We start from the raw sequence: 143054 nt of genomic DNA, 5'->3' as shown, positions 1-143054 counted from the left end.
AAACCCAGACCCGACAGGCGGCAGCCCAGCAGGGCCTGGGACTGTGCTTTTGCATAAAGTATCCAGTGAGGGGTCTGTGTGTGGGTGGGAGCTGTCCTTGTGTGCTTTTCAGAGAGTTGTTCCAACAGTGTGGGTAATGTTGTCATCTAATTTATTGTTACAGTTTTTCAGTGATCTCTTCTAAGGGGGAAACAAAAGCAGCATTGCCATTTCCAGTTCTGATAGCATCCCGGGTCTTAAATTGTCCATCATCTTCAACCTGGCCTTTTCCCCAGTTACATCTGAATTAGGATGCTGACATGTATTAAAATCATCTGATTTTAGCTTCAAAAGTCCAAAAAACTGCCCGCCAGTCTATCTGTTCATCCCTCAAATATGTACCTGAAATACATTTTAATGTACTTATGGCTGACTGGCTTTAAGAAGAAATGTACTTTCAATGTCACCCTTATTTTCTCTCTTATTTAATTGTATCTATTGCCCGTTTCATGTTATATCATAAACTGTGTGTTTGGCCAACAGAGAAATGCTGCTTCCCCTAGTTTCTAGATCAAGTGTGATATAAGTCCTGCATTTTAAGGCTGAAGGTAACTACTGAACAATTCTCCTAGTTTCGCTTGTCCCTGCAACACGTGATGCCCACGCGTGATTTTGTGTATAAACATAAAAAAAGGGTATCTTTCCTTCGTTTTGAAACCTTCATAGTGTTGGGGACAGTGAACATTATCTGCTTTCATAATAATTTCACATTACCCTGTCATATGATTGGATAATCATATGTGATTATCACTATTAATCACTAATAGGATGTGATGTCCTTTCCCGTTAATTTATCCAGATAACTATACAGGGAAGAAGGCCACAGCGTGGCCTCAAATGAAGTTGACAGTGTTTACTGCTGCCTGGTAGCAGTTTTAGCCACTTAAAGATAGTGCCTTTTAGTGTTAGTTGAAGTTAATTGACCCCTTGGGGGTTCCTGGGTGCTCTCCCCAGTTCCCCGTTGCCTCTTCATGCGGCCATGCTTAAGCCAGCCAGCATCTGCTCTTGAATTTATCCATTTGCACAGCGAAGCTTTTTATGATTATGGAACAGCAGAGATTGCGGACAAGAAGGTTAGAGAGAGAACCAAGAGTTTCTCCTGAGACCAGCTCCAGCTACGTGTAGCGGTGGACTCATTGCTTTTGGTTTATCCATAGAGAAAAACAGGCAAAGTGGCCATCTCCCCTGTCTACTTGTAGGGCACGATATATAATGATAAAGCTCTAAAGGTTTTAGATACTTGGAGCATATGAATTGAAAGCGATTGATTCCAGAGAGTACTGGAGAAACTTGGTTGTTGTTTATAGAGTAGAGGAAACCCTCCTCTTTCCCAATAAATCAATATGGACTGTGAAAGTAGAATCCTGATACCTGTTTTTCTCCCCTCTCCTTCTTTACCTGCAGTGTTAATGTACCGAGGTGAGGCTCTAGAAGATTTTATAGGCCCAGATTGTCGTTTCGTGAGTTTTAAAAAAGGTGATGCTGTGTATGTCTACTATAAACTGGCAGGGAGACTGCCTGAAGTTTGGGCCGGAAGTGTAAGTACAAATTTGACACGCTTTATCTTCTTATTTGTATTGGCTTGTTTAGCGCTGTAGGTGGAATGAACTGTTTTCCTGGGTTCTTTGATGGCGACATCTTCCTGTGTCCCCAGCAGGCATCAGGCCTGGCACCAGGTAGAGGCTCTGCTCGGTTCCTTAAACAAAACAGAATGGCTCGTGGTTGATTCTTCTCAGTATTAAGTTCAGGCCTTACCAGCCGCAGATGCCCCATACATAGGAAAGGTGGTAGTGGCAAAACCTAAAAATTCTGAACTTTGTTGCTTTACAACAGAAGGGCTGGTCAGCATTCGAGGTCCTCCTCTCAACTTTGTGCAGGACAACGTTTCAAGTGTTCACGTGTAAAGTTCGCTGTATATGTATTTTTTTCTAAACTATTAATATTTGTGAAAGGTTGGCAGCTCTGCAAACAGTTACCTAATCATGGGTACTGGTATTAGTCTGTTAAAATAGCAAAATGTCCTTTTCACTGTGTGTTTTTTTGTTTCCTTGTTTGGGTTGTAACTTCTGGGTCATCCTTTTCCTGCTCTCAGGCCCTTGCTCCTGGAGACTCCCCGAGCTGCTCTCTTTCAGTTTTGATTTTTTATTTTTTAAAGATTTTATTTATTTATTTGACAGAGAGAGAAAGAGAGAGCATAAGCAGGGGCAGCTGCAGACAGAGGGAGATGGAGAAGCAGACTCCCGGCTGAGCAAGGAGCCTCATGCGGGGCTTGATTCCAGGACCCTAGGATCATGACCTGAGCCAAAGGCAGACAGGTGCTCATCCCAACTGAGCTACCCAGCCCACCCCCCATGCTCTGATTTTTAAGATTTTTTTTTGTATAATTATGTAACTATAATTAACTTACGGTGTTATGTTAGTTTCAGGTGTACAATGTAGTAACTCCACAATCTATATGTTACTTTGTGCTCATCACCATAAGAGTACTCTTAATTCCCTTCACCTGTTTCACCCATTCTTCCACACACCTCTCCTGTGGCACCCACTAGTTTGCTCCCTGTATTTAAATGTCTAGTTTTTTTTGTCTTTCTTTTTGTTTTTCTTAAATTTCTCATTACTTGAGTGAAATCATATGGCATTTATCTTTCTCTGAGTGACTTATCTTTCTTAGCATTATACTCTCTAGGTCCATCCATGTTACAAATGGCAAGATTTCATTCATTTTTTTATGACCAAGTAATATCCAGTGTTTGTGTGTGTGTGTGTGTGTCTGTCAGTCAGTCTGTGTATGTGTACCATATCTTTATCCAGTCATCTATTGGTGGACACTTGGGTTGCTTCCAAGTCTTGGGTATTGTAAGGTTTTACTTTTTTTTTTAAACAAATATTGTTTATTTTTTTTTAAGATTTTATTTATTTATTCATGAGAAACAGAGAGATAGAGGGGTAGAAAAATAGGCAGATGGAGAAGCAGGCTCCATGCAGGGAGCCCGGCGTGGGACTCGATCCCCGGTCTCCAGAATCACGGGCTGAAGGAGGTGCTAAACTGCTGAGCCACCCAGGCTGCCCCAGGTTTTACTTCTTCATTCAGACCGATATTGAGAGAGAGAGAGAGTGAGTAAGCGAGAGCATGTGCACTTGCAGGCGGAGGGATAAGCAGACTATGGTGAGTGTGGAGCCCTCTCCGGGGATGGATCCCACTATCCTGAAATCATGACTTGAGTCAACATCAAAAGTTGGTTGCTCAACCATCTGAGCCAACCAACTGAGCTCCATTGGCTATTGTAAATAATGCTCATGCGTTTGATTTTTTAATGAGGAGATTCCCTAGGAGTGACCTGATGGAGAGAGGTTTATGAGTTCTTGTCCTTTATTTGCTAAAAAGTGTGATGTGCATACTGTTTATTTACTGAAAGTTGGAAGAGTTCTTGATGTCCTTAGGATTGTTCAAACTTTGAGAAATACCCAGTCTCCACTGTGAAAACTTTTACTTTCAATAGAATACCAAACAACAGAAAATAAGGCTCGAGAAACCTACTCAGGGAAAGATAAATCCATTTTGTTGGCGTTCCAGATTCTTAGGGAGGAAGCTTGAAAGACCAACTACCTAGTCAGGTTCACCCCTTATAATTTGGGCAGAATCCTGATTGAATCACTATATAAAAAGAAGGATCTGTTCTGTTTCCTTCAAATCGACCACATGAGGTTTCTTGATAAACTTTACTCTTGGGAAGTTTTTTCCACGTTCTTAGGCTGCATGGTTTATATACAGTGAGGTGGTTAAGTTGGAGCATTGGGGCAAGTGAGCTCAACTTGCATTTTCCTGTGGCCATAGTCACTTCTCATGCTCCCTTCTGAGGGAAGCACTGTTCTCAGCAACCCAGCAGAGGGATCTTGGCTGTTTGATGATTGTTCAGGTGGCGCTTTGTTTGCATTGCTCACGTGGCATCCCCTTGACTGCTTTGTATTGCAGTTGGTTTGTGTACCGACTTTGCTCCTATGAAGTCATGAGCCCTGTAACAGAAGAGCCCATGTCTTACCTATCTTCCTTTTGAATATTTCCTTTCAGGGCTGTGGCGCTTATTTACATTTGTCCCGATAGTAGCTTATACAGAAATCATTCTCTTGAACAGATATTCTTCTCTCCCCCCCGCCCCCTGCCCAATACAATCAGCAGTTCCTTGGCAGGGATGATATATGGAAGCAAAATTAGATAAAAAGCTTACTTCCGGTCCTGAGGGTCCATGATTCTGCAACCCCTTTTTGTCAGATCCAAAGACACAGAGTATCCCCCAGTGTAAAAATATGAAGGGTATTTTTTTTAAAAAAAGATTTTATTATTTTTAATAATCTCTACACCCAACATGGGGCTCAAACCCACAACCCTGAGATGAAGAGTCACACAGTCTACTGACTGAGCTAGTCAGGTGCCCCCCAAATAATGGAGTTTTTTTTTTTTTTTTTTTAGGATTGTTTTTTTTTTTTTAATTAATTTTTATTGGTGTTCAATTTACCAACATACAGAAAAACACCCAGTGCTCATCCCGTCAAGTGTCCACCTCAGTGCCCGTCACCCCTTCCCCTCCAACACCCGCCCTCCTCCCCTTCCACCACCCCTAGTTCGTTTCCCCGAGTTAGGAGTCTTTATGTTCTGTCTCCCTTCCTGATATTTCCCAACATTTCTTCTCCCTTCCTTTATATTCCCTTTCACCATTATTCATATTCCCCAAATGAATGAGAACATACACTGTTTGTCCCTCTCCGATTGACTTATTTCACTCAGCATAATACCCTCCAGTTCCATCCACGTTGAAGCAAATGGTGGGTATTTGTCGTTTCTAATTGCTGAGTAATATTCCATTGTATACATAAACCACATCTTCTTTATCCATTCATCTTTCGATGGACACCGAGGCTCCTTCCACAGTTTGGCTATTGTGGCCATTGCTGCTAGAAACATCGGGGTGCAGGTGTCCCGACGTTTCATTGCATCTGAATCTTTGGGGTAAATCCCCAACAGTGCAATTGCTGGGTCGTAGGGCAGGTCTATTTTTAACTCTTTGAGGAACCTCCACACAGTTTTCCAGAGTGGCTGCACCAGTTCACATTCCCACCAACAGTGTAAGAGGGTTCCCTTTTCTCCGCATCCTCTCCAACACCAAATAATGGAGTTTGTATGACCTATAGTCTTAGTGGATAGAGATTACACAAAGATAAATGTATTTCCTTTTACCGTGTATTTCTGATTTCTCTCCCTTTTCCAGATTTTGTCTTAATAAAATTTTCCGCAAAAGGAAAAAAAAGTATATTTTTCCCTCATTTTCTCTTCTTATTTAATGAAACTTATACTTTAGGAAATTAAAAACTCTCTTCCCTTAGCCTTCAAAATGATTCTTGTTTCTGGTTTTTAGTTTTTGTTATGCAATCCTTTTTGGTTTCTTAGAGTTGTAGATTTTAACTTCTGGCATAGCAGTTTTTAATTGCTCTGTCTTCTCTAATCTTCAGGACTGTATTCTAGCTCTAAGACAGGCTTTCACATATTTGCCAGATATAACAACAGTGCTCCTAATGAGGATATTTTAGTAGTTGATGATAAGATAGCCTTTTTCTCTTTCGGTACATTGGATCTGCCTAGAGAGATCTGCTTTCAGTTTCAGGCGTAGCCGAGAGAAGACAGTGTATGTGTCTCAAGAGGACACACTTTACATATTTTAGCTGTTAGTGCTGTTGGTAAATGGGCTTATTTTCTCTAGAGGTTTACTTTGTAGCAAACTAAAGCTTAATATATACATTAATATGAATTTTATTTTCTCCCTGAAATACTGGAAAATCTAGTTTTTGAAAAAGCTGCTACAGCCTAGTCTGTCAATAAATATTTGCTTTTTGTCATGGTGATCAAATATTTTAGGAATTTTGTATTCTTTTTCCTTAATTTTCATGGCTGTTTATTGGTTTAAGAAAGACTTCTAAGTTCCAGTTGATGAGCAAAGCTATGAAATGTGCAGGTAAAGTCTTGATGGAGGGTATTTGCAATTGTGTTTCTAATCAGCTTTGATTTGCATAGTTTTTTTTTCAAAGATTTTTATTTTTAAGTAATCTTTATACCCAGTGTGGGGCTTGAAATTATGACCCTGGGATCAAGAGTCGCATGTTCTTCTGACTGAACCAGCAGAGTACACCTGATTTTCATAGTTTTAACCACAAGATATATAATAACTCTCTCGTATGTAGGTCTTTTATCTACTTCAGAAATCTAATTTTATGTGCTCTGTGTTTAGAAATAAGTAGCATGTTGAAAGGAAACCTCAGTGGTTTTAGAAAAGTTGGCCTTAAAATATTCTGTACTTAATTTTTGTTGGAATAATTGTCTTTGTAATCACAATAGCAACTTTCTATCTCTCGTGTTTATAGCTACCTTACCTATTTGTGTATTTTCTCTCATTGCTAAGATGTCTGTTTGTATTTCTTATACAGAATTTTGATTGCTTATTTTTGCATATTCTTTCATATAGGTTGGGCGTATTTTTGGATATTTTCCTAAGGATTTAATACAAGTAGTCCATGAATATACTAAAGAGGAGCTACAGGTTCCAACAGATGTAAGTTATGGAATTTTTAAATTTATTTTTGGTTCTCAATTTTAAATTCTCTTTCAAATTCATCAGTTATAGTCAGTTAATGATTTTTGAAAGTGTGTTTTGGCCAGAAAAAAACCAAGTTCACATTTGTGTATCAAGTTTTAATTTAGAATCACATTACCTTTAAAAATAGAAACAAAAAGAAAGAAAAGTTTGAAAAGAATTTATAGGAGACTAAATCATTATTTGGTAGTTGTCTAATATGTATACTCTTATATAGGGTTTTTCTTTCGTGCTTTATATGAGAAAAAATTAAAGAATTCAATGTCTTATTCAGTTATTAAGTTTCAGAGGTAGATATCTCTTTTTATTAAGATTTTAAAAAATTCTTATTTATTTATTTTAGAGAGAGAGAGAGCACAAAAGAGAGAGAACGCACAAGTGCAAGCAGGGGGAGGGACAGAGGGAGAAGGAGAGAACTCAAGCAGACTCCGCACTGAGTGCGGAGCCCAAGACAGGGCTCTATTTCATGACCCTGAGATCATGACCGAAGCCGAAATCAGGAGCAGGAGGCTTAAGCGACTGAGCCACCCAGGCTCCCCAAGATATAAATCTTTTTAGAAGCAAAAGGAGAAGACAGTATCTCAATCAGAAAGCCACTCATTGAATAGCTCTTAGACATTTTAAGTGTAGAGAAATCAGGTGAAATTAAACACTAAATTATGTATTAGGCCACAAATGCCAATTTATAGTGGTTTTCTTACTACTGACTCCTTTGGTGATTTCAGGCATTGTGGTTAAGTTCTAGGTTTGGAATAGGAAATCTTAGAGGTTTGGAGGAAGGTCTGGTTTCAGATCTGCACATCCTGTAACGTATTCATCTGAGTACACTGACAGCTCTGTGATGACAAGGGTTTTGTGTTCTGGGACCCTTGGTCTTGCTGATTATTTTCTGGAGTTTTGAAATGTATAGTAATTGATGCACACTTTCATTCAGAAATCTTTGAGCAGTTCTTTGCGGTGCTGGAGAACATATGAACTGCTGGCCTAGAGCCATTCTTAGATGAGACTCACCGGACATATGGAGTCTTAGAGGCAGAACTGCTCTTTAACATTTCTTGATAATCTCAAGGGTCATAAAATCAGCCTCATCACTTGTCTGGCCTCATTCCTAATGAAGAGACTCCCCAGGATAGAGGTATGAGATGGCAGTTCATTGGTCACAGTGACCTCAGTAGTTTGGGAGTCGCCTTCCCACTGCACCTCCCATTGCAGGCTTCCCTTCAGTAATAAGAAATTGGCTTGGAAACACATGTGATGCAAAGAAGAAATCATCCATCCCTACTGCACTTGTCAGGGCTCCTCGGACTTTTTGTGAAAGTTGAGTTAGGAGAAGAGAATAATCTTTGTTGGCTTTCTAACTTCCTTTGTTTATGACCCCTTTTATGTCAATTTGCTTTTTATTGGAGGAAAGGAAAATACAGGCTTATGGATAGTCCTGAAAGCAGATCTTAATGACACCTAGAACCCTGATTTAGAGTAGAGCATATTTCTTACTGAATCTTGTTTTCTTTCTTTTTTTATAATGATTTTTATTTATTTATTCATAAGAGACAGAGAGAGAATGAGAGGCAGAGACACAGGCAGAGAGAGAAGCAGGCTCCATGCAGGGAGCCCAATGTGGGACTCGATCCCAGGTCTCCAGGATCATGCCCTGGGCTGAAGGCAGGCGCTAAACCACTGAGCCACCTGGGCTACCCCCTGAATCTTGTTTTCAAGTTGTACTTGAAATAATTAAGTGGGGTGGGGGTGTGGTTTCAAACTCTTCCTTGTGCCATTAATTTTTATTTCCCATGTACCTGTGTTTTATTTTTTTATTATTATTTTTAAAGATGCATTTATTTATTTATAAGAGACACAGAGATAGGCAGAGGAAGAAGCAGTCTCCTCAAAGGGAGCCCAATGTGGGACTCGATCCCAGATCCTGGGACACACCCTGAGCTGAAGGCAGATGCTCAACTGCTGAGCCACCCAGGCATCCCTATACCTGTGTTTTAATAGGATACTTCCTAAGCTGATGTATCTTTCCCAATCTAAAGAAAATATAAGCCAAAAGAAATCTGTATAGGCTTAGATCTTGACAGCAAAGTGATTCTGCATGTCTCCAGCTGGGTAAACAGAAGTGTAGCCTGGAGGTCACAGCGATAGGGAAGCTGGGTGGTCTTCCAGCTTCTCCAGCACATATTATTATGAGATGAATTCCCAGAACATCAGATATGGATATTGGGGAGTTGGGGTACCCAATAAATGATACGCTGTTTTCTTCCACTTGTGCTCAGAACAAATTTGAGAGATCCAGGAGTCAGGCACATGGAGACCAAACTGTCACTATTATTTATTGATAAAGCTTTTCAGTGAAAGTGGCTCAAGTTGTAGAAATACTAGGCTTTCTAACTTTGTAGTCTAGAATAAGATAGACTTGCCCAGCCATAGACAGAGCTAGCTAACGGGGCCACCCCAAGGGGATTGTCCCTGTAAAACTAGCAGTGCAGAGGGGAGTGGATATGTGTGCCCTCCAGCAGGTCCCAAACAGAAAACAGGGATGGTACAGAGCAAATTCACCAGCTGTGTGAATCCTGTTTCCCATGGGAAAGAGACAGCGAAGGGAAACTGGGAATAGTACTCAGGTAGGAGCCCTTATCCATGGACGCAGGCAACTAGGGAAAGTGGATTCTAGGTACTATATCCCTTCACCACCCAAGAAGAGTTGTCACTCAAGGGAGGCACAGAAGTCGCTCCAGAGCCAATCTGAGATTGTCTCTGTCACTAGCATGGGTAAGAGTTTGCTCTTATGATACTTAGTGACATGCTAACATTTTTCTTTCTCTTACAGGAGACAGATTTTGTTTGTTTTGATGGGGGAAGAGATGATTTTGATAATTATAATGTAGAAGAACTTTTAGGATTTTTGGAATTACACAATTCTGCAACTGAAGAATCTGAGAAAGCCATAGAAGAAACTCAGCATGAGGAGGACACCCCTCCTGAAGTATTGGAGGAAAGCGACCTCGAACTAGAACCAGTAGAAGTTAACTCAGAGGAGAGTGAAAGTGTAGCCTCAGAAAACACTAAGGAACTCAAGGAAAGAACTGGGACTCAGAAGAACCACCCGCATGTAAACAGTCCAGCAGATCATGCTCAGGGAGATCCATCTTCATTCGAACCTTTTGAGGAAATGCTACAAGATAAACTAAAAGTGCCAGAAAGTGAAAACAACAAAACCAGCAATGGTTCTCAGGTCTCGAATGAACAGCAGACGATTGATGCTTATAAACTTTTGAAAAAAGAAATGACCCTGGACTTAAAAACCAAATTTGGCTCCACTGCTGATGCACTTGTATCTGATGATGAGACAACCAGACTTGTTACTTCATTAGAAGATGATTTTGATGAGGAATTGGACGCCGAGTATCACATAGTTGGCAAGGACGAAGAGGAGAATGAAGACAACTTTGATGAGCTGCCGTTACTGACCTTCGCACATGGTGGAGAAGATGTGAAAACTCCAGTGAAGTCCGGAGTTGAGAAATACTCAGCAGAGAGAGAGCAGAGTTCAAATGAAGAGGATAAGGTTGAGGCACCTCAGCCCCCTGGCATCAAAAACTATGATAAAGATATATTAACAACCTGGGAGGATACTGTCTTCTTCACAGAAGATGACAGCGTAACAAGTATGGATTTGGGGAGTTCTGAATCAGAGGAAGGCAAGGAAGGTGATGATGCGTTCATTCCAGAGAGCAAATGGAGGAAACCACGGTCAGCAGCGGATTACATTGACCCTAAGAAGGCAGAAGATGGTCTTTTGCCTACAGCTAACGATGTAGGTACTAAAACAGATAACGACGAAGACCTGGAAATTCACATTGCAGGAAAAGGGAGGGGAGCCGAGGAACCCAAGCCAGGCCTGGCACAGGCCGAGATGGGGCCGGAGGAGGAGAGGCAGGAAGGCATGACCGTGCATGATTCTACTCATAGTGGTGACCCCGGCTCTTTGCCAGCTACTGGGAAGGGTAAAGAAATGTTGGAATCAGCCTTGGATAACAAAGAAGATGACCTAAAAGGAGCGGCTATTCATATTTCAAAAGGAATGCTCCATGAAGAAAAGCCCGGAGAGCAGATTTCAGAAGGGGGCTCGGAGCGTGAACCCCTCCCTCATGCCACAGGGGGTCAAGTGAACGAAGAAAAGCCTGACCAGGAGTCTGTGGGTATCGCAGCACCCTCCGGGGGTGGTCAGCATAATGCCTCCAGGGACCGTGTGGAAGACGTCCACGCTTTAGCAGGATCAAAACCACACACACCATCAGTGGAGCATCCAAAGTCGGAATTTAAAGAGGAACGGCTTCTTAAAACTCACAATCAACCTAGGCCCTCCCCTCTGGATGGAGTTGGTTTGCCAGGAGAACTGAAAGAAGAGGGTCCCATTTGGGGAAGAAATCTTTCCTGGCCGCAAGGAGGAGAAGTGGCTGCTGCACATAGTAAGCAGATGGACGAGAAGGGGAGGCTTGCCGAGGAGGAGGTCAGAAAGGACTCCTCAGCTGAAGAGTTAGCTCCTCAACAGCCCAAGGCGGGCTCCCAGGAAGTGGAGCCCACAGGCCGGCCAGGTAGCCCGGAAGTGCCAGGTGTCCATACTGAGAAACCAGAGGCAGAAGACGACCACAGCCCTGAAGAACTCCTGGAGGATGAAAATGCTCTCAGCGCAAAACAGGCTAAAGAAAAAAGCCCCGGGATTCAGGGCAGGTGGTTAGACGTTAACCTGCAGGCCCCTGCAAGAGCTCCTTTAGGTGCGGTTAATGCTGATGCAGAAATGGAAGGAAACAAAGAAGAAGCTAGTACTATTTTGGAAATAGAAAGAAAAGGTGAAACTTTTGGCAAAGAGATAGAGCCAGGGGGCAGGGGCAGGGAAGCAGGTAGTGGGGTGGTGGAAACAGAAAGCCCTCTTGCAGGTGCGAAAGCACAGACAGCATCTGGAGGAAGTGACTCTCCTGACAAGAAAAATCGGACTCCGGGGTTAGGTGAAATGTTTCTGAATCAAGACTCTGATTATTTTAAAGAAGACAGCTCTGAGAAATCTGCACAGAAGCCTGGGGTAGAAGAACTCTCTGAAGAGGACCAGGACTTTGAGAGACCCGCGGACACACAGAGCCAGGGGCCTGCCCCCGAGGAGCAGGAAGGTGGCCCGCCACGCGGGACGCCACCCATGGCGGTGAGGCCAGTGCGTAGCGACCACGTGAAGGACTTGCCCATAATTGGCAGCTTCTTTAAAGAACAACAGTCTCTGCAGAGGTTCCAGAAGTACTTTGATGTCCACGAGCTGGAAGCCATGTTCCACGAAATGTCATTAAAGCTGAAGTTGGCGCAGCAGGAGAGCCTGCCTTATAATGTGGAGAAAGTCCTAGATAAGGTCTTCCGTGCATCTGAGTCACAGATTCTGAGCACAGCAGAGAAAATGCTTGATACCCGTGTGGCTGAAAACAGAGATCTGGGAATGATGGAAAGTAACATATTTGAGGAGGCAGCCGTACTAGACGATATTCAAGACCTGATCTATTTTGTCAGGTACAGACACTCCACCACGGAGGAGACTGCCCCGCTGGCCACGGGACAGCCCCCCCAGGAAGGCTGGAGTGGCACAATGGAAGGTAAGGTGCCTGCCTGTGGCCTTGTGGGGGTGCGCTTGAGAAGCAGGTGGGGCGGTGGCTGCTGATGTGCCTCCTGCCTTATTTGTGAAGCTCTGTCCACAGTGGATGGGGTGCCCAAAGGTAAGGGACAATAGCACTGTGACATGCATGTGTCCCTTCCTGCCTTCTCTCAGGCTGGAATGTGGGTGAGAATTTCTCACCTCGTTTACCCCTTAGGACAGTTGAGGCTGGTAGTATTTTCAAAAGGAAACTTGACAAGCAGATAAAGAGAAGGCTGTAGACAAGAAAATCATGCTCCAAGTAAACCTGTCTTTGGGCTTTTGTTTTGTTTTTTAACACTTAAAATTTTTTTTCCCCCAAATGTAACAAAGTACAAGCTTCATGTAAAATTATGAAAGGGATTCTTTTTTTTTAATCTTAGTAGGTTTCCTTCTTTCCTTTTTTCCTTCCTTCCTTTCCTTCCCTCCTTCCAAGTAAGCTTTTTGCCCAGCTTGAAGCTTGAACTCATGACACTAAGGTCAGGAGCTGCATGTTCTACTATCTGAGCCAGGCAGGTACCCGGAGTAAATTTTTTTAATTGAAGTGTAGTTGAAACACAATGTTACATTAATTTCAGGTGTGCAACATAGTGATCGTGCAAGTCTGTACTGCCTGCTATGCTCTGGGCAAGTGTAGCTCCCACCTGTCACCATACAAGAACTGTGACACCACCACTGACTATATTCCCTGTGCTGTAGCATTCAGCCCTGTAACCTACTCCTTCCATAACCAGGAGCCTCTGAATGGGCTCTTTTGAACATAGTTTCTTAAGCACAAAGTCACTGCTCTTTGTATTAGTTGGTATAATGTTAATTTTTTTATTCATTCATTTTTTTTTTTTAAGGATTTTATTTATTCATGAGAGACACACACAGAGAGAGGTGGAGACACAGGCAGAGGGAGAAGCAAGCTCCATGCAGGGAGCCCGATGTGGGACTCAATCCTGGGACTCCAGGATCATGCCCTGGGCTGAAGGCGGCGCTAAACCACTGAGCCACCCAGGGATCCCCTATTTATTTATTTTCAAAAAAGCCAATTTTAGAGAAAGAGAGCAAGGGGTGGGGCAGAGGGAGAGACTGTCAAGGAGACTCTTTGCTGAGCATGGAGCCGGACTTTGGGCTTGATTCACGACCCTGAGATAGTGATGTGAGCTGAAACCAAGAGTCAGACGCTAAATCCGCTGAGCCACCCAGGCGTGCCTGTCATAACACCTTAGTCTGTGTCCCCATGCTTTTCAGACTGAGGTATTTGAATCGAGGCATATAGTAGAGTACCAGGGGGACATAAAGTCACAGAATAAATGCATCTTCACAGAGGGCTAATTTTTCCTGAGAATTTGGGGAGGGAAACATTTTTGCATGTAATCAGAGCAGATCTATTTTGCATTAGAATGCCAAACTCTAAATAATTTTCAGGGTAAAGTATGAAGCTTTAAAGAAATTTGTCTTTGGGCAGCCCGGTGGCTCAGCGGTTTAGCGCTGCCTTCAGCCCAGGGCGTGATCCTGGAGATCCGGTATCGAGTCCCACGTCGGGCTCTCTGCATGGAGCCTGCTTCTCCTTTTGCCTATGTTTCTGCGCCTCTCTCTCTCTCTCTCTGTCTCTAATGAATAAATAAATAAAATCTTAAAAAAAAATTCATCTTTGCTGTGGGTTGCATTGGGCTCCGCTCTGAGCCTGTTGGGGAGGGAAATGGGTTTGCTCTTTTTGATGATTAGACACACTCTTAAAATATTTGGAAGGTACTTCAGCAAACTGCTTTTGTACGTAATGCCCTTCTCTGTGCCAGCTCTGAAATAACTCATGCTTGCATAGGAAAGAGTTTGTGTTCTTTCTGTGTAGAGTAGGTGTTTCATGTTTCTGCACTTAATGGAGATTCTCTTCTGTACATTTATCTTTGTGAGCATGTATTGGTTGGTCAAGGAAAGTTGGGTTATTGAAGACCCTACTATAAATGTGTTTATAGAATACTTGGAATAAGGGTTTCTTTATAAATTTTGGCCATCTGTGGAGTGAGACAAAAGCAGCTGGAACCCGCATTTTCCTGCTCATTTGTGCTCCCTGGGAGACCAGCGTGTGGGAGGGCAGTAGTGAAGTGCCTGGTGGGGGCGGGTGATGGATGGTGAGGGAGAGCTGCCCAATGGGAAGGGCGGAGCGGGCAGTGTCCTCAGGCTTTGCCATCCAGTGCATTCTTCTTCCTTGTAGGGATGCAGCCACACCTTGAAGATAATTTCCCACAAGGTCACACCGAAGATAATTTCCCACAAGACCACATAGAAGACAGTTTCCCACAAGATCACACAGAAGACAGTTTCCCACAAGATCACACAGAAGACAATTTCCCACAAGATCACACAGAAGACTTTCAAATACAGATTCTCAAAGAGCCCAGCCAGTTGGATCAACCTGTGGTTGGTGACATGGGTGCCTCAGAAGTGTCACAGCAGCCAAATACTGAGAAAGACGGAGACCCAGGTAAAGCTTGCAGATTTTTCTCTACAGGGTAGAAATATGTCATAAAGAGGAGCTTCTAGGACATTTTTTTTTTTTTTTAGTTTAAGTAATCTTGGTACCCAGAGTGGGGCTCAAACTCATGACCCCAAGATCAAGAGTCATATTTTCTATGGACTGAGCTTGCCAGGTACCCCTGGACACTTGTTTTTAAAGGCAGGAAATCAGAAAGGAGAATAATATAGGCATGAGTGAGTTTAAAAAACAAGAAAGCCCAGAATGGAAAGAAAAGCAGGCATTAAGACGGATAGAGGACAGCAGTAGGAAAAAGGCCAGAGACTAACCAAAAACCAATGTCTGGCCATCAGTACTTATGTGAATAATTTTAATCTAAAATAATATTCTTAAAAAGCCTTATGTTCTGAAACAGTTTTCAACGAGACCAGAGGCATCAGAAACTCTGGGGGAGGAGACCAGCAGGCTGTGTTTAACAAGACCTCCAGGAAATTCTGATCCATTGAAAGTTTAAGAACCACAGTGTGAACACAAATTCTGGGTTTTCTCCCCACTCCTTAGTCCTCTCCACCCTAGCCTGCCCCCAGAATACAGGGTGGCTTAGCTCTTTTGTTGCTACCTAGGCTGGCAAAACCCTTTTTAAAAACAGTGAAGGGGAAAAAAAAAAAAACAAAAAACAGTGAAGGGGATATTTATGCCTCAGTGTCTTCATACCATTGGGAACAGTACAGAACTTTGCAGTGTGTGCTGGTCCTGTGTGGCCTGACATGGGTGAACAGAACTTCATCACAGAGCTAAGCAAACAGTCCATGGAGAGCAACTCCTTGCACCTGAATTGAGGAAAACGTTTAAAACAAAAATACAACCCCAATAATGGTAGCAACAGGTTTCTAAATTTATTTTCATTTATTCACGAGAGACACAGAGAGACAAAGGCAGAGGGAGAAGCAGGCTTTCTGCGGGAAGCCCAATGTGGGACTCGATCCTGGGACCCCTGGTTCACGCCCTGAGCCACCCAGGTGCCCCTCACCAGGTTTCTAATGAAGAAGAACTAATTGTGTTATTTCGCGTACCCATCGTGGTGGCATGATTTCATACCGTGCTTGGTTGTGGTCCTTAACCATGGGTATAGCGTTACCCTGTGGTACTCTAAGACCTGGTAGCATGGGTGGACCCTCTGTCTCTCTTCAGAGTGGGGGAGAAGCCACAGCATGGGGAGGAATACTGCAAATTTGAGAAGAAATGACATCAGAGGTCTCTCATAGTCCAGAGAATATTGCATTCATGTATAATTCCCTCTAGTTCTAAACTCCTTTAAGTCAAAAGGTTCTACTTGTTGAAAATGAGTCCTATACCATGAAGTCTTGTTATTCTCTTGCTCAGAAACTTTCAGGGCTAGGAAAAGTTCAGCTTGCAGAATTAAGGACAGATATTTTTTGCTCTGTCCTTTATGGTCTGTCACAAAATGACATCAACTACCTTTACAGGCTTATCTTCCCAAGTATCTCAGATACAGAGATGCTGACCTGACTGGGAATACTTCCCCAGAGGTCAGATTCATAGATCAATAGTGAATGGAATCTCCTGGTTGGAAGACACAAGAGGCCCCTACTCAACCCATCACTAATCATTTGTTGAACTCCTAGCGGTTTATCAGACATGCCCCAGACTCAGGTAATTCAAACTGAAATCCCTTCCTCATCACTTCCCCAGGTGAAATCCTTTAAGGCAGGATTCCAAGTTGGAATCCTCCCTTTTTTGCAGAGCTCCAGGCCAGGCACCCCCGCCCCCCAAGCCGTTCCTGTCAGTGTGTCCGGGCATTTACTGTATTCTCTTTGGTGTAGCTGTTTTCCCGTCGGTAAGCAATCTCTGAATGCCTGATATATGCCAGACACTATGCTAAACATTGGTGCATCCCACCTGCAGGTCTGCAAACTGACACTTTTCTGCTCGTTTGCCTGAAGATTCAAACATGATGCTTCACCAGCACTAAATGAACGTTAAGCGCAGTTGTGTTTATGTCGAAAAAACATAAAATTCTGCTTTTCTCAATTCCCATGACTAAATATTGTTTAGATAGCAGCTGCTGGGATGCCCGGGTGGCTCAGTGGTTGAGCATTTGCCTTCGGTTCAGGGTGTGGTCCCAGAGTCCCAGAATCTCAGGATGGAGTCCTGCATTGGGCTCCCAGTGGGGAACCTGCTTCTCCCTCTGCCTGTGTCTCTGCCTTTCTCTCGTGAGTAAAATAAATGAAAGAAAGAAGGAAGGAAGGAGATAAAGAAAAAGAAAGGAAAGAAAGAAAGAAAGAAGGAAAGAAAGAAAGAAAGAAAAGCTTTCAGTTGCATTGCCAGGGACATGATAGAGGAATTTAGTGAGGGTTAGATTGTGTTGGAGATATGTTCAATTCATAATGGAAGGCTATGATGGCTTTAATTGGCATTCTGACTTTTGTTCTATTTATAATTCTTTTTTTTTTTTTTTTAAGATTTTATTTATTTGAGAGAGTAGAGCCGGGGTCAGGGGAGGAGCAGAGGGAGAGGGAGAAACAAACTCCTCCCCGCTGAGCAGGGAGCCAGATGCAGGGCCCAATATCAGGACCCTGAGATCATGACCCAAGCCGAAGGCAGATTTTTTTTTTTTTTTTGAAGGCAGATTCTTAACTAAATGAGCCACCCAGGTGCCCCTTCTCTTTATAATTTTTTAAGAGAGAAACTATGTTATCTAACTCTTTAAGACTTCTAGAAACTATATGTCTTCTTACAAATTTCTAGTAAATATTTTTTAAGTAATCTCTACCCCCAGTGTGGGGCTTGAACTTATGGCCCCGAGATCAAGAGTTGCATGCTCTACCGACTGAGCCAGTGAGGTACCCCTAAACCATTTATAAGTCTTTAAGAGAAACCACTGACTAATACTCAGTGGGCACTCAAATATTTTAAATGAAGAGAAACAAGTTTCTCTCGTGAGAAAATTTCATTACATAAGATAAAGTATTTTCACCCTCAATTTTAGGGATAATTACAACAGAAAGCAGTCCTGTTGATGCTGATGATGCAAAAAAGCAACTAGAAACCAATGCTGAAGAGCCCGCAAGCGTCACACCTTTGGAAAATGCAATTATTTTAATATATTCATTCATATTTTATTTAACTAAGACGGTAAGTTCAACATAGTTTTATTAGATAGAATGCTGATTATGGTTTTTGAGTTGATCTTGAGCATGAGGTAAAGAACTTAAAATATCTTTATAAAAATTTCTGTTGATCCTTTGATGTTAGCATCTGAAACAAACCACAAGGGTATAATTTGATGGGTTCTTAGCACAGTGCAGCCCTTGGAGAGGATCTCCGGTGTGTCAGTGCTGGGTATATACACACGTGGCTCTTCCCGTTAGGGACCTTTCAGTCTAGCAGGTATATAAAGACTTTGACTGGAGTTGTGATATCGGCAGAAGTATGGTAGAATGATGTTTTGGGTAAATTGATTCATCATGGTGGGAGGATGATGTTTACCTAATGGTAGAATGATGTTTTGAATAAATTGATTCATCATGGTGGGAGGATGGGTAAAGAAGGTCAGAAGTTAGCTGAGACGTTTCGGCAGGAATTAAAGGACAAATGGGAGTTTGATGTGTAGGGTGTTGCTGAATAGAAGGGCTGGGGAGAGGGAGACAGAGGTGGCATGCAGTTAGACCAAAGAAATAACATGGTTAGAGAGTTGGAAGCTATTACAAAAAAAAAAAAAAAAAGGCCTTTTGGGGAAGCTTGAGGAAGCCGCGGTGTTGAGCAGTCAGAGGAGGTGGTCTTTGGAGGAAGACAGGCCAGCCATAAAGGAAGTTGTGTATCATGACAGGTAGTGTGGCACTGTTTTGGGTGGGGATCCTTGGAAGGTTTTAAGCAGGAAAAGGATGTGGTTAGATTTGTTTCTTAGAAAGAATCACTTAGGACAGAGTATCTATTCAGATTTATTTTTCTTAAGGGAGTTAGGATCCAAATGAGACATTAATCTGGAAGCTTTTTAGGACTTAGCTCCCCCTTGTGGTATTTGTTGAAATTGGACATTTTTCTTGGTAAATTGTGGGAATGAGCAAGCTTTCACAAATTGGGAGGCCAGGTTGTCCTTGGACCTGTAGAGGAAGTATCCTCCCCCACAAAAATATTTTTCCACTAGGTTCTGTGACTTCAAGACTTGTGTGGGAAAGAGGGGTTTTTGTTTGTTTGTTGTTTTTCTGTTCTGTAAAACTGCATGAATTTTGAGCCAGGATGATCTGGTTTCAAATCTTGGATTCATCATTTAGAAGCTTGGGCAAATTACTTAACTTTGTGTAGCTGTCATACATCTTCCAAATGCAGATAATACCTATCCAGTTGTTGCAAAAATTAAGTGAGTTGGTAATAAAGTGTCTAGTATAGGGCCTGACATTTTGTAGGATCCACCCTGTGAGTACTTCTCACTTGGATGGTCAGAGAGCAGTATAAAGACACTGAATACCTGGGGAATTCAGGAGAAAGGCTGCCAGGATGGAAAAGATTTTTCAGTTTTCCCCATGGTTGTGGTTTACAGCCACATAGGTAAAGGTATATATGACCTGTGCAGTTAGAATAATGACATCTTCAGTGATTAAGGTAGTCTCAGAATTCAGATTTGATCATCAGAATGAGTCCTTGCCACTTCAGAAATTTAACAGGCTCCAGATGTGGGAGGAATTCTTTATTCATTTTTTTTTTTTTTTTTTTTTGCGGATTTGTACAGAGCTCTGTTCTAGGCCTGGGTTGTGGGACACAGGTGTGGTAGAGGACAGGGTCTCTGCATGGGAGATGGTGGGAGAAGACACAGATGGGATGGGGAGGGAAAAGTGTTATAAAGCAACACTGACTTGAAAGGTGATGTTAAGAAAGCATTTTGATGGCCCAGTATGTACAGCGTATCGTGTTAGCAATAAAAGATTCTAAGAGGTACAAAGCATGGTTCTGATTTTGGAAAGGTTTAAGAAAAGGGCATATCAAATATATATGAAAATTAGGGAAAATGGGAAATATCTGAAATAGTTTTTGTGAAGTATTAAATAGTATAGATAATTATTTGGTAGGGCTGGGTAGGAATGGGGTGCTGACTTGTTTGGGAAAACTGAACCAGACATCAGTTTCATGAATCCACAGCTAATGGAATCGTAGAGCAAGAGGGGACCTTTGAGGGCAGCTTGTCCAGCTTCACAAATTGCAGTAATTTCCTCTCCTGCAACCTAGCAGGTAGTTATAGGATCTGGGTAGCAGCAGGTCCTAGCGTGAGCATCCTAACTTTACAAAGCCACATGATGCTTTCTTGGTGAGTTCATTCTCTTAATTGACTCCAGATTTTCCTCCACATGACTCCTTCTCCTAGAATTGAATTGTTTTTCTACATAGTAACCTTTTAAATATTTGAAGTTAATTTGAAGTTACTTTAATTTTTTAAGTGTTTTATCATGGAAAATTTCAAACATCCAAAAAGCAGAGATAATTGTAAAATGAACCCGTGGGTCTATTACTGGGTTTAACAGTGATTCTTTAATATCACCCGATATTGGGCACATTCGAAATCCCCTCCCCTGCTTTTTAAAAATTGTTCTTGTTCAAATCAGGATCTTGTTGAGGTCCAGATGTTGTAGTAGGTTGCTATGTCTTAAATCAACTTTATTTTTATTCTTTATTTTTATTTTTATTCTTTATTTTTTAATTAAAAAATATTTTATTTATTCATGAGAGAGACAGAGAGAGAGGCAGAGACACAGGCAGAGGGAGAAGCAGGCTCCCTGTGGGAAGCCGGATGTGGGACTCGATCCCGACCCTGGGATCAGGCCCTGAGCTGAAGGCAGATGCTCAACCACTGAGCCACCCAGGTGACCCTCTTAAATTAACTTTAATCAGATATAAATTATGTACAACAAAGGGTACCCATTTTAAGAGTACAGCTCAATGAGCTTTAACAAATGTATTCACTCATGTAAAAACAATCATAACCAAGATATGGCACATTTCCTTCATTCAAACAAGTTCCTCATGTACCTCTCCAGTGTATCTCCCTCACCACCTCCTCCTGGCAACACTTCTTTTCACTGTAGATTAGGTTTTCCTGTTGTAGAATTATAATTATAAAATGGACTCATACCTAGGAGTGAAACTGCCCAGCTGTGTATGGTCAGTTTATCTTAAAAGAAGCTACCAAACAGTTCTCAAAAGTGTCCCAGTTTATACTTCCACTAGCAATGAGACTTACAGTTGGTTGCATACTTGCTAACAGTTGGTATTATCAGTCATTAATTGAGGCCATTCTAGTAAGCACGTCTTTGTGGTTTTAATTGTATTTCTTATTGATTTATGATGAGCACCTTTTCGTGTGGCCATATGTTTTGTGTTTTATTTGTAAAATAGCTTTTGAAATCTTTTGCCCTTGTAAAATTTTTGTATTTATTTTCTTTTGTTCTTTTTAAAAAAGTTTAAGTAATCTCTACACCCAACGTGGGGCATGAACTCACAACTCCAAAATCAAGAGTTGTGTACTCTTCTGACTGAGGCAGCTGGGCACCCCTCTTTTGCTTCCCCCTTTTCAAGTTTTATTTATTTGTTTGAGAGAGGGAGCAAGCACAAGGTGGGGAGGTGCAGAGGCAGAAGGAAAAGCAGACTCGAGCCTGACAGAGGGCTCAGTCCCAGGACCCTGATATCACAACCTGAGTGAAAGGCAGATGCTTAACTGACTGAGCCACCCAGGTGCCCCTTGCCCTTTCTTCAGTTGGATTCTTTTCCTTCTAAATATTAAGGTCTAAGAGTTCCTCATATATTTTGGAGATGACTCCTTTGTCAGATATATATTATGCATAGCTTTTTCCAGTCTTGGGCTGGCCTTTCAATTTCTTAACATTGCTTTTGAAGAGCAAATTTTTAATTTTGATGAACATCATTTTATTTTTCTTTTATGGTTAGGGCTTTTTTTTTTTTTTTAAGATTTTATTTATTTATTCATAGAGACAGAGAGAGAGAGGCAGAGACACAGGCAGAGAGAGAAGCAGGCACCATACAGAGAGCCTGACGTGGGACTCGATCCAGGGTCTCCAGGATCACGCCCTGGGCTGCAGGCGGCGCTAAACCGCTGCGCCACCGGGGCTGCCCTGGTTAGGGCATTTTGTTTCCTCCTGCTTAAGGAATCAGGCCATTCCAACGATGCAAATATTTTCTTATGTTTTCTTCTAGAAGTTTTATATTTTGCTTAGGTCTCTGTTCCATGCTAAGTTAATTTTTGTGAATGGCATCATGTTTCATTTTTCTTCTTCTGGGATATCTAGTTGCTCCTGTAGCATTTCTTTTCCCTTGAGATTACCATAACACCTTGAGTTGAAATCAGCTGACCATATCGTGGGTCTCTCTGGACTCTCTTCTGTTCCCCTGACTTATATTTCTATTCTATGATAATAACACACTTTTCTGGTTAGTATAGCTTTATAGTAGGCATTGGAATCAGGTAGTTCTTTGGTAAAATTGTTTTGGCTATTTCAGTTTCTTTGCATTTCCATATAAATTTTAGAACCAATAGCAACTTCTATTAAAAACTCGCTGATGGGCAGCCTCGGTGGCACAGCGGTTTAGCGCCACCTGCAGCCAAAGGCGTGATCCTGGAGACCCGGGATCGAGTCCCACGTCAGGCCCTCTTTGTGGTGCCTGCTTTTCTCTCTGCCTCACTCTCTGTCTCTATGAATAAGTAAAATAAAATCTTTAAAAAAAAAAACTCGCTGATATTTTTACTATGTTGAATCTATAGATGAGTTTAGGAAGAATTGATATCAACAAATATTAAGGCTTCTAATCCAAGAACTAAGTTCATCTCCACATTTAGATCTAAAAAAGATCTGTAACTGATCTACAATATACACTGCTGAGAAACTTGCATAGTTTCATGCATATTGTTTATCTATACCTGTATATTTCATGCTTTTTGATGTTGTAAATGGTGTCTTACATCTCATTTACAGTTGTTTTGTGTTGATATATAGAAATACAGTTGGTTTTTGTATATTGACATTGTATCTTAATACCTTTTTAAATTTATTCTAGGATTTTTTTTTGTAGATTTCATAGGAGTCTCTGTAGATAGATGATCATGTCATCTGTGAATTAATACACCTTTTTAAAAAGTCAGGTTAATTAAAACATTACTTTTGTAATCTACGCATATGTTGAGACCCCTTTTTATAGCTCCACAGGTCACTGAGGCCCTGTTCTTTTAGTTGTTTTTTGGTCTCTCATGTCTTTGCTTCCATTTAGATATTCCCATTACGGTCTTCAGTGTCCTTTGGTCTTTAGTAGTATCTAATATGTGGTTAAGCCCATCAAGTGAATTTTTCATTTCTGATATTTTATTTTTCAGCTTTGAAAGTTATATTTGATTCTATTTTATATCTTCCACCTTCTGTCAGTATGGTCATAGTTTTGTTTTCTTAATTCTTAATATACTTGAAAATAATTCTTTAAAGTTCTTTTAAGCAAATTAATTCTGTCCTCTCTGTTGGAACTTCTTGGTCTATTTTTATAGATTGATGATTGCTCTCTTCCTCCTGAGACCTCTTTTCCTGCTTTTTTTTTTACATATCTGGTGATTTGTTGTTGTTCTGGATCCTAGGCACTGTGAATTTTACGTTGTTGAGTGCCTAATTTTTAGTGGCTTCCTTTAAAAAGTGTTGGGAGTTTGCTTGATACTTTCTAATCTTCTTTTTAAGATTTGTTAAGGATGTGTATATAGTAGTCTTTATTCTAGAGCTAGTATAGCTCTGCTCCTAAGGTGTGATTCTTCTGTACTCTACTGAATGCCTTGTGCCTTCAACAAGGTCAGGTCACTCTAACTGGCTGGAACACTATTTGCCTCCCAGGCCCATGTTAACTCTGAGAATCATTCAGCTTCCAACCTCCAGGCACTTGTTCTTTTCATCTATACTTTTTGCCATTCTCAAATCCTACCTAATTAATCTTACCCTATACAGATGCTGCTTCGGATTCATTAAAGATTGAAGGAAACCCCCTTGGAGATTTCTGAAACTCACTTTCTTTGTAGCTCCCATCTTTTAGATGTTTTTCCCTGTCTGTCTCAGGTACCTCTGCCTCCTCAGTGAGGTTAGTGGACTCCACATGGTTTCTCCCTCCTTGTACTGAGGCCTAGAAAGTGCCTCCCAGTAGAAAGCTGGTTGACCTCCAGGCCTACCTTGTTTGTTTCCCTTTTCTCAGGGGTCACAGTTGTGTGCTGCCTGTTGTTCTCTACCTGATTTTCTAGTTTTTTCAGTGAGAGGGCAAGTACATAATTTACTCTATAGGTTTATCCTTTTGTTTATTGTTGTTGGAATGTATTCATTGAAGAAACAGGTTTGTTTGGCTTCTAGGGATTATCATGGTGTGCATGTTGCTAACCACGTCCCCCACTATAACTGATCATGTTTCTCTGGCTCTTTATATTTACTGGGAATTAGTAGTCAGATTCAGGTTCAATATTGATTGGCAAGGATACCTAACAGGAGATGTGCACTTTCAGCAGGAGGCATCTAACATCAAGATGTCCCTCTATTTTTTTAATTAATTAATTTATTTATTAAAAGGGAGACAGTCCAGGCAAGCAGGAGGGGCAGTGAGAGGAGAGAATCTCAGGCAGACTCCACCACCCTGAGTTGCAGAAAACAGCAAAGGGCTCAATCTCACAACCCTGAGCTGAAATCAAGAGTCAGATGCTTAACTGACTGAGTCAATCCAGATGCCCTGTCCCTCTGGTTTTGATGTTACTAGTCATTGGTGACATTGACTAAATTTGTTAATGTACTTATAAGCTGCAAAATGCTGATATACTGACTATATTGTTCCTGCTTCATTTAAAGGCTGGGTTATTTCTACAAAAAGAAGCTTATAATCAAGAATTCTTTACACTGAGTTTTGGTATGCATAGTTCAGGCAATATAAATATTTGATTCTTTAAGTAGTTTCCAAAATAATGAGTTGTCTTCCCAGCTTTATCAAAAGATGCCAAAGGGATTTTTTTTATATGTTTCTTCTTTCTAACCATTATGACATCATTAATTTAAAAATATTTGGTGTGTTTTAATCAGCTATGTTTCTTATTTATATCAGTGCTCAATTTCTCCCCATTTTTGGCCAGGGAGCCACTTCAGCTTGGCTTCTGGGCCTTTGTGACACCACCCAGTGGTCATTGATACCTTCTTTGCTTTCTACTGTGGCAAACTGTTCTAAGCTCATCTTCTACATTTTTTGCCCAGATCATGAAAGAGTTATTTCCCTAGGGAGGCCCTAATGCCTTTTAATGGGAAATGGTATTTAGAGACTGTAATCTGGGTACTAAGATTGCTTATTGCTTTTGACTTGGCCATCATTTCTAGGCCTTTTCAGAGGAAAAAGCGAGGAAAATATTCAAACAATTTAAAAACCATCAATATCAAACTGCTCTCCACAATTCTTATTGAAATGTTTCCAGGATGCTTTGTAGTTATTTTTGTTTTTAAGTTATATCCCACTAGTACATGCTTAAAAGAGTTCCTTTCTGTTGTCCTGCCATCAATTTGATACGCAGGTTAACGGTTTCATTTTTGCTTTCACTTTTTAGGGATTAATTTTAAATATTTTTTTTGTTGTTTTATAAGTAGCTAACATATTTACAAGTTACAATGCCAATTTATAAAACAAGATCTTTTCAGAGATCTTGGTCTAGGTTTTGTCCCAGTTCCATCAAACCTGTTACCCTCTTCTATGGGTAATTTAAAAAATTCATTTCATTATCTAATTGAAAATAAGCAAATGATTTCTGCTTTCTGCCAAGATTCTGGCTTTATTTACCTTACTTATTGAAACAACTGAAAAGAAAGAAAAAAAAAAAGCAAACCCAGACAAAAGAAACAGTTTTCAAGACACTAGACATTAGGTAACAAAAGACAGTAATTCCTGAAAGATATGGAACAAGTGCTATGAGCCCTGCATTTATTCCTGCTTATTGCACTGAAAGACTTCCTTGGTTGTAGCATAGAAGTGAGGAACTGTGAATTGAGGAGATGGAGCTGAGAGTCCAGCAAGGCAGCTAGAGTTCCCGGACTAAGTACCAAGAGAAGAGCTCTACACAGAGAGTGAGCTTTGGAATCTGTGAACGGTCCCCTTTGAGAATTCATCAGCATATGTATTTGACAAAATTACTGAAAGTCAGAGAAACCATCCATCTGATTAGAGGGAGCAGTTCCTGACACAAGGTCAGGAACAGTACCTTATAATTCTAGGAGATTTGGATAAAGTACTCAGAAAGGTCTTGCCTAATAAGCCTTAAAAGCAAGATGCAAAAAGAATGAAAATATTTCCTAGTAATTTACCTGAACAAACAGAACAATGCCAAGGCATATATTAGTCAAGGTTCTCTAGAGAAACAAAACAAATACGGGACCCCCCCCGCCCCCCACACACAGATAGATAGCTAGAAGTAGTTTATTATAAGGAATTGACATATGCACAATTGGAGGCTGAGAAATTCCATAGTCTGCTGTCTGCAACCTGGAGACCCAGGAAAACCACTGGTGTAATTCAGGCTGAGACTAGAGGGGAGCTGATGGTCTGAAGGCCTGAGAACCAGAAATATCAAGTGTGGAAGAAGAATGAAGTCCCAGCTCAAAGAATCAGGCAGGAAGGGGTGAATTCCTTTTGCAGTTTGCTCTGTTCAGGCCCTCAATGGATTGGATGTTGCCTTCTCATATCCAAGAAGGGCAATCTACTTTATAGAGGCTATTGTTTGAAATGCTAATCTCACCTGGAAACACCCTCACAGACATACCCAAAGATAAGGTTTAATTTGGGTACTCCATTAACTAGTCAAGTTGACACATAAAATTAACCATCATATTTGTTCATAATGTATGACATGCAGTCAAAGGTTATCAGGCATGCAAAGAGGCACAAAAATATAAACATGAGAAAAATCAACCTATCAAAACCAGTCAAGAACTACCAGAGATGTTAGAATTAGGCAAAGGTATTAACATAGTTATATTACTGTATTTTGGATGTTAAAAAGTTAAGTGGAGACGTGAAAGATTTCCAAAAAAAGACCCAAATCAAACTTCTAGATATGAAAACTATAGGGCCAGAAATAATAAATATACTGAGTGGGAATAATGCTGGACTAGACATTGTAGATGAAAAGATTAGTGAACTTGAAGACATGGCAATAGAAGCTATCCAAAATAAAATACATAGGGAAAAAAAGACTCAAGAAAAATGATCACATCACCTGTGAGCTGTGGGATACTTTCAAGCAGCCTAATAAATATAACTGGAATCACTGGAAGACAGGACAGAAGAGGTGTTCAGACAAATATTTAAAGACATTATGGTTGAAAATTTCTAAAATTTATGAAAACTGTAGATCACATATTCAAGGTCAATGAAACCCAAACATATGAAGCATGAAGAAAACTACACCAAGGTATATCATAATCAAATTGCTCAAAATACATGTTAAAGAGCAATCTTGAAAGCAGAGAAAAAAAGACATTTTACTTAGGGGTTAAGATAAGGTTGATGGCAAGATTTCTTGTCAGAAGGCATGGGAAAATACAGTAGAATAATTTTTTTTTAAAGATTTTATTTATTTATTCATGGGAGACAAGAGAGGCAGAGATACAGTCAGAGGGTGAAGCAGGCTCCATGCAGGGAGCCCAATGTGGGACTTGATCCCGGGTCTCCAGGATCACACCCTGGGCTAAAGGCAGGTGCTAAACCGCTGAGCCACCCGGGCTGCCCAGAATAATATCTTTAAATGTACTTGAAGAACAATATTGTTGACCCACAATATCATGCCCAGCAAAATAATTTAATAAACGAAAGATTAAATGAAGATTTTTTTCCCCATTGTATAAGAGCTGGAATGAATTCATCAGCATACCTGTGCCATAAGAAATGTTAAAGGAAGCCTTTTAGGCATAAGAAAAGTGACAGATGGGAATAGTTGAGCTACAGAAAGTAGTGAAGGATGCCAGAAGTGATAACCATATAAGTAAATATATAAAACCATTATCTTACTTAAATATCTTTAAAATTTAACTTTCTGTAGCATGGGGTTTCAAAAATAGATAAAAGTAAAATATATGACAACAAAAATATGAAGATCAGGAGATGGAGAAATGGTAATAACTTTTTTTTTTTTAAGATTATATTTATTTATTCCTGAGAGAGAGAGAGAGAGGGAGAGAGAGGGGCAGAGACACAGGCAGAGGGAGAAGCAGATCCCATGTAGGGAGCCTGACGTGGGACTTGATCCCAGGACCCCAGGATCACACCCAGGCCGAAGGCAGGCACGAAACCACTGAGCCACCCAGGCATCCCGGTAATAACTCTTATAAACTTCTTATACACATGTACTACTTAAGGTAGACTGTGATAAGTTAAAAGATGTATACTATAAACCCTAAACCAACCACTAAAACAACAAAATAAAGAGCTAATAAGCCAACAGAGGAGATAAATCAGAATCATTAAGAAGACTCGATTGATCAAAACAAAGGGAGAATAAAAGTAAAAAGGGAACAGAGAACAGATGGGATAAATAGAAAAAAAGATTGCCTAGGCTTAAACTTAACCTTATTAGTAATCACATTAAATAGAACTTGTCTAAATACCCAACGAAAAAACAGATTGTTGGATTGGGTAAAGAAGAAGCAAGACCTAAATAGATGCCTTCAAGAACCACACTTTAAATAAAAAGACATAAAAAGGTTAAAACTAAAAAGATTGAAAAAGTATATTACCAGGGATACAGAAAGTTATTTTCTAGGATAAAGTAGTCAGTCAAGCAAACTTAACAATCCTAAATATTGGTGCTTCTAATAATAGGCTTTGGAGATACATGAAACAAAAACTGATACAACTAAATGGAAAAAACAGATATAAGTATATAATAATAATTGGAGATTTCAATATTCTTCACTCAATAATTGATAGAAGAGATGGAATGTGAATAAGGTTCTAAAAGATATGAGCAACATTGTCAACCATCTTGACCTGATTGACATTTATAGAATACCCTAGAAGAGCAGAATATATGCATTTGAGTGCACTTGGAGCTTCTACCAAGATAAGTCACATACTGTGCCATAGGGCAAATGTAAAAAGAAAAAAAAAAAAAAATCAAATAAAATCATAGAAAGTATGTTATCTGGCTGGTAAAATTAGCAATCAGTAACAGAAAGATCTCCTGAATATCCCCATGTATTTGGAAACCAGCTGACATACTTCTGAATAATTTATAGGTCAAAGACATAAAAAGGGGATCGATCCCTGGGTAGCTCAGCAATTTAGCGCCTGTCTTTGGCCCAGGGCGTGATCCTGGAGACCCGGGATCGAGCCCCACATCGGGCTCCCTGCATGGAGCCTGGTTCTCCCTCTGCCTGTGTCTCTGCCCCTCTCTCTCTGATGAATAAATAAAATCTTTAAAAAAAAAGACATAAAAAGGAAAATTGGTATTTTGAACTGAATGAAAATGAAAATAGCATGTCAAGTTTGTACAGTAGCAGTAAAGCACTACTTGGAAGTTTATAGCACTATCTATATTAGAAAAGAAGAAATGTCTCCAGTTAGTGACCTCAGTTTCTACAATGAGACACTAGAAAATAGACACTAGACACTAGATTAATTCCCAAGAAGCAGAAGAAAAATAAACAGCATGACTTACTGAAACAAAACAAAAAAGGAAATTCAATGAAAACGAAAGCTGGTTCTGTGAGATTAATAAAATTGACTAACCTCTAGCCAGAGTGATCAGGGAAATAAAAGAGAAGATACAAATTACCAATGTCTGATCAGACAGGGGCATCACTACAGATTCTACAGAAATGAAAGCAATAAACAGGATATTATGAATAATTGATGTCAATATTTTTAAAAGATTTTATTATTCATGAGAGAGAGAGAGAGAGAGAGAGAGGCAGAGACACAGAGGGAGAAGCAGGCCCCATGCAGGGAGCCCGACGCGGGACTTGATCCTGGGTCTCCAGGATCACGTCCTGGGCTGAAGGCAGTGCCAAACCGCTGAGCCACCTGGGCTGCCCGATGTCACGTAATTTGACAGTCTGGATGGGATGAATAAATTCCATCTGAGACACAAATTGCAAAAGCCTACTCAAGAGACAGATAACAGTCTTGTGATTATTAAAGAAATTGAATTTATTTTATTTAGTTATTTTAAAGATTTATTTATTTATGATAGACAGAGAGAGAGAGAGAGAGAGAGGCAGAGACACAGGCAGAGGGAGAAGCAGGCCCCATGCCGGGAGCCCGACATGGGGCTTGATCCCGGGACTCCAGGACCGCGCCCTGGGCCAAAGGCAGGTGCCAAACTGCTGAGCCACCCAGGGATCCCCAAGAAATTGAATTTATTGTTAAAAACCTTTCTACAAAGAAAACTCCAGGCCCAGATGATTTCATTGGTGAATTCAATTAAACTTGTTAGGAAGAATTAATAATTCTATACAAACTCTTCTAGAGAATTGAAGATAAGAAAATACTTCCCAGTTCAAAGATATAACAAGAAAAGAAAACCACGGACATTTTAGCAAATCAAGCCTAACAATATATAAAACGGGTAATAAATACATAATGACCAAGTATGGTTTATCCCAAGAATACAAGGTTCATTTAACATTAGAAAGTCAGTCAGTGTAAGTCCCATATTAACAAGTTTTAAAAATAAAATCCACATCTTCAGCTCAATAGAAGGAAAAATCATTTGGAAAAAATGCATTGTTGATTACCGATATTAAAAGAAGTGATAGCAAACTAGGAATAGAAGGGGCTTAAAGTAGCCTCTATGACAAACTTACTAACATTGTACTTAGTGGTGAATAATTGAATGTTTACCTCTTAATACCAGAAACAAAAACAGGGATGTCCTCTCTCATCCCATCTATAAACATTATAGTGGGGCACTGTAAAGTAAGTATAAGTAAGTATAAGTAAGAAATGGCCAGTGCACTGAGTCAAGAGAAAGAAAAAGCATACAGATTGGGAAGGAAGGAGTAAAACTGTCTTTATCTGCAGACACTCAATATCTCTGAATAAAATCAGGTGGAATCTACAATAAAGCTACAGTTTAGTACGGTTTCCAGATAAAGATTAACATCTAAAAGCGACTGTAGGGATGCCTGGGTGGCTTAGCGGTTGGGCATCTACCTTCGGCCCAGGGCGTGATCCCGTGGTCCCTGAATTGAGTCCCACACTGGGCTCCCTGCATGGAGCCTGCTTCTCCCTCTGCCTGTGTCCCTGCCTCTCTCTCTCTCTCTATCATGAATAAATAAATAAAACCTTTAAAAAAATTAAATTAAAATCTGTGCGATAGCATAAAAAAATATGAACTACTTAAGGATAAATCTGGCAAAACTGTGAGACTTATAATTGAAAACTATAAAATACTGCTGAAAGAAATCGAAGACCTAAATACATGGAGAGATGCCTTGTTCAAGAGGCAGAAGACTAGGGACGCCTAGGTGGCTCAGCGGTTGAGCCTCTGCCCTTGGCTCAGGGCATGATCCTGGGGTCTTAGGATCGAGTCCTGCATCAGGCTCTTTGCGTGGAGCCTGCTTCTCCCTCTGCCTATGTCTCTGCCTCATGCTCTCTCTGTGTCTCTCATGAATAAATAAATAAAATATTAAAAAAAAAATTTGTCACTATGACAAACAGTATTATTAAGCTCCCATTTTGCTCCCCAGAGTCAACATAATCCCAATCAAAATCTCAGCAGGATTTTTGGTAGAAAATGAGAAGCTGATTGTACAATTCATATAGAAAATTCCAGGGACCTTGAACACACAAACGTAACCTGATTTCAAGACTTAGGATAAAGCTATGGTAATTAGGAGGGCATGGTATCAGTGTAGGCAGTGGACAAAAAGATCACTGGAACAGAACAGACAATCCAGAAATAGATCCATCCATACCTGGAAGTGGACTTCTGACAAAGGTAGAAACACAAAGTGGAGAAAGAGAAGTGTGTTAAACCAACAGGACTGGAACTATTGGAAATACCCCTGTGCAAGAAATTGATCCATACCTTAATCGTACACATAAATTAACTCAAAATGCTTCACTGAACTGAATGTAAAGCCTAAAACTATAAGACTTACAGGAAAAAAAAGTTAAGCAAATATTTCTTAGATTTCACACCAAAAGCAGGATTCACTCAGGAAAATTGATAATTTGGATTTCATCAAAATAAAAACTTCAGCTTTTCAAAATACACTGTTAAAGTGAGTGAAAAGACAAGCCACAGATTAGAGAATCACTGGAAAGCATATATGTGAACAAAGACTTATATCCAGAATATATAAAGAACTCTCCAAGGTCACTAATAAGAAGTAACCCAGTAAGTAACACTTCACCAAATGAGATGTGTACATAGGAAATAAGCACATGAAAAAATGTTCAACATCATTACTTTTCTGGGAAAAGCATATTTAAACCATCACAAGTTATCATACATACTTCTTAGAATGACTAAAGCTAAAAGGAATGATTTAAATTAAAATACCAAATGTTAGAGATGTGGAGTAGCTGGAAATATATACTGTTGATGGGGCTGTAAAATGGTACACCACCTTGGAAAACCACTTGTCAGTTTCTTAAAAAGGTAATTGTCAAATGATCCAACCATCCCTCTGCTAAGCATGTACTCTTGAGAAAATAAATCCTGCATCTACATCCATCTACTTGCATATCAATATTCATAGCCTCTCTATTTATAAAAGCTAAAAACTGGGGAAAAAAAAAAAACCCCCAAACACCTCAAATGCCCAACAGCTGAATAAGCAAATTGTGCTAAATCCAAATACTGACAGGCTACTCAGCAACAAGAAGGAATAACCTGTTGATGTATGTAGCAACATGGGTAAATCTCAAGTTATGCTGAGTGAGATGAGCCAGAGAAGTAGAATATGTGGTGTATCACGTATTCCACATATAAAACTAGGAAATGCAAACTATTAGGATAGCAGTTCTCCTTGGGGTGGGGATGGGCCTGGTCAGCAAGTGGTGGGAGGTGGGATTCCCAAGGGATGAGGAGACTTGTGGAGGTGAAGGATAATGTTGTTTGAATGTGATGACATTCTCACAGGTGTATTCGTAGGTCAAAACTTAGACCAGATTGTGCACTTTGAATATGTGGTTTATTGCATGTGAATTTTATCCTAGAGCCGTAGAAAATATATTTGTCTCTCACTACTTTCTTTTGTAGAAGTAGTAGTCTACACTTTTCTCTCTCCTTTTTTTAAAAAAAAAATTCTGGAAGCCATACCCTAGCAGTATATATATATATATATATATATATATATATATATATATATATATATACACACACACACATATATATATATATATTTTTTTTTTCTTTTTCTGTTTTCACAATATACCTTAGTGTATTCAGCAGCTCTTCTTTTGATGGGCATTTGGGTGGTTTGCCATCTTTTGTGATTATAAATAATACTGGATAACAGTTTCGTTCATGTATCTTTTCAACATTTGTTGTGTCCACAGTATCTTTGAGATCTTTAGAAGTGGGATTGTTGCCTCAGAAGGTAAATACAGGAGTAATTTGGGGAGATGTTGCGAAGTTACCATTCATAGAGGTTTGTCATTTTGTATGAGATACATAATGATGAGCAGAGTATGAGAATACTTGTTTTCCCTACATCCTCTCACCAACAGAGTATGGTGTCAGACGTTTAGATCTTGCCAGTGTAAGTGAGAAATGGTATCTCAGCTTAGGTTTAGTTTGTATTCCTTTTATTATGAGTGAGGCAGAGCATGTTTCCATATGTTTGTGAGCTATTCCTATATCTTTTCCTGAGAGCTGTTGATTCTTTTATTTTTTTCAGCCCATTTTTCTATCGGTTTGCTGGCTGTTTTCTTCCCTGTTTACTTGCACAGTTCTTTATATTTTAGGGATATTTATATTTTTTTTTTTAATTTTTTTTTTGGGATATTTATATTTTTAAATATAACGTTTAAATAACGTTTTAAACATAACGTTTGTCTCTAACGTTACACATGTTTTTTTCTCTAGTTGTCACTGTCAAACTTTTTGACATTTTGCTTTTTTTTTTTTTTTTTTTCTGTGTGCAGGGGCTAGACATTTTTTAAGCAGTTCTTTGCAAATCTCTTCTCTTGGATTTTGAGACCTAGGAAGGTTTTGCTCACTCGTAATACATTGAGAAATTCACCCGTCTCTCTCCTAGTACTTGTGTTCCTTTTTTTTACGTTCAGGTTTCTGATTCATTTGCAATTTATCCTTATGAAAAAAAATGTTACCTAAAATGTTAGTAATAACTAACATTTAGTCAGTTGTGACTACTAACATGTAGTAACTAAATGTTTTTTTTGTAACTAAATGTTATAACTAACATTTAGTTACTAACATTTAGTTACTTATAACTACTAACATATGTTAGTTATAACTAACAGTAAATGTCAACTAACTAAAACGTTAATTGTTACTAACATCACTTAATGGAAAAGTGTCTTTTTCCCCAACTGACTTGTATTGTATCCCAAGTGCTCAATGCAGTTGGGTCTGTTTTTTGGATTTTCAGTTCTGTTCCATAATCTATATTCTTGGGCCAGCACACCCTAAGGTTTTCATTGCAGAGCCTCCTTGCCACACCTCCTCTCCCACCCCCTCCCATTGCTCTTTTTTTTTTTTTTTTTTTGAGAATTTTCCAGATCTTGTGTGTTCTTCTGAACTGACTTTAAATACCGGAACACATACCTTTTAAGGATTTGCAAACATCAAGTTTTCGTCCACGTTAAACGTCCCCCGTTTCTTCCACTTTTAGAACGTGTCTATGCACAGGCCCGGTCCTGGTTCCACAAGTCACGTGACTGTAAAATCCGGGGCCCTGGGGTTTGGTGTGGTGGGGACAAGGCTCCTTCCAAGAAGCCTTAATTTCTGGGGCTCCGGCCGGTGAGACAGCGTGAGCCAGTGGAGTGGACAGGGAAAATGATGGGGTGGGGGTGGGGGTGGGGGGGGGGGTGTGGTGGGGCAGAGGTCCCGGGGAAGGCCGGCCTCGCCCTGGGCACCGCGGCCAGCCCGGGGGACGGGGTGGGGTGGACCTTGTTAGGGCGGGCGAGGCTGCCCTCCGCGTGGGCTGCAGGACCGGCGGCTGGGGTCCCCGCTCGCAGGGACCCAGGGCCGGCCCGGCGGGGGGGGGCGGGGGGTCTCCCCAGCCCCAGCCCGTCTTCCCCTTCCTCGTCGCACCCCGGGGCCCTTTCCGTGGCGCGGCGTCCCCCAGCTCCCGCGGCAGGTAAGCCTCGGTCCGCGCGCCTCCCGGGGTTTCTCCCGCGCAGGTCTCCTAGCTCTTCCCCCCCTGGCTCGCCGCCGCCGTCCGCCGCCCTGGCCCCGCCCCCGGCCCCGCCCCCCGCGGCCCCGCCCCCGCACGCACGCGTACGTCCTCCGACGGGCGGTGTCTGATGACGTCTTTTGCAGGAGGCGTAGGGCGGAAAGGGCCAGCGGCGGGGGAAGGCGAAGTTCACTCCCAGCGTCCGCCTCCTCGGCCGGCTCTTTCCCGGAGGAGGAAACGGTGAAAAGAAGGGGGGGGGGGGGCGGAGGGCTCCGGTGCTGTTCCACCGGGGAGCGTCGCCTCCGCGCAGCGGCCCCCACCACAATGGACTCCGTTCCCGCCACTGTGCCTTCTGTCACCCCCTCCCCGGGGGACTCGGAGCTCCTGGGACCCCTGTCGGTGCTCTACGCGGCCCTCATAGCCAAGCTGCTGGAGGTGACGGCCCCCATTCCCGGGGAGGGGCCCCAGCCCTGGCGGGCGAGGGTGGGAGCGGTGGGCGCGCCGGCGGGGCGCGGGAGCCCGGGAGTCGGGCAGGCCCGGGGCGGCAGGACGTTGCGGTGCTGTCGAGGGAGGCGGGAGGGGGGAGGGGATTGTAGGAAGGCTTCGGCGCTGGTTCGTTCGCCATTGGTTTCTCAGAGTGTACCAGGCACTGTGTTATTTTCTGGTACGCAGTCAGGATCTCTTCGGGTCCCTTTCCACGGAGCCTCGGCGCTGGTGTGAGTGTCATTGTGTGTGTGTGTGTGTCGGGGGCGGGGCGGTATGATAGTCACTTGTGTGCTCGTGGAGGGCGGCGAAACTGTACAATCAGGCAGGTGTTCAGGGCGACCCCAGTCGAGGAAGCATTTAAAATAAAAGCCCTGTGTTAGGTGGAAGGCGGTCACATTCAGAGCAGTCTGGCCCAGTTCTCGGGAGCTGTGTCTGAGCTTATTATTCAGCGTTTGTTTTCATGTGACAGTCGAAAAGGACTAAGGAAAAGCACATTATTTGGGTTGTTCATTATCATCATTTTGGTTTGTTTTTTTTTTTAAGATTTTTATTTATTCATGAGAGAAAGAGAGAGAGAGAGGCAGAGACACAGGCAGAGGGAGAAGCAGGCTCCATGCAGGGAGCCCGATGTGGGACTCGATCCTGAGACTCCAGCATCACTCCCTGAGCCAGAGGCAGACGCTCAACCACTGAGCCACCCAGGGTCCCCTTATGTGGCTTTTAAGTCATAAACATCAACTAAGAGGAAAGTATGATCCAAAGAGATCTAGGCATGTCCTAGAGAGCGTGATGTGATAGGACCTGTTGGAAACTGGAAATATATGCATAAGTTGTTTGCATATATTTCAACTTAAAGACCTTTTTTTTCTTTTTTTCTTTTTTTTAAGATTTTATTTGTTTATTCATGAGAGACACAGAGGGAGAGAGGCAGAGACACAGGCAGAGGGAGAAGCAGGCTCCCTGCGCAGAGCCTGATGTGGGACTCAATCCCGGATCTCCAGGATCACGCCCTGGGCCAAAGGCAGGCGCCAAACTGCTGAGCCCCCCCCCGGGGATCCCGAACTTAAAGACCTTTAGACCCATAATATTTATAATGCACTTCAAGCCAAACAAGAAATATGAGGTTGCCAATATCCCATCTTTATTGAAGCAGTGGAAGCTCCTGAAGATTTTTGAGGGGGTAGTTACCTGGTGAAGCTTGATTTAAAATTTCTGTGGATGATTCTTTGTTCTCTTGTTAATTCCTTCATGGCTTCTTGTTATTTCTCCTATTTCTCTTTCAGTTAGTTGCTACGTTGCCTGATGACGTTCAGCCTGGGCCTGATTTTTATGGCTTGCCATGGAAGCCTGTACTTCTCACTGCCTTCTTGGGTATTGGTTCATTTGCGGTCTTCTTCTGGAAAACTGTCCTTGTTGTGAGTAAATTAAACTTAAACCTTCACTCATCAAGACAACAGATCTATTATAATCACTTTTGTTTCTTTTTCAGTTAGTAACATGAACACAAATGCTTATAATCTCTGCATTTCCCATAACCTTATGAAATAATTCAGTCTAATCTTTGTTGGTAAAAACTTATGCAAACAAGACAATGTACATAATCTTAAGTGGAAAACTTCAATTTATAAATCTTAAGTCAAAATTTTAAGATTAAGTTTATATATACCTTCTTGGGTACACATATATGTTCCTAGTAGAATTGGGAACTCCTACAATCATCTTGAAAAGCAATTAAGTAATATGTATCAGAAGCCTGAACATTATTATATCATTTTATTATAGTATAATATCATGTTTAGTTAATTGGTCTTGAAGAGATAACCAGTTGTGCACTAAAAATCTTATATAAAGGTGTTCAGTGGAACACTTTTAGAATGAAAACTTGGTACAAACTAAATGATCCATAGCAAGGGGATTGATAAATTATTGTACATCCATATAATGGGATACTAGATAACTATTTATGTATTTCAAAGATATTGGGGCCCAGAAAATGCTCACAATTTAATGTCAAATGGAAAAAGGCAGAAATGAAGACTGCTAAGTGTAGGTAAACTGTATATTATGTACATAAATATATAAAAATGTACAAATAGAAAAAATGCCACAAGACCAAGAATAGTAAAAAATAGTGGTATTTAGGACACTAGGTAATTTTGCAGTATTTTTTTATATGTAAAAAAATTTTTACACAGATTTTTAATTTGACCATGTGCAGTTTGGCACATAAAATATTTTTATTTGGAAATACAGATTACGTAGTTTGCAAAGACATACTATTAAAATTTTTATTCCTTGAGGGTCTGTGCAGAATTTGTCTTTTGTGCTTGTCTATATATGTACACCCATACATACTCATTCTTGTGAGTGTATTGTGTGTTGTATTGTAGATAGTTGTCTAACGTATTGTAGATAGTTGTCTAACACAACTGGAGAAAAAAGTCATTTTGTGTAAATGAGCTTTGCAGATGAAAAGCTTTCAGTTTCAGTTGTGGCTTAGCTGTAAAGTAGCGAGAGCATTGGATGCATGTCTTCCTAAGATTGATTATTTCTTTTTTCTGATGTCTTACTTTTATCAGACATATCATTGTTCATAAGCTTTCTCTCCTTGCACGAGTGATGGTAAAATCACTTAAAAAGGAGCATCATTTGCCTGGATTCCTGGGAAGGGTCCTCTAACCTCATCGGACTTTTCATGTGATAAAAGGAGAAAGGGAGCATAGAAAGGATGAATGAAAGGGGAAAGATGAAAACGTTTTTATTTCCCACTCTTGTTTCTCCCATCTTAAAAATCCTAAAACCTGCTTACATTTTCACAGAATGATGAGGGCTTTATGTCCTAAATCTCAGAATTTGGCTTTGGAACCTTGGTTCCTGCTATTCCTGCTCTCGTTTGCCTGCTCTTTGCTTCTTCCTACCTCCTCCTGCCTATTGATTTGGGTGAAAGGAGGGCAAAAGAAGCTTACTGTCTCATTAGCAAGGCTGTGACATTAGAGAAACAGTCATTTCTTTTTGTATTGGAACTCTGAGTGCATTTTCCTATAACATTATTAAAGGGGTGTTAGATACTGTAATAACGAGATACGTGGATGATTTATGGACTGATTTGAGTATCTCATTACCACTTACAACTTTTGAAAGTGGAAATAAATTCTGGGTTACAGAGACATTTAGTAACAATTTAAAAAAAATCGAATACCACTTAGATTTTGTGATCCTATAATTGAGTGCTATCTTTAGAGATGATTTGGTGGTTAGTTGTTGTTTCTCTTGTTGCTTGTGCATTTCTCTCTAGCAGTCTTCTTTCCCTTTCAGGTTTGTGATCACTGTGTTTAGGGGCTTGGGATAATCAGATGATTCAGTATAATTATTAGATCTCTAAGTTTAGCCAATTGGCAACTTTTAATAGGATTTCAAAGAAGTTTTCTGGTGAGAGAAAGAGACATACCTTGGGACAAAGATTATGCCTTTAATTTTGTTTCCTGAAAGTATCTTTGAATAGCCATGGTTTCCTGACCTCATTCTGGCTATTTGGGGGTTGTCCAGTGATCTGGTAAAAGAAACATTAGTATATTTAATATGAAAATAACCAATTCCATTATCAAAGTTAAATGCTTTAATAAAATTGGTACTCATTTAATGGATAAACATATCTTTAGTTAGAAAATGAGTTACTTTAGAGCTTTTATCTATCAGAAACTATAAGGTAATCCCTACCAGTTACATTTGAAATGCTTTTTAACCTTTTCTTTTTTTTTTTTAATCCTGTGGATTGTTATGATGAACCAAACTTATTAAATTTTCATTTGCTTACTTACAATTTAACTGTCATATATAATATTTCTATAATATAATGTAATATTTCTGTTAACAAAACGTTTTGACATCAAATTTATTTTTTTCTAGGTAAAGAGTAGAGTCTATCAAGGTAAATATTTAGGCTTATTTTGTTGTTTGTACTTTTTCCTCAGTTTTGGTGCTTGATACGAGTTTCATATAAGCTAGAAATAGATACAGTGACTTCTGATGTCTGCTTGAGTTATTCCCGAGTGGTTTTATTAACCTTCGGTTGCTAGCTTGGATGACAGAGTAGATGGTGATGCTACCAGTGAGCTAGGAGAGGAGACCGAACAAATTGTGGGAGTAGGAAGAAGATGACCAGTTTGATTTGGGGCAGATTAGCTTTGTTGATTTAGTGGACATTTATTACATGTGAACAGAGTTCCTGTGCTAGTGTTTTTTTTTTTTTTGTTGTTTTGTTTTGTTTATTTTTTCTGTGCTAGTGGTTTAATCAATATGGTATCTATTTATTTAAGTAGATAATTTGAGGAATAGAGATGTAAACCAATGTGCTTGTCTTTTTGTCTTTTTCTTTTTGCAATTGACATATTTTTGAAATGGTCACATTTTCTAAGAAGAAAGGTACTCCATGAAGGGAAGGATATCAAGCTAAAATATTTTATAACCTGTAGCCTATCTTTGAGATAAGTGTAAATTGGAATCTCATTGAAAGAAGGGTCTTTATATATTTTTCTTGAATTTTAGTAGTATTTTTACACCATTGTTGGTATTAACTACAGGTTGCTTTTTTAAAGGCGTAATGGTTACGATAAGTTCTTTTTTCCTCATAGTGCTAGGTAACGTACTGCTAATACATTGGGTAATTTAGTTTTATTTAGTCCTCATAATCTTATGGATTTCCCCTCCCTTTTAGTCACTGAACAGCAAATTTCTGAGAAGTTGAAGAATATCATGAAAGAAAATGCAGAACTTGTACAAAAATTGTCAAATTATGAACAGAAGGTATGTTATGTTCTTAATATATTATAGTTAACTCTAAGTAACTATTCTTATATTATTCTTTCAGTATTTTCCCCTCATGATTCTAGCTTGAATTATTTCCTCCTGTTCTATGGGTCTGTTGTTACGGTATTTTAAAATTTCATTATTTCCTACAAAGCATCCAAATCTGAAATAATCATCATATGCGTAAAGTACGGGTTTCTTCTCTAATGGGTTACCACTCAGAGATAAGTTCTGATAGCCCTGTGGTTTATATTTCTAAATTCTGTGTGTCTTATTTTATATAGATTAAGGAATCAAAAAAACATGTTCAAGAAACCAAGAAACAAAATATAATTCTGTCTGATGAAGCAATTAAATTTAAGGTAAAAATCCTCTCTTTTTAAAATTACTTTCTAAAAACAAAAGAAAAATATGAGTAATTATTATTGATCTTAATTTTTTTTTTAATAGGATAAAATCAAGAAACTTGAAGAAACAAATGAAATTCTGGACGATACAGCTAAAAATCTGCGTGTTATGTTAGAATCTGAGAGAGAACAGAATGCCAAGAATCAGGACTTGGTAAGAGTTTTGCTGCAAAGCATTAACTGTAACTTGGCTTTCAAACTGTTCTGTAGATGGGGTGGATTGAACTCTGCATTTTCCCGTGCCATAACCAACGGAAGATTGGGAGTGAGGGAAAATGAATCTACATCCATCCTTCTTTATGGAATCTTAAATGCTAGTACCACAAGCTGTTATTTTCATGATCCTAGGAAGTATTTTTGTCCTCAGGCTTGGATAATTTCCATACTGCTTGGCTCTGCCCCCTGAAACATGGAGAGCAACTAAGAAACTGTACTTCGTTTGGTTTTTCATGATTCCTTTTATTTAAAAAAAGTTTTTTTTAAGGCTTTATTTATTTATTCATGATAGACATGGGGGCGGGCAGAGACACAGACAGGGGGAGAAGCAGGCTCCATGCCGGGAGCCCTGGGGCGGGACTCGATCTGGGGACTCCAGGATCACACCCTGGGTCAAAGGCAGGTGCTGAATCGCTGAGCCACCCAGGAATTCCCCTCCTTTGATTTTTTAAAAAGATTTTATTTGCTTACATGACAGAGAACACAGAGGGAGAGGGAGAAGCAGACTGTCCCCTGAGCAGGAAGCCTGACTTTGGGCTCGATCCCAGGACTCTGAGATCACGACCCGAGCTGAGGGTGGATGCTTAACTGACTGAGCCACCCAGGCACCCCCTACATGGTTCCTTTTAAAAATAGTTTTAGGGATCCCTGGGTGGCGCAGCGGTTTGGCGCCTGCCTTTGGCCCAGGGCGCGATCCTGGAGACCCGGGATCGAATCCCACATCGGGCTCCCGGTGCATGGAGCCTGCTTCTCCCTCTGCCTATGTCTCTGCCTCTTTCTCTCTCTCTGTGACTATCATAAATAAATAAAGATTAAAAAAAATGTTTAAAAAAAAAATAGTTTTAGAACTGTAGGAAAGTGGCAGTGATATTAATGTTGGGTTTCCATATATCGCACACGCAGTTAAGCTTGTACTCTTGGCTGACCATGTACTTGCCAGGTTTCTCCACTCTGAATTTACCTGTTCCCACTCTTGGGTGTACTGTTCTCTTTGGAAGGAAGTAACTATGCCCAGCCCTCTCTTCTAAGAGTGAAGAGTATGCTCCGCCTCCTTGAGGAGGCAGTACCTTCACAGATTATTTGGAATTCTTCTGTAAGACAGATTTTTCTATTCTGCCTCAAGTCCCACCATTCTTAATTTCAGGCAAGAGAATTTTTAAAGTCACTTTGGGGATTTTTTTTCTATACCAATAGGAGAAAACATGATTTGAACTAGATTACTTAAAAGATTTTTCTTTTCTTCTTTCTTTTTTTTCTTTTTTTCTTTCACCTTTTTGTCTGGTCACCTACCTACCACATTATCTCATGGCCAGAAAGGCTGTGGATAGCATGTAACAGAGCTGCAATTATTTTCTTCTTTCCTTCTCTCTTTATATTCTTGACTTTTCTCCTCGGCTAAAACTGAATCATCTGCTTTTACCTGATATGTAGAGGATGGCTCTGGGATAATGTTTCGTCTTTTTAGCACAACATATCCCACTGTTTCTACTAAAATCCTCATACATTTTTTTGTGTTCTTCTTCCAAATGGCAGATACTGGAAAACAAGAAATCTATAGAGAAGCTGAAGGATGTTATTTCAGTGAATGCCTCAGAATTTTCAGAGGTAAAGCTGCCTGTAATTTCTGCAAGATGTTCATAGGTTTAATAGTTTTGTTGAAGAGCAAACATTTGATCTGTGCTAGAATATGCAATAAATGAAAACTGTATGTTTCTAGTTGGGAAGGTGTAATACCCTTCCTTTAGAATTTATTCACTAATAGGAGTGTTTTGCATTAGGTTCAAATTGCCCTTAATGAAGCTAAACTTAGTGAAGAGAAGGTGAAGTCTGAATGCCATCGCGTTCAAGAAGAAAATGCTAGGCTTAAGAAGAAGAAGGAGCAGGTAAAGAAAAGTTAACGTCCTAGATTGTGTGAATTAGGGGACCTGAGTATCATTACTTCTTGAGTATCTTTTCTCAGATCTGTTTTTAAGGAAATGAAATATGTATGCAGAATTCTATTCTTAGATGTGCAAAGTTTTAAACTCCCAAAATTGAGTGCATGTATATATTCTCCATCTGTTCTGAATTTTAAGTTCTTTTCTGTAATTTCTTATAACTATCAGAGTGTAATGTAGTCTTTGTCTTATCAAATACCAACCAATTATTCATTTGAATAGTTTCAGTAAGATGATTTGCTTTTGACCAAAGAATTTGGTATTTATAACCCTCCTTTGAGTAATTACTGCTTCACCAACCAAAGGAAGGTTACATGACCTGCAGTGTGGACATGGGAGATAGTGAGATGTGCTCCTTTGTCCCTATTGAAGTGAATTATTTGAATTGGCTGCAATTTTCTGAAGGATACAGTAAACTGGATGGACTTCCTTGAGAGTTGTTGTATTCTTAACTGCAGTTCTTAGGATTGGGGCCACTCTTCCCCTGTCCCTTCACCAAGGCTTCAGTCCATAATGACAGGTCAAAGTGTAGCATGACTCCCTGTTTCCCTGTCTTATTCACTTGGCCCTGATGTGTCCAGTGCAAAAGTCTTAGCCTTTGGAAATTCATGTGTTTTTTTAGTTGCAGCAAGAAATAAAAGATTGGAGCAAATCACATGCTGAGCTCAGTGAGCAAATCAAATCATATGAGACATCTCAGAAAAATTTGGAAGTAGCTCTTACTCACAAAGATGATAATATTAATGTAAGTTCATTCGCTTGAGTACATACTTAATTCTCCTGAAATCTGCTTGGGAAGCTCTTTCTAATACCCTTTTGCATCTTTTCTAGGCCTTGACTAATTGCATTACCCAGTTGAATCGGTTAGATTGTGAATCTGAATCTGAGGATCAGAGTAAAGGAGGAAGTGAGTTAGATGAGTTAGCAAATGGAGAAGTAGGAGGTAAGTTCAGTTTCAGGGAGGTTGGACCTCTTTTTGTGTTCCTGTCTTTAAGTACACTGATGCTCCTCTTTGGGCTAACTTCCCTTTTTTAAAAAAAAAAAAAATCTATTTATTTTAGAGAGAGAGAGAGAGAGAGAGAGAACGAGCAGGGGGAGGGGCAGACTCCCCATTGAGCAAGGAGCCCGAGGCAGGGCTTGATCTCAAGGCCCCGAGATTATGACCTGAACTGAAGTCAGGAGCTGGGCACTTAAAATGACTGAGCCACCCAGGTGCCCCTGACTAACTTCCTCTTAAGTGTTAGAGCTGTAGGTGTCTATCTGTATGCACTGGACAGAGGTGGGTTGCAGGGCTGTGACATAGCAGTGGGTGTGCAATGAATGTGGACTCTGCTTTTCCATCCCACTGAGGACTGCTTGTGTGTGTATGTACTGGAGCTGGGACCGGCATAGTTGTGACTTATACCTCTAAGTGTAAACACGGTTCAGTAGAAGAAATTTATTTCTCCCTCAGTGCTGTGGGGATGACAGTTGAATTTGGTTGTCATCATCTCTGTAGCTCTGCAGTTAGTTATAGAGCCTACAACCAATTTCAAGAGGACTGAAGTGCTGGGGGCCATACACTAGGGCCGTGAGAGTGGAGCTAAAGGGTAGCTAAAGGGTAGTAAATTTGATTTACTGATAAGGGACCTGTTTCTGGACACTGTTCCATATTAGACATTCCTTGCACAGTGGGCATTTTCAGCCATACCTGGTAGCAGATTTAAGGGATGAGCAGAAGATTAAGTCTTTCTATATGAGATACCTGACCAGGGGGATGTAGATCTGAGGGAGAAGAAAGAGCCTTAGTTCACACATCCTTTCTTGTTTGAGAATGGCACAGATGGCATTTTTCTTATATAAACTGGGAATTCACTTTTTGAATCTAAGTTTGCAATTCTCTGAAAAGTCACGGAGCCTAATTACTTTTCCTGGTTGATTTGTTTTTCCTTTGAATGTTTGAACATGGCAATTGTTTAGTTTGGAGGAAATCAAGAAAATAGAGTTAAAAAGCAAAGGAGGAAAATGCAATTAAAGTCTTCTATTTTAGGTGACCGGAGTGAGAAAATGAAAAATCAGATTAAGCAGATGATGGACATTTCTCGGGTATGATGTTTTTTGTGGAGTACCCTAAGTGCCTGTGAATGCTCATCGTGCCTCCTTTGTAAGGATAGTTCTCTCTTTCGGAATTTTTAGACACAAACTGCAATATCGGTAGTTGAAGAGGATCTAAAACTTCTGCAGATTAAGCTTAGAGCCTCAATGTCTACTAAATGCAACCTGGAAGGTAGGCTGCTTCCTGAAAAGAAAGTGCTGATTCTTACCCCTTGCAGACTAGCACACACTGCTCAACTGTTTTATCCTTTACAGACCAAATAAAGAAATTAGAAGATGACCGCGATTCACTGCAGTCTGCCAAAGCCGGCCTGGAGGACGAATGCAAAACCCTGAGGCAAAAAGTGGAGATTCTGAACGAACTCTATCAACAGAAGGAAATGGCTCTGCAAAAGTAAGATGTTCATGCTTCGTCATTAGCAGTCTTGCCGTGTAAGTGAATGTGTGAACTGTTGGACAGAATTTTGTCTTTTTAAAAGATTATTTGTAGGGTTTTTTCTGTCTGCAATTTGTAGAAGTTTGTCTTTCTTCCTTTCTTGTTTCCCATAATTTGCATTTTTCTTTCCATTGGAATCAGTTGTCAGAAATTGTTGCCTGTACTTTGTTTGGCAAGTAGTGGTTTACTGGTGTGAATGATTACCACTGCGGCGTGCTCCTTGAGGATCCACTTCGTTTCGTGGCTCCATGGCATACTTCACTTTCCTTCTTGATCCATCCTATGTGTTCTAATACTCCTTGATCCAGCTTTTCAGAATTGGAGTGATTTGTAGGACATGATGTTTAATAGAATAAATACTCCAAACGGAATATTCAGTAATTTGGAGATATCCTAAATTTTGGACTTTTAGTTAGATTCTCAGATTAAATGTTACATACTGTAATCGTGGTGAGGGTATTTGGAGTTTTAAATATAGACATGCCTGTTTAGTATATTTAGGTATTAATTTTATGAAATCTACATCTCAAATTTGAAGTTAGGTGTATGTTTTTAAAGATGCACTTTTATAGTTCTAAGTTTTTTTCCTCCACCAAAATATCTGAATTCTCTGCAAATAGGTTGGCAGTGGCAGTGGCTGTTCATGATTGGTCTTGTTCTTTACTCTGGCATATATCTACCTCAGCCTTTGAGGAGGCTTATCCTGCTGAGCAAAAGTTAATCTTTTTTAAGTGCTCAGGCTATTACGTGATGCCACGAAACATCGAAAGCATACCACTAATGTTTTCTCTGATCCTTTGCTCACCATGCAGTCAGTTTAGATTTTCCAGATTTCATTCAGGCCAGTTATAAATACTTGGCCTATTTCAGAGAAATATTTCTAATTTCATAACTTTATTAAAATTTTTTGAATTTTTTTATTCTTTAAAGATTTTATTTATTTGAGAGAGAGAAAGCACAAAGGGAGAGTGAGAGGGAGAAACAGACTCCTTTCTGAGCAGAGAGCCTGATATAGGGCTCAATCCCAGGACCCTGAGATCATGACCTGAGCCAAAGGCAAATACTTAACCAACTGAGCCACCCAGGCTCCCCGACCCCATTACTTTTTTCTTTTTTTTTTTTTAAAGAGCATTTCTTTGCCACCAGTAGTAATCTTCATTTCCTAAATGGTAATTCTTATGATAGTCATCATGGCACTGTTTCATTCAGTTCATCCAGCATGCGCTGAGTCCCCTTGTCTGGTTTGTACCCTGCTCTCCATCCCCAAAGCCTGTGTTAATTTGGACCCATATCCTCTTTCCTGCTAGTCCGTGACTGGTCACCTCTCTCCACTTTGCCTTTCTCATACCCCCTCTTCCAGGCTGTCATCAGTTCCCTCTCAGCCTAGAGTGAACTTATTTAAAATGCAAGTCTCTGCAATGGCCTCCTGGGCTTAAAATCTATCAAGAGTGCTCCGTTCTCTTCTGGATCAATTCCAGACTCTTGCACAGGCAGGTAGGACACTTCCCCTTAGTTGTTTGGAGATGCCTCTTCAGATGCATTTCCTGCAGGCAGCTTCCGATACCAGCTTTCTGACCTGCAGCCATACCAAACACAGTTCTTCATGCCACTCTGAGCCTTGTGTGCTGCTTTCTCTGCAGTAAAATGTCTTTTTACAGTTTTTCCACCTGGCAGTTTCTGCCTACTGAAAGGTTTATGTTCCTTAAAATCTTTTCTGGAATGCCTTGTACCATAAATAGGTAGGTAGCTATAGAGACTGGGTGAGTGCATTTTGCCTGTAGAGACTGGGTGAGTGTGCATTTTCTTCTATAATATGGCCTCTAAATCTGTATTTAGGTTTAATTCTACTTGTTACTGGGGTACCTGGCTGCCTCACTTGGTAAAGCATGTGACTCCTGATCTCAGGGCTGTGAGTTTGGGCCCCACGTTGGATGTACAGATAATTTAAAAATAAAAAAAAATTGTAAAAAGTAAAATAAATCTACCTGTTACTATTTGCTTTCTGATTGATGGCTTGTTCTGTGTTCTCTGTTCCTTCCTTCCCTCTGTCTTTGGATTGTTTGAGTATTTTTAATAATTCTGCTTTTCCTCTTTTTAAGCTTGATAGTTAAAGCTTGCTCTGTCTTCGTGTAGTTACCCTAAAGACCACAACATGTGTCCTGAACTAGTTGAAGTATGACATACATGAACAGATTTGCCTCTTTCAGGGCTTGAGCTCCTGAGTGGGGTGTAGATGCTGTCTGAATAACATACCTTAGTTCTCTGTACGCCTCCAGCACTTTCTGGCCAGTTCTGCTGACACACACGTGCATAGTTCCTGTAGCCCTTCATTCTCTCCCCCATCTGTAGTCTTTCCTTGGGGGTCCCTTTTATTCTCCAGAAGGACATCCTTTAGTTACAGATTTGATCAGTTTATCTTTGTATGAAGACATCTTTTTAAGGATTGTTACAGGATGGCTGTAAGATGGTTGCAGTTAGGGATCCCTGGGTGGCGCAGCGGTTTGGCGCCTGCCTTTGGCCCGGGGTGCGATCCTGGAGACCCGGGATCGAGTCCCACATCGGGCTCCCGGTGCATGGGGCCTGCTTCTCCCTCCACCTGTGTCTCTGCCTCTCTCTCTCTCTCTGTGACTATCATAAATAAATAAAAAATTAAAAAAAATTAAAAAAAAAAAAAAAAGATGGTTGCAGTTACTTAATATCATTACTTTGAAAATAACCAGTTATTTTCTGGTTTGATAGTTCCTTTGAGGAGTCCAGTGTCTGTCATCTCATCCTACTCAGTTTCTCATCACTGCCCTTGCAGCTTGCAGCCTTCCGTCATGCTTTCTGCTGCTGCAGCAGTGTTATGGGGAGGTGTGCAGGTGTGGAGTGGGAAGTTGGGGTTGCATTTTTTGCTTCTCTGCCCTCCCCTATCTCATTTGCATTTATGCTGCTTGAGGTCATTGACACTTCTTAATTTGGGGGACCTTTGTTTATTGATTCTGTTTCATTCTATCTTGTAAGATTCTATTTAAACTTTTTTTTTTTTCATCTGTGTTTCTTACATTTTTACTTGATTTGCTACATTCTGGATGGTGTTTTTTCTGACCTGTCTACCTTGTGTACTAAACTCTCTTCACTTCATTTTGTCAAATTGGCTGCTAAAACCATTCATTGGGTTTTTGGGTTTTTTTTGAAGATTTATTTGAGAGAGAGTGCACACTTGCGTACATGAACAGGGGCGAGGGATGCATGGGGGGTAGGGGGCTAGCAGGGAGGAGAAAATCCCCAGCAGACCCTCTGCTGAGCCAGGAGCCTGATGCAGGGCTCGATCCCGATCCCAGAACCCTGAGATCAGGACCTGAGCTGAAATCATAAGTCAGATGCTTAACTGAGCCACCCAGGTGCCTCTATTCACTGAGTTCTTAATTTCAATTACTATGTTTCAGTTTTATAGTTCTGCCAATATTTATAATTTTGACTTTCACTTCTTTGAATATAAAACCATAATTATTTTATTTGAATTATTTGAATATAATATTTGAATATTTGAATATGTTAAATATAAATTTGAATATTTGAATTATTTGAATATAAAACCATAATTATTATTTTTTAACTTTTTATTTTTTTATTTTTATTTTTTTAAATTTTTGTTTATTTATGATAGTCACACAGAGAGAGAGAGAGAGGCAGAGACATAGGCAGAGGGAGAAGCAGGCTCCATGCACTGGGAGCCCGATGAGGGATTCAATCCCGGGTCTCCAGGATCGCGCCCTGGGCCAAAGGCAGGCGCCAAACTGCTGCGCCACCCAGGGATCCCAAACCATAATTATTTTAAAGTCTGTGTAATGCAGTAATGTGTAAGAGGTCAGTCCCTCTTGTTTCTTAGCTTTTGATTACAAGTATGCCTGGTTAGTTCTCACTGAGTGGCCAAATTGTCTATAATAATTATAGAGGAAACTAAAGGTCCAGGATGCTGTTACTTGCCTACGGAAAAGATTTCCGTAAGTTTATTTGTAGCATGAGTTCCTTACTTTAATCCAATCAGTAATTCAGGTCATTTAAAAAATGGCCTTGTCCCTTCAAAGGACACCGTGTTGCCTCTTTGCACAACTCTTTTTAGTCCAAATCCACAGCCTCAGACTTTTAGTTGGGGGGGCGGGGGGTCCCCTCATTGGCAACCTTGAACTCCACTTCATTTTTCTTTAAACCCAGATCTGTTGAAAGACTGTTGCTCAGTCTCCTTATATCTTCATTGTCTTCTGTGCATGGAATGAACCTGGGGAAAAGGTGGCTTCCGATGCCAGGCTTTCTCGTAATTCTGAGATTGCTTTTTTTTTTTCTGGATCTTGGCCTCATATATTAAACTTGTTAGCTAGTATCTTAGCTTTCTGATGCCTTCAAGCACATTCTTTATATAGTTTTGTTCAGTGTACCAGTATATTATAGCCATTTTTAAAATACTTTGCTGAGTGTTGAATGGGCCATTATAAAAGAATACATAAACCTTTTTCTTGTTATAAAACCTTTTAACTATATAGCTCTTCTTATTTTGCTTCTCAGAAGTTTAAATTTCAAATGGCTTCTGAATTCGACTTCTAGCAAAGATGTACAAGGGTAATAATAAAATAACGTTTTTAAACTCTTAAATGCTGCTGTCATTGCAATCTATTTTATAGTACATGGACATCTTGAGCTTGAAGGTTAATTGGATTAAAACCAGTTTTCAGTAGGCAAGATTGATTATGGAACAGCTGAGATTCTTTTTCTGTTTCATTCACTAGATGTTGCTTTTTCTGATTTTTCTCTTTCTCAAATCACAATTCCATTGAAATGGGTAGTAGGCGTTCCATATCTGAAGTGCAGGAATGTTCTGTGATTAATTGCACAGGTTAGAAGCTAGAAGGCACATTTTAAAAGGCGCCGCCTTTGTTTGGCTCACTTTCTTATCTCGGTACCCATCTTGGGTTAAGAAGCTGTCCTTTCTTGGTAGAAATAATGGAAGTTATTATAGGTTTTTCTGTGGTGAGAAATAAGAGAAGTAATTATCCCTTGCTTTGAGAAGCTTAATTGTGTGAGGTTGATCGGCCATGGCCTTCCACAGTCAAGTTAAATGACCTTTCAGCGTATAAAGCACTAGGAACTTTCCCATACGTATAGAGTGTGTTTGACATTTGGTAAACTTTTTACTAGCAAGTAAACAATCATGAGAAGTTATAAAGTGCGGGTGATTCCCTGACAGCCCAGAGGTTGATTTTTATCCCAGAATGTCAAGTTTGGATTCTTTTCTGACTTTGTATGTCTGTGCGTTTTAGCGGGGAGGGGAGGCAATGTGTGACCAGAGGCATTCGGACAGACTGCTGGGAAGACAGAAACACGTCTGACTGACACCTGATTTTGTCTTAGGAAACTGAGTCAGGAAGAGTATGAGCGGCAGGAGAGAGAACAGCGGCTGTCAGCTGCAGACGAGAAGGCGCTTCTGGCTGCGGAGGAAGTAAAAACGTACAAGTGAGTTCAGCTTCGAGGGTGGTGTCTGGGACAGGGAACCTCTGTTGGTGTCTTTCAAAAGCAGGTTATGTTGTGTAGAACAGAACAACAGAACATAAGTAAATGGTCACAGGATGTGAATACAGTTTAATTCCTATGAGAAAAAATGAATTTTAAGTTAACAAAGGAAAAAACTTTAACAACCATTGCCTTCTCCCCAGTACTGGCAAGACTGTCAGGGAACTTGGTTTGTGCCAGCAATTCCACATGATTCTGCGTGTTGGAGGAATTCTTTCAGGAAGCCGCCTTGCTATAGTGATGTTTCTGAAATCATTACAGTGGTTGTGCCACTTGGTAGACACAGTAGTCACAGCTCTGGGAACTTTTCTGTGGCTGTAATTATAGGAAGAAAAAGCTTTGTGGAGGAAGATAGTCATAGCAGGATTGCTGGAGGACATTGAAAAGCAGTCAAGAAAATTACAGTGTGTCAGCTCAGACTCCAGGCATTAGATAATAAGGAAATTAGGCACAGTCTTAGTTTTGATCATGTTATACTGACTGTAACCTCGTAAGTATGTTTCTACGTGTGGATGGAGTCTGCGGGAATGCAGGTGTTACAGGGAGGGGGATATGGTGAGACATTCAGATTTTTCTTTAGTTGCACTTTAATTGATAAAAGCACGTGTGATTTTTAGGCGTAGAATCGAAGAGATGGAGGATGAGTTGCAGAAGACAGAGCGCTCGTTTAAAAACCAGGTAATTGCCTTGCCTCACCCTGCCCTGCCCTACAGCGGCAGGATTCTTCTTGTCTGATAGAGATGATTGTAGCGGCTGCCGTGAGGAGTCCCCACATGGTTTTCCATGTATTGTCTTTTTCAGATTGCGACTCATGAGAAGAAAGCTCATGATAACTGGGTAAGATTTTTTTTTTCCTTTCTTTCCTTGTGTGTGTAGTCCGCCACAACTGATTCAGATCTGTTTTTTCCCCAATAGCTCAAAGCTCGTGCTGCGGAAAGAGCTATAGCCGAGGAGAAGAGGGAAGCTGCCAACTTGAGACACAAGTATGAGATCTGGAATTCCACTTTCTCAGCGCCTTCTCAGGATTCCAAAGGCAGTGCTGCTGGGTATCTAATAAGGAACTGATGCTGTATTTCACATTTAAGTCCGTTCTTTTTCTGTATTCAGGTTACTGGAATTAACCCAGAAGATGGCAATGCTGCAAGAGGAGCCTGTGATTGTGAAGCCGAGGCCGGGCCGACCCAGCGCCCAGAACCCTCCGTGGAGAGGTGGGCCGCGCTCTCAGGGACAGCATCCGAGGCTGTGGTGCAAGTATATATGCACTACATTCTCGTCCTGATGCCCTAGAAGTCATCCCAGAATTTCCTAATGAAAAGTTGCCTCTAAGCAGTAACGTTTGCTATCATCTTCAGGTCCTCTGAGCCAGAACGGCTCTTTTGGTCCATCCCCTGTGAGTGGGGGGGAGTGCTCCCCGCCTCCCACGGCTGACCTGCCTGCAAGACCGCTCTCTGCTACGCTAAATCGAAGAGAGATGCCTAGAGGTGAATTTGGTGAGCATCCACATTTTACTTGGCAGCAAGTTGTTTCTAGAGGTTCCTCCACTTCAATTTGAGAATTCTAATGAAGTAGCATTTTAGAATTTGGGTCTGTCCCTTATAGAGAAAAAAGTGTTTTAATTTGTCGTGATGTATAGTCTGCTGTAAGATCTGCTTTAGAACAGAACGTGTTTATTGTTATTAACATTAAGTATTATAGATACATAAAAATATTTTTATAAGTAAGAATATATAATTATTGTTTCTTACTTTATTACTGTAAAGTATAAGTCTTTATCTTTGTATTTCTATAGAGTTCCTCTCTTGGATGTTGTAAAAGTAGCTTCAATCCTATATACTTAATACAGCATACATCCATTTCTTATTAATACACGGTGATGTCTGTTTCTAATCGTAACCACACGTGCAATACTTGGTAAGATACGGAAGTCCGATCACAGACTGAGCACATCAACCTGTACGACTGTTCCAAGCCTGTAACTTGAAGCGCCAGCTGCTGCTATTAACGTGCAGGTTTTATTGCTGTTCTTTCAATCCAACAGCTTTCAATTCTTTAAGTCTGTGCCTACGTCGGGATTTCCCATCATGTATGAGGAGACCTGTTTTTAATGTCGCTTTCTAGGTAGAGCTGAACCCTGACCTGTCCACAGTTGGTTGGTTTCTTCTGATAAATCCATACAAGGGCTCTGTTCTTTCTTTCTTTCTCAAGGGTCAGTGGACGGGCCTCTACCTCGTCCTCGTTGGTCATCTGAGGCATCTGGGAAACCCTCTGCCTCTGGTAAGTGATCCGAGTGTGTTAGAGTGTAAAGTCATGGAGGAAGTGGGCGGAAGAGCCCTTATTCTTCCTCAAAGGGAATATACATCAGGATTAAGTCTAAATCCGTTCTCTGGCCTTCAGCAGATCTGGGATCTGGTGCAGCTCCCACGATGAACAGCAGCTCAAGAAGCTCTTCCCCTACCAAGGTGACGGATGAAGGCAAGGTAAATCCTGCAGTCACTTTGAATTGGAATTAAGTATTTCAGGGAACCTTGAACTTTTGCTATAACCCCCTCTCTGCATCATCCTTTTGCTGTTTGTGTGTCTGTTATATCTATACTATCTCATTTATTTTTTTAAAAAGCAAACTGTTCCCCAAGACCCTGAAGGCCCTTCGGTTCCCAGCAGTTTACCTGTGGCTGAGCAGTCGGTAGTAGTAAGTACTTAGAGGTTGAGGACTGAGCTGAGCTGTTACTTGGGTGTATTTCTGGAAAGGATCTGAAGAGCATGACACTAACCCGCTTTGCTTTAAATTGCATGTTAATGCTGATCTTACTGTTGTCTTGGACTTGGAAGTGTTGCTGGGTTGCTGAAATCTGACTAGTTGGTTGGGTTTTTTTCCTCCTCCTTCCTGACTTGGTTAGGCTGTTAACCCGTTTGCAACATGTTTGTTACTAAAGGACGTGGAAAGTCATCACCCTAACTACATAGTGTGTGCTTCGGTGTTCCGGGTTCTGAGGCAACGTAAAACAGTCCTGAACAACTTAATTCACCACTTAGGTGTTTGCAAGTGCACCAGTTAAGAGTATCTCCAGTTGTATAGCAAGCAGCCTGTTTTGATAACCTGAGAGTACAGATGGGTAATGGAGGAAGGCAGGCTGGAAGTGAAGTGCTGAGCGCTGAACATCTCTCCTTACCTGTGGCCTCTTTTCCCAGCAGTGGCCTTTGGTGATCTCCACATAAATGTGTTCTCTACTAGAGCTGCGCCAGTCCTCATGGCTCCCAGGGCTTCTCTGGGCTGAAATCGCAGTGTGTGTTCTGATTATTTAGAATTTCTAACCCTGTTTCCCATGTGAAAGTCTCTTACTGTAAAGCATGGCATTACTGGTGCAGAAGGTAAATATTAGAGGTGTGCCTGCCTCTGCATATGTAACCTTGCTTCTTTTGGAAAATGCTTCCAAGTTTCACCACAGGACTCTAGGAACATGCATTTCTTGAGTTTTTATCCAAAGGCAGCGTGGATCCGGGACCCCTTTGGAGTGGACGTTAGGAAGAGGCAGGCGGGCAGGCTTAGAGGCAGACCTGATACAGAATTGCAGTGTGGCTTCTTACATGCTGTGACCTTCAGCAGATTATCTGATACTCTGTCTCTGTGCCCTCATTGAAAATAGGATGCTCCTGCTTAGAGATTGAGAGATCGGAGGATTAGAATTCATGAAAGGAAATTGAGTAGTGGGTACCATTACATGTGTAGAGAGTGGATTTTTCATTGTTGTGTCCTGTCCGTGCTCAGTGTGGCAGTAATGTACCGTGTGGCAGTGGGAAGGACGTGGGTGTCTGTGGTAGGGTTTATTAGTCATTTCTGTTAATGTCCTTCAACTATCCTCTTGCTTTCTCTTCCCCCTGCATATTCCAGCAGTAAGGGGATTCCGGTGAACCATTCACTTCCCTGCCATTCCTTTAAGCTGCCAGTGGGAACAGACGGGAGGGCTCAAGTTTTTTTGCACCGGTTCTGTTCTTTGGACAGGTGCCTGACATCTGCTTTGTTGTGTTTCAGCTTTTACTGGTGTTGGTGCTTGTGTGAGTCATACCAGTCTCTCAGAACTGTAACTGCTTCTGTTCTGCAGGTTCCTATGGCTGCAAAAGGGCCGCCTCCTTTCCCAGGGGTGCCCCTCATGGGCTCCCCCGTGGGTGGCCCTCTACCACCACCCATTCGCTACGGACCACCCCCTCAACTTTGCGGGCCTTTTGGGCCTCGGCCGCTTCCTCCACCATTTGGTATGATGATTGAATAGTAGTAATTGACTTGTAGAGTGCAATTCATCCACTGCAGTTCTCTGTTCCTTTTTGAAACTTTATAATAATGGCTTTTACAGGCCTAGGTAATGAAAGTGCAAAGCAAGTAGAGTACATTTTTAACTTGATTTCTCAAGTTTTTAGGACACATGGGGTGCTGCCTAATTCCCCCGTACTGAGATGGGCAGATCTCTCTTGTAGACGAGAGCTATTAATAGAAATATTCTGCAAATGGCTAGAACTAATTCTCCCAACTTGAGAGCTTACAGAGTCCTCTAGAACAGATGCACGTAGTAGGAAACATGAAGTGTGTAATCACCGTGACGGAAGTATAAGCAATGGGTCAGAGTAGAGAGGAGGGAACGGATTAAAGTTTCACTCCTTGCTTTGGGAACAAATAAGGAAGTGTTAGCTCTAGGGAAGGTCGAGTTTAATGCCAGATAAATGTCGCTGAGCTTGATTAGGGGGAGCTAGACGGTCTTTCCCCAATAGGGCAGGCACCTGGATTTGGATGGCATGTTAGGTCCATGGGGAGCTACTGCATGGATTGTTGCCACAGCAGTGGACACTGGAAGTTTCACCAGTGTGAAATCCATCATCTTGCTATAACCAGGGGTACTTTCAAGTACTAAACCAATCCCTTGTGAGAGAAAGATGGCAGACCTGTGTAACAGGAAACACAAGCTCGCTAGAGCTGTGTTTTAAGTCCTGCCTGTGTGGTTTCCTGGCCGGCTGGCCATCAGCACAAAATTTACCTCTTCTCTGACATCAGGAGAAATTTAAGACTAACCTACCTAGAGTCCTCTACATTTACCTGTGTTCATATGTATTTTTATTTTTCCAGGTCCTGCTTTACGTCCACCACTAGGCTTAAGAGAATACGCACCAGGCATTCCACCTGGAAAACGGGACCTGTCTCTTGATCCTCGAGAATTTTTACCGGGACACGCACCTTTTAGACCTTTAGGCTCTCTTGGCCCAAGAGAGTACTTTATACCCGGTACCCGACTACCACCCCCTGCCCATGGTCCCCAGGATTATCCACCTCCACCTGCTGCAAGAGACTTACTGCCTTCTGGCTCTAGAGACGAGCCTCCACCTGCCTCCCAGGGCAGTAGCCAGGACTGTTCACAGGCTTTAAAACAGAGCCCGTGACTCTGACCTCTAACATGTAGTCTGAGAAAGTGGACTGTGCACTATTCGTTACAGTAAAGGATTTCATTGGCTTCAAAATCCAAAAGTTTATTTTAAAAGGTTTGTTTTTAGAACTAAGCTGCCCTGGCAGTGTGCATTTTTGAGCCAAACAATTGAAAAATATCATTTCCCCCCTGAATAAAAACCACCTCATAAGCTAGAGCCTCCTTACAACTTTGAAATGTGCAATAAAGAATACCTGTGTTTTAATGTAGCGTATGTAACTGCTAAATGATTTAGAATGTCATGAAAAATATAAACATTTCCTGTGGAAATGCTAGAACATGTATTTCCATTTACTATCCTATTTTTAGTGTACACCAGTTGAACACAGAGCAATGGTGTTTATTAGCTTGGTTTTTTAAAATACTGGTCGCAAAGACTGTTACGCTAAAAATGTTTACTAAAAGATCACTAAATTTTCTCTCCCTTCTTGCTGAAGTTCTTTGTAGTAATAGTTCATAAAAATTTGGTTATTAGTATTTCCCGAGTGTCTGTTGCTTCATTGGACTGTTTTCTCATGAGACTGGTGCCCCTCCAAAACCACGTCAAGTCAGGCTCCCTGCTGCTCAACGCTTAGGAGGGTCAGCCTAAAGTCACCTGGAAACACCACAGCCATGTCCTTGTCCTGCCCAGGTGCGTTCCGGGGACTTCAGCTGCCCACTGAGAATGGTTTCCTGGCTATGAGCTTCTATTAGTAGCAGGAGCTGTTTGGGTTTTCTGTTGCTCTTACTGCTTTTACCATTCTTGAAGGAAGGGTGCATAACAGAAAACTAAGAATGTTATGTTGTGACCATAAGCAGGAAATTCCTTTTTCCAAAAGTCTATTATTTCTCCCATACCTTGCCTCTGTTTTTTTAAGGTAAAACCAGGCAAAAAAGATCAGAAGAGTGTAATACTGTAAGAAAGAACAATTTAGGATTCTCTAAGGCTCGTCTGTGCTACTCCAAAATTAGTATCTGAATGCTGGCATTTCTATTTAAAAATCAGTAAATCTGAGCCTGATATTACATATTTAAAGTATCCCTTATACCCATTATGACCTGTTTTTTTAAAACAATGTTTAAGATTTAATCAGATTTCTGAAAGGCTGGTAGTATTCACCACTTAGAGCATACTGTCCCCTTCTCCAAAGTTCTGTGTCATGATACTGCTGAAACCTAGACCATGACTTGTCACCGTTACAACATCTAATGTTCTAATACCCTAGAAAATAAAAAGCAAAAGCTTCACTGTGAAACAAAGGTCTTTTTTTACACTAAACTACTAAAAGATACCACTTTGGAAAGGAGCATTGAAAGAAGACAACTCTTCAAAACTCGTAAGAAAAACATAAATAGTTCTTCAGGAAGAGAATTCATAGGTCTTCCCATTTAATATCAAGAACAGAGGAAACTGAAGGGAACACTCCATAGTTAATAGAGGTTATTTTCAACCATGTAAAATAAGGTTAAATCCACAAATACAATTTTTCAGGAGGTAAGTCTCAGGACAAAATAATGATGAGGTTAGTATAATTGCTAATTTTATATAGTAATGAATAGATAGACCTGATAACAAAAATAACCAAGTAGGAAAGTTAAATTAGCTCTATTTTAAAACCAAAGCTAGTCTTCTGTGCCTCTGAATTTGTGTGTGTGTGTTTGTCATGTTTCTCCTTGTTCCTGAAAGTCTGTAAGCTGTAGAACAATTCCAGTGTTGCTCACCTGAGCGGGGTCACCTGAGGCCGCTTCTCCTGAGGCCGCTTCTCCGTGCCTCCTTTGGCCCCGGGGCGCCCTCCCGTCACAGCTCTTTCACAGGGCCTCCAGCTAATTGGGGGTCTGGGCTTGGTTGCTATAACCATCTTTTATGAAGCAGCAGTGTTTCAGCCTGAGAGCATTTCTACTACAGTTCTTGTCCAATAGCTGCTTTTTTTCCGTTGGAAAACAAATAATTTGTGGGGAGCACAGTATCCGGTATTGTGTCTACTGCTTCAAGATAACCACTTGTCATCCCATTCAGGGCTGAATTAAAGCTACGCTAATCCCATTCAAGCTTCACTACTGCTGAAAGGCACTGTAGTCCATACATGTCAATGACAGCAGATGCGGCTTCGTACAAATTATCACTGACATACATGTCTTACGGTCTATGAGAAGAGAAAGACCAACCACAGATCAGTTTTGCTACATTTTAATAGTAGGTACTTTAAGGGATTATTTTTTTAGGTCTCGTCAGCAACATCCGACAGAAGGTACTGAGTACTCCACAGGGTACAGAGCGCTGCCAAGCACCTTAGAACATGTACAGGACTTGAAGAAAATGTGGTTCTTGCCCCTTGAGAAGCTGACAGTCGGGGGCTGACAACTCAGTCTAAGGGTTGAGTGAACAAACAAGGTAATTTATTAAGGCAAATTCTTCATCCCCTTGAGCTATTGTGGACTGAATCATTTTTGGAATTAATCTAATTAAGACAGACAAGACTCAATTTGGTTGTGAATTCTTTCAGGCTCCAAGTTTTTAACATCCATCTCTAACAGAACAGACAGACAACCGGAAGTAAAGACCAGCTTTCTTGAAGTATAAGGACCAGAACACTTCACTGTGGCTACTTACTTTAAAAAGCACACATCCAGCAGTAGGACTTGGGTTATTACACTAATTTAGGAACAGGCCAAGTACTGACGCTGCATTGCCTTCCTACCAGCAGTGGTCGTTAACACGGGGAATGTTGAACGTGTGGGTCTGCATCAACCCCCCCCCCCCATCCTAATGTTCTGCGGATCACATATCCATCCACCTCATGTGTCCTCTGAAAGTTTTATTTATGCCCTATTAAGTCAAAAGTAATGTAAATAGTCAAATTATAATAAGCTAATGACCTGCATATTCCCATATGGATGAAAGTCAATATATCTACAGAGGAAATAAATGGCAATCCTATCTACCTATATAGAAACAACTAGAGGAGCTCCAGCTTTTGCATACTCACCACCTAAGAGGTATGCAGGCTTTAAGGTTTCACAATCAGTTGTCAGGAAAACAGCAGTTAACCCTGCACTATCTCATTAGCATCTGACTCAGCTTAGATGACGTGACTTAGAGGGCGTTACAAAGCCATCTAGAAATCTGTAATTACTCTGACATGTTCCATCGTTACCCCTAGAATCACTACCAGAACAAATAATGTGATGGGAAGAACAGCTAATCAACAGGACTACAAATGTGCTCTTTCAGAAAAACAATCTGGTCATCTGGAAAAATCACAGCTACGACCTGGGAACACTCCCATCTGGGATACTGATCTGGCCAAGGCACACGATTTCTAAACAGGAAAACCATGAGAGCAGGGTGAATTTAGGCCACCTCCGAGGAACCGCGTACGTCTCCGGGCTGACCTGCCCTGGGAGCCTACGCGATCTAATTCCTCCTCTCAACACAGTCTCATACAATCCTCCCCCCATCAGCTCAAAGTTTGGCATTCACTCAAAAAACCAAAAAAGCATACTGGAGCAGAAGTGAACGGACGTGTAAACTCTAGCACATTCTTATTGCTGTATTAATTTTGAAGACGAGCACGTCCTACCCACAGCAGTGTTGTTCCAGGAAGCAGGGCAGGAACAGTTGTAAGTTAGGAAAAGAGACTATGAATTGCACAAACACTATAAAAGTTAAAACACGTTTCAAAACTACAAGCCCGCATCCAAAGGAGTCGTCTGTGTCAGTGGTGTGCCGGGCTGTGAGCAGGGCGGGCTCGCTCCGGCCTGTTGGCGCCCATGCGGCCTGCCCCCCGCCTGCTGGAGGCGAGTGTGCTCCGCGGAGCTGGGATGGTCGCTACTGAGTGGGAGGATTCACAGACGTTCCAGGTGACTCATGTCGGGGTCATTCCTTGTGCAAAGTCTGATGTAGATGAAGATAAAGTGGTTTCTTGGTCAATAACTGCAATTTCTTTCTTTTAAAGTCAGTGGGTTTCTTGTATCTGTAACCACAGCAGAAAAGTCATGGTTTACCAGAGTAGACAAAGGACCTATTCTACAGTCACACGCTAAGAACGAGTCACCACTCAACTGGCACGAAGCCCGCGTGCGCGTCACTTACAGTTCTATTACAATCGGCCCGGCTTTAATTTCATCCATCTCCATGAAAGCAAAGCACTTGGTGCTGGTGAACCTTTTTTTAGGCTTGTAGTGTTTGAATTCAAAGAAGATAGCTGCACCTACGGAATTAAAACAAACCACATCAGCCACAGACGGTGTATTTTCAGCGTGCCCATCATTTTCTGCCATCACCAGAAGCATCCGAGTGAGTAGCATAATTTTACCAAGTAACCTCTGTCAGTCTCTCTGACCACACGACTGTGGTTTCACCTAAAACTCCTCAACTGAACGCAGTGACATTTCTCCACAGCCTCCAATCCTACAAAGCACAGCAATGCGTCCTGAAGCTGGGTGGGCTCAAGAACGCATATAAGTTCACGCACAGGTGGGACCCCTTCAACACCACACGAGGAATACAGAGGGTGCTTGTGAAGCACGAACGCTGCCCTGCAGACGCTCAGTAAGTAGCAGAGGTATAAGAGTTCGTCAAAATATCCAAGCTTAAGGCACTCTTCTTCCCTCTGAAACAAAAGCTCCAAAGTTCAATGTTTGTGGGTGTTTTGGAGTTCAAAGAACATACATCATGTGCTGGTTTGGTTTTTTTAAACTGTTACCTGTTTCCTAAAGCCTTTTATAGTGATCAGAGCACTGTTTTGGTTTTCTTGGAATTACGCGTTTGTGTGCAGACAGCATTCTGGAAGACAAAGGCCTAAAGAGCAAGCCTACTCCTATCCCACTCCTCCCTCAATGAGCAAGCTGCAATGAAAAATTCAGATGTTTTTATCTCCCCAAAGCCCAACAGATAAGCTCTCCCAACAGAAAGAAGCTTAAAACAGAGTAAGTTGCCTCATCAATGTAGCCAAGAACAATTTCTTTTTTAAAAGATTTTATTTGGGACGCCTGGGTGGCTCAGCGGTTGAGCGTCTGACTTCCCGGGATTGAGTCCCGCATCGGGCTGCCTGCAGGGGGCCTGCTTCTCTCTCTGCCTATGTTGCCTGCTGTTGCTCACACTTGCAGCCACTGTGCCAAGAGAAGCCCCGAGAGACAAGTCTTTCAGTGGCAGGGCCCCGGCGCCAGATCTGAGAACTAAAATGTCGAATATTTTAGAGAATGTGGCAACTGTTCAAAAGGCACTTCTGCGTCCCGTGCAGGCTTCTTGCAAAAGCATGACAAGTCAACAACTGCACCTGAATCCCAGGTGATGGAGGGATTCTGCAGTCCTGTCCTAGAATGCCGGCACTGCCCGGGCACACGGCAGGGAGAAGCGTTAGTCCCAGGAACCGGCTAACCTGGAAACATAACTTCACCTTTTCATAAATGTGCTTTTGTCCTTTCCCATCCTTCTGCCAATCAAGTACAAATTATGGTATCTTCCTGCCCAATAAAATCAGCTTGGAAAACCGGTTCTTTCAATTCTTGTAGATTTAACCACCAGAGCACCTTAGGGAGCCTCTGCCTCCCTTCACTCTTCAGTAAGAGGCGAGCTTCGTTCTGTTTTGTTCAAGATGATGAAATGTTATAATCAAAGAACATTTATTACATAACTATTATTTATTACACAACCAGGTCATACAGTTCCTAATTCCCACATTTAAAAAAATTGGTATTTCATTCAAGTCAATAAACACTACGTGACAGTTGCTTCTGCCCACCATACGAGGTTACTGGGCGCGCACACACATGTGCACACATGTGCGCACACATACACACACACACGAGGAGAACCCAGGCCACAAGAAGCCAATGTTTACCGTCACAAACCAACCTTTGGTTAATTTTTCAACATGCTTCTGGAGCTCAATGTCCACATTAAAATGAACGTACGTATCTTCTTTTCTTGAAGCCACAGGAGTATCTTGCACAGGAGTTAAATCTATGCCATTCAGATCTAGAGAGGAAAGGAAGAGTTTTAAATATATAAACTCCAACACTGCAAATGAACCACAGAGGAGAGTCTCAGCAGACACTCCTTTTGCTGTGAGCACCTACCCAGGGAGCTTCTGGTTTCCAGAGGTTTGTGGCACAGAAATAGTGGATGGGGCGTAGGGGAGAGGCCTCAGGGCCAGGGGAGGCAGCACGGCCATGTATGGGGGCAAAAGAAAGCTTGAAGGACAACAAAAAGCGTGATCCTTATAGTTAAGAGGGGAAAAGAACTTTTGTCTTCCTTACGCCACTACACTGTTGTCTGCAATAAAAATTTGGAACATGAATACTATTCCACAGCGCGGCCCCTACCCGTTTCCAACCTTGATCAAGTGCATGGCATGGAAAGGCCTTTCATTGATCATTATCAGAATCGTCCTGCTGTACTTCAGTCAGAGCCAAAGCAATGGACGTGAAAGCTGCCAATGAAACCTTTCTCTAAAGGAGTACATTTTAGACATAATACCTACATTCTATCTGCTAGAAAATAACCTGATTTATAATCGCCAGATGGTATACTATGTAGGGTGTATGGTTTTACTTTCCTGCAGCCAGAAATCTTCCAGTTTAATCAAATTCAACATGGACTTATTTAGTGATCGAGTGTTTATATATTACTCAACAGACTCCTATCTTAGAGAACTTAAAACAATTTGGTACATTCCATTATTTCAGTCCCTAAAAATACTTACACAAAAACACATTTCAGTTCAGTGTGGGTGCAAAGGTAACACAGTATCTATCACATCCATCATTTGTTACATTCTGTTTTACAGTGTCCCGTCCCAAGTGAGTCCCAAGTGAGGCCTTTACAGACTGCCTATCCGATAACTGCTGTGGGCCATGGGGTCTCTATGTTAGAATTCTCTGCATCTGAATTCATTTCTCTTTTATTCGGTACTACTGAACCCAGGGGCCTGAATTTGTTTCTATGATTGATAAAAGTTCAATTTCAGTCCTTATCTGTTTCTTTGGTTTGCCTCAAAGTGCGGATAAACTGTAGATGAAGACTGATGGTGCAGTAATTTCTGAGTATGACAACCTCACTGTCAATCACTTAATAAGTATTTTTAAAAGACCGCCAGGCGCTTTGCCAGTAAGGTGCCGTATAAATGCCTGACACCAACCAAAGAATCTTATCAGTGCAGATTCTGTTTTTTTTTTTTTTTTTTTTTTTTTTTTTTTTTTTAATTTTATTTATTTATGATAGGCACACAGTGAGAGAGAGAGAGAGGCAGAGACACAGGCAGAGGGAGAAGCAGGCTCCATGCACCGGGAGCCCGACGTGGGATTCGATCCCGGGTCTCCAGGATCGCGCCCTGGGCCAAAGGCAGGCGCCAAACCGCTGCGCCACCCAGGGATCCCCAGATTCTGTTTTAAACCAAAGACTCAAAAAGTTGTTTTCAAGGAATAAATGGTATGCCACACTGGACAGTAGAAAACAAATCCTGAGGACAACCTTGCTTACTTCATAGGAAATACATTGCTTATGTAATCTCCCCAGCATTAGGCTCAGGATATGAGGTTTATGGATGTGGCTGTCCTCCTCCCCCATCTCCACCGGAGGCCCAGCTCTCATGCACCCCTGCAGGGGCCCCGTGTCCAGGGCGCCACAGCGGGAATCAGAGGGCCCCGAAGGGGAGGTCTGTGGGAAGAGGAGAGCATGGGGCTTTGCAAAAAAAAAAGCACACACCCTGAGAAGGTGGCAGGAAGGAAGTATCTGGCATTAAAGACTGTGTGTATGTCTAGTCAGCACCCTGGATGGGATTTTAAGAATATGGAAATGTACCAAAAAATCCTCAAAAGCAAATGTGCATGTAAGTTATAAATAATGAAGTATTTTTAGAAAATCATTCAGAAATATTCAGTGAAGGAATGGTGACGGCAGCCCAGGGATTTTACCTCACTGTAGGATGAATGCAAATAAACTGTCACAGAGGCAAAGACCCACCCCATACCCGCCAATGTCCCAGGTGAGAAACAACGTCACACAATTTGCCAGACGGGAGAACGTAGACGAGTTATTTACCCTTTACACTAACTGTAATATAGGGATCGATGCACTGCCCCGCATCCTTCAGACCGATTTTCTCAATTCTGATAGTGAGCGACGTCATCCCTGGTTCTGCCGGCAGCCTGGGTAGTAAAGTGCCTGGTGAGAGAAGAACGAGAACAGTGAGCTCTGCCTGCGCCCGCACAGCAAGTACTGGGACAACGCAGAGAAGATTCAGCCTTGCTCATAATGGACTCAGCAACTAGCCAGGCATGGTTCTAGTTACCCGAACTCCCAAACCTTCAATGCGATTCTTTTGGACAAATACTTCCAAATCTGTTATAGATTCGACGCACTCCGGGCAGCCCCAATTCCTGCATACTTTACGTACTCCTGTACCTATACTTCACACTTACTCCTATGGCAGAAGGTATATTTCGTATCTCTATAGAAAGTGGAAGAATAAAGGCAAGGAGCTTTTCATTTTTATTTTTTGAAACATTTTATTTTACTTTAAAGATTTTATTTATTTATTCATGAGAGACATAGAGAGAGAGGCAGAGACACAGGCAGAGAGAGGGAGGAGCAGGCTCCATGCAGGGAGCCCGACATGGGACTTGATCCTGGGTCTCCAGGATCACACCCTGGACTGAAAGCGGACGCTCAGCCCCTGGGTCACCCACGTGTCCTAACAAAGAGCTTTTTTAGACTTTTGTTCTATTATCCTGAAGTTTGAGAAACTTAATACCAGATTCAGTCAACAAATCTTTTAGTTATTAATGGAATAACTTAATTTGATGTTTACATATTTAATTAAATAATTATAACTTCCCACCCTTTCTGCATCCTATTGTCTGATCTTTCTCTGGAAAATTAATCTTGCTGAGAATGGCATACACAAGAACAGCAACTGTGTATCTGAAACCTCTCGTACATATCTATTAAATTTTTTAAGACGGAAAAATCACCCAGAACCACACAAGAGCATTCCCTACCATTGTGAGCTGCTCTAAGTTTTTAGAATTGTCTGAACAATGCTGCTGTAAATATTCCTGTATACATATTCTAGTGCGTTCTGGGCGTCTAACACCAAAGTTTAGTTTTACATGTTAAGCTCTTCTCTGTTAGTGGCATCTTCTGATTATGATAAAGTCTCAATGTTAGTTTCTTAATCCCTGAATTCCATACAGTCACCACTTTCTGTGTCCTATTCCAAGACCATGAGATGTTTTCTTATCTTGTAAGAACCTTATATTTTTCCATTTGCATTTAATTCCACAACCCGCTTTGAATTCACTTGTCCTTGGTGTATAGTAGGAGCCAATCTCATTCTATCCAACATGGCATACCCAATTGTCCCAGCACTACTTATTTCTTTAAAAAGATTTATTATTTTAGAGAAAGAGTTCGCACACAAGTGGGAGGGGTAGAGGGGAAGGAGAGAGAATCGCAAGCCAAAGCCCCATTGGGTGGGAAGTTTGCTTCTCCCTCTGCCCTTCCCCCTGGCTCCTGATCACCCTCTTTTCCTCCCTCTCTCTCTCTCAAATAAATAAAATCTTTAAAAAAAAAAAGCAAACCATCACTTCTCCTATTGATCTGCAGTGCACTCTGATCATATATCAAGTGTGGGCTATTCTGGGCTTTCCGTTCTGTCTCACGGGACTGTTTCCTATCCTTGTATCACTACCATGGTGTCTTAATCACTGTAATTTTGTCAAATCTTGACATTTGGTAAAACAAATTCTCCCCTCTTGAGATTACTTTCTGAAAGTGAACTACTTTTGGCCCGTTGCATTTCCATGTAAATTATAAAAACAGCTGTCAAGTTCTTCTAAAAAAGTCTACTGGAATAGCAGTGAAGTTCAGATCAACTTTAGAAATAGTCACATCTTTTACAAATTGCTTCTTCCAATCCATTAACTGAAATACACCTTTTCATGTATTAAAGACTTCTTAATTTCTTGATAGTTTTATTATTTTCTTCACAAAGGTCTTAAACTTCTTTTGTTATTATTACTAGGTATTTGATATTCTATGATACTATAATAAATGTTATAATATTTTCTAAGCAATTACTGCTTGTTTATAGATTTAAAAAATCTATACTTAAGAATTGGTTCTTTCAAAGAAACGTGCATGCTCATGCTAAACTCTCTTATTAATCCTAATTACTACTCATCTGTTTCTTTTATAGGTACTATATATTCATTACATCTACAGGTAAAAGGAGAATTTTCTTCTGATTTTTATCTTTTATTTTTCTTGTCCTAGTGTACTGGCTAGGACTTCCAGACAATGTTAATAAAAACAGGTAAGAGTAGGCACTCTTACTTTTGCCTTGTTCTTGATCTGAAAAGGAAAGCTCCAATTTTTACAAGTACGATTTTGGCTCAGGTCATGATCTCAGGGTTGTAGGATCAAGCCTTGCCTTGGGCTCCTCACTCAGCAGGGAGTCTGATTGAGATTCTCTCTCTCCCTACCCACTGCCCCATCCCCACCATGCAAGCACTTGTTCTCCCCAACCCCCAAAAGGGACTGCTTATCTAACTTTCAAAGTCAATGGTAGATTCTCCTTTTATTAAAGATTGTTTTTCCCGAGTAAATATTAAAACTATTTCCACATTAAAGAGATAAATTTCATTATTTTTAGTTTCAAAAATAAAGATATATACACATATTTAAGCCTATATAGAGATAAATCATCACACTTGTATAATAATTTTGAAACAGCTAAGCCTATATTTGAGCTTGAACATGTCACTCAATTAGAAAATGTTTTTTAAAATCTTTTTTTTTTTTTTTAAGATTTTATTTATTCATGAGAGCCATACAGAGAGGCAGAGATATAGGCAGAGGGAGAAGCAGGCTCTCCCTGGGAGAGCCCGATTCAGGACTCAATCCCAGGACCCTGGGGATGATGCCCTGAGCCAAAGGCAGACACTCAACCACTGAGCCACCCAGGTGCCCTGTTTTTTAAAATCTTAAAAAATTGTGTCTTGGGCTATTTTTAAATTCATATTGCTTTGGCTTATGATTTTAGTAGCTGTACTATTCAACACTGTCAGTAAATTTTCTGGACGTAAATAAGTTGTAAAATTTATATCCTTTATTTAAAATAAAATCTACCAGGCCTATCTTTATTTTTTATTTTTAGGATTCTAATTATTTGAAAGAGACAGAGAGAGAGAGAGAAAAGAATGAGAGGGAGAGGGGAAGCAGACTCCCTGCTGAGCAGGGCTCGATCCCAGGACCCCAAGATCACAATCTGAGCCCAAGTCAGACACTTAACTGACTGAGCCACTGACGTATCCCTCAAGCCTACCATTAGACAAATTAAATCTCATTTTGGCTAAAGACAGTTATTTAACAGAAACTTATTATGTTTGCCTTAGGAGTTTTTTAATTTTTAAAAAGAGAAAGCATCAAGAAAGCTAAGATTTTTTTTAATTTTTCTTTTTCTCAAGAAAGGTTGGCTAAAAGTCATTTTAAATTTTGAATGGGAAAAAACTACTCTGAGTCATATCATATCACATACAATACCACAGTCTTCATCAGCCTAACAGTGGTAGCGTTTACATAACTATGTATTTGTCAAAACTGACACAACTACATATTAAAAAGTGTTAATTTTATACATGTAAATGATACTTCAGTAAATCTGCCTTTAAATTTAAAAAGTCACAATAAACTTACAACTCAATAAATTATAGAAGAACAAAGGTGGTGACAAATAAAAAGTCACAATTCTCAGAAACTTTTGCCACCAAAATGCAGACGCTGCCTAGGCATCATGGAAATCCTATTGAATTCCCTCAGGGTAATAAGGAAAAGCATTTTTTTCCTGCTTTACAATTAAATGTTAAATGTTATCTTCTTATTTCAATAATGATTTCATTAAGTATAACTTTACAAACTATTTTTTATTTATTTTTTTTATTTTTTACAAACTATTTTTTTAAAAAAATGTTATTTATTTATTTGAGGGAGAGTGAGGGAGAGCATGAATGAGGGAGCAGAGGGAGAGGGAGCAGCAGACTCCCTGCTGAGCAGGTAACCCGACGTGGGGCTCGATCCCAGGACCTGAGATCATGACCTGAGCTGAAGGCAGATACTTAGCCAACTGAGCCACCCAGGCACCCCTACAAATTACTTTTTAATAACATTCATGTAACTATTAAATACAGTTAAACTACATGTGTTCTTTCTTACTTTTAGGAAAAAGAAATTCAGTGAAGAGAAGGGTTCAGTAATCTTTCTGTATCAAAATATCAGTAATCTTTCTGAAACAAAATATCACACTGCGGGATCCCTGGGTGGCGCAGCGGTTTGGCGCCTGCCTTTGGCCCAGGGTGCAATCCTGGAGATCCAGGATCGAATCCCACATTGGGCTCCCAGTGCATGGAGCCTGCTGCTTCTCCCTCTGCCTATGTCTCTGCCCCGCCCCCCCCCTCTGTGTGTGTGACTATCATAAATAAAAAAAAAAAATCAAAATATCACACTGCTATATAGAATACAAAAATCTATGTAATTCGGACTTAATCCTACATGGCAAATGGATTTAATTTATGGTACAAGTTTCTTTTCAACTCAGCAACCTGAAACCCACAAAGACCTTATTCTGTGTCATGGTTTACATCATCTACTTTAAGGATCTTATTTGCTCTAGAAATATAGCAAGTGAGCAAACCACCAAATCAGACTGAAATTTATAGCACCGGAAGCTACATCAATTACAATAGGTGTTTTGAAAAGGGAATTATTCAGTCAATAAAACAGCTAAGTAATTTCTCTCGGCAGCTCAGCAAACTTGAAATTTCCCATGTATAAGACAAAAGTAAGAAAAATACACCACTCTTCATAGTGAAGCAGATTGGAAATAATACCCTTGTACCAAGGAAACATTCACACTAGCTATTCCCTCCCTATAACTTGCCCAGTAACCCCCCTGCCACCCCGCCAGCACAGGTCCTGCTACCTTCCGCTGAAGAGGGGGGAACAGTCAGAACAACAGGTGTCATGCCACATTCATCATGGGATGCAGACAGCACTCAGCTTTAGCCACAGTGCCACGTTTCGTCTTCACAGTAACCTTACGAGTTAGGCACTGTTATTCTCCCATTTTATAAAGAAAGAAATTGAGCTTCAGACTAACTTAGGAAATAAGAGCAAAGTCCTTCAACTAGTAATTGTCAGAGCCGAGACTCCAGCCCAAGTATCTATGCTGTTCCTGCTCCATGATGCCTCCTCCCCAGGAAGTATTAAGAACCCTGGAATATTACTCTATTTTTATTAGCAAGTTACCTGAATGACACACAAATTATATTTAGTGCTACTGTAACGCTTCCAGGGTCTATTTCAAAATGCATGATAATCTTTTTTTTTTTTTTAATGCATGATAATCTTATAGCATATTGCTATCATTCCTAAGTGAATTAGTTTGCCAGACATGCAAACTATGCACTGTATAAGAACAGGACAGAGGGAGCCAGTGATTCGGAGAGGCAAGAAACTCATCCAGGGTGCCTGCTCAGGTCATTTACAGAAATGGAAGATCCTCATTGAGACCTTCTGCTAATAAAAAAGGCTTGCCAAACATTATTTCCTTTCCTAAAACAAGATGGGGAAAAAAACCATTTGCTTAGTACCCACTCCCCTTGGATCTAGTTTTAATGACTACATTTGATTAACCAAAGAAGTGCTTACAATAATGTACAGAAAAGAGCTGTTGTGGCAGGCCTGAGACTGTTACTCTCAGAAGGCCTGCTGGCAAGGCCACCCCTGGGCTGGAGTTTGGGACCTTGGATTTCAGGCACATTCCCACCATCTCCCGCCCCAATAAGAATGGTCACTATCTGTAAACTGTGCAAACAATATGGTTTACACTGAATAACTGCTTTCCTTCTGGAAGTCTGGAATTCTGGCCAGTGCTAAGCACAGGGTGCCTATGTGATCAGCCCCTATGAACAACTCTGGGCACTAAGTCTCATAAGAGCTTCCCTCAGATACAGCACTTTACATGTAGTACAACCTACATGATTCCACTAGGAGAGGACGCTCAGAAGCTTGCACCTCATGGGGTTACTGGGTGGTGGACATTAAGGAGGGCATCTAATGTTATGAGCACTGGGTGTCATATGCAACTGATGAATCACTCAATTCTACATCTGAAACTAATAATTCATTCTATGTTAACTACCATGGATTTATTTATTTATTTATTCTTTTTTAAATTTTTAAATTTATTTATGATAGTCACAGAGAGAGAGAGAGAGGCAGAGACACAAGCAGAGGGAAAAGCAGGCTCCATGCACCGGGAGCCCGACGTGGGATTCGATCCCGGGTCTCCAGGATCGCACCCTGGGCCAAAGGCAGGCGCCAAACCGCTGCGCCACCCAGGGATCCCACTACCATGGATTTAAATAAAATCTTTAAAAAAAAAAAAAAAAAAAAAAAAAAAAAGGCCTGTGTCTTGTTTCTTCCAGACTTCATTCACTTGCACACCTTTTCCCTTTGCTGACTTTGTTCTTGTCTTTACTCACGGCAAGAAATCATAGCTGTGAATACAACTATATGCTGAATCCATGAGTCCTCCTAGCAAATCACTGAACTTCAGGGTGGCCCTGTGCACCCCAAAACAGTAAGATACTTTCAGACTCTTTTTATAAAATAGCTCCAGCCAATAACATGGCTATGAAAATTTGCTTAAGATTAGCAGGGGCTCTAGGGAGGTTTTACTTCCCAGTAGAAGTACCAAAATAAATTCTAAACACCCTAAACTTAGATTAAGTTTTACCTATTTTTATTTTATTAAAATATTTCATTTATTTATTTGACAGAGAGAGAGAGAGAGAGAGCGCGCGTGCGCACACAAGCAGAGGGAGTGGCAGGCAAAGCGAGTGGGAGAAGCTGATTCCCAATGTGGGACTCTATCCCAGGACCCTGAGATCATGACCTCAGCCAAAGGCAGATGCTTAACCAATTGAGCCATCGAGGCACACCAAGTTATACCTATTTTTAATAAGTGATACTCACCAGGAACTCTAGCAGGAAAGGAATCAGGAGACCCTGCTCCAGCACCACCCTCTTCTTCATCTTCTTCAAATTCCAAATGCTCTTCTTCACCGGGCGCTAAAATTCTTCTACATGCAAAATGGCAGAAAAAAACACTGAGCTACAAAACTACCCTGTGAGAGGCATCAGAGTCAAAAGACATGAATACAAAAAATGTAGACATAAAAATGTTGATATATTAAAAATACTAATACTGATATAAAAAATGCAGAAATATCTGAAAACTAGGTACAAAATAATAAATAAGAAGACAAATATTGGGGCATGTTTATTTTACCTTAAAGGGACAGGTTGAACATCAAATGGGAACTCTTTATTATATGTAAGAATATTCTTTAGGACTAGAATAAAAATGGAGAGAAAGATACATAAATTCTTCCATGAATCAAAATTAAAAATTTTATTAGAAATACTGATTTTTCATCAATTTTACTATGCATATTAATACTTTAAAAAAATTCCCAATCTTATCATCAGTCAGAGCCATAATACATTTGTCCATTGAAGATCTTAGCAAAATGAAAATACCCGTAAGTATACTCTAGGCACCAGGACTTCGTCAGATCTCCAAGGAGATTAAGTTCCAGAGTCTCAGAGCCCTTATGGAAAATAAACTCCAAAACAGATGTACAAGTCCTAGGTGAGACACAGGGCAGCAAAGAAAGAAAAGATCTCCTCCCTGGAGTACTTCAATTAAAAGACTGGTATCAAAGATAACCAATTAGAGGTATATGAACTTATTTTGGACTATGTCCTGATTAGATTTCCCTCCAACTCCATAAAACTGGCAAAATTGGTTAAAATTGGTTATAATTTCTATATGCCATTTATGATAGTTTATTATATACATACATAGACAAATTCACAAAGAGGGATTTACCCTCGAGAAGTCTTCAGATAACATGGCACCCACCACCGTCTGTATCACGGTATGGTCCATGATTACATTTTGGCATATAAACTTAGAGAGATGTCCTGTAACTGTGCCTACATTTAGAGAGCTACTATAAATATGGATACTTCACAGGGTTACTAAACATATATAATTCAGTGCCTCTTATCTGGCATTATGGGTTTCTAGTAACTAACTGCAGTTACATGAAGGTAAAGTAATGGCATTAACTGAGCAATCAAAAAAGTTCCTATTATTTTGTACTCAACTTCCTCAGCCTAATTTTGGAGTGCTGTCATTTACAGAGAAAACAGGTGTATATGTTGTCATCCCCAAGTAGGAAATCCCAGAGCACAGGTTGAAATTTTATGACTTATTCCTACAGGAGTCAGATGTGTTTTTCAGACTTCTCATACATGCACTCTTACTGAGTCCTTCAGGGAGAAAGGTCTGAGACTTGCGTCTCGCTTCTTATTCATTCTTAGTCTCTCTCTCCCTCCGGCTCTTACCCTCATCTTTCCTTTCTCTTTCTCTCAACAAATGTGCACTGAGCGCTCACAATGTTCCAGTCATCAAGACAGAGGGTTCTTGCTCTCATGTATGGATCTTAGATTCGAGTCAGGAAAAGTGGACAGTAAATAAACCCAACAGATTAACCAGGAAGTGTCAGACTGTGGTTAGTGTGACAAAGGACAGGATCAGGATGAGTGGGTTTAAGTGGAGTAGAGGGACAACTTCAGCTAAGGTGGACAGGGTAGGCCTTTCAAAACTAACTTGTTAGAAGACAAGTGAGCCATAACCTGGAATAAGAGGAATCATCCGTAAGTAGCACTGGAACAAGGGCTTTCCAAGTATTAAAAAACAGGGTAGAGGGGTGCCTGGCTGGCTCAGTCGGTGGAGCACGGGACTCTTGATCTTGGGGTTGTGAGCTTGAGGCACACTGAGTGGACAGATTACTTGAAAATAAAATCTTTATAGCAACAAGAAAGGCTCTGAGAAAAAAAAAAATAGAAAGGCTCTGAGGCAAGTACTAGTTTGGCTTGTTCAAGGAATAAAACAGACTATATAACTGAAGTTTGATAAGCAAAGGGGGAGTGGCACAAGATATGAAATCAGATCTTAGCCTTATAATTACATCTATTGTCACGTCATTCATCACCTACTCTGAATCTCAGTTTCCCCAATTCTAAAATGCGAATACCACTTCCTTCCTGTGGAGAGAATTAAATTTATATGAAATTGCATGGGAAATTTAAAGTTCCCTAGAAGTATAAGCTCATATTAATATATGGTAATTTATTCTCTCGAGAGTTTTCCCTATTTGACTAACTAGAACCCTAGTATTTCACGTCTAAGAAGGAAATCTTAAAAAAAAAAAAAAAAAAAAAAAAAAAAAAAATTATAAAAAAAAAGGGATCCCTGGGTGGCTCAGTGGTTTGGCGCCTGCCTTTGGCCCAAGGCGTGATCCTGGAGTCCCAGGATCGAATCCTGCATCAGGCTCTGGGCATGAAGCCTGCTTCTCCCTCTGCCTGTGTCTCTGCCTCTCTCTGTCTATCATGAATAAATATCTTAAAAAAAAAAAAAAAAGAAATTATCAAGCCTAGAAGGATTATTTTTAAAATCATAAAAACATCTTTTTTAAACTTGTGAATAAACTATTAATTCAACTCAAATACCAATTAATCATTTATCCAGTATTGTGCTAGATCCTAAGAACAGGGGAGTGGGAGACAAGAAGAAGCCCATGTAGCATTCATATCAGAAACGAAAGCACTGAAATGATATTTTGATAGTAAAAGGGGGAAAAATCTTTACAAGTATGAAAAATCAATTAAAAAAGTCAAATACTCTATCAGTTATTAAGAATACCATATGTTTTTACTGTAATGTGAGAATGAAACAGTATTTCTTTTCTCAGGTACCAATGCTTTGAAAGGAAAGGTGTGTTTTGGCATAGCAGCCTGTCATTAGTTTCTATTTACAAGAATAGAGCATATCAGATATTTAATTTATATTAAATAACAGGTCCTTTCTTATTTTCTGTAACTGCAGGATAGGTTTTTATTCTCACCAACTATGGAGTAACAGAGATTCTAATGTCCTTTGACAATAGGGTTCTACTTAAATTTCACATAGGATTTTTCTTCCACTGATAGTAGTGCTAATTATTTTAGGAAGATTTGAAAAGGAGGGGCAGTTTATAACTTCTGGCAAGGTATTGTCATGAGCACAGAATCCATCATGGTTTGGGGACCACTAGGCTCAATCAGTACAATGTACACACACAGGCCCACCCTGTGGCTGACATCTGATGGTACATCTCTGCAGGAAAAATTCAGCACTCCCAGCCCACTCTCACAGAGCATGGCTTGCCACCCTCCTGAACATCACTCTAAAAATGACAGACACAAAGTCAACAAAGTATGTTCTGCTTTTGTGGCTGATTTGTTTCATTTTTCTGGTGGACAAAATGAACAAGTTTCTTCCCATCTGAAAGGTTATTTTTTAAATTATAGGAGATGATTCTCTGAAGACATTCAACCCTTTTCAACTTAAAAATTTGCCAAGTTCATATGATATGCAGAGCAATGAACTGGCCTCTGTGGAGAAAATGCAAAGATTATTGACAACCTCCTTTAGGAGCAAGATGACTTTAAGTGAGCATCATACAGGGCAGACTACAAACATGGATATAAATAGGACAGGAGGTAGAGTTTAATTAGGGATGGGAGAGCAGAGAAAGCTTTCAGAGAAAAGGTGGGATTTCATTGGGGCCTTGAAGGATTGATCAATCGAAGGAATTTTACAGAGTGGTGCAGGGCAGGGGGAGGGGAGAGAGAAGTTTCAGTAAGAAGTGTATCTTGATAATATACTATCAAGGATTAGCATAAGAAAATGAAATAAATAATACTTTCAAAATCTTAGTTGTAGGACTAATCTGACAGGATTATTAAGACTTTTTTTTTAAACCTTGAAGGAAAAATACATTAACACAATAAACCAAGTCCCACATATTAATTTTCCTTTCCTTACAGTCTTAGCAGAGGCAGAAACTAGCTTGATTTAATTTGAAATATACTCAAATACCAATTTGTAGAAAATGTTTAATGCTGATAAAATAACTCCTAACAAGTGCCTAGCTGTGATAAATGCAAAATTACAGAGCATATCCTGAGATATAATATACACATTCACATTCTTTTAAGAGGCAATAGCAAATTAAAATCACCTAAAAATATAATTAAGTACCAAGAAGGCAAAAGTCCAAATGAAAAGCACTATATAAATTCAAAACATAACAAAATAAATCCCAATACTATCTTTCCTTTCTACTCTCACCCCAATCTTAAGAAAACAAACAAACAAAAAAGAAATAGAAGACTAATGCATATTTTAACCCAATCTGCCACTAATAAAGGGGTTAATAATCTCTCAGGAGCTTGAACGGGAAACCCATATTTAGGACTGATGTCAATATTGCACCATTATAAATATGAGAACAGAATATGGTGGAAAGAACATAGGCTTTGGGGTCACTCAGAACCCTGGTCAAAACCCAGTTCTGCCATTTCCAAGCTATAAGGTCATAGGCAAGTGTCAGCAAACTGTAGCTGGCTGGACTTATTGGAGTGTTTTGTCCACTGCTGCTACTCTAAAAAATGGTAACCATTAATACCAATGGAAGATCCTATAAGGCAATAGGAGAAATCTGTAACATTTTAAAATTATATTTGGAAACAAACTGAGAAACAAAAACTAACGAGAAACTTACTAAATAGAAAGCCAAAATCCTAATTGTTCTTATTGTTAAAAATAAAATAAAATAAAATAAAAAAAATTAAAATCTTTAAAACCGTTACACAATACAGACATCCTCACTGTGGTTGTAATCGTTTTTAAAAGACATCAATGTGCTTTTCTTAAAATAATCTTATACATAATCAGTCACAAAAGACTGTATATGGTATGATTCCATTTATACAAATGCCCAGAACAGGCAAATTCACAAGACAGAAAGTAGATTAATGGTTGCCTAGGGCCGGGAATTGAGGAGTTGGGGAAGCAGGTGTGTGCTAAACCAGGACAGGGTTTCCTTCTGTTCTAAAGTGGACTGTGGTGATACTCCATACTTTTGCCTTTGCCTGCACTGCAAACACTTCTAAGAGAACATTCGTGTGAACCAATAAGAAAAATTTATCTAGCACATTCTAACTACCAACACATTTGAAGCAACTGTTTACTTCAAAAAAGCTTTCAAGAAGGGACAGGAAAATAGGGACAAGGAAATCTTTTGTAGAGTATTGCAAACAGCTAGACTGTAGTTTTAAAGGACGTGTAGTATAATCGAGCTTTAATGACCGTAACTTTATACTCTCCAGTGAACTCTACTGTAAATCCTTACCAAAGTAATTATAGTCTTATTAAAGTGATTAAAACAAAACAAAGGCTAAAACACATGAATGAGGCACAACCTGGAATCAAATAATTTTTCATATTCTATAATGGTAGACAATAATTACTAGAAATATCATAGGAATTATAAAAGCACAAAGAAATCACATAGGACTAGAGAGTAACAGAAATGAATAAACATCTATACTAGAAAATCTTAATATGTACAATAGATTATTTTTCTAAAGGAGTGCCACTAAAAATATAAAATAAAACTTACTTGGTTCTAGCTTCTTCAGGTCCTCCAGTTTAAATTCTTCTTGAGACTGTGTGGACTGAATTTAAAATATGCATATTACATCTTTTTATTACAAGGATTTCACTACACCCTGTGCCTTTTGTGGCAAAAACTAAATATTCAAAAAGTAGCCAAAATAAATAAATCCACTTCTTGCTTTCAAAGTAGAAAATGAAAAGTCTTAAACTGGCTTTTGTTTTTATATTTTAGAACATCCAATCTAACAATAACAAAAAACTGAAGTTAGATCTTTTCTCTCTACAGTTTATTAAATATGAACTAAATCTTTTAATAGGAGTTTAACCCAGGAATTCTTATTGCTAGAAATATCTTCTGAGACAATGCTGCTTTCAGCATTAATACCCAAGGTTTATTAGAATAGTTCATAATAACTTTTTCTTATACTAGAAAGCAGGAAGAAAACCGCGTTTACCTGCAAAGCTGCACTTCGTAATTCCAAGCATGTTGCAATTTTGCCTATGGTTTTCTGTAGGAAAAAGAAAAAGCTTTAAGTACCGAATATATTCAAAACCATGGAGTTCATTTGTTGATAAAGGATCTGTAATTTTTTTAAAAGTTGTATTTTACTGCTTTGTAGCATCTTGCAAATTTTAGAGAAGAGAAACAGGTGGCAAAGGGCTGGGATAAGGGAGAGAAGGTGAGTCTATATTCTCTCCCGACCTAACTGTACCATGACCATTTTTTATAATCAAGTTTGCTTCGGTGACAGCTTTAGATTTATTTCCTAAGCTTTGCCTTCTCTTCTTCTCCATTAATTCTGAAATTCGCTAAAAGATTTAAAATAAAAATATCTGAAAGTTAGCATAATGGTATCATTTAATTTTGATGGAAGTCCAATCTTGACCTGTCTAATCAAAGACAGAGGTAATACTCAGCAAAATCAATAGCTGTGATGAATTGTGGCCAATCTTAGAGTCAGATCTGTTTTAGAGGAGTTATGATGGATATAAATGATGGTGTAGTCCTTGCTTTTAACAAGCTCAAGTTCTATTATGTGAGAGGAGACACTACAAAATCACTATAATATAAAGAAGAGACACTTGATTCGTAGAAGTTTCAGCAAAGTGAGCCATTATGTAAGTTGTGAAGAAACAGTACAAGAATGTTAGAAATCAAGCCCCAGTGACTGGGAGGATTTGTAAAACTGAAGAGTTTAAGGATCCCTGGGTGGTGCAGCGGTTTGGCGCCTGCCTTTGGCCCAGGGTGCGATCCTGGAGACCCAGGATCGAGTCCCACATTGGGCTCCCGGTGCATGGAGCCTGCTTCTCCCTCTGCCTATGTCTCTGCCTCTCTCTCTCTCTCTCTGTGACTATCATAAATAAATAAAAAAATAATTTAAAAAATAGTTTTAAAAAAAATGAAGAGTTTAGGAAACTGTCAAGGTTCATTGTCTAAAGTCTCAAACTGAAAGCAGAGGGAACATAGGTTTGAAAAGTGGAGAGAGAGAGAGTGTGTGTGTGTGTGTGTATGTGTGTGCACGCACGCACGTGCATGCACACGCTGGGGGCAACAGTGGTCTTTCTAAATGGGATCTTCTATGACTGGCTGAACAATCTGTTATTACTTTGGCAACAAATTACACAGAGGCTTTTTTTTTCTTTTCAAAGCTGTTTATTTGACAGAGAGAGAGAGAACACAAGTGGGGGGAGGCTGCCGAGGGAGAAATAGACTTCCTGCTGAGTGGGGAGCCAAGGCAGGGCTCAATCCCAGACCCTGAGATCATGACCTGAGGCCAAGGCAGACGCTTAGACAGACCTTTATCCACCTGAGCCATACAGGTGCCCCTCCACAGAGGTTTTTGAACAGAAGAATGACAATCAGATCTGCCCTTTAAGAAAACTAAGGACAACAGTCTCCATAAGCAGGGGCAGAAAGGGGAAAAGACTAAAGGCAAAAGCGGCCAGGTTACTCTAGCTGTCCAGGTAAACGTGAAGCAGAAAAAAAAGAACAACTAGGGTGGAAATGAAGAGGAGACCCACAAAGAAATATCTGTAAGAGCAGGCAGCTGAATTATGCCCATCAACATTTTTAAGTTCTTCCCAAAAAGGCATTTCTTATGTTTTTATATATTTTTTGCAATGCCTTGACCACAAAATATTCTTAGGGGAAAAAATGACATGTACTGATCATTCGCAAAAGCTTAGTAAATTGGATTTTCTCTTCGGTCACTTTCTTTATAAGATAAATGAGGAACAAAGAGGTGTAGCAAGTACTGTCCCAACCCTTGGCACTCAGGCTGGCAGGAACTAGGCAATTATCTGATCAACAATCAATAGCTGGTAAAGCCACTCCTGAGCAAGACAGGACCCTTCACCGAGGAACAAGTAATACTCTTTAATTACCTTCACAATCTTTAAAAATTCATTTTAATCTCAACATCACAGTATAGAAAATACCCAATTTTACTCTGAAATTTTATATTTAAAGATTACATTTAAGTATATTAACTGCAAAAGGATTCGAGATAACTCATATATACTTACTCTCTCAAATAGCTATTGCATAGTAACCAGCAATAGTTTTTTCTACATAAAATGTTTTTTTTTTTTTTTTAATTTTTTATTTATTTATGATAGTCACAGAGAGAGAGAGAGAGAGGCAGAGACACAGGCAGAGGGAGAAGCAGGCTCCATGCACCGGGAGCCCGACGTGGGATTCGATCCCGGGTCTCCAGGATCGCGCCCTGGGCCAAAGGCAGGCCCTAAACCGCTGCGCCACCCAGGGATCCCCTTTTTTTCTTTTTTTTTTTTAAATGTTTGTTGTTCAAACATACCACTCAACTCTGGCAAAACTAAGTGATTTAAATATATACAAGTAAAATTTATATGATATATTTATATTTTGTACATATATTTATTTATACATATCAGTCTTATACACATTATTTATACATATAAATAAACATATATAAAAAACATAGTAATGGCTAAACAGTTTTTGAGTACTTAGGCTCTCCTAAGAACAAGCATTAATTCATGTAAGTCTCACTGTAACCCTGAATTACAATCATTTTATCAATGTGAAAACTGAAAAGAGGTTAAACAACTTGCCCTAGGTATCAATGTCTTCTATACATAATATAGTAATACATACAATAAAGCAATATAATTTTTTAATACCATTTGGTTACACCTTTACATTCTTTTAAAAATGCTTTTTAAAAAAGATTTCATATTACGTGAGATGTATCAATGAGTAAGTCTTTAGAAATATTAGTTAACTCCTTTTCTTTCATTTACTATAAAAGCCATTTGATTTGGAGCTGTTAACATTCAAGGTAAAAGTTCAACAAGTACAATTCCACTAATAACTTATTTTAAATTTAAGCATTTCTGCAAGTTAAGTAGAAACAACAGCTTTTTATACAGAATCTACTGCACTATGGCAAAATACCAATAGGCATTATTCATAACTACTTTAAGGAACCACACCCAACATCAGTATTAAAAAGGGAGCGAAATATTATCATTTTCAGCTGCAGCAATGACTTTTAAAACATGTAGCATTTATTGCTGTCAAAATCAAGTGCTTACTACTGAAATTGTGTCACCTTTCTCAGAACAAAATGGCTAGGAAAAATTATGAAGCAGCACAAGGTCACTTGTGTCTGAGTATAAGTACTATTAACTAATGTAAATTGAGATTAAGCACTGCAGGTGGAGAAGTTTAATTTTAAAAGATTTAAATTATTTGCGCCTCATTCAAATTAACTGCTCATGCCTCATATGGTATAGAAATGGAAAATGTCATTTTCGGAATATTGGCTATTTTGTCATTGGAAGAGAAATTAATAAAAAGAGCAGCAAAAGATGGAATAAAAATAGAGCCAAGTTAATTTTCCTAAAACATACGCAATTTACATGAGGAAAAAGAAGTTTAAAAAGTACACATAAAGTAGTACAGTCTCAACCCAGACTTAATTTTTTTATTTAAACAGCCAGTCATATACTCTCTGGCTGGGGGGAGGCCAGGGTGGGAGAAAATGGGGAAGAGGGGAGGCAGTGAAAAGGGAAAAATCTATAAAATATAAAACAAGCACATAGTGCTGGAACTCTCATTACTACCAAATTTGATTCAAAACAGGGAAAAACTTTCTAAGCATCATGAGACAGGATGTTCTAGTCTGTCCAGAAACTTACATGAGAAAATCTACGACACCAAAGTAGGGAATGTAATGGAATGAAAGCTTTTGGCAGCTATTCTTTGGCTACTAAACTCAGTTGTTATAATGACAAAACTATTGAGGACTGAAATGAAAGCTAAGTCAACTAATCATGAGGGAGGATCAAATAAGAATCATAAACTTTCTCATTTTCCACCAGAAATCTTTGAGAATATTGTAAATAGCAAATCCATATGAAGAATTTTAAAAATCACCAATTAATAAAGTTTAGAGAAATCGGTAGTTCTGCTCTTTAGATTTAAAATATTATGAAGATGCATAATATATTATTTACCCAAAACTTAGGATTTCTTTGATCTTAAAATAATTATATATGGATAAATATCAGTAACCTGAGACCCAACAAAGCATTTATTCATCATCTATTTTTCAAAGCTTATTGTGAGACAATAAAAAGCTCCACAAAGAAATAATGGTTTTTAAAAAATTTTTCAAAGTCCCATAAACTATGGTTAGCATAATTCTAAGATTTATCACTGCTACAAAACCAGAGACTAGTAAAAGCATAAAAAATAAAATTCAAAATAGAAAATATAAAGAGCTGGGATCCCTGGGTGGCGCAGCGGTTTGGCGCCTGCCTTTGGCCCAGGGCGTGATCCTGGAGACCCGGGATCGAATCCCACATCAGGCTCCCGGTGCATGGAGCCTGCTTCTCCCTCTGCCTATGTCTCTGCCTCTCTCTCTCTCTGTGTGACTATCATAAATAAATAAAAATAATAAAAAAAAATTTAAAAAAAAAAAAAAAAAAAAAAAAAAGAAAATATAAAGAGCTTTCCTTAGAATAATATATGGTATATTCTACATTTTCCTCTTTTGAGGAAAACACAATTGAGTTTCTTCTCCTTTGGCTTATATACCAGGACTGGCATTCAATTAATTTTGCAGATGTAACAGTTGATTTCAAAATCCTCCATAACATGTTCTTGGGAACACTAGACCCAATGAAGTGTTCTATAAAGGGAGGAGGTGAGGCTTCCAAAAGCAAACAAATTCAAGAAACACTCCATTACCCAAAGTCTTTAAAAAATTCAACTTACACATTAGTATATTAAAAGCCCTGACAAGTCCACATACTCTCTCTGTTCAAAGAACATCTATTAATTTTTCAGAGCCAGTGTTCCCCGAGATCACAGCTGGGAAATCTGTTTCCTAATCGTTTACTTGGAGCCTCTAACTTTTTCCTTATGTGACATTAAAAAATAAGGTCTATATGTCAGTATGAGTTTTTTGGCACACTGTAAATGTTTCACCTGTATTTTTAATGAAAATTAAATTTGTAAATGCATACAACTTGCCTTATGTTCCCAATGTAGTTCAGAATGATTTGGGGGTCCTTCTCCAAGACCAAGGACTAGGCAGCCACAAACTCTCTGTAGTCACAAGGGGCAGCCATAAGTGCCCCCTAGGCAGTTAAATTATAAATAACAAATCCTCAGAAATCAGGTCTCCAGGAAAGGAAAAGGTTCTTGCAAAGGCAGATGTCATTAGAAGATGTAGGGGTATCTTTTAAGATCATTTAGGGTTATCTAATCCCTCATTTCATGCATAAGGAAATTAGGGCTGGGGACAGAGCCCAGATTCAAGATCAGGTCTTCTGACTCCAGATTTTAGGCTTTTCCTGTAGGTCATGCTGTCTCCCAGCCCTTATGGAGTATAAGACCTGTGGGTCTATGTAAACTGAAAAGAAGGCAGTGTCGATGGCTACTACGGAACAGCTATAAAAATTAAGGAATAAAGAGCATTATCGAACATTAGCTTCAGCCTTAGAAAGTTAAAGAAAACTAAGAAAAAGTTTATTTTTTCTCGTTAGTCTAATCATTGAATAGATGCTGGTGACAAAGCATGTGAGTAAAGCGAGTCAAACAGGTGATTAAAGTAAGAGGTGATAAAGCATATAGTCTCTGTTCCTTTCCTCAAGCAAACCAATCATTTTCTCTGTGGTAATTATTTTCCTGGACTAGGATCCTAAATTTCTTTAATCTACTGCATACAGTCACAAGGAAGGAAAAAATAAAATACAAAAAAAAAGTATATTAGATGATGTAGATACTAAATATAAGTATATAAGAGTCAAAAGAATACACACAAAAGGAGTAAAATAAATTTGTTCAGGCTTACTTAAAACATGTGTAAAAAACCACTCCCACCCCTTGTACAGAAAAAGGATTAATAAAGTCACTTTTTCACTATGTCTTAAGAGGTGAGGGAAAAACTGACACAGTAATATTTTTTCATTATCTACAAAATTAAAACTTAACACTAGATACTGAGCCAGGAAAAAATGGGACTTCTTTCTTCTATTTGAAAGCAAAGCTTCTTAAAGTATTCCACTTTTTATAATCTCTAAAGGTCCAGACTGACTTGACACATTAAAATTTTAATTCAAGGAGAAAGAGTCCCATTGAGACATTTTGCAACCATACGCATTTATTTTGCTGATGGATTCTGATGCCAAATTCTTCACTTGAACTATTTTTTTTAATCATTATTTTACTATTAATTTTTTTCAGTGATGGCTTTTGGGTTTTGTTTTGTTTTTTGTTTTTTACTTTGAGAGGAGGAAGGAGTTAAGAAAATTCAGAGTTAAATAAGTATTGAAGTTGGACATAATTACTCACAAACTTCACTCTGGAATCTACTCCTCTTCCAAACGTGTAGACCATCTCCACTAAACTGAAGGTCTAAATGGCTGAGTTGAGAAATTCATCAAGTGAGAAAGTCACTAAGTGGTAAATCATGTTATCTCTCAGTGATCACTTTATGTTCCCCAAAGTATAATCAGTGTCATTCTTTGTACTTAAGTATAACAGTTTCTGTTGTTTTTGGTTAATGGATTTGAAAGAATCTTTTTCATTTGAAATCTGATATATGTAGAGATTTTATACCTTTTGTTCTTCTGTGAATTCAGAATTATTGTGTTGAGCTTGGGCCTCTTTTTGTAGATGTCTTGCTAATCTGCAAGAAGAAAAAAATATATCCTTTAGAATTGAAGGAAGGCAAACTCTCAAGTGCAACAAGGTGAAATAATTTAAATCTTTTAAAAAATAGATAATGATGGGTGCCTGGGTGGCTCAGTTGGTTAAGCATCTGCCTTCGTGCGGCTCAGGTAATGATCCCAGAGACCTGGGATCCAGTCTGTGTTGGGCTCTCTGCTCCAAGCAGAGTCAGCTTCTCCCTCTGCCCCTCCTCCCACTCGCCCACTCATTCTTGCTCTCTCTCTCAAATAAATAAAATCTTAAAAAAAAAAAAAATGAAGTACAATACTTTGCTGTATTTTTAAAGTATAAATCTACATTATCTTTAGAATCAAACTCTTTAAACAACAACAATGAAAATGAGATATATTACTTTTTATACCATTTCACTGGGACAAATTTCAGCTCTAGGCAGTAAAAACAGAATCTCAGAGCTGGAAAGAATCTCAAATGGCAACTAATCCAACTTTCTTTAGTATGCATGAATTTCTTCTTTTAACAAGCCAATAAGCAGTTGTCCAGACTTTGCTTAAACACTTCTAATAAGCACCAGTAATAGTATCAGCCAATCATAATTTGCTGATAAGATTAATCCAAAATAACAGCCATTACAAAATGGTAAGTCTATTAAATTATGCTTTTTAAAATATTTTTCATGAAAAATAAAGAAAATTCTCCGCCAACCAGACATGAAAATCATTGTTTGCGCAATTATCATTCTTAAAAATAGCAGCTGGGCCTTGGGTGAGTTTTCAAGGATGGATCTGTGTTACTAGCCCAAACTCAACAGTAAGGATCAAGTTCCTTCTGAGACAACAAAAACTAAAAAATTGACTCTTACAACTAAACAATAAAAGGACAAATAACTCAATTTAAAAATGGGAAAAAAATTGAACTTTTTTTTAAAGACTTGTTTTAGAAAAAGCAGGTGAGAGTGAGCAAGCACAAATGGGGGGGGAGAGACAAGAGGGAGGGGAACAGACTCCCTATTGAGCGCGGTGCCTGACTCAAGGCTCCACCTCACAACCCTGAGATCATGACCTGAGCTGAAACCATGAGTCGGTCACTTGGAGTCACACAGGTGCCCCTTGAATATTTTTCCAAAGCAGATATAAAAATGGTCAATAAGCACATGAATATCATAGTGTTAGTCATTAGAGAAATATAAATCAAAACCAAAATGAGATATGACTTCACACCCACTAGGATGGGTATAATTTCTAAAAAAAAGAGAAAAAATAATGGTCTTGGCAAGGATATGGAAAATTTGGAACCTTCATACAGTGTGGTAGGAATGTAAAATGATGCAGTCGCTGTGGAAAAAAGTTTGGCAGTTCCTCAAAAGTTAAACATAGAGTTACCATACATATAACCCAGCAATTTCAAAATTCTAGGTATAGTCCAAGAACTGAAAACATGCTCACACAAAAACCTGTACACGAATGTTCACAGCCGCAGTCTTATGCATACTAGCCCCAAATGGAAACATCATAATGTCCATCAACTGCAGAATGGATAAACAAAATGTGGTGCATCCCAATGAAAGAGAATTTGGCCGTAAAGAGGAATAAAGATTGATACATGCTACAACATGGATGAACCTCAAAAACATTATGCTAAATGAAACAAGCCAGGTGCAAAAAAATAAAAAATAAGTAAATCACAAGATTCCATTTACACAAAATGTCCAGAATGGATAAATCAATAGAAACAGCAAATTTGTGGTTGGGGGACTGAGGTAAGGAAGGAATTGACAATGACTGATATTAGGTATGGAGATGGATGTCGATGGAAATGTTCCAAAATGAGATGGTGGTGATGGCTGCCTAATACTGTGAATATACTAGAACCACCAGATTGTACAACTTTACAATGAGAAATTTGTTACATGATTTTTATCTCAATTCTTTGGTGAAACATCTTATAACTGGCAAAAGAATTTAAAACTGTAATTCTCAAGCATACTATACTATTCTGGGTGGAGGATGGAAGTAAGAATGCAAAGGGTAGTAAGTGTCAGAATTCCTACCAAGCCCACTGCAAAAGACAGAGTTTCAAAAAATAAAAAAGTCTTAGATAAGAGTTCTATTCTATGCAATCACATCTTTAAAGATCAGGTGTAAAGTTCATTATATTTGATGGCCTCTATCCGATCTATGAAAGGTTTGCATCCTCATCATAAAATAAGTAAACTCCTACATGAAATCGTTGACATTTGCCAGTAATCACTCCACCATACTACTTAAACTGTTTCCATCCCTTTGTTTATTTTACCTCAAAGGTAGAAACCTCATATTTTCCTATGATGTAATTTAGAGACCCACTCTTTGTGGACTCGATACAGGATAAAGTACAAATAGAAACAGACATAGCCATTATTCTTGTCCTTGCTCTGTACTTGGTTTCTAACTCTTGTTGGCCTACCACGTATATGAAGCTCTCTTTCAGAAATTACAGTCTACGTTTAACCATGTCAACTACACATCCTCAAACTCAGGGAAGTTAGAATGTGGCACGGTATCTTTATTTGAATACTTCTAAACACTATATGTTAATAGTGACTCTTAACCTAAGCAGGGTCACTGTCAGAAGAAAAGGGGGTAGTTCTAAACTCCTGCTCAACTGCTGAAAGTCAGCAGACAAGGATGTTAAATTCAAACAGAATCCTGCTTTTAAAAATTAGGCAACAGACTGGAAGGAAATGTTTGCAAATCATATTATCTGATAAAGGACCTGTATCCAGGGACACCTGGGTGGCTCAGCGGTTGAGCACCTGCCTTCGGCGCAGGGCGTGATCCTGGAGTCCGGGGATCAAGTCTCACATCAGGCTCCCTGCATGGAGCCTGCTTCTCTCTCTGTGTCTCTCATGAATAAATAAATAAAATCTTTTTTTTTTTTTTAAAGGACCTGTATCCAGAATATATAAAGAACCCTTATAAACTCAACAGGTAAAAGAAAAACAACTTGATCAAAAAAAAAAAAAAATGGGCAAAAGACTTGAAGACATTTCCCAAACCAGATTTACAGAGGGAAAAATAAGCATCCTAAGAAAAGCTGCTCAGCATTAGTCATAAGAGAAAGGCAAATTAAAGCCACAGTGACGTACACAATACACCTACTAGAATGGCTATAATAGAAAAGACAATGACAAATACATGAAGGTGGAGAATGTGTAACTCTGATACACTACTGAGACAGAAATGTAAACTTGAACAGCCAGTCTGGATAATACTGCAGTTTCCTTCAAAAAGTACACATTAGAAAAAAATACGCAGTTACCATATTTAACTATAAATTCCACTCTTTGATATCCACTCAAAAAGAATGAAAATATATATGCACACAAAAACTTACATTGAATATTCACAACAGCATTTCTGATAATAGTAAAAAAAAGTAGAAACTCAAACGTCCCTTAACTAGTGAATGGATATATAAATGTGGTATATTCACACAACATAATGTTGTTCAGCAGACAAAAGGAACAAGGTATTCATATAATGTTCAACATGGATGAACCTCAAACACATCCTAAATCAAAGAAGTCACATACAAAAGATCACATCTTATATGATTCAATTTACATGAAATATCCAGAAAAGACAACTTTAAAGACAGAATTTAGATTAGTGGCTGCCTGGGGCTGGAGCAGGAATATGGAGTGATTGCAAATGGGCACAAAGGATCTTTGCAGGGTAATGGAAAGGTTATAAAATTTCATTGTAGTGATGGTTATACGACTTAGTAAATTTACTAAAAATTCATTGAATTGTATCTGTAAAATGGGTGAATTCTATGGTATGTAAGTTTTACTGTTTTAAAAAAAACTTTTTTAAAGACCTAGGTAAAAAAAAAAAAAATTCTAAATCCCTAAGTGATTGCACCATTTTAAGACAAAGCAGGACATGATTTTGTCCACTGAGGGAAAATCCACACGCTTTGGATAGCAGATGAGTAGCTCAAAGAGATGACATTAGGCAAGGTGAGAAACCTCTCAAATATTCTTCTCTAGAGAATAATCTTCTCTTCTAAGGACGCCTATAGGTCAAACAGCACTATTCTCAAGAGGGAGTTTAAAATATACTTTAGAGACATAAACAAGTGATTGAAAGAAACCCTACAACAGGGGCACCTGGGTGGCTCAGTGGTTGAGTGGCTGCCTTTGGCTCAAGGCATGATGGGGCTCCCTGCAGGGAGCCTGCTTCTCAGTCTGCCTAAGTCTCTCCCTCTATCTTTCATGAATAAATAAAATCTTAAAAAGAAACCCCACACAATAGATAACAGAAATTAGTGCTCCTCAAACTATCCATAGTGAAGAACTAACTAGTCCTTTCCCCAATCTGTTCCAAGTTAACACTTGTATAAATTCAATAAAAACTCTCATGGAGATGTCAAATTGCTAAGTTTCTAAATCTTAGATCTCGATTCCTTTATCTTATTGCAGACCAGCACCCATCTGTGGACCCACTTTGAGTAGCACTGATGAAGGCATAGGAAAGATGATTAAGGGTAAATATTATTCAGTCTTCAAACCCACTCATTCATTTAACAAATATTTATTGAGCATCCATGTGCTAGATTAATACCTCACCACTGATCCTGTGAAATATCTGATTCGGAGCAAAAGAGTCCATACCATTTTACCATAAGTTAGGGGTCATGTATCCCCAGGTTGCTGAAAGAGCTGGCCTGCTTCATGGAAATTTTTTTTTTTTAAGATTTTATTTATTTATTCATGAGAGAGACAGAGAGAGAAAGGCAGACACAGGCAGAGGGAGAAGCAGGCTCCATGCAGGAAGCTGGACGCGGGACTCGATCCCAGGTCTCCAGGATCACGCCCTGGGCTGAAGGCGGCGCTAAACCGCTGAGCCACTGGGGCTGCCCGAATTTTCTTTTTTTTTTATTAATTTTTTTTCCATGGAATTATTTTCAACTGACCACATATACTTTGGCTAGCAATTCTAGTTTCGACATATTCGTTTAAATCTTCCAACAGCACTTAATTTCGACTCAATGCTCCCACAGCATACTTCTGAATCCATACTCATTCAAAAGGATATATAAAATCTAAAGAAACAATTACATAACAACAGTCTAGCATCACTAGGACACTAAGTAAAGAACAAGACAACACCTCCAACTCTGCCCTCTCAGAGTTTACATTCAAGTGGGAGACACAATAAGCCAAATGAATACGTAACATATATTGTATTTTAAATGATGATAAATATTATGAAAGAAAATTAAGCAGGATTGGGGAGGGGTGACCAGAATGTGCAAGACTGAGGTACAGGGAGTGGGAGTGGGTAACAGGTTTCGCATTTTTACGTAGGGTAGCCAGAGGACTGAGAAGATATTGTATGTACAAAGACCTGAAGGAGGTGACCAAGTGAGCCAAGCAGATAGTGAGAGAAGAATCTTCCAGAAAAAGTACAAAAGCCCTAAGGGAGAAGCACGCTCCTGGAAACAGCATGTAGTGTGTGGTAGCACATACTCTCTTCATACTTCCGTAACAGCAAAACCTTTAAAGCAAAACTTTAAAATCCTCCATTAGACTCAGGGCTTTGAGGGTGGGAATCAAATATTGATCATCTTTATATTCCCTGCTCTCACGTGTTGAATGGTGACATTGTTTAAGCTATAGTATTCTTACACTGTGATGGTATAAACATGCTTATTTCCTCCCCGACATCCCTTCTCCCATAAATTTGCTGTTGGAGGACTATAAAGTCCTGCTGCCTACCCCATTAGAAATGCCAATTATCTTAGACTTCTTCCTCCCTCACTCTCAACATTCAGTCACTACTGTCCATTCTTTTCTACATGCCTTAGTTGCCCCCAAATGGCCTTCTTTTCTGCAGCCTTTCTTCCCAAACAGATAACTGAAATTAAAAAGACGATTTGCCTTCACTTTTGAATATGTTAATTTTAAATCCAACCTCGCTTTATATGTAGCCTACGTGTTTACAAAATTTAAAGCCAATTCTTACTCCTCAGATTTGACACTGGCGTTTTTTAAAATCTGAGAACCACTCTGAATGGTGAAGTTCAAAGGTTAGTACTGTGGTCCAACAATAGATTTGCATGTGGCTATTACTCTCATTGAGATGTTTCTAGAAATTCCAGCTAAACAGCTTGCACACTCAATTTTCCTTTGTAATTTCAATTGGACACGGTATTCTTCACTTTCCATTGTGAAGTGTGCTGCGGACTGCCAACAGCTGCTAGGTCCCACCGCATCGCAAGTGAAGGCAGCTTTACATTTCGGGGTATGCGATTCTAGTTCACGTGCGGAATGAGCATACACAGGTGCTCACTAGCTGGCTAAGGGATGGTTAAGGCAGTTCCCTGGTAACGAAGGAAACCTCATTTGTCCAATTCACTTACCCAAGCACCTTAAATCAAGTGTCTTAAGGGCAGCCCCGGTGGCTCAGCGGTTTAGCCCCTTCAGCCCAGGGCATGATGCTGGAGACCTGGGATCGAGTCCCATGTGGGGCTCCCTGCCTGGAGCCTGTTTCTCCCTCTGCCTCTCTCTCTAATAAATAAATAAAATCTTAAAAAAAAAAAAAAGTGTCTTAAGCACTAAGGGAGCAGTCAGGATTTGGAGTAAAAAAAAAAATCCCGGATTTCAGGTCCTGTAGTTTTAGGACCCCCCCCCCCTCCGCCCCCGTTAATCCGTTTAACCTGAGCTTCAGTTTCCTCATTTTGCAAAATGAGACTCATTTTCTCACTAAGCAGTTGCAGGAGCGAGTGAGATCCCGTGAAGATGCAAGACCAACGCTAGGACTTGTTACTACACCTGGCAGCATGTGGCCCAGAGCTCGGCTTTTGGGGGGGGCCGGGATGACTTCAGAAAGTCATCTCTGAAACGACAAGTCAGCAGCACCGTGGGGAACAAAACACCTGCACGCTTAAGTGATTTTAATGGTCAAACGGAAACAAGTAGCTACGGTAGAGAAAGAAAAACCAATTTAAAGGTTCCAAGTCTCCATCGCATATTATTTCCAGAAGACACTGGAGCAGGGGGAGGTGGGGGGGAGGTATCACTCAAGAGGATGCTGACCTCCGTCACACCTCAAACAAGAACTCGCTTTTAACCAAGAAGCAATTTAACGGCAGCAGCAGCTTGCCCCCGATTGCATTTCAGCAGGCAGTTCTTTGCAGTTATTTGCAGCAAAAGGTGCGAGAAAGTAAGCATTGAGTTTTGTTTTGTTTTTTTTTTTTTTCCGGGAGGGGTGGGGTGGCGGAGTGTAGCCAGCAAGGCTGCAAGCAATCGGACCTCGGGTCAAAGATCAAAGAAACTGGTACCCAGAGGGTCCCCCGCGGCCGGACATCCGACGCGGGAGCAGGGGCTCCGCGCGCGGTCTGCGGATTCCGCCCGCTCTCCTCCGTTCACATCCTGCGCCGACTCCACCCAAAGCAACCGAGCGAGGGGGTGGGTGGACCCACACACACGGCCGAGCAAATAGTCCCAGAAACCGAAAGGGAGTCGAGGTGGGCTGCGACGACAAGCTCGGCCGGACGGGGGGGGCGGAGAAGGGGCGCCCGGGGGTGGGGAGGCGGGAACCCCAGCGCCAGCCGGTGGGGCCCCCCCCAACCCCGCGCCCGGGAGCAGCGAGGCACCGGCCCCAGCGGGGGCCACGCATCCGCGGAGCGTGGGCGGGGAGCGCGCCAGCATCCCTCCGGGCGGATCCCGGGGCACAGGCCCCCGAGGGGCGGCCTGCGAGGGCGGGAGGGAGGGGCTACCTGTTGAATGGACCCGGCCCCGCGGCGGGGAAGGCGGCGGGGGAGGCGCGAAGCCCGGGCAGCGCCCGCCGGCCGGAGGGCAGCTCGGCCGCGCCCGCGGGGGCCCCGCCCCGGGAAGCGACCCCGGCCGGCCCGCTCCCGCCCGCTCACTCACATCTGATACTCGTCTATCGCCTCCACCAGCTGGCCCCAGGAGTCGAAGTCGGCGCCCCTCCTGAAACTGGCGCCCCAGCGCTGCAGCAGACTGCGGGTCACCTCCGACATGGCCGGCGCCCGCCCCGTCCCCGCGAGCCCGGGCTCTAGGGCGCCATCCTCCCCGGGCCCGGCCCCGACATCAGCAGGGCCAGGACGCACCGCTCCGGCCACCGCCGCCACCCGCCGAGGAGCCGCCCAAGCCCATTCGCAGCCGCAGCCAAACTTTGCGGCTCCGAAGCGCCCGCCCCGCCGAGGCCCCGCCCCCGACGCCCCGCCCCGCTCGCGCGAGGGCCGCCATCGCTACCGAGGCGTCCTTCTCCGGCTCGCGGGGCCGCGCCGCGTGCCGCTCTTCCTCTCCGGAGGAGACGCTGCAGCTCGCAGAGAAGAGTGCGGAAGAGGAGCCGGGCCGGGGCGCAGGGACGGCGCGACCCCGGGGCGCCCCAGCCCCTCCGCGGCGCGCACTACCGCCTCGGTAGCTGTCATGGCGGCCCGGGCCACGTGACCGCGGCTCGGCGCAGGCCGCTCGGGCTCGGCCTCCCTCCCTTTCTCGTCCGCCGACTCGGACCCTGCCTTTCTTCCCTCCGGAAGACGGACGCACCGACTCCCGAGAAATCCGGTAAGTTTGTCATGAGAATGGGCGTTTCCCAGGAACACCCCCGCCCCCCCGGCGTTATCCCCAGAGCCCCAAGCGGCAGGGCCCGCCCCCCCCCGTGCAGTCTCCATAGACTCCCGGAGAGTGGTCCAAAAAAAAAAAGGTCTGCTTTTAATGCCTTGAAAGAAAACGCACGTCGGCGCCGCGAGTCGACCGTATGAACAGTTAGGTTCGCCGAATCCCCGTGCTCCGCGTCTCCGCTGGCAGCGGGGATACTAAAGCTAAGTGTGGGGGGGGTTGGTTCCGCCGTCGGCGGCCAGCCTCTCCCGGGTGGAACCTATCGGCTTTCCACGAAAATGCCTGGTGGGAGCAGGGGCTCCGAGGCTTGGCGCCTGCGCAGTGTCGCCGCGCGCCGCCCCCGGCGGTCGGGGCTCGGCCGGAAGAGGCGGGGGATAAACCGGAAGTGGGCGCTCGGAGCTCGGGGGTGGCGCTCAGGTAGGTTCCTGGGGGGCCAGCGCCTCGCGAGCGGGGGTCCTCTTCAGGCCCGTCGGTCATCGGAGGCCGGGAGGTGGCCCCGCGGGTACCCTTGCCCCTGCGGGAGGCTGTGTCGCTGTCGTCCCCACCCTGCGAAATTCCTGGAAACGGGAATGGCAGGTCTCGGAAGGGGCAAGGTGGGGCCGGGGCGGAGAGTACGGCTCTTAAGCCCTCTTGGTTCCTGGAGTAAACATCCACACAGCTGCGTCCAGGAAGTGGAAATCCGCCTGGAAAGGGTGTTTGTAGGGAGTTTGCGGTCACGAAATCAAGAGTCTGGTGTGCCGTTCTCCCCGGAAGGCTTGGTTTATGTGCACGTACAAAGAGCTGTATTGATTTAACTTCTAATGCTGGTTTACACAGATTTTTAGAAGATTGTAAATATTCCTTCTTTTTTTTGAGATTTTATTTATTTATTCATGAGAGACACAGGCAGAGGGAGAAGCAGGCTCCCCGCAGGGAGCCCGACGTGGGACTCGATCCAGGTTCTCCAGGGTCACGCCCTGGGCCGAAGGCGGCGCTGAACCGCGTAGCCGCCCGGGCTGCCCTGAAGATCGTAAATATTCTTAAAAGAACTCGTTAAATGTCTTGAGCCATAAGTGAACTCGCCCAGTTTTTCGTTGAGTGTACAATGCATTGGCCCTCTGGTGCTCTCCCAAATAAATATTCTCAGGGAGGTGCTCGAGGAGGTATTTCGTACACCGTGCAGCCTACGGTTGTGTCCCCCCCAAGAAACGTCCATCAACAACATTGTATGATGCCTTTAAGTAAATTAAACCTTATCAGGATTTCTTGTCTCTGACTTCCCGGAATCTACTGGCCACATTTACATGTTCAGCTAGACCTTCCTGTGTTTGCATTATCTACCCAAGGACTTGGAGGCAAGTGACATGCTTTTTTTTTTTTTTTTCTTCCTCCAAAAAAGGAGTGGAACTTTTTTTTTTTTAAGATTTTATTTATTTATTCATGAGAGGCACACAGAGAGAGGCAGAGACACAGGCAGAGGAAGAAGCAGGCTCCATGCTGGGAGCCCATGGTGGGACTGATCCCGGGTCTCTAGGACCACACCCTGGGCCCAAGGCAGGTGCTAAACCACTGAGCCACCCAGGCTGCCCTAAGGAGTGGAATTTATTTATTTATTTTTAAGATTTATTACCTTGAGAGACAGTTTATAGGGGGAGGGGCACAGGGATGGAGAGAGAGAGAGTCCTGAGCAGGCTCAAGGCTCAGTGTGGAGCCCATCTGGAGCCCATCTCGTTGCTGGATCTCACCACTCCAAGATGATGATCTGAGCTGAAACCAAAAGTCGGACACTTAACCACCAGGAGGAGGAATAGTCCTTAGGACTATTCTTTTTAAGTCGGCATTTCACTTAGGTAGTTTTTCAAGTATTTTGGGTTTTATAGAAGTTATTGATCAAGTATCGTGTTTTTTTTATTCATGGAAGTTCCGATTTCTATTAGCTATTCTGCGGGAAGTATATTTATTGTAGAAATACGGGCTGTAACCAGTGAATTGGCATCAGCAATCTTGCGTTGGAAATAATAGTTAATTTAAAACCTATTTCAGGTAACCTTAGCAGTCTAAATAAGGATTATCTGTACCTGTGTATGTCATGTATGCATATATATGTTTTTATTGTATGTGTATATGTTTGGTAAACTTTTGATGTTTTTTCTTTTTTATGCATTTCCTTTTACGTTTATAGGAGACAGCTGGAGAAAATGACACATTGGTTTCATAGGAACCCATTAAAAGCCACAGCTCCCGTTGCTTTTAACTACTATGGTGTAGCTGCTGGTCCTGCTGCTTCAAAAATTTGCAGGTTAGTTTTAGTCAATCTCAGATACTGATGGAGCCACTTTTGGATACAAGGTACTTTGTTAGGTGTCATGGGCAATATAGAAGTATGTAATACATTACCCTACCCTTAGATTCCTTATAAACTTACAAATGACTTGTGAAGAGTGAAATCCTAGATTATTTAAACTTTGGCAGTCGTCTGGGCTGCAGTCCTTAATTTTAGATTGGTGAGTCCCAGAGAGGCTATAACAATCTTAATAAAAGAGTTAAGCCATATATTACAACTGTACAAGAGACTTCATACACAGCTGTATATGTATGGATAGTTGATTAGCCAGATAGTAATTTCATGGAGTTCTGAGCAGGGAGAGATCCCAATAACCTGAAATAGGCTTTACAGTGTTCATATAGGAGAAAGGACTTGAGGTGGAGTTTAAATAAATTGTGTGGCTCAGTTCAGGAGTTGGCAAACTGTCATCAAGGTTTGGCCGACTGCCTATTTTTGTAAATAAAGTTTTATTGGAGCACAGCCACATTACCTCGCTACATTTATTTATATATTGTGTGTGGCTGCCTTTGGCTGCTTTCCTCTCCTATAGCAGAGTGGGGTAGTTTCAGGAGAGACTTTATGAACCACAAAACCTAAAATATTTACTTTCCAGGCTTTTTACAGAAAAGGTTTGCTGATACTTGATTTAGGCTGTTAAGAATGGACAGGAGAAAATCATTTCTGTCAGGAAAAACTTTTATTCTAGGGGTAGTGAGTAGAGCAGCTTGAAACAGATTATGCAGGAGATATTTCATGGAGGAGTCAACTGGTCAGAGTGTCTAATTTGCTCTGGGAAGTGGAAAAGGATTCAGTCTATATGAAATACAGAACCATGATGGGACCAGTAATGGTAAATTGAGAGTGTTGCTGCTTTTTGTGGAAAGAAGTAATTAGAACAAATGATAGGAAAACTGGCGTATTTATTTTGATCAGAGGTTATCAGACTTTTTCTGTGAAGAGCTGAGTAGTAAACATTTTAGGCTTCGTGGGGCTAAATACAGTTGCTGTTGTGTATTTTTCTTTGTGCATTTTTACAAAATAAGCTGTGGGCTGTAAAAAACAAGTTACGGGTTGTCATTTGCCAACCCCTGATCTGAGGTAGAGGTTGGTCCCACTTAATTGTTTTATCTGTAGCACCGGGCAGGTCCCTTAACTTCTTTGGGCCTACTTATCTATAAAATGAACAGCCTAAAATAGGTATTTCTAAGGTATTTCAGAATATCTTTTCTGATATTCTGTAATTTTAAGGTAGATATAACTTTACACAGTTGGGTTGCAGATGATTTGAGTGCCTACCCAGAAATAGCTAGTAAACTCTGAATCTAGAATAGGCCTTAAGAATTCAACATTTTCCCCCCCTAGTCCAGGAATTACTCTTGCCTGGCTTCTAGTTAAATAACAATGACAAATTCATGAGGTGGCCCTATTTCTGGTCATCTGTGGGTAATTGTTGGTGTATGTACTTCCTTGGAATAAGTCTTCCTGGAACTTGTACCAGCGAGTAAACAGTCCATCCAGACCACTTCAGTTTAAGTCTGCACTTTCTTCTAAACGTACTGCTACATTATAGCCCATGTAAATCTTAAAATATTTGAAATGTTACCATTTCATTCAAAAAAGAACTTTGAGTATGTGTTGTATTGTCTTAGGTACCTCCTAAGTTCTGGGTATACAGTCCCCAGGCTCTCCAACTAACAACTTAAGTGTAGTCTTTCCTTAGTCATTTACACGCAAGTGTCTTCTCTTCAGTCATTGTCCTTGCAGTATGATTTCTGAACCCTTGTTAAACAAGTTGCCTTCTGAAATTATATGTGGAACTGGAAGCCAAACAAGTTAGTGTTGATGATGTAGATCTCAGATTGGATGTAAAATTGAGACCTCAAAAGAGAAGAGGGGAAAGCCAAAGACTAAACATTTTTGAAGGTAGGAATAGAAAGGGGACACAGAAAACATGTGAAAGGAACTTTTAGAGGTAAGAAGAGAGCCTGGAAAATTTAGTATTAGTGGAATAAAGAGAGAAGAGACTAATTTTAAGAAGGAATTGGTGGATCTGCAACATTTATTGTTTACTTTCGTAAAGGGAAATGGGGATAAGAGAGCAGCTTTAAAATGACTAGTGGCCATGTGTTCTCACATACTCTTGATGTGTATGTTGGATTATAGAATGCAATTCAAAAATAGAGTTTTCTACTTAATAAAGTATATTGATATAATGTCAAGTTTTGAGATTTTTAAGGAGATGATTAAACTGCATAAACATGTTAAATTTCCATTTTTCAAGAAACTTTTATTCTGAACTGGTCTGTTTAATTTACTTGTTCTTGATTCTTTTCTCCCATATTAAATGTTTGTTTGGTTTTTTAAAAATTATAACTTGCTGCGTATTTTTATTACATAATCGTATCCATGATTTGCCCCTTATATTAGACTTAGTTTATTTTAGTACAATTTTTAAAACAATGTTACTAGAAATTTCACTTACCTTCAGTTGTCTATCCTATTTAAATTCACTCCCATGTACTCTTAGTAATAATACCTTAGAGGAAGTGTGTGCATGTGTATTATTTTAAAGCTTTTACAATAGAAACTTCTAAGCCACTTTTACATCATAATGCAGTTTACTTAATTTTACTACTTCTTTCTAATATAAGTGACTTGAGATCATCTAGAGCACGACTGCTCGAACTCTTCACTGATTTGAGCTGTAATCCAGAAATGATGAAGAATGCAGCAGATTCCTATTTTTCACTTTTACAAGGTTAGTTATTTATGGGAACTTCAGAGTTTTAAAAAGACAACTCTGTAGAAATTCACATTTAATTCTTAGACTTTACAAATTTGGATAGTTTAGTCTTCTAGGCTGTATTCTTTGGTATACTTGAGTTTCAGAGACATGAGAATGTCAGGGTGGTATTGGTCCTTCTAATTTTTTGAAAATTAACTGTGTACATATTTCACGTTACGTTACCTTAGAAAGGGAGGGAGGGTCTAGGTAGTTTTCTTTATGTGTCTGGAAAAGTCATTATCTGAAAAAATTTCTAAACAGAATACTTGGTATATTTCTTCTAAAACTGAAATGCCGTACCTTTTTATAGGTTTCATAAATTCATTGGATGAATCTACCCAAGAGAGCAAGTTACGATATATTCAAAATTTCAAGTGGACTGATACATTACAAGGACAGGTTCCAAGGTAAGCAAGCTAACAGTAGTAGACGAAAGCCGTTTGTAACTGTTTAGCCAGTGGTTAACCCATAGCCTCTGTATCTGAAGAAATAGAACATATATCTGATTAGCATTTTACCTTATCAGGAAATTGGTTAAAAATATTTGACCTAAACTACTAATACATTCTATTAAGTAAAAATACAATTTATTTCTCCTGGGCCAAATCTGTTTTTGGGATAATCAATATAAATGTCAACCAGACTTGATCAGTCTTGGCTTTATTAATAACACACAAAGAAAGGTTTGAGAATTTGGAACCCAAATCTATCTTTTAGTCCTTGCCTGCCTTCCAGGAGAACAGAATTTTGCTTTTCATCTAGTTTTCTTTTCTGATGGATAGTTCAGATGTCTTTGGTCAGTCTCTTTCTTTCTCTTTTGTCCCTGGCTCTACCCCAGCTCCATACTCTTTTGAGTCATAGTTTTGTTTTCTCCTGAATTTCTCTTCACTGTTTCGCTGTTTTCAAAAAATTTCCTCTCAAAACTTTCTCATCACTCACTTGAAACTAATCACAAGAGGTTTAGTTATAACAGAAAACATTGTAGTCATGCTAAATTTCTATTGAGCTTTTTTCTTTTTCTTTTTTTTTTTTTTTTTACAAAAAACACCATTGTGTTATTTAAATGACCATGTATCTTGATCTCAATTTGCTGTAGAAAATTGTATAAAGTCAGAAGGGAAGGAAGTGAAGATTGCCGAGAGACCCAGGGCAGGCATTGCAGTGGAAGGAGTCCAGTGGACTTTGAATCCCTACGTATACGGGTGCAATCTCAGGTCTCCTACTATGTGAACACCTGCTTCTTCAACTCAGTTGGGGTTACAGATACAGGACTTCTGTGAGGAGCAAAACTGGCAAATTTATGTTAAGTGACTCAAATAATGCCAGGTATATAATAGGTTTTAGTAAATTGTTAGTTTCCTTCCTTGTTGGGGACTGTGGATTCTTTCCAGATTTGATTCTGGGATGCTAAGGTTTTCTGAGTCCTCACTTATGTTTTTCTTTTTGTGACCCCTTTGTACTTTATCTAAAATTAAGGAATGTTTTTCTTAAAAACGTTTTTTAGAGTCAAACCTCTGTCGTTATTACATCACAAAATTTTGGCAGATTCTAAAGTTTTGGCATTACATGCATTCGACCCTTTTGCACACCATCCCAAATTTTGATTACTTGTGACACAGCATTTTGCAACACAGTTTTATGAGACAGTGAAGAATTAGGTGATGAAGGCCTTCAGGAGTCATATCCAATATTCTCTATATCTGAGATTTTTAAGCTACTTTATCTTTGATTGCTACTTACTCAGTAGAAAATGTGTTGTGAATATATCTATTCTGAAAAATGTTTTTTTGACTATATTCTGACTACTAAGATGTGTACAATAGAAATGGAGTGTTTGGGAGCAAGGCAGACTGAAATAAATGAAACCTAAAGAGAGAGCGTTATTCTTGAGACTTAACATGATAGTTTTGGTAATTTATATGATTTAAAGGTAAACTTAGGGACGCCTGGGTGGCTCAGTGGTTGAGCATCTGCTTTTGGCTCAGGGCATGATCCCAGAGTCCTGGGTTCAAGTCCCACATCAGGATCCTGCTTCTCCCTCTGCCTATGTCTCTACCTCTTTCTTTGTATCTTTTCTGAATAAATAAATAATTCTTTAAAGTAAAAGTAAACAGTAGTTTAAAAGAAGAAAGTAGTTAAAGTAAGCTTATAAATTATGATGTGCCTGACATCGCCAGATGTAATTCATTTGAAAGTTCTGAATGCTAAAAAGGAGCTTTTAAACTATGCATAAAATTTTTTTCAGTGGGGTAAAACTGCTTTGAGGAGTTTGTTCAGGGGGACACCTGGGTGGCTCAGTGGTTGAGTATCTGCCTTCGGCTCAGGGTGTGATCCCAGGGTCCTGGGATTGAGTGCCACATCAGGCTCTCCATAGGGAGCCTGCTTCTCCCTCTGTGTCTCTGCCTCCCCCCACCCCCCTTTCTCTGTGCCTGTCATGAATAAATAAATCTAAAAAAAAAAAAACTCGATTATTTTCTTCATTTTTATAATTAGCATATAGCTCTTTTATAATTCTGAGTGGATATACAGTGGTCTTCATATAGCAATGTCACAGTAATTGAGATAACTGACAAGTTAATGACACCTGTGTTTATAATTCTAGTGCCCAGCAGGATGCTGTTTTTGAATTAATTTCCATGGGATTTAATGTAGCTTTATGGTATACCAAATATGCTTCAAGACTGGCTGGAAAAGAAAAGTAAGTTTAAAGGGGAGGGCTATATACATATGTGTTATTTTTCAAATGCATAGAGATTCATTATTAAAAAGTCTAGACTTGATAAAAAGTATGTCATAATGTTAGTGTTTTAAGTATCAATTATGGAGCCCAGTGTTAAAAGGGAAAAAATACTAATATTGTCATGAGGAAGGTCTATCCAAATAAAACCCCAAACCAATAAAAGGAAAAAATAAAATATTTGACTGTATAAAAGTACCATAAGCAAAATTAAGAAACAAATGACAGATGGTTAAAAAAATTGCATGTATGTGACAAATTGTTTTTATAATGGAAAAGGAAAGAAAAAGACCAAATCAGTTGAAAATAAGCGAAGGACATAGACAACTCAAAAAGAAATACAAAGATGTGAATAATGTTTTGAAGGATTAAAAGAACTGTGAAATAAAATAAGATGCAATTTTTATAATAGTAAAAGTTGATGTTAACGATATAAACATGGAGACTACCAACTACGATGCATCTGAACTTGCATATAATGCAGCCGTTTAAACATAAAGTTTAGGGGCTGGCTTAGTCTGTGGAGCATGCAACTCTTGATCTTGGGGTTTTGAGTTCGAGCACCACTGGGGTAGAGATTGGGGGTAGAGATTACTCAAAAATAAAATCTTTAAAAATAAATAAGCGACACTTGGGTGGCTCAGTGGTTGAGCATCCGCCTTTAGCTCAGGGCGTGATCCTGGGGTCCGGGATCGAGTCCTGCACCAGGCTCCTTGCAGGGAACCCACTTCTCCTGCTACCTGTGTCTCTGCCTCTCTGTTTGTGCCTCTCATGAATAAATAAAAATAAAATCTTTTAAAAATAAAGTTAAAAAAATTGAATTGTCAGGGCACCTAGTGGGCTCAGTCAATAGAGCATACAACTCTTGATCACAGGGTTGTAAGTTTGAACCCCACAGTGGGTTAGAGATTACTTAAAAATAAATCTTATAAGTAAAATAAAGTTGAATTATATGTGCAAATGTAAAGTCATTTTTAAAGTAATTAGATGACTAAAACAAGAATAGAATAATGAATATTGTGTATGTATTTTTTTTAAGCGTATACATGCATTAAGTGTGGAATATTTTGTGCTTGCTTAATGCACAGAAGATTATCTGGAGAGAACAACAAGAAGCCTTTGTCCAAAACCTATAGACAGGGGGTCCCTGGGTGGCGCAGCGGTTTGGCGCCTGCCTTTGGCCCAGGGCGGGATCCTGGAGACCCGGGATCGAATCCCACATCGGGCTCCCGGTGCATGGGGCCTGCTTCTCTGCCTATGTCTCTGCCTCTCTCCCTCTCTCTCTCTCTCTCTCTCTCTCTCTCTCTGTGACTATCATAAATAAATTTTAAAAAATTAAAAAAAAAAAAACCTATAGACAGGTTTTTCTTTTTTTCATTTGTAGTATCTTCTGTGGATATTTTTCATGTGTGTTTGTTACTTTTTTAAGTGTCAAATTAGATTTTTTAAAAGGGAGAAAAACCAAATGACTAATTTGGTTTTGTGAAAATATAGTAGTAGTTGGTTTTAGTACAAGAAACAGGATTCATCATCTAACTAATGTAACCACTATCTTTAAGCATAACAGAAGATGAAGCAAAAGAAGTCCATCGAAGCCTAAAAATTGCAGCGGGGATTTTTAAACATTTAAAGGTAAAATAATAATAAAATATATCTGTATTGCTTTAGTTCTTGAATAATTTTTCTTTCTTTGGGGGATGGAGGAAGAAATTAACTTCACTACGTAAAAAGAACCTACTATGTGTTTTGTTAAATACCTTGTTGATGATGGCAGCCAATTAGAATATCAAGTATCTTCATTTTAGGAAATCATCAGTGAATTTTACGATTAGAAAATTTAAGTCATAATTCACTGGTTATTTTTGTGTCTCTTCAGTAAAGATAGAAGAAAACAAAGAGCAAAAATTTACTCTCCTTACCATTTCTCATTGTGGTCTTGTAGCAATTGCCAGGATCAATCATGATTTTGCAAAACAACTTCTGAGTGTATTCTCTGTATCTCAGTAAAAACACTAGAGGGGCAGTCAGTACCCACTGGTTATATTGAATCTGAAGATGTGATAGAGATTAGGAGAAAGACTGATATATTTAGTGATCAAGATGACCCCCACCTCATCCTAATTAAACCACTATTTACGAAACACCTAGAGGCCAATGGTGGGTTGTCTCATGATAAAATAGATGCTTTTACAGTGATTAAAAACCTATGATCCTGAGTTACCTATAGCATTGTAGACCTCTTTCTACTGTATGGTTATTAATATGAGTGAATAATTCTGGTGTCATGCAAAAGAGAAGTTTGGTTACTTTTTCAGTTAAACATTTTCTGAGATGAAAATAGAACTTGTGTATCTAAGCTATCTATTTTGACTCGAGTTCTGCAGATGCATATGAGAAGCTTTAAAAATTTTAGTATGTGGGAGCTTTTAATCTATAAGCTTAATAATTGCTCCTTTTTCACAATTTTGGTGCCCTGAGTTTTTCTTTTAGAATTTTTTTTTCTTAAAGACTTTATAAGATTTCATTATTTTTTATTTTTCTTTTATCCTTTTTTTTTTTTAAGATGTATTTATTTATTCTAGAGAGAGAGAAAATGGGAGGGGAGGGGAGAGGAGAGGGAGAGGGAAAGGGAAAGAGAAACCCAAGCAGACTCCACACTGAGCACAGAGCCCCATGTGGGGGGCTTGGTGTCAGGATCCTGAAGTCACAGCCAGCACTAAAACCAAGAATCGTATACTTAACCAACTGGGTTAATCATACTTAACCAACTGGGGTGCTAGCCAGGCACCCCAAGATTTTATTTTTAAGTCCTCTCTGCACCCAACATGGGGCTTGAACTCACAACCCTGAGATCAAGAGTCACATGCTCTACCAACTGAGCCAGCCAGGCACCCCCTGAATTTCTGTTAAATCCCCAAATTGTATGTCTCATAACTTCCATTTTGTTCATCTTTAACTACTGGGTTAAAGTAAAATGTGGCTTTTTTTTTTTTTTTTCTCTCTCAGGAAAGTCAGATCCCAAAGCTTATTACACCTGCAGAAAAGGGGAGGGACTTAGAGGCACGACTTCTAGAAGCTTATGTTGTCCAGTGTCAGGCTGAAGCTCAAGAAGGTATCCTACATATTGTAAGATTTTATTATTTTTTTGGAGGAATCTGTTGGCATCTATTTTTTTTTTTTTTTTAAATCAGAATTAGCTGTATTTGAGTCTCACATTTGAGAAATTTGTAGTGAGGAACAAGTCACACCTTCAGCATTCACCTTCATGGATACTTAGCAGGAAAATAAAAGGCCTTGCAATTTAATGGCTCTTTTAAAAAGGATTTTGAGGTCATGCCATTTCTGACAACATCAGATTAATTCTGTAACTCCTCTTTTCCTCTCTGCCTTACTCGTTGGTTTTCCTCTTGCACTGTTTGGCCTGCTTTTCAATGTTCACCTTTCCGTGACCGGAAATAAATGGAGACTCAAGTAAAACCAGTAAAGAAAGTTTGTAGGCTTTTGGCTTTTCTTTATTTCAGGTCCCAGTGCCCTGGGAGTGTTTGTTTTCCTCTGACATGCTATCTTGTAGTAGTAAGTTTTTGTGATTAGCTAGTAATTGGCTAGTGATTTAAAGAAACGGTATCAGAACCAGCAAGCTCAGTGTGTTCTGTTTATGTTTGCATTTTCTGTAACTTACTCTTCATGTTAAAATTCTTAACAAACTATTAAAATTCCAAATAGATTGCTGGGCTGTCTTGCTACAATAACTAATTTAGTGTGAATGCAAGTGGACTTAAGTATACATTCAGTTTGTTGTGCTTTGGTTATAGTAACAATTGCTCGAGCCATTGAACTGAAACATGCTCCTGGGCTTATTGCTGCCCTGGCATATGAAACTGCCAACTTCTATCAAAAAGCTGGTGAGTTTATAAATTTGTCGTTATATTTATCATCTTTTTTTTTTTTTTTTAAGATTTATTTATTTATTTGAGAAAGATTGAGAGAGGAGAGACAAAGCACAGAGGGGGAGAGTAAGTGGGAGAAGCAGACTCCCTGCTGAGCAGGGAGCCTAATGCAGGTCTTGATCCCAAGACTCTGGGATCATGACCTGAGTCGAAGGCAGATTTTTAACCAATGAGCTACCCAGGTGGCCCATATTTATAGTCTTTAGATTTGCAGTTTAAACTCTTGGCCTAATAGGGAACAAGCAAAACAAAAAGGTTCTCAGATTGTTTCGTCATTTGCAAAACTGGAATAATATCTGCATTATTTTATTATTTTATTTGAAGGAATGAGAGCTGTTCACAGTTAATATGCTGCATAATTTTTAATGGAAAGGACAGTGCAGTCTTTCTTAAGTTATATGTAATAACTATACAGGTGTTTTAGTTTTGAATTTTCGTTTTGTTTTAATAATAACCTTATAGATGCTGTCATTAAAGAAACTGAACTCCAGAAAATTAACCTGTAATTTAACTGTTAGAGGCGTGAAGTTGGGACTAGAACTTAGGTCTTCTCATTAGCCTATTATTCTTTTCATTCACTCTTTTGTTTTTTAAGATTTTATTTATTCATTCATGAGAGACACACACACACAGAGAGGCAGAGACACAGGGAGAGAGAGAAGCAGGCTCCATGCAGGGAGCCTGATATGGGATTCGATCCTGGGACTCCAGGATCACACCCTCAGCTGAAGGCATGTGTTCAACTGCTGAGCCACCCATAGGGTGCCTCTTTTCATTCACTTATTTAGGAAATGTGAATTTGTTTCTATTTATAGGGTGGTTACTGTTTTAGTTTCTGGCTATACAAAGATCAGTAGAACAGATTCACAGTCTGGGAACTCATAGCTACATTATTATAGCATAAAATAAGATGTTATTAACAGCTGTGAAATAAAAACCTAAAGGATCTAGGCATTCTAGAGGAGGCTTTCTAGGGGAAAGTAGCGTTTGAGCCTTACTCAAACACAAATAGAAGTTCTAAGTTTGCTAGGACGCTTTACCATATGGGAAGCGTAGAACATTCTGTAGTACGTACAGAGAAAGGAAAGAATTTAGCACATTCTGGGACCTGTAACAGACGCTGAAACACAGCCTCAGCTGAAACACAGGGTGAGTGATAGAAAATGTTAGGAAAGTATGCATGTGTGAGATCCTGAATTGGTTTGTAAGCCTATTTAAGAAGTTTGGCTTTTGTTTGGTAGATAATTGAACACATTAAAATATATGAAGCAAATCTGACTTGACTGGATTTGAATTTAAGGAAAGTCCCTCTTGGGACACCTGGGTGGCTCAGCAGTTGAGCGCCTGCCTTCAGCTCAGGGCGTGATCCTGGAGACCTGGGATCGAGTCCCACACCAGGTTCCCTGCATGGAGCCTGCTTCTCCCTCTGCCTGTGTCTCTGCCTCTCTCTCTTTCTGTGTCTCCCATGAATAAATAAATAAAATCTTTCAAAGAAAGGAAGGAAGGAAAGGAAGGAGGTCCCTCTAATTGCAGAATGAGAAATGGGCTTCCTAGTGAAGCACTAGTAGACTGACTCCACTTAGCATTTAGGAAGAAGTTATTATAGTCTATGGAGGACGTGGTGGAAGTATTGACAAAGACTGTGAAGTGAGAAGCGGGAGGGAAACAGATGAGAGAGAAGTTGGCGGGATGTGAACGTATGTCTTAGGCAAGGTTCAGTGTTGCCATGATGGGGCCGGTAAGGAGAGTGTCTGTGTTTCTGACTTGAGTGACTACGCTGTGCATTGCTATATTATATAATGTTAAAAAACAGATAGTAAAATGTATGTATTTTATGTTTATCTTGAAGTTCTATTTTTATCATTATTTTAAACATGTTACATTAACCATCAAAAGATGGGCTGTGGTGTTTAGGCAGTCTTATTATGTAGTTAAATATAGTTAAGGGAAAATCACTTAAATCAGAGTTTTTAGAAATTACACAATTTCTAAATGCTTGAGTTTTAGACTTGAGTGGCATTCTGCTTTTAGCATCTGAACACATGATCTAAAAGTCTTCTAGTGAATCAGGGTGAAATTATATTTTGCTTTTTAAAATGTAACTTTAGATCATACTTTATCCAGTTTGGAGCCTGCTTATTCTGCTAAATGGAGAAAATATCTTCACTTGAAAATGTGTTTCTACACAGCTTATGTAAGTATTTATAATCTGAAAAACCATGTAAATTACTATCTTTCCAGGCCCTCGAGTGCTAGGTCTGTCATCTTGTCAGGCTCTTAATTGGCATTTTACAAATAACGGACAGCAATGTCTCAGTAAATGTTCAGGGACAGTGCCGCCATTGTGAGCCCAAGTGGGTGGAAAGAGATGATGTGAACTGTAGAAGGGCGAATAGCAGTGGAATTACTATTTGAGTGAAACCCACTTTTAGGCTGGAAACTTCCATGTACTTAATGAGAAGTCTCTCCTTTCATCTTACACGTTGAAGAACGTATTTACTGATTCTCATCTTTAGACGTTCCACCCAATATGTCCCCTGGATCTGTGCAGAACCATTACTAAGCACTCTTTGAGAAGTTACCAGTCTCTTACACCCGCCAAACAAACTTACTTGTTTGTTGCTTAGAATGTCACATGAGACATAATCAAACACCTTTTTTGGATCCAGGTAGATATTTTTATTTCTTATACCTTAAAATCTGTTTTCAAGCATACAGTGTCGGACCATGTGCAATCCCTGCATCTGAGACAGACGTTTAAAGAGTGAGCATGTGTCCTACTACAGGCTGATAAGATTTCTTTTGAAAATTGTTTAGTCATTAACCTTAGAATCCTCCCTCCCCGTCCTTCTGCATTAGCACCATGATTTCCTTCCTTTATCTGCTGTGCCCAAATTGTAGAAAGATTTCATTATTCAGAATACTTTTTGCTCTCAGCTCGTAGTTAGAAAGTTAGTTTGGCTCAGAGCTTAACATAATCCCACCTTTTATAGTTCCAGAAATTGGGGGAAGCTTACTCTAGTAAAGAAGTGTAAGGGCTAGCATTGATACCTACAACAGTGGACAAAGGCAGTAATTCATCTGATGCGTATATAAAACAATGATAGCAGAAAGCATAATTGTGGAGAGAATGAATAAAAATTTGTTTCTTTATCAGGCTTACTGTTATCATGGTCAAACTTTGTTGGCTAGTGATAAATGTGGTGAAGCAATCAGGTCTCTCCAAGAAGCAGAAAAATGTAAGTATTCCTGCCAGAATATTAACTCCCTTTTTAAAAACAAATGTTTTATCATAAAAGGAAATAAGCAGTTAAAAGAGATTCTGGCTGAGTTCATGAAAGAGAATGGGACCGTGTAAGGGAACTGGAGAGAAACAAAGTTTAAAAACCAAAAAACCTGTAGAAAATACCCCCTTCCCCTTAACACTATTACTGATACTGTCATACTAAGTAAGGAGCAGAAAAGTTCTTATGATCTCTGATTTAAAGCCTTTCTAGTATAGTCAGTAATTAATTATAATACAATGATTCTATATCCCTTTCACATGCAGTTTATGCAAAGGCAGAAGCATTGTGCAAAGAATATGGAGAAACCAAAGGACCTGGGCCAACGGTCAAACCTTCAGGACACTTATTCTTTAGGAAACTTGGAAATCTTGTGAAGAATACCCTCGAGAAATGTCAGAGAGAAAATGGATTTATGTGTGTACAGCTCGGTATTATTTTAGTAATATTAATACAGTATATATACTTATAATGTTTAAATATTTATTATGTCAGTGATCTCACATTTTCTGTTAGTCTCTACCCCCAAAGACTTTATGTCAGATTGCATTTAACTCTAATTTTATCTTTCAGTTGGTGATAAAGTTCCCTTGTGTTGACTTTATTCTACTTCTGATGATATATAAAAGCAGATTTTAAAATTTGAACTTTAGTAACTAACATATAGCTCACTTATAGTGTCTTAATTTTCTCTTTGCTTCACCTCCCTGCTGTTTCTCCACCGTATGTTATGTATGGCTTCGCTCCCTTTGCATATTCATCTCCCTCTGGTTGCAGCTGCCTGTAAAGCGGGGAGATGGTTTTCTGTCAGTCTTGCGCAGTCCTGTGAAGCAGCTTTCCATTGTTAAGTCAGCATTGTTCAAACTGTAGATCACCACCTGTGTAGGTTGGTAGAATCAATTTTGTTGTGTCCCCCCCCCCCTTTTTTAAGATTTTATTTATTCATGAGAGACACAGAGCGAGAGAGAGAGAGAGAGAGAGGCAGAGACACAGGCAGAGGGAGAAGCAGACTTCATGCAGGGAGCCCGACATGGGACTCAGTCCCAGGTCCCCAGGATCACAACCTGGACCGAAGGCGGGGCTAAACCGCTGGGCCACCCGGGCTACCCAGTTTTGTCCCCCTTTTATCTTTACATTGTTGCCCATACATTCTGCACTGGACACACTGAGCTCTTTTACTCACTTAAACATACCTAGTATAACTTCTATCACTTCTCTTGGAAGGCATTCCTGAACCAACCCCGCCCCCCAACTTTGGGGTTAATTGCATCACTTTTGTGTTCTTGCAGCACATGACATGTCATAGCTTTGGTTAGGTTGCGTTGTTGTCAACAACTTTTCGTCTACTCATGCAAACTACGTGAGGCAGGAAAATCTTGTCTGTCTTACTCATCATTAAGTTGTCTTTTCTCTTGTACAGGGCCTTGAACATAGTAGATGCTCAAGTAGTTGATGAATGAATGAATTGCTGTTTAAATTGCTTTTTGCAGTTACTTTCAAAAAATTCCAACAGAAGCCCCACAGCTGGAACTCAAAGCAAATTATGGTCTCGTAGAGCCAGTACCTTTTGAATTTCCTCCTACAAGTGCGCACTGGACACCAGACACACTGGCTGCATTTGATCTCACCAAAAGACCCAAGGATGACAGTGTATGAGATTGGCTTTCTTCCATTTGTTCACTAAAGTTCAAAAATAATTTACAATTAACAATTTGATATTTTTCTCTACTTACATAGAAATATACGTTTGTTTAAACAGTGGTATAATGTGTGTTGTTGAACTCTCAGAAGATCTCTAGGCCTTAATTATCTTCTGATTTTCTACATAATTGAGGTTGTTTTCAAACACATTATCTTGCCTTTCTGTAGTTAATATCAGAGCTTCCTTTCAGAAGAGTGTGGGAGAAGAGGTCTAAAACAGATGGTTTATCCATGTTTATATTGCTATAGCAATACTTTGTTTTTGAGTTAGCATACCGCAGGGTATTTGAAGATTTGACCTAATTTCAACAGAGTAAAAGACTGGTTTTATTCACTTTATATCTAAGTACATCTAGGTATATGAAATCAAATAGTAGATTAAGTGGAAAATGTGAGGCTTGACTGCCAAAAGAGGTGGAGTCTGTGAAAAAAAGGGAATGGGAATGAATTAGCAGCCATAGCCCCTTACTTGAAATTTTTAAATACAATTTCATAATACAATTTTTTAAATATAATTTCTTCCCCATTCTAAAACCATTATTACTTAAAATGACTGTTTTTTTATACCCCAAATTAATGCTGTAAGAGGTAGCCTGTTAACTATCATGAGGTATTTTCTGCATGCATAGATTGATCACTTAGTTTCTCCCTCCTCAGTGTAAGAGCACCATTAGCTTGATGTTTGCCTACCCATCAAGTGTCTCCTCTTCACTGAAATGTTGCTTTCTGATTATGTCTTGAATTGATAACATAGTTTCTGGAACAGCTTTGTTAATCTCAGTGTTGTGTAATTTAATACAATATCTCTTAAAAGTCTAAGGTGGAAAAGATAGAGTATTTTGTTTTCCAAATTTCTGGGTATGTTTTCTAAATCTTAGTTTATGCCCTTAACACTGTATTTCTGTTTCTCCCTAGACCAAACCCAAACCAGAAGAAACGGTGAAACCTGTGAAAGAACCAGATATCAAACCTCAGAAGGACACAGGGTGCTCCATCTCCTAAAGTACATTGATAAAATGTGCACTTTGAATTTCTCTACTAGTGGATGAGATAAACCGTGGAACTTCAGTTCCTATTTCTTGAAGTGTTTTGTCTGAAGCCTGTAGAATGATTTAGTACATTCAGAGGGAATCTGCCTTCAGTTTATTTGTTCTTCATTTTTAATATAGTAGAGATGTTTCATGCTTTGTTTCCAGACTCCTTTTTAATCAGGACAACATGTAAGGATTTTATTGTGCCTCTGAAGGGCATATTAGGTTGTTGGTTTTTGTCTCCGAACTCTGGGTAGAAATAAGTTTTGGTTAATGTGTTACAGGCCAGAATCATGTGGTTTCAGGTATCTTTTTCTGTCTTCACACACAAAAGTTTATCATCTTTTGACACCAGAAGAATGACAGGAGTTGGTTTTTCAGTTTTTCCCACCTCACCATTATGTTGTCTCACAGACTTATGTTTTGAGTCCATTATCTTTTCTGGTGGGAAAATCATTTACAGTTAAAGATCAGAAAATCTTCATACCAAATTCCTTACATATGTAAGAAGCTATAATTTGTTCCAGTATCACTGTTCATAGGTATTTTGAGGCCATTTAGGAACTTACTCTAGGAGTGCCTGGCTGGTTCAGTGGGGGAGAGCATGTGACTCTTGATCCTGGGGTTCTGAGTTCAAGCGCCATGTTGAACATAGAGGTAACGTAAATAAATAAATGAATCTTAAAAAAAAAAAAAAAAATCCTCTTCTGGTAGCCCTGCACTTTATTTCAGTCTCAATAAACCTATAGTGATTTTTACAGCTACCTTTCCTAATGGGTTTTTTCATTTAGAGGACAGAACTTTGTGATAGCTCTTAACACAGGATGAAAATGTTTTTGCAGAAGTGAGATACTGCATGATGTGAAGAAGAAACTTTAAACCTAAACGAGATAGGTTGTCCTGAGTTACACTGGTAACTGCATTTTGGCAACAGAAGTTACGGTAAAATGCCTTCGTTACCTGACTTCAGCTTGCATTGTTTATATATGGCTTTCTAATAGGTATGTATACATCTCTTATCCTAATCGTATTGCTTTAGGCCAAAGGTCATAACAAAATAAGAGCAGACATACAGTATGATCTAAAAACTGTACAATTTGAAACGATTAGTTTAGCATATACATGCATTTGGGAAATAGTGGATGCATAATACTATAACAAAAGTCACACACTTGTAGGTTTATCTTTTGATGATTCTTCTGAGTGTTATCTAATTTTTTATCATTTCCAATCCTAACAGATTGGTTCACTTAATAGTAGTGTATATTGGGAGCTTACTATGTGCCAGGCCCTCTGCTGAACACTTAAGTAGATAAACCATTGAATCTACACAGCAGCCCTGTGACAAATAAGTAAAATCTGCATAAAATGTTGAAATAAACATTTCATGATGAATAAATAGGGGCGCCTGGCTGGCTGAGTTTGGTGAAGCATATGACTCTTGATCTTGGGGTCATGAGTTCAAGTGCCACGTTGTCTATAGAGATTACAAAAAAAAAAATACACTTAAAAAATAGATTATGCCTACCTGAATCAATATTATGTTCAAATAAATGATCACTTAAATCCTAGTTTTCACTCTTGAAAATACGTAGAATCAGTGAGGGTTTTTTTAAAATGTATGGAAATGCTAGTTACCCCTTACTGTATAACGTATAATATTTGAAGCTGTGGATTATAGTATAAGTGGAATAATAACTGGACATTTAATTTGTTTTGCTGTGTATAGAAAAATTTTAATTAAATTTCACCATATTTTGTGTGCTACTACAAAATCATTGGTTTGCTGTATGCCATTTACTGACAAAACTTTAAACGATACTTGATGCCAGCTTGTTGCTCTTGGCCTATAGGACCTATTTATCTTGGATACTAGTGCTTATTAACCTAGTTCACTAAAGTTTCACATTGACATTTTTGTGACTTGTACTACCATATATGGAATGAAACCTTGTCATATGGTCAGCGCTTCTGTGAAATGCAGGAAATACTGGTATTACTTTAAATCAGTAATTGGCAACTTGCCCCTGAGCAAGTAATAGTATGTTGACTCAGCATAAGTGACGCTTTGTGACTAGAATCCCCCAGTATTTGCCATATTCTTTAAAATGGTGTTGGAAATTTTGGGAAGTTAACAAATGTAAAGCAGTTGCATGAAGGCTGTAGAGGGATGTAACTTTGTGTTAACTATGCATACATTTCATACTTCGTTTGAACTGGATAATGACAGCTAACATAACTCTGCTAAAAGTGGTGTTTGTATAATGAATTATCTTTTTATTTATGAAAATAAATCTTAATTTTACTTACAATTTCATCAGGATTTTGTTTTTTGACAAATATTTTTCTATTTATTAAACCAATAACCGTTAATACAACACAAAAGCCCCAATTCTTCACAGTAATGTTTTAGAATGACACGTGTATCAGTTGTTTCACACCACATGAGTTCATTAAATGTTCAACACTCCTCGACCTACTTGGTTTCTATTTATGTTTATTGGTACTTATCACTTTTGAATCTTGAAGTGTAGGATTCATTTGGCCTGTATCTACCGTACTTGTAGCATTCTCCAGTGTGACGCAGTGGTGTGTCCTGTGGGAAACGGCCAGAGAGCCCGTCCTCGTGGCTGTGCAGTGCTCTGTACACAACTTTGGACACCTGCGGTGGCATTTTCAGTATTATATAAATGTACTGAGACATAAAACCCCATTCAGCAATCTTACTTTCCAGAGTGAGCTTTAGAAAATACCACAGTCCGCCATTGTCCCAAGTTGTGATTCCAGGGTCCTGGGATTGAGCCCTGGGTCATGGTCCTTTGCACCCTGCTCACAAAGAGTCTGCTTCTCCCTCCCTCTCTGCCACTCCCCTTGCTGTGCTCTCTCTCAAAATCTTTACAAAAGAAACTTACAATGTCATTTGGGTTACCATAATTTTGTGTCTAAAGACTTGATATTTGAATAATTTGCTTAGAATTTACATTTAAATTTAATTTTTAAAGTTTTTTTTTTTTAATTTTTTAATTTTTTTATTATTAGAGCACAAGAAGGGGGGATTGACTTGAGGCTCCATTCAAGGACTGGGATCATGACCTGATCCAAAGGCAGACACTTAACCAATGGAGCCACCCAGGTGACCTTACATTTTTGTTTTTAGAAACGTTTTAGTAGTAAACTAAAGGGACTAAATTAAGGGGAGTCTCCTCTGAATTATAGAACAAAAGCTCACTTATCCAAAAGGCCAGAGCTATCACTTAAATGCAATTCACTACGTCTAAAGCCTTTGATGTGCTCGAGGTAGGTGTGAGTTCATATTGGCATTCTGAGTGGGCTCACCGGAGAAAATGTTCACCGGTAGTTTGAGTTTTATTCTCTAAAAAAGTTTTTTTGTTAAGTTTTATTTAAGTGATCTCTTCTTGCAACGTGCGGCTGGAACTGCCCCTACCCCCGGCCAGGTGCCCCTTGGGCTTTATTCTCTAGAGCTTCCCAAGTAGTTTGCCTCAAGCTACTGCTCCCAGCCAACTCAGCTTCTCAGCAGGGCAGAGCCTAAGGTGGCTGGAGCTCCGGCTGGTCCCTCCCTACATCATCTACCACTAAGTAGAAGAAGTTGAGAAATGCCCTGGTAGCGCAGGCCTGTCAGTAATGTCGCTCTGTCCACAGTGATTGGGTGCGGGGAAAGGGCTCAACACTGAAAGATACAAAGATCCTGCCAGGTGACATTCTGTCCGTAGTTCTCACGGGGAGCAGTGGTTTCCTGATACATATATTCAGGATACATATGTTCCTCAGGGGTAATGGGCTGCAGGCACCCGGAGTCCATGGTTCTCTGCCAAGTGGGGCTTTGGTGTCTCATTGCTGCCTTCCCAGAGGCTCGGCCTTTAGACCCCACTCTGGAAGCTGGGCCCGACCTACCCGGCGCTGCTGCTTCACTTCATTCTAACCTGGTTCATTTGAAATCATGTTTTGATTAATGAAAACGGAAAGAACTCCAGGAAATTTTAGGTATGATGTCTTCCTGAAGTCAAATGCCGAGATGTAGAGCTAGTACCTTAATTTGTCGGTACGGATGACAGTGCTGTGTTTGAGCGAAGGAGTTAAGGAAATAATGTGTAAACAGATGGAGAAAAATATCAAAAGGCAGCCATTTCAGCATCAGATATAAAGCCAGTTACAAGTCTGTTCTCTATTTTTCCAATCGTTGACATAATGCCTGCCCCCACCTGTTCCAGTGATCTCATTTATTAAACAAATACTGAGTTCCAGCCACGTCTCAGGTACGCAGGAGCAGGAGATACTGCAGGAAGCACACAGGGAAAGCCCCTCCCACTCTGGCCCAGAGGACAGGCTGGGGGGAGGGAGAGAGGGACACAAACAAAATACAGAGTATGTTCAATGATGAGGGCGAAGGGGGAAACACAGGTAGATTGTTGAGTGGTGGTGGTGGTGGTGAAGGGAACGGGAAGGGGCCTCCAGAGACAAGAGCTCAGAGCAGACCATCTGCACGGAAGCTCTGAAGGAAGTGAGGGGACAAAGTCCAGGGGAGGAAAGGCTAGTCCTGGGACCTGCAGGCACCAGGTCCCAGCAGGGAGAGTGTGTGCTCAGGGAACAACAGTGTGTGGAAGTGATAGGCACAACATGAGATCAGAAAAGTATTGGGGGCCAGAGCTACAGCCTCAAAGGCTATTATAAGGACACGGGCTTATCCCTTGAGTGCCATGTGATTCCCCACCCCCTTCCCGCCGCCCCTGGAGGGTTTTCAGCACAGGAGTGACAGGATCTGATTTAGGATTCAACAACCCTGGCTGCCTTCTGAATATAGACCATGGAAGGCTAGTTAGGATGTTAGGATCCAGGGCAACAATCCAGGTGAGAGATGATGGCTCAGGCCAATGTGGAGGGGCTGTAGGAGGAGTCCAGAAATATCCAGGAGCATTTCCTGACGGATGTAATGAGAGGTGTAATTAGAAGGAAAGAATCAGGAATGCCTCCAAGGTTTCTGGTCTGAACAACTGGAAGAATAGACTTGCCATTTATTGAAATGGGAAGACTGCCAGCGGAAGAGATTCCAGTGTGTGTCTAGGTGGGGTGTGCAGGAAGGAGAGTGCGCTGGAAGTGTGAGTGAAGATTTAGGCATGTCAGGACTGAGCTGTCTGTTAGACAACCAAGAGGTGACCTAGAGTAGACAGGAGGATCTATGAATCTGAGGTCCATGGGAAAGTCTGACCTGGAGATAACACTGTTGGTTATACGTCTGTGTGTAGATAGTACTTGAAGCCATTAGGGTCCAAAAAAGATTGTCAATGAATAGATAAAAACAGAAGAGATCGGATCACTGAGCCTTGGGGTACTCCAATACTGAAAGGTTAGGGAGATTATATAGTCTGTTAATTATATAGTTAGGCACAGCCCTTGATAAACTGGATTTGGGGGTTTTAAGAAAAAGTAGAGGGGGGGATCCCTGGGTGGCTCAGCGGTTTGGTGCCTGCCTTTGGCCCAGGGAGTGATCCTGGAGCCCCGGAATCAGTCCCATGTCGGTCTCCCAGCATGGAGCCTGCTTCTCCCTCCCTCTCCCTCCCTCTGCCTCTCTCTCTCTCTCTCTCTCTCTATGTCTATCATAAATAAATAAATCTTAAAAAAAAAGAAAAAGAAAAAGTAGAGGGGCTCATAAGAATTAAATGGAGGTAAAGAGCATGTTGTGGGACTACTTGGCCTTCTGAAAGATCCCTGGCAAAACATCCATGTCTACCTACAGAGTGTGAAGTTGGTGATGCTCCCAAGAGTTTTGTAAATTGAGTAGATTCCACACTCTGGTACTTTTGCACAGCACATCCTAAAAAATCCATTAGGTGGCAGAAACACATTCACCAAATCGACTATAAGCTAGGTCTCTCACTTCCTCTTTGTTTTCTCTCTCGCCTTCTCTCTCCTCCTCTCTCCTCCCTCCCTCTCCTTGAGCCCCCCTGAATTAAAAAATACAAAGGCCTCTTTAACTCCCAACACTATTGTCACGAAGAACCAGTATTTTCTTCAGAGAGCCAACAGATACCGTTAATCTGCAATACAGGCAACAGGTGAGCCAGGTAGATGGCAGTTGGGGACGTCACTTGGTTTGGGAATGTATGAATTGGGAGATGGTCTTCAGAGGAGTAAAGAGCAATAAACGACAGTGGGACTGTTAGGCTTTATTCTTAAACTTTTGATATTTAAGCTTTTTAAGCTCAGAGCAAGGTTGGGGGGGAAGGCTCAGAAAGTAAAAAGCAAAAAACCGGTTTGAAAAAACATGCACAAGATGTCTTGGCACTAGCTTCATGTACACCAAATTACTAAATCTCTTCCCACTCCCTTGGGGTGCTGGTCCCCAAACCTGGGGATGGGATCACCTGGGCAGCTTCAAACATAACTGATGCTCACATTCCACCCATAGAGATTGTGATGTAAGTGGTCTGCCCTTAGAATTTCCTAAAAGACCCTTAGACGATTCTAATCTGGACAACTTTAATCGCCACCGGGTTTGTGGAATGCACAGTATAACTGACCTTCCCACAACTCAAACATGCCCCACCCCGTAAGACACAAACACTAGAACACTTCCACGTCAGCTTATTTGAGGGCTCGGTGTGGCCTTGGCCGAGTTTCATGGATTTATCATCTACTGAAAAACTTCCAGCACTTTCAGAACCAAACACAACGAATAAAAGCAACAACAACAACAAAAAAGCAAAAGGATGAAGGTAGGTGAGTTGCTTTTTTAAACATGTTTTTATTTCCTTTTGATTATTGTAGGTTATGCTTTATCTCTCATGGTGCTGACAATTTGGTCTTAAACACCAAATTACAATGGTTGCTTTTTGCTGCTCTTTGGCATCAGACACTAAATGGTAACAACTTTTCTATCACTTGCTGAGGCTTTTTTGTGATACAGTCACTAAGTCAGGCAGGGAAGACCCTGTGTGTTGTTCAAGTCTCCTTAGAAGACCCTGTGCTGCCCTCCCCCATCCATCACCTTGCGGCAGAGACAAATTTAACCCTTGACGGGCCTTGTGCAACTCTCAGCACCTTAGACAAGGACATAAGTTCCGCATTGTACCAATAAGATCTGGCGATTTATTCACATAGACTGAAGGGAACAGAGAATTCTTTTCTATGTCCAGGGTCCTCCGGTTGGACTAAGAATTACATTTACATGAGACAGATTAACAGGAGGGGGAAAAAAAACCCCAAAGGTTTATTACATGCACACAGAGACCCAATAATGCAATTGAGACCCAAGGAAATGACCGAAGCAGGCAGTTTTTATACTTTGTAGACAGAGAGACAATAAATCTGTGAAGAGTTGAACGGACGAACAAAACTTGCGGAGCTTCAGTTAGTAAGGAACGGAATTCTAAACAGAATTTAGGCTGGGATAGTATAAATCAGTAAAAAGGAACAAAGGTTGTTTGTGCAGACTTCTTGGCTCTGCATTTTCCACCTCTGGTGATGGGGAGGTCTCTCTGCCTCCTGGTCCAGGAGGGGGACTTTCACATAGATTTCCTGCTTGCTGGGGGAACAGAGGCGGCTCTGGGCGTCCTTTGCACAGGCTGGCTCTTAGGTAACTTTTAATCAAAATAATCAATATGCCATAGTGGCCCATCTTGGGGCAGCCTGCCCTTGGTCCTTACAACACATACGTGTATGAATATTCACATATACATAAAACATGTGTATTTCTGGTCTCAATTGTTGCTGATCGGAGGTTGGCCACTGGTCTAGTTGCCATTCCTTTGTGAGCAATCTGCCTTCTCTATTGTAAACTTGAAGCTTTCCTGTAATTCCCATGATCTAGGTTTGATTTCATTATTATTTACCCCTAGTAGTATTCTTCATGTTTTCTATATTTGAGGACTTATGTCTTTCTTCAAATATTGAAAATTCATAGCCATTATCTCCTCAAACATTATGTCCCCTATTCTATCTACTTCTGAACTCCCCAATCAAGTTGTATTGAACTTTCTCACCCAGTCTTCATCTCCAAACTTTTCTTTCCTGTAAATGGAATATATAACCCTTTATCCTGTGTTATGAGAGATTTGTCACTGTTGAGTCTACATCCCAGGTTGACTATATATTCCGTTCCTAGAATTTCTGATCAGTTCTGTTCCAAATCAACCTGTTCCTCTTGGGTATTATGTTTTGCTTCCTTTATCTCTTTGAATATATGAGCCATATTCATTGTCAAACTTTGTGTCATTCTATTATCTAACTCTTGGGTGAGGACTCTCCCAATTTTTTCATCTGCTTACCCTTCCTCCAGATGGTTGGTTTCTTCCTGTGATCTGTAAGTTTTTCATAATGTGTCCTCAGCAAGTGTTTTTAGTGGTGATCCAGTGTACCCTGTCTGGCTGATGTTGCCCTCCAGGGTGACTTTGTGCTTGTTTCCAACAAGTTCTGTGGGTTATGCTGCCTTTAGGTCCTGCAGCCTCACTTCGGGTCCTCATAGCACAGGTGGACTATGAATTTGGCTACAGCCAGCATTTGGTATTGGCCTGGCCTTCCAATATTTTTCACAGGACTCATTCTACCCATTTTGCCAGAAGATGACAAATTACTTTGCCACTTTTGTAAAGCAGTAGGCTGTTTTTCTAGTCCATATTTTATTTTTTTTAAAGATTTTATTTATTTATGAAAGAGAGAGAGGCAGAGACACAGGCAGAAGGAGAAGCAGGCTCCATGCAGGGAACCCAATGTGGGACTCATCCCGGGACCCCAGGATCATGCCCTGAGCCGAAGGCAGACCCCCAACCACTGAGCCACCTAGGTGCCCCTAGTCCATATTTTATAGATCAAATTGTACTTTATTATCTTAGCTTTATGCAGGTGTTTCACGTTGGCTCCTCACACTCACAGGATCTGTGATTTGGGCTCTCCTCTCTGCACAGGTATTAAAGCTCTAGTCCCCCCCACCCATTCCCTTGGGATGCCTGGGTGGCTCAGCAGTTAAGCATCTGCCTTTGGCTCAGGTTGTGATCCTGAGTCAGGAATCAAGTCCTGCATCAGGCTCCCTGTGGGGAGCCTACTTCTCCCTCTGCCTGTGTTTCTGCCTCTCTCTCTGCGTCTCTCATGAATAAACAAATAAAATCTTTTAAAAATATATAAAACTTTAGCCCCCACGACTATACCTAGCTCAGAAACCCTCAGGAATCACGTTGGCTTTAGCTCACCCTTAGGATTTTGAGTTTCCCTTCTTTTGCTGACACCTAGGCTTCTTTCCAGTCTCTCTTACTGCCTTAGCACTGCTTGATTTAATATTTTTGTTTGCGTAATTTTGTGTATTTGGAACAAGAAAGAAGTCTTTCACATTGGCTCAATCTACCATATTTGCTGATATCATCTTAAAATATATTAAGTACTAATTAAGACAATAGTGTGTACCACATTAAAATAGTGCCTAACATATACACTATTATGTGATAGGTACTTAAAAATAGCTAGCTTTACTAGACACTTGCTATTTGCTAAGAATTCTTCTAATTCCATGGTGTGTCTTTATTCATAAAATTCTCATTTTATAAGGTTGGTACTATATTCAAACACACACTCAATCGTATTATCCTTATTTTATAGATAAGGAAACCAAAGCACAGAGATAATAAGTAATAGGATATTAAGTGTAGGCAGTCCAGCTCCAAAACTTGTCAGCTTTATTGAGATATGAACCACTACTGAGTGTGGAATTTGATTTGACAAATGTAGATAGTTGAATAACCACTGCTACAATCATGACATCTGTTAACACATTTCTATCACCCCAAAATTTCCCTTTTGTCCCTTTGTAATGGTCTCTTCCCTCATCTTCCCTCCCCTACCAAACCACTCATCTCTTTTCTACAACCATAATTTTGCCTTTTCTAAAATGCTATTTAAATGTAATCATTTAATACACAGTGTCTGGCTTCTTTCCCTTAGCATAATGCTTTTGGGATCCATTCACAGTGTTGCAAAATTAGTATCCAATACTTTTAATCACGGAGTAGTATTCCATTGAATAGATGGATCACGTTTTGTTTATTCATTGATGGACATTTGGATTGTTTTCAGTTTTTACAAATAAGGCTGCTATCAATATTCACATACAAATCTTCAGGGGGATATACGTTTTCATTTCTCTTAGGTAAATATCAAGTTATGTGTGATATTGTGATTTATAATAAATATGTATTGTGGTCTTCCCACTTCTAACACAAGGCTTCTAAACCCTTGAGATTTCCTAAGTGTGGAGAGAGACAAAATGTCTCTTGATACTTTAATGAGGACTTTTTGACCAGGGCTGGTTGTCAGGGGGAACCAACACATGATTAGAAGGTTGGGACTTTCAGTTGGCTGAGGCTGAATTTATTGTCAGTGCCCAGTGGCCAATGATTTAGTCAATCATACCTTAGTAATGAAGCCTCCATAAAAACCTAAATAAATAAATAAATAAATAAATAAACAAACAAAACAAATAAACAAAAAAACCCCAATAAGTAACAGGCTGGGAGAGCTTCCAGGTTGGTGAACATGTGGAGCTTCGTTGAGAGTGTTGTGCTCAAGGAAGGCAGGAAGCTCTGTACCGTTTCCCCATACCTTGCCCTGTGTACTTCTTCTATCTTGCTCCTCCTAAATTATATCCTTTATAATAAACTGGTAATCTAGAGTAAACGGGTTTCCTGAGTTCTGTGAACTGCTCTAGCAAGTTAATCTAACTCAAGGAGGAGAATGTGGGAACCTCTGATTTATAGACAGTAGGTCAAAAATACAAATAACAACCTGGGCTTGTGATTGGCCTCTGAGTTAGGGGAAGAGGGACAGTCCTATGAGATATGATGCAACCTGTGGGTGGGTAGTGCCAGAATTGAGCTGATTTTTAAGACATCCAATTGGTGTCCTGACAATTTAAGAATTGCTTGTTGATGGGGGAAATCCCTCCACAGCTTGGAGTTGGGTCCCAGAACTGGAAGAGCACGGAATCACAAAATTATATGGTAGGAATATGTTTAACTTTTAAGAAACTGCCACACTGTTTTCCAAAGTGGCTGTGTACCATTTTGCATCCCCACTACCAACTTATGAGAGTTTTTTAAAATTTTTTTAAATTTTTATTTATTTATGATAGTCACACAGAGAGAGAGAGAGAGAGGCAGAGACATAGGCAGAGGGAGAAGCAGGCTCCATGCACCGGGAGCCCGACGTGGGATTCGATCTCGGGTCTCCAGGATCGCGCCCTGGGCCAAAGGAAGGCGCTAAACTGCTGTGCCACCCAGGGTTCCCCAACTTATGAGAGTTCTAATTGCTCCACTTATTCCTCAACACTTGGTATTATTAGTCCTTTTAATTTTAGCCTCCTAGGGAGTATGTTATATCTCATTATTGTTTCAATTTGCATGATTAATGATATTAAGCATCTTTTCCTAAGTTTAGTTGGCACTTGTAAATTTTTGATAAAGTGTCTATTCAAATTCTTTGCTCACATTTCAATTGAGTTGTTTGTCTTTTACTTATTGAATTGTAATAGTTCTTTACATATTCTGAAAAGAAGTCCTTTACTAAGTATATTGACAATTTTTTTCTTCTCTGTGTAAAGTCTGCACTCTTAGTCACTGCATATATTGCCCCTCACTATTTATTGAAATAATTGGGAAATTTCCACAGGTTAATGGCCTCTTCCTAATAGAATTTGTTGGTTTTATCAATAATAAGGGGTAAGGGAACCGTGTTGAAATTTTTGTTTGGAGATTTGAAGTTCACATTTTCACTACTAAATGATTTTTTTTTTTTCATTTTGGTGCAGAAATGAACAGTCCTTGTTGGATTTGAAGAACTGATGAGGTCATGCTATGATTACATCTGAATTGTCTAGCTTTACCATCCATTGAAAATAACTAGATACCTCTCAGCTTTATAAACGCTGCCTCAGGGCAACTTGCCCTAAAGTGCCCTGTTTCCAATTCACTACGTGTCTTATTTCCTTATGGAAAAAGACAATTTCCAGAAGTCAGAATTAGAGAAGAGTGGATCTTCTAAAAGAACTACTCCCAAAAGAATTATCCATTTCGTTGATGGAGACGTCATGGAAGAATATAGCACAGAGGAGGAGGAAGACGAAGAGAAAAAGGAACAGGAAACAAAGTCAACACTTGATCCTGTAAGCGTAGAGTATTGATACTAGTGAACATGGGGGTGAATGAATGAGCGGTAAAGACAGGCAAGGTTTGTAGAAAATATAATTTTAAGCCAATTCTTTGTTCCCATTGGGTTGTTTTCTAGATCCATTTATAGTCAACTGATAATTTTTATAACCTTACATTTCTCCTCTTTGAGAAAGAAAATGGAATATAAATATAAATATATAAATATAAAGCATTTTGAGACCTCTACATGAAACACTCTGTATCACCACTCTTGTTATCAAGTAGTCTAACTTGATTTCTCTCTCTTTTCCCTCTTTTTTTTTTTCCAGTCTACACTTTCATGGGGGCCCTACCTATGGTTTTGGGCAGAGCAAATAGCAAGCACCTCATTTTCTAGTAAGTACTGCCAAGGTTATTTACTTATTTATTTTGTCCAAAATACTCAAAGATAGACTTACAGACCCTCAGACTTAGTTGGGGCTTCCAATAGTTTAATCTACTCCACAGCATCTTGGAGAAAGGGGATGACCTGGTCCCTTCTCAATCTATGCTTGAAGATTCCCAAAGGCATAGAACCTAATACCTTCAGGCAGACCTTTCCAGCTCTTTCTGACTCTTTTTAGTAAACACTACCTTACATTTTGTGTTCTTTTAAAGTTGTTCCTATTGATCTTAGTTGTATTTCTTAAGACCATATAAAACAAGTCTAGATTTCCCCTTTCATAGGACAGAGTTTCAAATATTTGAAGATAACAGCCTCTCACCATCCCCCCTTGACTCTTCACCTGAATAAACTTCCAAGTTTTTTCTTTAACTATTGTTGTGTGACACAGTTCCAAGTCCCTTCATCATAATCACTCTATTATGAAACAACTTTATTGATGCTTCCCAGGGACATAGTGAATGGCCTAAGTGGCTGGCTATTTATAACACATGAAATACTAAATTTTATTTTGCTCGATGTACACCAATTTTCTTTAAAACACGATTGGTGGCATCTAATTACTGATTCTCTTCTAACTTGCATGATTATATGTACAACAGGGAAGAAATGACTTTAAAATTTTGAGAAATTATGAAGTATAGCTATAGCTCTGAGGAATTGATCTTCATTCATTCATTAAGTAAACATTTATTGAGTGTCAATATGTGTTTGGCACCATGCTGGTCCCTGGGATACAAAGACAAATGACAGTCTTTGCTTTCAAGGGACTCAATATTCAATGGATATTATAGGCTAGGAAGCATGCCTATAATTACAATATGTTGCCACAACTGCCAGGGTAGAAGGAGCATAGGGACTACTGATGGGGTGACTCAATAATGCTGACATATGGAGGCAATACCTTCAGATGCTATGAAAGTATGGCTAAGGTCAGCTTGGGGACTGACTGTGAAAGTCACTGGGGGTGGAGGAGAGGATGAAGGCCTTTAAATTACAGTAAAAAAGTGATGATGGGGTGATTTAGTCAGATGGTAGGAGCCTTAAAAGAGCAAGTGCTTTCACTTTAGGGTAGAGGGTTAGGAATTTGGAAGTTACTTTGGGAATACAGTGAGATACCAATCTTACCTCAACCATAACACACTGACAGAAAAAATACATCTGCCAGAGAGCTCTGTGCTTTATTTTGGTCAAGACTAATTAAAGAGGTGAAATGTTTTGGAGGTAGAAAGCCTTAGGAGATTAGGTCAGGTGAAAGCAGCAAAACCCAATGCAGTTAATATGAGAATGAGAAGAAGAAGAGGTACTGCAGTGATTTCCATGTTGGGCTTTGACTTAAGATGGCAAAGTCAGGATGCAAGGGGAATCAAGCTGCCTTCCAGGTTCCAAGCAGAACTGTAGCATTCAAGTGCATCTGCGTGGGGGCTTCCAGCTAGTAGTGGAAGCATAAATATGCCAGCACTCAGCACCCTGGTCTCCACACAGAAACTTTGGAGAGAGCTAAACCCCAGATGAAGCTGTAAGTAATGTTTCTAATTTAAAATTCTAGTTGGTTATGAACAAGAAAACTTCCTAAGATTTATTCTAATATTTTAGAAACTTCTCTTATATCCATTTACCAGGCATGGTGACAAATGAGCAGATTAAAGAGCTAGATATTTTTGAAAAGATAAACCCATTAAAAATGGGGAGCACCATTCTGATGTGCTATATGAGTAATACACCAAGAGGCACAAGTGGTCATGGGGATCAGAAAATTGTGTTATGGGATAGGGGTGGAGTGTCAGATATCCTATAGTTTTAAAGGGTAACATTTCTAGGAGATACTTCAGGAAACCACTATTAATGCTAAACCTTTATCCCTAACTTTTACAACCAAAGCATCTATTCTGATTGCCCAGGACCAAATGCTGTACCTGGTAGTAAGTATTTTGAAAATCTCTCCTGACATAACCAATATGGAAGGGACAGTTTAGAAGTAATCCCATGTGAAGATAGAAGATTTAACAATTCCTTTTAAGTCCTAGAACTTTTTGAGAGTTTGGAGCAATTGCAATATTTTTTCAGCCTTGAAGGTAAGTGTAGTAATGGGTCACCTGCAGGCATGTTTAAACTCTTGTCCCCTCAACTGACACTAAGGTTTACTTTTTACTTCAGCTTACCAAAAGTGCTTGTTCTTTCCTTTAGCATGTGAATTCCTCGGTGGAAGATTTGCTACCTTCTTTGGCCTTAATCAACCCAAATATCAGTATGTGTTAAATGAATACTATAGGACACAAAGTAAGGTATGTGACATCCTGATGGAGGATACCAAGAGCCCTGATGTGGGAAGATTGGTTGCTTCCACTTCAATATAAGTTATTTTCCTACCAGGTAATCATGTACAATTTCACCCCAGGACACTTCTGATTTGCCTTTTCTGTGTAAAGTCAGAATGTCATCAGATGGGGTATAGAAGTTGGTTGAACATGAAGCCTGAGATTGCCTAGATAAAGAAGCTTCTCACAGGGGTGACTCTGCATGAGGAGTTCAGAGGTATTTAGTTTACAATTAAACTTTGCTATCTTTCTCTCCATACCAGGAAAGTGACAAGGAAAGTGAAGGGGATGGATCAAAGGCCCAGCCAGCCAAGATTCCTAATGAAAGGTGTCACCTGGAAGCTAGGGGCCAAGAGTATGGAACTAGACAACAGGACATCGTAGAGGGTGTTCCTCAGTGGAGCGCCTTCTCCAGGGAGGGCCTGGCAGCAGATTTCAGCTCATAATGGCCAGCAGGACTATAGTTCCTCTGGATGTCTGTTCCACTGCTATTGGTGACCATGACCAAAGCACCACAGGTAGTGCTCCTGAGCTGATCTGTGATTTATTCAGCAAGCAATAATGAGAATTATGGATGCGTTCTCAATTTTATAAGCCCCCCAATCAACTCCCACCCCCTGCTTCCGCCCAGCAGTGATGCAAGTCTTGCTAGTCAGTTATGAACTCTTATTATTGATGTTTGCACAGAAATGCAAATGCCTTAAGGAATTTGGATCTGGCAGTTTTGGATTGAAACTCTTCATCATGGGGCTCGGGTACAGAAAAAAAGCTCTCTTCCCGAAGATGCTTCAGGACATTGTGAAGTCTAAATAAGTCCCCTTTCAGCGTTTGATGTAAGGTGTGTGCTTCCCCAAAGCCACCCTGGTTTAGTTGGGGCTTGCTTTACAATAAGCAAACATTGCTAGTAACTTTGTACATCAAAGTCTTTGAGGATTGGGTGCATTTTCCCCACACACAATTAAAAAAAATATCTAGGCTCTAGAAAAAGTATTTGAAAAAAACAGATGATTTTGTTTATTTGTCAGCAAAATTTTAAAACCTGGGAAGATCACACATGGAAATCATAGCTAGATATCACAAATTGTGCTGGCCAGAGGTCGCTGGGATATAATAGAAAAACACAGGATTTGCAGTAATAAGACCTGAGGTCAAGTCTCAATTTTATCTTATACTAGTTGTGTGATTTTAGGTGTCCAGATTTCTGAGCCTTAGTCCCCTTCTTTGTAAAATAGGGGTGGCATATATTTATTCCTCAAGGGTTATTGTTAAACAAAATGATATAAATGTGAAAACACTTTTAAAACTGTAAATATTCAATGTTAACGCTTCCTTAATGGCTGTTATAGACTGTTACCTTGAAAGTCTCCAAAAAACCATGCCTTCTGGAATTCATGCCATGGTACTGTCCCATTTACATTGACCCTGGGCTTGGCCCCATGACTTGTTTCAGCCAATGAGACAGTAGCAAAGGTGATGCAAGTGGAGGCTTGATGAGCACCTGCAGATGGAAACCTGTCATCTTAGAAACTTCACCTTGTGGGCACCTGGGTGGCTCAGCCAGTTAGGCATCTGCCTTCTGCTCAGGTTATGATCCTAATGTCCTGGGATGGAGTCTCACATTGGGCTCCCTGCTCAGCGGTGAGTCTGCTTCCCCCTCTGCCCTCATCCCTGCTTGTGCTCTCTCTTTCTCTTTCTCTCTCAGATAAATAAATAAAATATTAAAAAGAAAAAGAACTCCACCTTGTAAAGGGCTTGACTTCTCAATAATGAAAGGCCACATGGAAAGAAATTCCCAAGGATGAAAGACTCTCGTGCATTCCAGTCCCAGCCAAGCTCCTCACCAAATGCAGCCACATAAAGGACCTCTTTATCCTACGTGGAGCAGATGAACCCTGCAGCTGAGTCCAGTCAACCCACAGAATCACGAGAAATAATAAATCATTATTGTTTTGGAGTAGTTTGCTATGTAGTAATATGCAGCTGAAATAATAGCTCTAAGAGAAGGGGAACTTGGAATTGATCTGATATAAAATCTAGAAGAAGGCCTGGAGAATAAGGCGTTGTTGGTTGAATATATGAGAATAAGACAGGTTTTGTGGCATAATAGGACAACTCTAAGACCTCAGTGATTTGAAACAACAACACTTTGTTTCCTTCTCATGAGAAGTCCACTGTCAGTTCAGGTGGCTTCCCAGAGTGCTGGCGCAGTGGTACCTGCATCTCTGATACTACGATTCCTCCAGACTATGATACATTCAGGGCTGCTGAAGCAGAAGTGGAGTGGGCAGTTAAGCACTCGCAATCAGCGTCTCCACTAAGAATAAAACATGTCACTTTTGATTATATGTTTCTTCCACCACAGCAAATCACATGGACACAATTAACTTCAAGGGGTGTGAGCCTCCTAAGACAGCTGAGAAGGGGAAACACTTTCTTCCAGCGGCAGTACGGGATAAATGACAGACTCAAGCATCGATATGGTATTGATTTCATCTCAGCTCTGTCGCCCCTTTGTAACCCGATGGCCCTGTGCAAGTGACTCAACTTCACAACGTTCTGATGTATAAAGCAGATTTGATACAGGCAGCAAATTCAATTTGGACTAGCTTATGCGACAAAAAAAGAGAACTTTTTGGAGGGGTATTGAGGTATCTTATGCACCCCAAGGGCGCATAAATTTCAGTACATCTAGAACAAATCTAATAAACACATACATGAGCAATACTCTCTCCATTTCTCATCTTTCTTTCCTGTGAGGAAGAAAGATCACTCCATAGCTCTTTTATTTTGTATTTTTTTATTTTTAAAGATTTTATTTATCTATTCATGAGAATACACAGAGAGGGGAGAGAGAGAGAGAGACAGAGACACAGGCAGAGGGAGAAGCAGGCTCTATGCAGGGAGCCAGACGTGGGACTTGATCCTGGGTCCCCAGGATCACGCCCTGAGCTGCAGGCGGCGCTAAACCGCTGAGCCACTGGGGCTGCCCTATTTTTTATTTTTTAAAAGATTTTATTTATTTATTGCAGAGAGAGAGAGAGAGAGAGAGAGAGAGAACATGAAAGCAGTGAGAGGAGCAGAGGGAGAGGGAGATAATCTCCAGCAGACTCTGTGCTTAGCACAGAGCCCAACGAGGGCCCTAAGGGCCCTAATCCCATGACCCTGAGATCACCACCCTGAGCTGAAACCAAGAGTTGGACACCCAATCGAATGAGCCCCTGAGGTGCCCTAGCTCTTTTATTTTGTAATCTTTATTGAGATATAACTGATCTATAATATTGTATTAGTCTTAGGTGTACGACCTAATGATTAATATTTGCTTGTATTATAAAATGATCACTACAATTAGTCTAGTTAACTAACATCCACCACACAGAAAAATTTTTTTCTTGTGATGAGAACTTTTAAGTTCTACTCTTTTAGCAGCTTTCAAATATACAATGTTATTAACCATAGTTATCATACTGCATCATTACATCATCATGATTTATTTATTTTATAACTGGAAGTCGGTACCTTTTGACCACCTTCACTCATTTCACCCCCCTCATCATCCTCCACCTCTGGCAAACACCAATCTGTTCACTCTATCTACGAGTTTGGATTTTTCTTGTTGCTGTGTGTTTTTAATTGATCAGTTTTTAGATTTCACATATAAGTGGGATCACATGGTATTTGTCTTTCTTCATCTGACATATTTCGCTTAGCATAAAAATGCCCTCAAGGCCCATCCATATTGTTACAAATAACAAAATTTCCTTTTTTTCATGGCTACAAAATATTTCACTGTGCAAATATATATGTGTATGTGTGTGTCTCTGTGTGTACCCTGTTTCCTTTATCCATTCATGCATCGAGGGTACTTCCGTGTTTTGGCTATTGTAAATAGTGCTGCAATAAACATGGTGCGTATATGTTTTTGATTAGTGTTTTCATCTTCTTTGGATAAATGCCCAGAAATGGAATTGCTGAATCATGTAGTGGTTCTACTTTTCAATTTTTGAGGAACCTCCATACTGTTTTCCATAGTAGCTGCACCAATGTACACTGCCACCAAGAATGCACAAATGTTTCCTTTTCTCCACATCCCCCCCAACTCTTGCTCTTTCTTGTCTGATACTAGACACTCTAACAGGAGTGAGGTAATACCCCATTGTGGTTTCAATTTTCATTTCCCTGATGATTAGTGATATTATGCGGTTTTTCATATATCTGTCGGCCATCTGTTTGTCTTCTTTGGAAAAATATCTATTCAGATGCTCTTTCCACTTTTTAAAATTTGATTTTTTGGGAGGGCTATTGAGCTGTAGGAATTCTTTATATATCTTGGACATTAACTCCTTATAAGATACATGATTTGCAAATATTTTCTCACATTCATGGGGTTGTCTTTTCATTTTGTTGATAGTTTCCTTTGTTGGGAAGAAGCTTTTCAGGTCTAAGTAGTCCCACTTGTTTGCATTTGCTTTTGTTGTTTTTGCTTTTGGTGTCAAATCCATAACATTTTATAACTCACCTGTTCAAGTCACTGCCCCTCTGTCCCAATTCCAAGCATACAGGACATAGAATTTGATCAGGCCTTTGGCTCAGGTGACCATCCCTCATCTGATCAGTTGTGACCAGGGAAGTGGAGTCATGTAGCAACAACATGAATATAGGATCTACTTCTGAGTGAGCAAGATTCTCAAGAGAGGAAGATTAAGGTGAAGTAGGCAGACACACCCCACGACCATTCTATGGATAAAATGTGAAAACTGAGGAAAGGCATATGGTTCTAATTAGGTACTTGAACCTTAATATCAGTTATAATTATTAATACTGATGACAATTGTGGGTTGAAGAATCTGAGTGGTTTATCCCCATTAAGGAGTCAATCTTAGTTCTTTATCTGACAGGCCCTATTAGTCTGATTTCAAGATAAAGTAAATCTGAGGTTTTGATGTAGCAGGAAAAAGTGGCTAAGCCTACCAGTTAAGCATTGGTCGTTTGTGCCTCAGGTGTCAGATCACACTAAAACTCTGTCCCTGCTTTATTTGCTAAGTTACTACAAAACAGACCATATGATGATGCTTTTTTATTTTTCTACTTTTCTTAAAAATTAACTGTATCCTGGAATATATCCACTAAGTGTTGATTCTAGAGAACCAGGCAAATCAAAGTGTGATGATATTAGCAGGAGTGAATTTTACCTAGCAAATATTATACTCTCAATCTGTTTTTCTTCTCCTCTGAAAGAATGGAGGTGGCCTACCCTTAAGGTCAGTGACCATATGCAAATCAATCAAATCTTGAGCTAAATATCCTAAGGAAAACAAATGGAAACCAATACCCAGATCTTATCAGGCTGTGGCTGCAAGATAAGTACACATTTTCTTTAACGTTAATTCCTTCTTTTAATATTAATTGGGCATCTTCCACATACCAGTTACTGTTTCAGGTGCTATCAACCAAAGAGACAAAAATCTCGGCATTCGTTTTGGCCTTAAGTTCCAGATAGCTAAATTATCAGGACACCCAGGCTGTGTGTGGCCGGCCTCACAAATGGTCCCAATAACCTTCATCTTCTGGTCCTCACGTCCTATGTAGCCTTTCCCACATTGAACAAGGGACATCTATGTGACCAATAGAATATGTCAGAAGCCATGGTGTGATACTTCTGAGATAAGAGAGACAATGGCTACTGTTTTGGTCTCCTTCTTAAATCACTTACTCTGGGGAGAACCAGCTGCTACATTGTGAGTACATTCGTGTAGCCTATGGACAGGTCCATTTGGTAAACACTGAAGTCTCCAACAAACAGCTGGTGAGGAACAGCGGAATTCTGATAGGCCTCAATTTTCCTGAGAGCCAACCACAGTGTCTCTACTCCTCTGAACTAGGTCCTGGTAGCTACCGGGTCACAGACTGGCTGGCCTACCCCCTTGCTCAGACAACTGCCAAGACCTGCATGCATAGCTCCCCCTCCTGAACCAGGACGCTAGGAGTACAGGCCTTCTGGGCAGCCAGGGCTCCCAGGTGTCTCTCTAATGGAAGGTAACCCCAACCTCAGCCCTGGCAAGACTTTCAACCTCAGAACCTGGCAAGTTCCCCTCATATCTGCCTTCAAGGGAAATAGGCACCATTAGTTAGGTTAAGGCTTGGAATTATTTACATGTCTTGGGTCTCCCAAGAGCCTGAGCCATTGATCCTGCTGCTTAGGACAAATGCTGAACCGTTCCAAATCTCCGGTAACCACTACCTAGCATCTAGCTTGCACATACACAGCATACACCCCTTCAGCAGACCCTGGGCAGCCAGGCCCTCCAAGCCTCTGATGCCATGGCTGGGCTAACCACCTGGATATTCTCCTGGGATGCCCCTACAAAATAATATAGTACTGAGGCTACAAAGGTGTGAAAGTCAATGCCCTTTTAAAAGTGCTGCTAAGGGATGCTTGGGTGGCTCAGCTGTTGAGCACCTGCCCCTGGCCAGGGCATAATCTGCAGTCTCAGGATCAAGTCCCTGCCTCCCTGCCTGAAGCCTGCTTCTCCCTCTGCCTTTGGATAGTGTGAGCTTGGATATTGCCGATGTGTGCTTATTCTCAAGAGCTCACAACTGTGACTCTGCTCTTAAACTGGGTCCTAGCCCAGAACCAGGGCACTGAATGGCTCTTCTTACCCCTTGCTCCAGAGCTGTGCTGGGACACCAAACACAAATTTCTCTCTCCCACCAGGCCCCCAGGAGCAGGGGCCTCTCCAGCAACCAGTGCTCCCTGCTGTCTCTTATCAGAGGATACCCCAACCGGTCAGCTTGGCCCCACCCTGGCAAGGCAGTCCAGCGTCCTCCAGCTCTGCTGTCAGCGGAAATGGGCATATTTGTGTAAGATAAGGCTTGGAATTAAGTAGATGCTAGGTACTCCAAATAGCCTGTTCCTTGGCCTGGCCTCTCCCTACATCTGCTCTGTTCTGTGTCCCTGGCTACCCTGAGGCAAGCATGAGCAATCTGCACTTTATCTGCTGACTTTGGGCTGAACTGGGCTCTGCAAGCCCAAGGAGCTCTGAGAGGACCCTCAACCATCTGTATGGCTTCAGGGCAGAGGGAGCCCAAGATGGGAAAATCTTTTTTCTTTTTCTTTTCTTTTCTTTTCTTTTCTTTTCTTTCTTTTCTTTTCTTTCTTTTCTTTTCTTTTCTATTCTTTCTTTCCTTTCTTCCTTTCCTTCTTCTTTCCTTCCTTCCTTCCTTCCTTCCTTCCTTCCTTCCTTCCTTCCTTCCTCTTTCCTTCTTTCATTTCTTTTTTTTTTCCTTTGACGATTTTTAATTTACTTTGAGAGAGGATGAGAGAGCGAGAGAGCAAGTGAGTGTGTGCGTGGTGGTGGGGAGGGCAGAGGGAGAGGGAGAGAGAGAATCTCAAGCAGACTCCAAGCTGTGTGTGGAGTTCAAGGCGGGGCTTGATCCCAGGATGCTGAGATCACTACCTGAGACAAATCAAGAGTCCCACACTCAACCGACTGGGCCACCCAGGCGCCCTGATGGGAAAATATTTCTGAAGTGGCAGATTAATGTGGTAACAGTCAGCCTCCATTTGGACGGGCTGCCCAAAGGGTTTCCAGGGTTCTCCAGCAATCAAGGCTCCTGGATGTCTCTAATTGGAGGATGTCCCAACCATCCTTGTGCCTCACCTGGCAGGGTAGCCCTGTTTTCCCCAGCTCTTCCCTCCAGGGGGAATATGCACACTTGTGTAGGTGACAGCTTGGAATTAGGCAGATGCCTCCTATCCATGACAGCTGGCTCCAGAGACTGGCCTCTCCAGGAACCTGCCACCTTCCAGGTGTGTGGCTTCCCAGAGGTGAGCAGTTGGCACATGTGCAGTACCTGCCCTGCCACTCTGCAAAGGGCAGCTGGCCTAGACCACCTGCACAGCCCCCTGGGCAGAGAGATCCCACCCCCGAAAGCACCTTAATACTGGCAACTGTCAGTCTGCCTTTGGACTGGCTGCCTGATGGGGTCCAGGGCTTGTCCAGCAATCACAGCTCCCTGATGTCTCTTACTGGAGAGTATCCTTGTGTAATCCAGGCCCTACCACTGTTTGGTGACTTGGATCTCAGAGACAGAACTGCTCCTGCAAAGATCCCGGCCCTTGTTGAGGAGAACAGAAGTGGCGAAACAGGAAAAGGTGAAAAACCAACCCTGTAGGGGAGCCTGGATGGCTCAGTAGATTAACAACAGAGTCTTGATTTCTAGTCGGGTCATGATCTGGGAGGAGGGAGAGCTGTTGGATCAAGCCAGCCTACGGCTCCATGGCAGGGGGAGTCTGCTTGAGATTCTTTTTTTTTTTTTTTTAAATTTTTATTTATTTATGATAGTCACAGAGAGAGAGAGAGAGAGAGAGGCAGAGACACAGGCAGAGGGAGAAGCAGGCTCCATGCACCGGAAGCCCGATGTGGGATTCGATCCTGGGTCTCCAGGATCGTGCCCTGGGCCAAAGGCAGGCGCCAAACCGCTGTGCCACCCAGGGATCCCTCTGCTTGAGATTCTTTCTCTCCCTCTGCCCCTCCCCACTGTGCTCTCTCTCTCTAAAATAATAAATTTTTATTCAAAAAAACAACAGGCTTGTAAACATGCTAATTTTATCATTTTGGAATGGCTACATATCCTAGGGCATCTTTTAGTCAACAGATATATATTTACATATATTTAAATTTTTATTTAAATACACTTTAGTTTTCTGGAGGACTTTTAGGTTCATAGAAAAATTGAGCAGAAGATACAGAGATTTCCCACATACTTCCTGCCCCTACACATGCACAGCCTCCCCCATTACCACCCCCTCAACCAGAGTGGTACTTTTTTACAATTGATGCACCTACATCAGCACATCATTATTCAAAGGCCACAGTTGGTGTTAAGATTCACTTTTGTTTTACATTCTATGGGTTTGGATAAACTTATAAGGATCCCCACCATTACAGTATCACACAGAATAGTTTTATCGCCCTAAAAATCCTCTGTGCTCCTCCTATTCACCCCTTTTGCTTCACTAACCTCTGACAACCACTGATGTTTTTACTGTCTCCATAGTTGTATCTTTTCTGAAAGTCATGTAGTTGGAATCACATAATAAGAAGGCTTTCAGATGAACTTCTTTCACTTACTAATATGAACTTAAGTTTCCTCTATGCATTTTCATGGCTTGATAGATCATTTCTTTTTAGTGCCGAATAATATTCCATTGTCTAGATTATTTATTTATTTATTTTTATTTATTTATTTATTTATTTATTTATTTATTTATTTATCTATCCTTCCTAAGGATGTTTTGATTGTTTTCAAGTTTTAGATTCTCTATTCGGCACTCCAAAGGCCATGAGTCTTGAAAATGATCATCTTTATATAACGACACCATTATTCCATGAGCAAATTGAGACCATAATAAATGCTCATTTAATTAAAACATAATAACTACAGGTTTTGCTTATGAGCAAGTCTTTCTGCTCATTCAATATCTGAATTCCTTCAGCTAAACCTCAGGATAGATTCTCTTATACCAAATTCTTCTTTATCATGGGGCACCTGGGTGGTTTAGTGGTTGAGCATCTGCCTTTAGCTCGGATTGTGATCCTGGAGTCCGGGATCGAGTCCCACATCAGGCTCCCTGCAGGTAGCCTGCTTCTCCTTCTGCCTATGTCTCTGCCTCTCTCTCTCTGTGTCCCTCATGAATAAATCAAAATCTAAAATTAAAAAAACACACTCCCCCAAATTCTTCTTTAATAGAAGGTGCTCAGAGTTGCAGATATCCATATTTCATATAGTTTCTCCTAAATAAGTGTCTTTTATATTTGGACTAAAATTTTTTTAGTATGTTTTTATCTATCCCATTAGATCAGAAGACTGCAAGGGCTATGGTTTTAGGCGTTCTCTATTTTTAAACATCTTGAAAGAGCCTTAGAGCAGTAAACTTACCTGTACGCATAGCATTTATTTAATGAGTATATCATTATTGGTTGATTCTGAAATTAGTGTTTGCCAGTGTCCTTGAATCTCAGAAGAAAAGCTACTGTGGACTTAAGAAAACTTCCTTTATCTGTGCCATAGAAATAGTTAGAAGCCTGTTGAGTATGGACAAGCTACATCTTCGCTTGCAGTAGATTTGTGAAGTAGGAGTGACTTCAGAAGAATTTATCTGAGGCAACCAGGCTTAAATCCTCTGACTATACACAATGCATACCACAGTTAAAATTTTTTTTTATTCTGCAATCATACAAAATTTTGTCTTATTATTTGTTTCCTTAAGCACAGCCCTGCTTATCCTTGCTTTAGACGGGATGACACAATATGAGATTTCATAGGCATTTCAATTGCAGCTATGCTTAGACTTCTAATTCTAATGTCTGGATCCTGACGATTATGCTTTTATTGTGATTTTCTCATGGCTGGGATCTTTTCACCAGTATAGACTGTGTTTGGTGAACAATCAGAGGTTGCGGTCCTACTGAGCAGCTGAGAAACAGAGGAAAACATTCTAAGTGGTTAATTAACTTGTATTCCAGAAACAGAAATGTCTGATTTTAAAAGTGTTTGAGAACACTATGAATCATCTTCAGTAAAAGTGACATGACACAATGATTTGTTAATCAGATTAAGTGGAGCTGTACGTTGTGTGCATAATAACAGGCTACATATTTAGTTGTAGCTGGCTTTGTTCTTATACTACGTATTTTGTCAATCCAAATGCACCCTGTAGAGCAGAAAACTGACCCTAAACAGCTTCCCTTAACTTCAAAATGTGCTTATTTACATACTTTATAAACAGAAATATATTTTATATCTATAAACCATGGGCTCATTGAAAAATTAAAACAATACAGAAATACATAGAGTGGAGAATAAAATCAAATTCTTGCTTAAAATCCACATGTAAGTGGTTTATAAAAATGGGATTGTAATGTTATGTCATTTCTGCTCAACAATATAGTATGAATCTCTTTCTTTATCCCATTTGTTTTTTGACTAGGCAATGGACTTACATGGTAGACAGTTTAGAAGGTATAGAAAGATATAAGACACCTGGTTCTCTTCTCTGGAGACAACTACTATTACCAATATTTTGAGTAATGACAATTCATAGATAATTTTATGTTTTCCCTTTGTTCTTTCACAAATGTTAACATACTCTACACACTGCACATTTGCTCTGTCACTTGCTTTCACTTCTTTCACAGGTGAGGGGGTTGTATTACCCTAGGACTAATGAGGCCAACTTCCGAGAGAAGCTCAACTTGGGACTTAAAACTGGATGATTCATTAACGCTTTGATATTCAGTTGGTCTGGAAATGTTATGAGTGAATCTGATGAGCGAATCTATTTGTTAAGGGCTGAGAGTGACCAGAAAAACTTGAGATTTGTCTGAGATTTCATTCAAGTTCTAGTTGACAGGATAGATTTAAAGGGACAGCGGTGCAGAGCAACAGCTGCTTCCAAGCTTTTACTCTCACAAACAATGCCCAGATGACTATCCTTTTAGGCAACAATTTCATACACGTGTCTCTGTAGGTAATGCCCTAGGAATAGATTACTGGATTGATGGACATTTTTGGAACAGATTTTGCCCCAATTCTTTATTTAAAGTCATACTATGTTATCTTAGTACCAACAAGACTCAGGATGTCCATGTTCTATGTCCTTGCTAGTGAGGGCATTACTGAAATTTTTGTCTTGAAAAAAGTACACATATATCAGCTCAATACATTTTCATAATTAAACACACCCATTAAAACAAAACCCAGATCAAGAAACAATATCGCCCTTACCGCATGTCCTTCTTTAACACCTACCTAAATCAATTATTACTTTGGTGGTTGGTAACTGATGACTCTGACTTATTTCACTTAGCATAATACACTCTAGTTCCATCCATAGCATTGCAAATGGCAAGATTTTATTCTTTTTGATGGCTGAGTAATATCCCATTATATATACAGAGAGACCACATCTTCTTTATTCATTCGTCAGTAGATGGACATTCAGGCTCTTTCCATAGTTTTGCTACTGTCGACAATGCTGCTATAAACATTGGGGTCATGTACCCCCTCAAATCTGTATTTTTGTATCCTTTGGGTAAATAGTAGTATAATTGCTGGATTGTAAGATAGTTCAATTTTTAACTTTTTGAGGAACCTTCATACTGTTTTCCAGAGTGGCTGCATCAGCTTGCATTCCCACCTTTCTCTGCATCCTCGCCAACACCGGTTGTTTCCTTTGATGTTAATTTTAGCCATTCTGACAGGTATGAGGTGGTATCTCATTGTGGTTTTGATTGTATTTCCCTGATGATGGGTGATGTTGAACATTTTTTTTTTTATATGTCTGTTAGTGATCTGGATGTCTTTGGGAACATGTCCATTCATGTCTTCTGCCCATTCCTTAACTAGATTATTTGGGGATTTTTGGGTGTTGAGTTTGATATGTTCTATTTAGATTTCAGATACTAACTCTATCGGGTACATCATTTGGAAATATTGCCTCCCATTCGGTAGGTTGCCTTTCAGTTTTGTTGATTGTTTCCTTATCTGAGTAGAAGCTTTTTAAATTTTTAAATTTTATTTTTTTTGAATATTTTATTTATTTATTCATGAGAAACACAGAAAGAGGCAGAGAGAGGAGAAGGCTCCCTGCAGGGATCCTGATGCAGGGCTTGATCCCAGGACCCTGGGATTATGACCTGAGCCAAAGGCAGATTCTCAACCACTAAGCCACCAGGTCTCTTTCTCTCTCTCTCTTTTTTAAGATTTTATTTATTTATTTATTTATTTATTTATTTATTTATTTATTCATTTATTTATTTATATGTATTTGATAGAGAGCACAAGCAGGGGGAGCAGCAGAGGGAGAGGGAGAAGCACGCTCTTCGCTGAGCGGGAGCCCAATGTGGGGCTCGACTCCGGGACATTGGGATCATGACCTGACCCGAAGGACACTTAACCTACTGAGCCACTCAGGGTCATGAGTGGAAGCTTTTTATCTTGATGAAGTCCCAATAGTTCATTTTTGCTTTTGTTTCCCTGGCTTCTGGTGTCTAGTAAGAAGTTGCTATATGGGCCACTTCGTTTTAAATAGGATTCTTTTAAACAACTGGAGTTTGATTTCACATTTTAACTCGACATAGGGAGGGTTTTTGTTTTGTTTGGTTTGGTTTTACTGTAATGGTTTACTTCATTTTCCTTAATTTATATAATTTCTGTTTCTTTTGTCATCTTGTGTTTTCTTTTTCCTGTGTTATAAAATTTTAAAAAATTATTTCCTTCCTCTTACTTTATATGCTTTTTGTTTTTGCTTTTTTTTTTGCGGGGGGGGGGGGTGTCCAAGAAGTTGTCAATCTTCATTAGCGGCCACCTTGATGTGTTTCTGAAATATTTTCAACCTGCATTTTTCTAGAGTCAAGAGTGAAATTGGACTTTGAAATCCTTCCTTTTTTTGTAACCTTTATACTGTCAATTACCTCACTGTTAGTTACCTCCCATAGGGAGAGCCAGGACTTGGCAAGAGAGGAAAGGCCAGAAGCAAGAGTAGAAACTGCTTGGACAGTATGCACCATTTTGAGCCATTTTGGCCATTTTGAGCCATTTTGCTTTGCCTGTAGTTGTCACAGCAGCAGATCTGCTGGCCTCCTGCTGTATTGAGATGAATGCTTGGAATAGGTTGCCTTTTACTTCACTGAAGTCCTAACACCAGCATGATCGTATGTCTGTACTATTATCACAGACTCTATGTCCATGGTCTTTTGTGGGAGTATTTTTGCTTTGAGAGGAAAGGAAAAAGCAGCAATGGCCTAAAAATCAAGTCTAATCCACTAACATGACCTGGAGACTTGCATTAGGCAGGGGGGACCTTACAGTTAGTAAAGAAACTATAAATGAGGCATTTTTATGTTGCTGTGGACACCTAAATGGCTACAGATATAAGAGTCCTGCTAAGAAAAATGAATCTTTTCTCTCAAATCATCCTCCCATGATGGAATGTGGCTAGACTTCAAAGGTCCCACAGATTTTGTGAGCTCTTCCAGAAAATTTTAAGGGGATTTTGTAGTTTGGCTCCTAATACATCAACTTTTAATCATTTGATACGGGACTAATGAATGCTTTGATCGTGTTTACACTGGCCATCTATTAGATGTTGATTTTCTTTTTGATGGTTTTTTATTAATTATTAAAGGTACATATTATTAATAGTGTTCCAGTAGACATTTAGTTTATCACAGCTCTCGCCAAGAGTAATGAGCATAGACATCTGGAATGGTTTAATGAGACCTGCTAGGTGCTACGGAATAAACTTCCAGAGATCTGTGCTCATACAGAGTTCCTCAATTTTGAATCGTTATTATAAAAATAGAATTACAAGCTCATTTGCCCTAGATTGTAAATGTCTTGAGAGCTGTGGCCATTATCTATCTCATTCATCTTCGTGCCCCAGGGCTGAGGATGGTGTCTGGAATATTGTAAACCCATAATCACAAATTTTGAAAAAATTCCATGCTCTAAACTTGAACATACCCTAGCATTTTCTGATTGTCTTTTAATGCCAGCTTTTCTAAAATGACAAAAAGCTAGAAAGAAGGTCACTGAGATTTAACTGACGTTAATTACATTCAGGTTTTAAGCTCAAATTTATTTTTAGCTTATTTTTGCAAGGGCCCAGGAACTAATTATCTCGGATATTTATCTCTAGATTTAAGTCCTACCTTTGTAGTTAGCAAACTGTGCTACAGAAAGACGTCCTATCTGCTTGTGAAATCTGTTTCTCTTAATTACTTCTTTGTCAGCTACCCCTTGAGCTATTAAATATTATGTTACTCCGTCAAAACTGTTGAGCTGTCTTTGTGAAGCTCATGGGATTATGATTGTATACATTTATAGACAGAGGATTACCTCTGCAGGAGAAAGAAAATGACAAGGTACGAGATTAGGTTAACTTCACAAGGGAAAAATGCAAACAGTTGTCAGCAGTGAAAAGAAATATTCTTAAAAAAAAAAAAAAGAAATATTCTTGTCACTTTATAAAAATACCTAGATCATGGCCTTATTTTGGAGCAACTGTGTAGCCTTCCTACCTGTCAAAGGGGTATTCAGTATTCACTAATTATACATGGCAGAGAGAGCATTTTAAAGGATGTGTCCCAAATTTAACTTTACTCAGTGGGGTTCACCCTGTTTCATCTGTTTAGTGATCATAATCCTGCTTCTTCTAAAACCCTTATGGTTGGAATTTTTTTTTTCACTCACCAAGTAAATGTTCATAGCACATGCTATGTGCTACTTACTTTTCTGGATGGTAGGGCTAAAAAAGAGGAAAAAAGACATGGTCTCTGTCCTTTACTAACAGCAGCAACCACCTGGGGGAATGCTCCTCACCCTCTGGCTTTACAGATCTGGTGCACAGGGCTCTGAAGTCCTCCCACACGATTACCTCCCAGTCCAGAAGGGGAAGGCCCATATGGGATCCAGCACTGCCCTTCCGGGCCGGTGGCACCTGGAATTACCAGGTGCTGAGTCAGCCAGGCCCTGGGTGGGGAGACCGGGCTCCAGTCCTAGTTCATCAGTCTCTAGCTCCTGACTTCAGTTTGTTCTCTCTCTTTCTCTCTCTTTCTCATGCACACACAACAATGGAACTAAGAATAGCTGATAAAAAATTAATTGGCTTTCCTTGGAAATTACGTGACTTATTTGCTTATACAAAGTCCACATAATCACGGTGTCTCTAGCAAGCATTTTGCTGGAAGTGTCCACATGGATACTTGCTTTGCCTCAGCTCACCCCTTCGGTCCTGCCATCAGTCTGGGTATTCATTCGGGCTTCTCGAGAGATCTGCCTGGGCACTGAACCTAACACGATGGAAGAAACAGAAGTTCTGATGCAGGGAATGAGTTTATAACATTCTGTCGTCTCAGAAAATTCTGGGTCGACCCTGTCTTGTCCCCATTTTTGTCCATAGGCGTTGCTGCTACTCATCTGCTTTATAGGTTTGTCTTGGAGAGCACTGGGTGTTATGCTATATGTTGGCAAATTGAACTCCGATAAAAAATAAATAAAAAAATAAAAAAAAAGAAAGATCACACGAGACGGCGTAATAGGGCGAGTTTCATAATCTTAATTTTGCAAATACAGCTGCAAAAGGGACTTGGTTACCTTGGAAAACTGCCCCTGTGACTCACAATTATGCCACCAGGTGGAAGCGGTGTGCCCGTTTTAGCAATAAAAACAAGTTTCCAGGGCAGCCGGGGTGGCCTGATCCTGGGGACCTGGGGTCGAGTCCCACGTCAGGCTCCCTGCGTGGAGCCTGCTTCTCCCTCTGCCTGTGTCTCTGCCTCTCTCTCTCTCTCTGTGTCTCATGAATAAATAAATAAAATCTTTAAAAACAAAAACAAGTTTCCAGAAAGATTCCAACGATGTCTTTTCTACCCACCTGCTGCTCCCTGTTTTTCTCTCTCCAGCTCTCTTTCCGATTTGGAACAAATTCTTCAGTTTCACATTTCACAGACATCCCCATTCTGGGAAAAGAAGGGAGAAAGCTTTTATACAAATTACCTGACGATGACCATGCATATTCGGCACACCTACGGAAATATTTATTACTCTGGTTTATATTATTTATACATTTGTTTTCAACTTTGCAAAGGTTTGTATGTTTAGTTGAACTGGGGCTGTCCTCACCGGAAAAGATATCAGATGGGTGTGTTTAATAAAGTTTTGCACTTTTTTTTTTTTTTGGTGGTGGTGGTGGGGTTGGGGAGAGTGAGCAGAATAAAACTTTACTACAAAGCTAACATCTAAAATAACTGGAAGGGAATTTTGAAGGTTACCCAAGCAAGTGGGCACATGAGGCAACCATGGATATGGGCCAGGGGCTATATGTAAGGGAATAAGTATAGGTGGGAACTGACACGGCAAGTGGAGAGGTTGGGGTGACAGCCCAGTGAGTTGGTCCACTTAAAGAGATGAGCAGAAAGTATCTGTCTTATTTTAGGCTTTCCAACCCTGGTACAGCAGAGCCCTGGCTTCCCTGAAAAGCCATGATTCATTAAGGAAGGATGCTGTGGCCAGGCTCCCACGACTCTTCTTTCAGCTCATACCCTGCCCCTTGTACTATGTCGTAGTGTGGATTAGGTTCCCGTGGGAATTCATTACTTCTTGTGCCATGTGTCTAGTTCACCTTCTCAAGTTTTTGAGACTGGGATTTGATGAGCAGTAAAGGGTGTGTCAGGGAGTGGATGGAACACTGGATAGACCCACCTGAGGACAGAGGGTAGAAGTAGAACGTCCTGGGGTTAGGAAGGCTCCAGTGTGTGTTATCTTCAGTGAGGGA

The 143054-nt window shown here is 40.3% G+C and overlaps 4 protein-coding genes and 1 non-coding gene across 15 annotated transcripts in view; 3 read left to right on the top strand and 2 right to left on the bottom strand.

Moving 5' to 3' along the window:
• Positions 1–57070, top strand: part of MIA3 (MIA SH3 domain ER export factor 3) — a 58513-nt gene extending 1443 nt beyond the window's left edge. Inside the window, exons 2-29 of one of the 6 annotated variants that reach the window (XM_041721791.1) lie at positions 1444–1577; positions 6552–6638; positions 9511–12316; positions 14558–14827; positions 17829–17974; positions 36966–37097; positions 39589–39610; positions 40397–40485; positions 40773–40850; positions 40939–41049; positions 42645–42716; positions 42890–42994; positions 43671–43793; positions 43880–43991; positions 45078–45133; positions 45224–45314; positions 45398–45536; positions 50967–51068; positions 51743–51803; positions 51927–51962; positions 52041–52108; positions 52233–52333; positions 52478–52615; positions 53331–53399; positions 53523–53602; positions 53743–53814; positions 55226–55376; positions 56239–57070. In XM_041721791.1, coding sequence (XP_041577725.1) covers positions 1444–1577; positions 6552–6638; positions 9511–12316; positions 14558–14827; positions 17829–17974; positions 36966–37097; positions 39589–39610; positions 40397–40485; positions 40773–40850; positions 40939–41049; positions 42645–42716; positions 42890–42994; positions 43671–43793; positions 43880–43991; positions 45078–45133; positions 45224–45314; positions 45398–45536; positions 50967–51068; positions 51743–51803; positions 51927–51962; positions 52041–52108; positions 52233–52333; positions 52478–52615; positions 53331–53399; positions 53523–53602; positions 53743–53814; positions 55226–55376; positions 56239–56549 — 5762 coding nt within the window. In that variant the 3' untranslated portion in view covers positions 56550–57070. Of the gene's footprint in view, positions 1–1443; positions 1578–6551; positions 6639–9510; positions 12317–14557; positions 14828–17828; positions 17975–35348; positions 35632–36965; positions 37098–39588; positions 39611–40396; positions 40486–40772; positions 40851–40938; positions 41050–42644; positions 42717–42889; positions 42995–43670; positions 43794–43879; positions 43992–45077; positions 45134–45223; positions 45315–45397; positions 45537–50966; positions 51069–51742; positions 51804–51926; positions 51963–52040; positions 52109–52232; positions 52334–52477; positions 52616–53330; positions 53400–53519; positions 53603–53742; positions 53815–55225; positions 55377–56238 lie in introns of those variants that run through there. The other 5 variants (XM_041721790.1, XM_041721792.1, XM_041721793.1 and 2 more) reach the window with 5 other exon arrangements.
• Positions 57071–58744: 1674 nt separating this feature from the next.
• On the bottom strand, positions 58745–92560 carry AIDA (axin interactor, dorsalization associated). Its single transcript, XM_041721801.1, has 10 exons — positions 92313–92560; positions 84323–84392; positions 77667–77720; positions 77216–77270; positions 71929–71992; positions 71613–71719; positions 64617–64739; positions 62430–62552; positions 60666–60783; positions 58745–60546 (listed from the first exon to the last, which is right to left on the bottom strand). Exons 1-10 carry the CDS (start codon positions 92420–92422, stop codon positions 60450–60452), a joined length of 921 nt encoding a protein of 306 aa, XP_041577735.1. The 5' UTR covers positions 92423–92560; the 3' UTR covers positions 58745–60449.
• Positions 92561–92838: 278 nt separating this feature from the next.
• Positions 92839–113125, top strand: BROX (BRO1 domain and CAAX motif containing). Of its 3 annotated transcripts, none has more exons than XM_041721798.1 (13): positions 92839–92969; positions 95185–95301; positions 97980–98086; positions 98424–98520; positions 100716–100811; positions 102410–102482; positions 103857–103962; positions 104663–104752; positions 106906–106991; positions 107955–108036; positions 108348–108498; positions 109572–109731; positions 110698–113125. In XM_041721798.1, the coding sequence occupies exons 2-13, from the start codon at positions 95201–95203 to the stop codon at positions 110782–110784; spliced, it is 1236 nt and encodes a 411-aa protein (XP_041577732.1). In that variant the 5' UTR covers positions 92839–92969; positions 95185–95200; the 3' UTR covers positions 110785–113125. The 3 variants fall into 3 exon arrangements, with proteins under 3 accessions (XP_041577732.1, XP_041577733.1, XP_041577734.1); XM_041721799.1 differs by lacking the exon at positions 92839–92969 and adding an exon at positions 93330–93440; XM_041721800.1 differs by lacking the exon at positions 92839–92969 and adding an exon at positions 93450–94357.
• On the bottom strand, positions 103668–103740 carry TRNAK-CUU. Its single transcript has one exon. It is a non-coding gene; the product is annotated as a tRNA-Lys (tRNA).
• Positions 113126–117415: 4290 nt separating the features above from the next.
• FAM177B (family with sequence similarity 177 member B) lies at positions 117416–128619 on the top strand. 4 transcript variants are annotated; one of them, XR_005990588.1, is made up of 6 exons: positions 117418–117544; positions 122620–122973; positions 123289–123355; positions 125589–125686; positions 125983–126237; positions 126407–128619. XR_005990588.1 is itself a non-coding variant. In XM_041773306.1 (5 exons), the coding sequence occupies exons 2-5, from the start codon at positions 122800–122802 to the stop codon at positions 126163–126165; spliced, it is 522 nt and encodes a 173-aa protein (XP_041629240.1). In that variant the 5' UTR covers positions 117416–117548; positions 122620–122799; the 3' UTR covers positions 126166–128619. The 4 variants fall into 4 exon arrangements, 2 of the variants coding, with proteins under 2 accessions (XP_041629240.1, XP_041629239.1); XR_005990587.1 differs by having other exon boundaries at positions 125983–126557; positions 127422–128619; XM_041773306.1 differs by having other exon boundaries at positions 117416–117548; positions 125983–128619.
• The last annotated feature ends 14435 nt before the right edge of the window (positions 128620–143054 follow it).

Source organism: Vulpes lagopus, chromosome 11 (assembly GCF_018345385.1).
Source record: "Vulpes lagopus strain Blue_001 chromosome 11, ASM1834538v1, whole genome shotgun sequence".
Lineage (NCBI taxonomy): Eukaryota > Metazoa > Chordata > Mammalia > Carnivora > Canidae > Vulpes > Vulpes lagopus.
This window is presented reverse-complemented; position numbering and strand designations above follow the sequence as displayed.

Coding starts and splice junctions, on each gene's coding strand:
- AIDA (XM_041721801.1), bottom strand. CDS start 92,422: ATGTCGGAGGTGACCCGCAGTCTGCTGCAGCGCTGGGGCGCCAGTTTC. Junction 84,393..92,312: donor GCGATAGACGAGTATCAGAT/GTGAGTGAGCGG, acceptor TTCTTCTTGCAG/ATTAGCAAGACATCTACAAA. Junction 60,547..60,665: donor GGGCCGATTGTAATAGAACT/GTAAGTGACGCG, acceptor CTGTGGTTACAG/ATACAAGAAACCCACTGACT.
- FAM177B (XM_041773306.1), top strand. CDS start 122,800: ATGGAAAAAGACAATTTCCAGAAGTCAGAATTAGAGAAGAGTGGATCT. Junction 122,974..123,288: donor CAAAGTCAACACTTGATCCT/GTAAGCGTAGAG, acceptor TTTTTTTTCCAG/TCTACACTTTCATGGGGGCC. Junction 123,356..125,588: donor AGCAAGCACCTCATTTTCTA/GTAAGTACTGCC, acceptor TCTTTCCTTTAG/CATGTGAATTCCTCGGTGGA.
- BROX (XM_041721798.1), top strand. CDS start 95,201: ATGACACATTGGTTTCATAGGAACCCATTAAAAGCCACAGCTCCCGTT. Junction 108,037..108,347: donor TCTCCAAGAAGCAGAAAAAT/GTAAGTATTCCT, acceptor TTTCACATGCAG/TTTATGCAAAGGCAGAAGCA. Junction 109,732..110,697: donor AAAGACCCAAGGATGACAGT/GTATGAGATTGG, acceptor GTTTCTCCCTAG/ACCAAACCCAAACCAGAAGA.